At 37.6% G+C, this 121055-nt stretch overlaps 2 protein-coding genes across 4 annotated transcripts; both read right to left on the minus strand.

Moving 5' to 3' along the window:
• Positions 1-18026: 18026 nt before the first annotated feature.
• Positions 18027-86954, minus strand: htr7.L (5-hydroxytryptamine (serotonin) receptor 7, adenylate cyclase-coupled.L). Of its 2 annotated transcripts, none has more exons than XM_041568753.1 (4): positions 85754-86954; positions 45385-46134; positions 44064-44143; positions 18027-19082 (listed from the first exon to the last, which is right to left on the minus strand). In XM_041568753.1, the coding sequence occupies exons 1-3, from the start codon at positions 86281-86283 to the stop codon at positions 44101-44103; spliced, it is 1323 nt and encodes a 440-aa protein (XP_041424687.1). In that variant the 5' UTR covers positions 86284-86954; the 3' UTR covers positions 18027-19082; positions 44064-44100. The 2 variants fall into 2 exon arrangements, with proteins under 2 accessions (XP_041424687.1, XP_018080813.1); XM_018225324.2 differs by having other exon boundaries at positions 44064-44146.
• A 6528-nt stretch (positions 86955-93482) lies between these two features.
• On the minus strand, positions 93483-110434 carry itln1.L (intelectin 1 L homeolog). 2 transcript variants are annotated; one of them, XM_018224362.2, is made up of 8 exons: positions 110351-110434; positions 110153-110222; positions 109639-109809; positions 108617-108864; positions 108179-108337; positions 107125-107245; positions 93838-93941; positions 93483-93672 (listed from the first exon to the last, which is right to left on the minus strand). In XM_018224362.2, the coding sequence occupies exons 1-8, from the start codon at positions 110417-110419 to the stop codon at positions 93562-93564; spliced, it is 1053 nt and encodes a 350-aa protein (XP_018079851.1). In that variant the 5' UTR covers positions 110420-110434; the 3' UTR covers positions 93483-93561.
• Between the last annotated feature and the right edge of the window lie 10621 nt (positions 110435-121055).

Raw genomic sequence — 121055 nt, forward strand, 5'->3', positions numbered from 1 at the left:
TTAATGTTAGTGGCCCTTTAATGTATATTATAGTGCCACTGTATATTCTAAATATGCTGATGCTTAAATGGTTGTGCCATGTCTTTGTCTGGCAATATTCTGCGTGGCAAGATCATTACAACCAACAGCAAGGGGTTAAATGCATTGTTCAGCACGTTCATCGGGCCATTAAGGTTTATTTACTAATACGTACACAGCACACAATACTATAGTTTGGATAGACAATTCTTTGTATTTTTGATTTTACTAAGCAGAGATGCTGCGCAATGCTGATAATTCTATTTATGTAGGAGGATGAAATAGAGTATGCCAGGTACCAGATCTGCAATAAGCCAATTAGATGTTGCAATATGTGCCTCAACAACTAATGAGACAGGGAGATTGTAATTAGGTACAAGCATCAAGTGATAATAAACAAGTCAATAAAATCATAATATTCAAATACAGGAAACACCCTGAGTTTAATTTCCAATAACATACGTGCATCCAATATCATTTAGCTCTGTTTTCCCTTTTAAAAACTTTTTAATACTAGCCAGGTAGCAACCTTAGAGGTGAAATAACCTGAAATTACTACATAATTTATTTTCTTATAAAATATTCCTTCTAAAAACACCTGCACAAGAGGTGGAAAGCATTGCTCCAGAATATAAACCTATTCCCTATATATCTTCCTGCCTCTCTCTCTGGAGCTGCCTTCTCTCACATTCTCTTTCACGTGTATGACCTATAACAGTGTGACTCTACAGAGTTAACAGGTTTTATATTTAATCTTGAAGTCATTAGGGGGTAGAATGAATATAAGTGGGCTTGGTGGGCTGTTGTTTAGCTTGTTGCAAATGCTTATTAAAGAATCAGGTATTACATAGTATCATACATACAGTAGTATCATGGTATGTTTGTTTGAAAACACTCGTCCATCAAATTAAAACTTTAAGTCTACATACAGTATAACCTGCCTAACTGCTAGTTGATCCAGAGGAAGGCAAAAAAAAAACCCATTTGAAGCCTTTTCAATTCCTTCCTGACTCCATGATGGCAATCGTACCAGTCCCTGGATCAACTTGTACTATGAGCTATCTTCCATAACCCTGTATTCCCTCACTTGCTAAAAAGCCATCCAACCCCTTCTTAAAGCTATCTAATGTATCAGCCTGTACAACTGATTCAGGGAGAGAATTCCACATGTTCACAGCTCTCACTGTAAAAAACCCCTTCCGAATATTTAGACGGAACCTTCTTTCTTCTAATCGTAATGGGTGACCTCTTGTCAGATGGAAAGACCTACTGGTAAATAAAGCATTACAGAGATTGTTATTTGATCCCCTAATATATTTATACATAGTTATTATATCACCCCTTAAAGATGAAGCAAACCCTAAAGTTAAACATAGACCCCCGTCCCTCCTCCCCCCGGCCTAGCTGCTTCCCCAGACAAATGCCCCTAAGGGGTAAATTTACTAAAGGGCCAGGTGACTAACGCTGGCGAAAATTCGCCAGCGTGATGTCATTTCGGTACTTCACCAATTTACTAACGGGCACAGGCGCTAGCGAAGGAGATTGACAGGAGCGCAACTTGGCACTCTAATGTCAGGCGATTTTTCGCTCAGGTGAACGGACGTAACTGACACTGTGCAAATTCACTAAGATGCAGTTTTTAATGAACGTTAGCTGTTCCGCCAGACTTGCCTTCACCAGCTCAGACCAGGCAAAGTGCAATAGTGTGCATAGATCTTCCTCAATTTTTTTCTTAAACGTTTTTAAGTCCCTTTTCACTTTTTCTGGGTGATAGGCTGCAAAAGTCCGTATATCTATAAATCTCATTGTTCTGAAAAAAAAGCCACTGATGCAATTTCATTTATAATGCCCAGCTGAGGAGAGAGGATCATGGGTGCCAACAATCACCATGAAACTAACTGTCTAAATCCAAAGTCCCACAAGCCACCAGCTCCTTAGTCACATATTGGTACATATAGTTCAGCAGCAGTTAGAGAGTCATCAGTTCCTGTGACCCAGATAAAAAACACATGGGAAATTACATACTGGAATGACTGGGGGTTAGTGCTAAAGCTTGGGAGTGATCTAGGGGGTGCAGCCTGCTCAGGGTGTCATGGGATCGATCTTTATGGACCCCACATGAGCCTGTAACAGTGGGATCTGCAGCTCCAAGAGAAACTAAATACACAAAGCCAATTGGATGCAGCTTTGCTTACTAGCATTGCTTCTGGGGCCCCAAAGTGTAAAACTTAGTTCTAGTAACACAAAGGGCCACACTTATGAACACAGAGGGCCACACATGCAACATGAACAAAATAAAGCTTCCTGTAGGATGAGCCCATTCACGCACCTGGCAGGGGAGTGAGCAGGCCTGGGTCTCGAGCAACTCTCAGTTGGGAGCAAGGCAAGCCTCCACTTCCCACAACAAACTTTATCCCACTCAGAGCGTTGATTGGCCAAAGGTGGCAGGCTGCCTCGCTTTGATTGGTGAAGAATGGACCGTTGGGTAGCCGAGCAACTAGAGCGTCATTTAGTGGGTCGGACTAGACGCGCGTACGTTGGTTAGTGACGTCAGCCATTTGCACAGTGCGTGTTGAGGCAAGTTTGTCCGGCTGGTACTGCTGCGCATACTACTGAGGAAGCAGGCCCCAACGGCCCCCTGTACCCCCGGGTCCCCCGCAACTGCAGGGTCTGCTTCCTCGGTAGTTACGCCACTGGATAGATTCTTTCAGCAAAATGCAAACCTCCGAAATGTTCCAATTTTCATGGGACAGTTCAGATTCTGGCAGCTCAACCCACAGTCCCGGATTATTTTTTAAATATCCTGCATTTGAGTTGGTTTCCTGCACTAAACACAAGATAAAGATACAACATTTCTGATACTTAATTTGATAATTGGCTCTTGACAGAGAGCACAGAATACTTAGCACCTGCATTTTGATACAATTATAACTAATAAGACAAGCAAGTCTCTTGGGGGAACTGAGACTTGCAGCTTAAAGTGAAATTTCGCCTTCATTAGCAAAATGTAATAACACATAAACCATGAACCTAAAACAGGGGTCAGTAACCTTTACTATCAAAAGAGCCATTTTGCCCCCTCTTTCACCAAAGAAAAATAGTCTGGAGCCGCAAAACACAACCCGGATTATAAACTTTAAAAAGTTTTACATTTTTTTTTAATTATACAGTATTCATATTTAGAAAAAAAGTTGGTTTGTAAGAACCTTACCAGTTAAAACAAATCACTTCCCGAAGGGAGGGAGGTGTGTATTACTTATTCAATTTAAGCAAAGACCAAGAGAAAAGAAGTAAAACCCCCCTTACCTTCCACACCCCAAACCAATTAAGAATTAAAACAAGTGCTTAATGCAATAATTCGATAGGTTAAATATTAAATATGGTACCAGTGATTATTGGGTTAAAAAAAGGTGATATCTATGTGCTTAAATCGTTAATTAATTGGTTGTAAAAACATTAGAAGTACTAAGTGCTAGTTCATTCTATAAGACAATACTTAAATTAGAATTATATAAAACACGATTCGACCACCATTAAGGAAATACTTTTAATGTGTCACAACCTAGATGCAAGCACAGATTGCCAATGTGCGAAAACAATAAAGTCAAATTGGTTTTATGAAAGACAGTCAACCTTCACTGACAGATTTAATAAAAATCATCAGGTTAAAAACTATTTCAATTGCAGGACGAAGGGAGTCATTTATGTGCTGGAATGTCCTTTCCAGAAACAATATAATGACCCCAGCGCCTAAACACCCAGCGCTGTATATGATGCGAATAGACGCTGAGTGATGACGTCAGCATAAACGTGTAATTCTCGCGCAACTTCACAAACATGAAGTTTTTAAAGGTGTAACTCTTAACGAAAATTCAGATTTGCCTTGATAAAGCCAAAGGCGAATCGCGCGTTGGCAAACCTCTAACATTTTAGCACTAGGATTGGATTCCTAACATTGCTTTTATAACCTATTTAACCTGATTTTACTGCATTTGTACCTCTTCCATCTCTTTTATTACACGGCTCTGGTGGATTTGTGGTTTTATAGGGAAGCTCAGCTCTCCTTTTAAGATAGCAAGGTAGACTTGAGACCACAGTCGCCAGTGTCCTACTTTCTCCCCTTGTTGGGTCCCAGGGCCTAGAAAAACAACCAGGCAGCAGTTTCTTCTCCACCTCTTCTCTATTTTCATTTTCCTACTTTTATTTCTCAAATGCCGGTTTGGGTTTATTTCAATTCCTATATGAGACAGCTTTGACTGTTTTTCATAAAACCAATTTCACTTAATTGTTTTCGCACATTGGCAATCTGTGATTGCATCTAGGTTATGGCACTAGCACTTTAAAAGTATTTCCTTAATGGTGGTCGAATCGTGTTTTATATAATTCTAATTTAAGAATTGTCTTATAGAACGAACTAGCACTCAGCACTTCTAATGTTTTTACAAGCAACTTATTAATAATTTAAGCACATAGATGTCACCTTTTTAACCCAGTAATAACTGGTACCATATTTAATATTTAGCCTATCGAATTATTGCATTAAGCACTTGTTTAATTCTTAATTGGTTTGGGGCGTGGAAGGTAAGGGGGGGTTTTACTTCTTTTCTCTTGGTCTTAACGACAGAATACAACAAACAGAAGGTGAGTAGGCGTTTCCCTTTTTTCTGTAATATGCTCTCTATAAGTCTACATTGTTCCCTTATAGATCTTACTAACATGGTCCATAGCATGAGCTGCAGGTATAGATGGGAAGGGGTTGCACCTGTGGCCAATGTAGATAGTAATGGCTGGAGCAGGGTTCACACACTGAAGAAGCGACCAGTGTCAGCAGTTAAAGGCGAGAGATATAGATGTCATTAAAATATGCGTCATATCCACGTCTATAGCCCTCGAAACTGCTGCAGCACTGCTGGACTCTGGCTTTGGGGTCCAGCAGGTTCGGCTCCAAATCAAATATATAGTGCCCACTGGCATGATTAAAGGTGAATTCACTGTGCATAAAAGTGTAAAGACCCCTATCCCTCCAGCGTCCAGCCACCCCTGCATTGTGTGCCACTACTGTGCCATGATCGCTAACGCCATGATGAAGGTCAGGGCATGATTATCCCGCTGTCCATTATAACATGGCTATAAGGCAGAGGGGTATATATGCCCAGACTGCATGTCTCTCGCTGTGCCCGTCCCCCCTACCCCATAGGAAGCTGATCCCATGGGAGGGCACGCCATCTCCTGCCCAGGGTTACCTGCCTCATGCCTTGACCTTCATCATGGCGTTAGCGATGATGGCACAGTAGTGGCACAGTTAATTTTCCTTTAATCATGTCAGTGGGCACTATATATTTGAGTTAACTGGGCAGAGTCAGAGCTGCAGCAATCAGGCTCCGGAGCCGCAGGTTGCCGACCCCTGCCCTAAAACAACCAGAAATGTGTTCAAACTTTCCATAACCTGCCAAATTTTGTAAAATGGACGTGGTATTTAGGCAGTTACAAAATGGCCATGTCAAAAATATTTCATGCGGCAGATCTTTTGTCCCTCTTTACATTCTTAAAATGTTGGGTCTGTATGCACCTATTGACTCATTATGGGAAGTCTAGAACTACTTTCACATTCAGACTGGCAGCAGTTCTAGGGTGCCCTCCTGTCGGTTATGACATGTGTCTGTGAGTTTGATTTTAATGCTATATCTTCAAAATTTTGCCAATCTTTGATCACCAAGTAAGCAGGCCTGATGAGCATTGATGAGAAATCTAATCAAATAAAACCAGTGTGTGAGGTACAATGTAGAAGCTTACCACTGTGTATGGTGGGCCCAGGTGCAGTAAACTTCAGAAATAGGCTGGCACAAGCCAAACCACACCGAGTAGAGAAGCAGGAGCTGGATTGTAAAAGTTAAAAAAAAAAAAAAACACATTTTATTTTCCATAATTAAAAGCAAAGGCCTGGCACGTTTCGTGTCTACCAGGGACATTTAGTCATAGGCTGATGAGCCTATGACTAAGTGTCCCTGGTAGACACAAAACGCGGCTCCTGCTTCTCTACTCTGTGTGGTTCGGCTTGTGCCAGCCTATTTTTGCTTGACTTGTTATGGTAGTGCTAATGGATATTTTCAGCTAAGGGTAACTGAACAAATTGCAAAGGGGGCCACCAGGAATATCTGGAAAGCTCTTAATATTAGCGGAAGACTCATTATCGGACTGCACCAGAAAATACAAGCTAAGACTGTATACATACAGTAATTTTTCCATATATGCAGTATTTCTGCTACAAAATAAGGTTACATGAGTTCCTATAGAGCTGGCAGCAAGCAGAATCTGTCGCAGTAGCTCAACTGTATAAATAAATCCACTTATGGTTCACAGTACTTTGCAAGATGATTAAATTAGTATTCTAATGGAAAAGGTGTTGGTTTGTAAATGAAAACAAAGCTAGCTTGGCACTTGCCTTTTTAAAACTTGAGAAAAACAAAACTGCAAATTGGACGTGTGTGAGAAACAAGAAGAAGAAGCATAAATCACCTTGCAGTGATCTCTTTAGTTAATTAAAGAACGCCATGATTTCAAGTAAAAAATGCATGATGGCTTATTGGTCCCTTTGGAGCCAACATTCTTGCAAAATAAAGATATATTGTAATAAGTAGCACATCTAGTTTCTGAATAATTTTGAATGATTTGAAATTATTTTGTTGATTTGTAAACATGCATGGAACCTTAAAGGAAAACTATACCCCCAAAATGAACACTTAAGCAACAGATAGTTAATATCATATTTAGTGGCATATTAAAGAATCTTACCAAACTGGAATATATATTTAAGTAAATATTGCCCTTTTACATCTCTTGCCTTGAGCCACCATTTTGTGATGGTCTGTGTGCTGCCTCAGAGATCACCTGACCAGAAATACTTCAACTCTAACAGGAAGAAGTGTGGAAGCAAAAGACACAACTCTGTCTGTTAATTGGCTCATGTGACCTAACACGTATGGTTTGTTGGTATGTTTGTGAGTACAGTGAATCCTACGATCCCAGGGGGCGGCCCTTATTTTTTAAAATGGCAAATTTCTATTTTCTATTTATGATTACCCAATGGCACATACTACTAGAAAAGTATATTATTATGAAAATGGTTTATTTGCATGAAGCAGGATTTTACATATGAGCTGTTTCATGCAATATCTTTTTATAGAGACCTACATTGTTTGGGGGGTATAGTTTTCCTTTAAAGAAGAAGGAAAGTCGTCTTGCACTTGGTGATTGTATTTACTTACCTGAAACCCCCGGGCCACTGCTCCTATCAGCAGAAAACTGCACCGGCCCAGGGTTATTCCAGAGAGCACCACGGATCGATCCTCTTCCGGCTTCTACGTTCTTCAAATTTCCAGAGGCAGATGTATGAGCAGTAGAATGAAATAGCCGACTTTTTAGTTAAAAACTAACTAAACTAATGAAGTTAGAAATTAATATTCATTGCTAATCAACATTTTGATGCATTTGAAAATGGAATACATTATAGAGGTATTATACTGTATGTTGCTATTGATAATATTGAAACAGAAAAAATGCCTATGACTACGTATCTTTGGATACAAAATGCATCAGGACGTTTTGATTTCACCCATGGAATAAAGACTTAAATTTTATTCATCTGGTGTGTCGCAGGAATGTGTGCCTTTTCGTTTATTTCATTGATAATATTGCCCAAATATATATGGCTACAAAGAGACTGGAAGAGTGGATTTGGAGGGGGGGGGGGATATAGCAAAAATGTACACATTGCTAAGATAATTTATATACTGCTAATATGTAAATGTGAGAGTGCAGCACATTATTGTCAAGGTAAAATGTACAATGCCAGGTATTATTTGTAATTTTCAATTGGTTGCATTTAATTATTATCCTCATTGAAAATTATTTCTTTGTACGTCTGTCATATTGCACAGCGTTATACAACACATCTGTATGCAGAACCATGGACCTGCTAACACCTATATAGTTACCTTGGACACATTTGTATACACGAGTGCAGTACATACCCATTTACTTACTGTTTTACTCAATGATTTAATTGTATTTTACATTATTTTAATCTACATTAAAGTACCTTTGGCTTAAAGGGAACATACAGTATCAATTGAAACCTGCTCCTGTGGGGGTGGATAGAGGCAGCACTCTGGATGGGGAAACTAGTACTTTTCTAAGAAAAACCCCCTGTTGAGCACTCATGTTTGTTATTAGCCAGCCACCGTACTGTACTACATGGAGTTCTGGTGCAGTACATAAATACCATGACAGTACATTGCAATTTAAACAGTAAGCCTAAACAGATTGCTATAGTACATGCCTGAAAATGTATTGTGCAGAAGATACTGCAACTCCAAGTGCAAAGAGATAACAATTTAGCATTATGCGAATTACAGTTAGGTCCATAAATATTTGGACAGACAACTTTTTCTTCTAATTTTGGATCTGTACATTAACACAATGAATTTTAAATGAAACAACTCTGATGCAGTTGAACTGCAGACTTTCAGCTTTAGTTCAGTGGGTTGAACAAAAAGATTGCATAAAAATGTGAGGAACTAAAGCCTTTTTTGAACACAATCACTATGTCAGGGGCTCAAAAGTAGTTGGGCAAATTAAAAAACTGAAAATAAAATGTTCATTTCTAATACTTGGTTGAAAACCCTTTGCTGGCAATGACAACCTGAAGTTTTGAACTCATGGACATCACCAGATTCTGGTTTTCCTCCTTTTTAATGCTCTGCCAGGCCTTTACTGCAGCGGCTTTCAGTTGCTGTTTGTTTGTGGGCATTTTCTTCTGAAGTTTAGTCTTCAACAAGTGAAATGCAGCTTTATTGGGTTCAGATCAGGTAACTGACTTGGCCATTCAAGAATATTCCACTTCTTTGCTTTAATAAACTCCTGGGTTGCTTTGGCTGTATGTTTTTGGTTATTGTCCATCTGTATTATGAAACGCCTCCCAATCAATTTGACTGCATTTAGCTGGATTTGAGAAGACAGTGTCTCTGAACACCTCAGAATTCATTCGGCTGCTTCTGTCCTGTGTCACATCATGGATAAACACTAGTGTCCCAGTGCCACTGGCAGCCATGCACGCCCAAGCCATCACACTGCCTCTGCCATTTTACAGATGATGTGGTATGCTTTGGATCATGAGCTGCTCCACGCCTTCTCCATACTTTTTTCTTGCCATCATTCCGGTACAGGTTGATCTTGGTTTCATCTGTCCAAAGAATGTTTTTCCAGAACTGTGCTGGCTTTTTTAGATATTTTTTAGCAAAGTCCGATCTAGCCTTTCTATTATTGATTCTTATGAGTGGCTTGCACCTTGCAGTGCACCCTCTGTATTTACTTTCATGCAGTCTTCTCTTTATGGTAGACTTGGATATCAATACACCTACATCCTGGAGAGGTAGTTCACTTGTTTGGCTGTTGTGAAGGGGTTTCTCTTCACCATGGAAATGATTCTGTTTATCCACCACTGTTGTCTTCCGTGGACGTCCAGGTCTTTTTGCGTTGCTGAGTTCATCAGTGATTTCTTTCTTACTCAGGATGTACCAAACTGTAGATTTTGCCACTCCTAGGGGCAGATTCACTAAGGGTCGAATTTCGAAGTTAAAAATACTTCGAAATTCGACCCTCGAATTGAAATCCTTCGACTTCGAATATCGAAGTCGAAGGATTTAGCGCTAATCCTTCGATCGATCGATCGAAGGATTTTTCGTTCGATCGAACGATTAAATCCTTCGAATCGAACGATTCGAAGGATTTTAATCCAACGATCGAAGGAAAATCCTTCGATCAAAAAAAGGTTAGCAAACCTATGGGGACCTTCCCCATAGGCTAACATTGACTTCGGTAGGTTTTACCTGCCGAAGTAGGGGGTCGAAGTTTTTTTTAAAGGGCAAGTACTTCGACTATCGAATGGTCGAATAGTCGAACGATTTTTCGTTCGATTCGTTCGATTTCGTTCGAATTCGAACGAATTTAACCAATTCGATGGTCGAAGTACCAAAAAAATACTTCGAAATTCGAAGTATTTTTCATTCGAATCCTTCACTCGAGCTTAGTGAATCTGCCCCCTAATATTGTTGCAATTTCTCGGATGGTTTTTTTCTGTCTTTGCAGCTTAAGGATGGCTTGTTTCACCTGCATGGAGAGCTCCTGTGACCGTATGTTGTTTGTTCAAAGCAAAATCTTCCACATACAAGCACCCCCCCTCAAATCAACTCCAGGGCTTTTATCTGCTTCATTGATAATGACATAACAAAGGAATTGCCCACACCTGCCCATGAAATAACCTTTGAGTCAGTTTCCAATTACTTTTGAGCTCCTGGTCCAATTACTTTTGAACCCCTGGTCCAATTACTTTTGAGCCCCTGAAATGAAGTGATTGTGTTAAAAAAAGGCTTTAGTTCCTCGCATTTTATGCAATCTTTTTGTTCAACCCACTGAATTAAAGCTGAAAGTCTGCAGTTCAATTGCATCTGAGTTGTTTGAATGCATAGGTGTTGGTTCAAATTCATATTATAATCCTGTTTATGTTTCATCTTAAACTTATTGTGCATATTGATAGTTTTTGCTTCCTTGTTGATGTTTTATTGTTTACCAATCTTCACATAGCCAAGGGTTGTTTAAGTATTTACTTTAGCGAAATATACAGATCTAAAAGTTACATTCGTGATGAAAATGCAATGAACAATGACAGAGATGGCAAGCTCTCGGGCTGCTCATTTGCATTTAATCATTTTTATAAGCTATCAATGTTGAACCATGTAATAGTGTACTAACTATATTGTATTTCTGATGATTATTGAAACCTGATAGTAGGGTACTGATTTATTTGCCTTTCAACTAAAGCAGCTGAACAGTAGAATATTGTTATACTGTGACCCTTTTTCTGTAGTACAAGCACAAATTGAAGAAAATTGGAGACCAATAATAACTGGCAAGCAGATTCTTGTACTTACACACCACATGGCAGGAATGACAGCAGAGTGTTTCTGGGTCTCTACAGAGGCATCCTCTTGGGGAAATTAAGCTGCGGCCCCTACACTAGGCAGCCATCATCTGGGAAAACTGCACTGCTCTTGCTAGCTTGCCCTGTCTATCTAAGCTCTTTTAGTAAATGCCATCAGGTTCCAGACCTATTGTTGTCTGTTTTGAACTTCCTCTTAAGTCAACCAGCCATCAATAATTTGATTATAAGCATTGGGTCTGTTAAAAAGGAAGCCTTCATTAACTGGTTCCTCAGAGGTGTAAACAGTTCCAACTGTTCATAAATCTATGTTTTTCCTGCTCTCATCAATCAATTTATCTCCTTCTGATACTATGGGGTCCAATTTCATTTTTTCCACTAAATGCGTGGTTTTCCTATTTTTTAAAAAGAAAAATGCTAAAAATTCTAAATTTATTACATGTAAAAACCACGGAAACCACTAATGCAAAACTTTGCCAGATGAAAGTTATTGAGTTCCTATAGAAGTCAATGTGAGCGGCGCTAAACCTATTGGACCGTTTTAAATCAATTCTAACTTTTAGAGGTTTTCAGAATTTTTTTCCCCTAGGAATTTTTCAAAAAGCTCAAATTTTCATGAGCTTTTAGAGGTATTTGTATTTTTTTTAGCGCATCATTCAGTGTTATTTTCCATTCATACTTTTTTTATTTGGATGTTTTAATAAATATCATGACATTTGTGGTTTTGATAAATAGGCCTCCACGGGTCCCACTCTTTTGCTACGATTTACATATTTCAAAATTTATTTAGAATTTATTTATTTCTTTGCTGCAATGCCCCTTTCATTCTATATTTTTGTTGCCTTATTGATTTTTTGCACCTCTTTGTATTTCATAAAAATTCCTTCCGTCCTGGCACATTGAATGCACATATTTTCCTTATAACCTTAACACTGACCTTTTTATCAAACCATAAGGTTTTGCTTTTCTTCATCTTTCCTTGCTTACAAGTGAAATATACTAACAGTATATTTGTTAAGCAGCATTTTCTTTCAGTGTTTAGCCCTGTGAAAATGTTTTCTCAGTTAATATTGCAGAGATGCCCTATTGTTTAAGTTTGCACGTCTAAAATTGTGTGTCTTAGTTATTCCCTTATACAGTTGTTTCTGCAACTTAATCTCAAGTAGACCATGTTATGATCATGTAATGCTCACCCACAGTAGTGCTGGAGATTAATTAAGTACAAGCATGGGACCTGTTATCCAGAATGCTCGGGACCTGGGGTTTTCCCGATAATTTGGATCTTCATATCTTAAGTCAACTATAAAATAATGTAAACATTAAATAAACCCAATAGGCTGGTTTTGCTTCCAGTAAGGATTAATTATATATTTGTTTGGATCAAGTACAAAGTGCGGTTTAATTATTACAGAGAAAAAGGAAATCATTTTTAAACATTTGGAGCATTTGGATAAATTGGGAGACAGCTTTTCTATAATTCTGAGCTTTCTAGATAACGGTTTTCCGGATAACAACTCCCATACCTGTATTATACACTGGGAGGTTTGTACCATACACCAATGGTAATTTTTTTAGTTTTTAGGTCCAGCTGAAATCTCTACCTTTAGGTCCTCCGCACATTACCAAGATTCTGTTGCTTTAACAATCTTTTCTTATCTTTTTTACACTTCTGATTGGGTCTTTAATAGGCCTCTAATTACAGCCTTATGTTTCTGCCACAGCATAGGCCTTTGGAGTTCTCTGGCATCATTTTCTCTGAAATTGTGGAGATTAAATTAAAGGCAACAACAAAATAGGCATTTCAGAAGGTTTCCTTTCCACATAACTGCTAAACATGAGGTCTTTTTTTTTTACCTAAACAAAGTCTAACCAGTTCAATCATCTGTATTCAAAGTTATAATGGCAGGTCAAATAATTCTGCAAATATCTAAAGAAATTCAAAATGTGCAGGTGTAGACATGAATATATATGTATAAATAACCATGGGGTAGCAGACGTGTTATTTTAAGGTTTAGGGGCTTATCTTTGAATGATACGTATCAGTTCCCTTTACTGCGTCTTTCCACTATAAATACATATTGGAATATTGTTCAAGGATCCTCATTATCTCAAAGGACTCGCTGTTGCAACATTGAAGTAATTTTTTCTGACATGATAATTATCTGTTGCACTTCATTTGAATAAATCGGTAAGATGCTGTACAAAGACTGCCTGGGAAATGGACAGTAATATTATAATACATTTGCTCTGGTTCCCAGTGTATATATTATTACAGTGTCATTTATGTCATAGAATAATATGCAAATGTTATGAATTTATGTCAAGACAGGGGTGCATATTGCCTATTTAACTTCTTCAGACCGCAGCAATATAAATGTTCATATACCTCCAAGGATTTTATCAAATTTTGTTTATTTTATAGTCACTTATCTTCTTAAGGCCCGTTCACAGTTTATTGTTTTTCCATTTTCAGCTTTGGTCATTTACAGTAATTTGCGGTAATAATTTACAAATTCTTTGCCCTCTGCTGTTTTTACATCACCTTGGTGTTCGTCATTATTTTATGACTTCAAACATTAAAAGGCTACAGACATGGATAACCATGCCAACCACTAACATTCTAACCTCAATTATTTCATGCATTTCTATGTAATATTGTTGCTATTGTCTTTATAAAGGCATCATTTACAATCTGCAAATGATTTTACAAGAAATGACTGAATTCTACTGACCTAATTGCTCATGTATCCATGATAACGTATCAGAGGCAGCATGTATGTATTTATTAAGTTTCATTATACTTAGAGATTGTTTTTGAAAAACTTTATTTTTCACTACATACAGTATGGTTTGTTAAAGTCAGGTTCAGACTAGTACATGGCAGTGCATCTATATATCCCATGTCCATCTGGTTCATGTCTCTGAGATTGCCTAAATGCAATACAGAATCAAGTACCAATCAGTTCCACATCAGTAGTAATAATGCAATATGTTCAGCTACTAATATGTCTTGTTGTTAGAAATAACAAGGGCATTTTCATAGGATAACCAATTGTCAGGCTGTAATGGTTTAAGATAAGTTAAGAGAGTAGTGAAGGGCGAATTTGTCGCGTTTCACTTTGCTGAAAAATGTTCAAATTTCCAGTGAAATTCACAAAACGGCATAAAATGTGTGAGACGCGAATTTTGACGCTCACGTCAATTTTCCCGCCGACATTAAAGTCAATGGGTGTCTGAATAATGTTGACACGTGACGGTTTTACACCGGCAAATTTTCGTGTCAGTTTTGCGATTTTATTCGGCGGTGACGAAATGCGGAAATTGGCCGCAAATTCGCGCCTGCAGAATTTATTTGCCCATCACTATTAGAGAGTATTATTTTTCTTTATCCTTACTAGGTCAGATTATTTCTATTGGCTTGATTCATTTAACTGGAAACACTGTTTGATAAACAGAATTTTATTTATAAAAAAAACAAGATACGCATTAAAAATAAAAAATAAAATACACTGAAACAACCCACATTTAGGCGAGCAAGCCTCTTGGTTCTGAATGCTTTACACTCCATCTGGCTGAGAAGAAGGGAGCAGAGAGCTGGAGCAATCAATAATGCCAGATGTTGAAATTATATATATATATTCTTTTACTTTTTAGATAATATTTTTTGTTTTTCTTACAAGGTTCTACTCTGACCTTCTCTGTAGTCAGATACCTAGAGATAGAACATGTTTCAGATCAATACCCTTTAACAAGTATACATTCCAATATCAACTGTTGATGTTACTATACAATATGTACTTCAATTGAATATTTTTTTTATGTCAGTCAGCTCATTGCTGGTCAGTGGAATTTACTTTAAGTTTTTTAATTTATTGAGGGTCAGTGGAGTTTGCCCTAAGTTTAAAACCCAACATACATTGCTGCCCCTGTCAAGTTGCTCAGTTTTGTCATTGCTGCATATTTAAATGGGATCTATCGCAAAAATAAAAATGTAATATAAGCTTTATCTTGCTGAAATAAGAAACTTTCTAAATATAATCAATTAAACATGTTGTACCATTTATGAAATAATCAAGTTACTCTTCACCCTCCCCCTCTAAGCAACCTGTCTCTCTTCATTCTGTCTTTATGCAGTAGGTGGAGTCAGGTTTTGATGGACAGTTAGGTCTAATATATCCTTTGGGGGGGGGGGGTTGAAAGCTTAACCGGGTGCTCACTCTTTAAAAATAACCAACTCTGATCGAAATCCTGTTTCTCTGCATACAGGGTGTTTGCCAAAGTCTGTTGTTTTGTTATCTTTTGTTTGTGCTGGAGTTAGTTATTTGAGTTATTCTGCTAAGAAATGGAGCCCCCCTAAAAAACGTATTAGACCTACCTGTCAATCAAAATATGACCCAGACCTCAGCATGAAGAGAGCATGAAGAGTGACAGGTTGTGGAAAGCAAGATAATGAATAGTAACTTGATTATTTCTTAAACGGTACACAATTATTAATTGATTGTTTTCTGAAAGTCTTTCAGTGAGATGAAGATTATATTAAATTACATAAATTCTGTAAATTTCTGGGTAAGTGCCACGTGTTTTCCACCATGCAAGCCTATAATATTGCCCTAAATGATGCCTCATGCTGAAGAAGGGCAAGTATGGGTACGGGCTAACCATATCCCATTATTCACTCCTGCAAATCTTCTAACCAGAAAACATTTTTAATATGTTACCAATCATGTACACTGTATTAATACTACCTGGAACTTATTTTAGACCTATGGTCTAAATTTCATTTACTGTAAATTAAGGGCCTTATTTATCAAAATCCTAATTTTTCAGCGTATCTTATTAAAAAAGGTTAGACCAAACTAGAATCCACAGTTTGACCTTATTTATTATTAAAAAAAAAGCATGATTTAATTGGATTGTGGAAAAACAATAAAATAAAGCTAAAATCCTAATCGTACGATTTTTTTTCCAGATTTTTTCCCCTGAATTGCTTGATTTTTCTGATTTTTGCCCGAAAAAGTCGGATTTTCAGGCTAATTGCAGGTCAGACCTCAGTAACTTCCAAATAGGATAGGGACCTCTCCCATTGACTTATATACGACCTCGGCAGGTTTGAGATGCCGGCTTTTCAGATTTAGACTTTTTCCATCCTTGGGGTATAATAAATCTCGAAAAATTTGAGGTTTTTTTTTCAACTACAAAGTCGGTTTTTATAGTAAAAAAAACTAGAATTTTTTGAGTTTTTGGAATACGGACTTTAATAAACAACCCCCTCAAATGTTTCGCTCAATTTTGAGTTTTTCCCCTGATCTGAAAAAATTTGGATTTTGATAAATAACCCCCTTACTATAGTATGGCTATTTGTGTGTCATTCCTGAATCAGACAGTGTGTGCAAACTTGTGAACCGGAAGCTGCAAATTATCGTTTACATTGCTACCTCTTCCCTGATCCTTTAGATATGACTGAGGCCAGTTACACCAGTTCTAAAATGTAAAAATCATTAGGGAGTGTATTGAATTAAATTGTAAAATTTTAAATTGTGGAAGTCCCTGAATCTCTGAGCGGTTGCTTTCAGAAATAAAATGAGATTATCATTTTAAGATGACCATTTTCCTGAATCACCAATTTTGTAAATGCAGCATAGCAATTTCAAAAAACAGACAAGATTTTATCCCATATTTATTTTGATTGTTTGTTACAATTTAATTACATTAATTAAAGTTTTCAGTTTTATGAAGCAGCGCTGTGTATCCCAAATTGCTATATTCATAGCGATCAAAAATGACATTCAGGCACCGGACTACTAAGTATAGTGACTATGATGGAAACATTCTCTACAGTGTACCACAATAGTCAATGCAACACAGCTGCCAAATCTACCCAGCAGATGAAGCAATCTTTGCTCGTTCCTATAAAAGGGAAATAGTCTGCTCTCTCTCCATTAGAGATGCATGTGATACCATGAATAACTACACCTAAATATGGCAACTGTTTTTAGAACATAATACATTCTTATATTCGTATTGCCTTAAAAGCGATGTATAAAAATAATCTGTCTCTCGAATTAAATTATGTCCTGTTGCCAAGGCTTGCATTATTCACTTTTACATTCGAGAGATATGAGTAAGAAAAAAAAAGCCAAACTCACAGTTTGTGTCATAACAATGCACTGTGTGAAAAACATATTTACTTTATATAAATATAGGATGGACCACAAATTAGTCAGCTCATCATCAACACATGTTCCTCAAGACAGGGTATTTTGTTGGGTAGAAGCTCTTACCAAAATAAATACGTTTCTGGTCTGGGTAAAATCTCATCTAATAACATTGATATTAACTTGTTCATTTGAGAGACTTGGGGGGTTAATTACTAAAATTCAAAATTTATCTTATATTTATTAAACCAAGCTAGCCCAACCTCCATCCAAACATTTTATCTTATATATCAATAAAATAACTTGAAAAATTCAATAAAATTTAACAAAAACCTGAATTGTACAAATTTTTCAGATTTGACGTCCAAATCACTCGTTTTTTTTTCAGTTATCGCCCAAAAACACAGAATTCGGATTATCTTCAAAATGTAAAAGGGACATCTCAGGTTTGAGATGACAGATTTTCGGACTACTAGCAGTTTGGGGGTATAATGAATCTTGAAAAATTTGAGGAATTTGTCCCAAAAAATACCCAGACCATAAAAAACCATTCTTTAGTAAATATCCCCCTTTGAAAGTCAAAACAAAAAAAACTTTTTTTAGACATTAAAATCCTTAAAAATCTTTACTAACTTTCACCAATCTGTACTGGTACTGTAGGATCCAAAGATTCTCCCCAACAAATATATATTTTGATCTGGTATCAGAGTAGTGTAGAGACTGTGTGACTTCTCAGAGATAATTAAATAGCCAGTACTGTGTGAGGCACTAGTCTAGAAGAGGTAATGTAAATCGCTGCATTGTTATAAAGGCTTATACACATACTGGTCACTGACACTAAGCAATGAAGTTCCATGATTTGATCAATGACAAACACTCAAAGTATTTCTAAAAGTACAATATACTTATTTATACAATAGTAGTGACATACTGTACCTGATGACATTCTCAAGTAAAAATTCAGGTCACTGTTGACCCATAATTCAACTTCCCGAGTTTTAGCACAACAAAAATTGATTGGTGGAAAAAACACATTTTTCTTGGAACTATGGCTGAATGATCATTTTCCATGGGTTGAAAAATTCAAAAAACTTAAATGCCTTAAATTTGACATTGACTGCTCCCATTGACTTCTACATGGAGCTTTTATATGCTGAAGTTGTATAGCTTTACACATTTTTTGCATTTAATAAATATACATAAAAAATACACAAGTTGTTGAAAGCACAACAAAACCTGATTGGTGGAAACAATTCTAATTTGAACCTTGATAAATCACCCTAGTATCTAGTAGTCCAAAGCAACTGGGCTTTTGAGTTGTCTCACAACTCACCTGAGTGGCTTCTTCAGTCTGCTGACATTTTTTACACATGGAACAGAATTTATTGATAAATCTGGGGTACAAAGCTCAACTATATTTATACAGGAAAAAGAGTGTACATTCCATAGTTAAGATGCTTTATTTATAATTCCTCTTTCCTCTGTAGACTTGGTTGCAGTTTCCTAATGTGATGTGCCTAAAGACTGCAGGACGAATAAATTGGGTGCAGCACTGGTTAAAATGACACAGTAAAGAGTATTATAAAGATGGCCAGACAGAGCACAGTACTATTGCAGAGTCCCTTTAAAATGCATATTCTTTACTTGACATTTAGAAAAATAAACCATATACCTATATCTAAAAAATGTTTATTTGGTACGTAGACTTTATAATTCGTTTTATTAATGATTGTAATACACATTGAAGATTGCGCTCATATCAGATATAACCACAGTGCCGCACTGAATAGTGGAAAATCTCTTTTGAAGAGTAAAGACATTCCTCTGGTTGTAGATAAAATGGTACATGATTGAAGCACAAATTATGAGTTTCAGCCTGCTGATAAATTGATCGTTTTCATCATCAGTTCTTTCTATAAAAGAATAAAAATATGGTAATTAGAGAATATACTATTTTATTAATAATGATGTACAGCTGTAGAATTATATTGTTGTACTGCTGAGAACTTTCAACAGAGGGATTACTTGTTGTACTGTAAATGGAAAGTGGATCGCTACTCATTTTCTTGAGTCACAACCTGTTTCCCATTGAAATCAATAGGAATCATCATAAGATGTAATGGAGAAAATAATGGTGACACAACAAAGCAGTACACCATTAGTATATAGCATTGTGCCCCACTCAATTATCCTTAAAGTGATACTGTCATGGGGAAAAAATTTTTTTCCAAAATGAATCCAGATTTTTCTATATTCAATTTTGAAATCTGACATGGGGCTAGGCATTTTGTCAATCACCCAGCTGCCCCAAGTCATGTGACTTGTGCTCTGATAAACTTCAATCACTCTTTACTGCTGTACTGCAAGTTGGAGTGATATCACCCCCTCCCTTTTCCCCCCCAGCAGCCAAACAAAAGAACAATGGGAAGGTAACCAGATAACAGCTCCCTAACACAAGATAACAGCTGCCTGGTAGATCTAAGAACAACACTCAATAGTAAAAACCCATGTCCCACTGAGACACATTCAGTTACATTGAGAAGGAAAAACAGCAGCCAGAAAGCATTTCTCTCCTGAAGTGCAGGCACAAGTCACATGACATGGGGCCAGGGCCGCCATCAGGGGGGGACAGGGGGGACAAGCGTACCGGGCCCGGGCATGAAGGGGGGCCCGGCAGCGCTGCATTTTTTTGAAGATCCGGGCCCCCCTTACGAGCGCCCGAGCCGTACGTCATTCCTCTTGAGTGCCGAATGCGGAAGTGCCGAAAAGCCGAAGCCGATGCGCCGAAAAGACCCGAAGTCACGGAAAAAGCCGAAGTCCCGAAGTCACGAAGCGCCGAAAAGACCCGAAGTCACGAAAACAGCCGAAGCCGAAGTCCTGAAGCAGCGCAAAGACCCGAAGTCACGAAAACAGCCGAAATTGAAGTCCTGAAGCGGTGAAAAGACCCGAAGTCACGAAAGGAGGCGAAGTTGAAGTACTGAAGCCATGAGTTCAATTCTACTGAACACCAGTTTGTGGTTTTTTTTTTTTTTAATCCCCTGGCCACCAATGTATTATTTTAATATTCTATAGGCCCCTGCCACCAATCTTTTTTTTAAAACTTTTTTTTTGGGGCCCCAATTTTTTTTTAACTCGTAAGGGGCCCCTTGCCACCATTGTTTTTTTTTTGGTTTTTTTTTTAAAAAAAAATTAATTTTCTTTTTGGTGGCCCCAAATTTTTTTAACTTGTAAGGGGGCCCCTGCCACCAGTTTTTTTTTTTTTTTCAAAAAAAAATTATTTTTTTTTTAAAATTTTTTTTTGGGGCCCCAATTTGTTTTTAACTTGTAAGGGGGCCCCTGCCACCAGTTTTTTTTTTTTCAAAAAAATTTTTTTTTTCAAAATTTTTTTTTTGGGGCCCCAAATTGTTTTTAACTTATAAGGGGGCCCCTGCCGCCAATGTTTTTTTTTTTTTTCAAAAAAAAATTAATTTTTTTTCAAATTTTTTTTGGGGCCCCAATTTGTTTTTAACTTATAAGGGGGCCCCTGCCACCAATGTTTGTTTATTTTTTAGTTTTTTTTACATTTTTTTTGTTGGGGCCCCAAGTTTTTTTTAACTTATAAGGGGGCCCCTGCCACCAATGTTTTTAAAAAAAAAAAAAAAATTTAAATTTTTTTTTTTGGGGCCCCAATTTTTTTTATAAGGGGGCCCTGACCATCAATAGCTTTTTACAACTTGTGTGGGGGGGGTTACTTTTTTAGCGCTGATGTCTGTGTGGTCTTTTAACTGCGATGTGGGCGGGATATGGGGCGGAGCTTGGTCGTCAGTGTGGGCGGGGCCCAGGGGGCCCCAAAAATTTTGTTGTACGGGGCCCCGTGATTTCTAATGGCGGCCCTGCATGGGGCAGCTGGGAAATTGACAAAATGTCTAGCCCCATGTCAGATTTCAAAATTGAATATAGAAAAATCTGTTTGCTCTTTTGAGAAATGGATTTCAGTGCAGAATTCTGCTGGAGCAGCACTATTAACTGATTCATTTTGAAAAAAAAAATTTTTCCCATGACAGTATCCCTTTAAGGTACATATAAAAAAGTTAAGAAAATTAAGAAATTAGCACTATGTAATTGAGCACCAAAAACATGTTCACTTACCTTTTACTGATGAGTTAAAAACACATTGGGACAAAATATACATCCCTGCATACTTCCAATATGTCAGTAGAAAACTAACCTGAGTAGTCCCAACTGGTTTTTCCCCTCATCGCAAGAGCAACCTTATCATTATATTTAAAATATCTGGGATATTTCTAATGTTGCTTGTTGGTTACATACAGTAGATATGAAATCTATTCCTCAGAATGCTCAGGACCTGGGGTTTTCTGGATAAGGGATCATTCTATAATTTGGATCTATACCTTAAGTCTGCTAAAAATCATTTACACATTTCCTACACAGAACCACCATGAACCCCTACAGGCTGGTCAAAATATATCCAGGCACACCAGACACCTGCTATAAATATGGGGTGGAATTGGCTACTCTATTTCATGTTTTCTGGAGCTGCCCCCATATTCAGCAATTTCAGGTGTAGATCAGGGATGGGCGAATTTGACCTGTTTCGTCAAAAATTCACCGCTGGCGAAATGTCGCAGACACCCATTAAAGCCTATGGGCGTCAAAAAAAATTTGTCGCCCGTCTTTTTTTGACGCACGTCTCCATACAAGTCTATGGGCGTCATTTTTTCGGCGAAACGAGGCGAAAAAATTCGCCCATCCCTAGTTTAGATACTAGATTTTATACAATTCAACTTCGCCCTTCCCAACATACGATCTACGATGCCTGCTTGCTGAGGCTTACAGACCAACTAACTCTTAAATAGAACCAAACCCTTGCTAATAAAAACTCCTACTAAAATTATTAGAATTGCTTAGAAATTGATAACTGATAACCAATTCTATTTTGGGAGGAACAAAACATGTTTGAAAATATCACTCTCAGGGTAACACACAGAAAGCCAAGCGTTATTGGAAAGCCTTGTTTCCTTCTGGTGTTCCGTCAAGCCACCACTGGAATTGATTCAATCAGAGGATATGGAAATCAAGGGCAAACAGCAAAATACCAGCTAATCAGTGCTTTATTGTGCTTCCCATGTTTGAAAATATGATCAAAATAGAGTGTTAGATTATGGGCCTCTCACACTGTGTTCATTTATTGATTTATCTGACCTTTCAGACCCCCCCCCCACTTTCTCCCAATCCCTGTTTGTCTTTGTTGCTAGTGTTTTTACTTTTTTATTATATTGAAATTAGTATGAGTAACCACCATGGAGAAATAATACAGTATAAATACAGCACAAATAATTTCCAAGAAACATTATATAAAATGTAAACATTGCTTCAAGTAGGCAATCAAATCTCTTGGTATTGGAGAGCTTCATTTGTATTGATGATAAATCATTCACCTCTGAAGAAGTTTTGTACAATTAGAAAATATCAAGAGCTCAAAATCAATACTCTAGGGCCAAGAGCTTTTAAACAGAAATACAAATCTGACTCACTGTCACAGCCCTTTAATTCACATTTTGAGGTTCAATAGCAAGTAATGATTAGTGTACTGTATATAGCTCTATAGTTATTGAAAGAAGGTATATGATGTGTTTTGACCATGAGATGAAGTAAAAACCAAGGAAAAAGCTGGGCATTTGATTTGACAGAGAAAAGCTGTTTTGAAAGGAATGTATGGAGTAGCTTTTAAGGGGAACTAAAGTCTAAAATAGAATAATACTAGAAATGCTATATATTGTATACTACATAAACATGAATTTACTGCACCAGAAGCCTAATTAAACAAATGATTTATGCTTTCAAAGTTGGCCACAGGGGTCTGTCATCTTGTAAGTTTGTTAAACATATTTGCAAGACTAAGACTCAGTGGGGCTCATTTATTAACGCAGCGCAGCGCTAAAAAGAGCGCAGTGGCCAGACATTTGCCCAGCGCATGCGAGTATTTAATAATGTAGCGCACGATACCTTAACAGTGCGATTTGTGCGCTAATGTAGACACAAGACAGGTGCGACGTGTGAAACTGCGTATCAGCTGTCGCAGTGCTTATAATAAATTGTGCGCACAGGAAGATACCGCAAAGGTAAGGATTAGTTGTGCTCATGTATGAATGCGCTGCTTTAATTAGTTGCGTCACATATTGCGCATATTGCGTTCACTTAGACGCATCTGCATTTGTTTCTGTGCTAATATTTGTTTGGTTGCAAAGGTGTTTAGCCTACCTGATACCCTTAAAGGAACCTTGGTCAATATAAACATGTTGGGTGGAAGGCGTGGTTAATATGCACTTTACAAGGGTTGTTCATCTTGAATATACTAGCGCAGCTGGGCAGGAATGCGCATTTTGAAGAGCGTTACTATTACGCCACGAAGAGGCAGGCGTAAAAATTGTGGTGCTGTTGCCCGGGTGCAGTTTTGCACATATACAGACGCAAATCTGCGACGGCCGCAGTGCAAGCGCATTGTAGCCACGCCCACAGCCACGCCCCTAACAACCACGGCATCGTTTGCGACATAAATGCCCAATCTTTTGCGCAATGCGCATAAACAAAACCATCGCAAAAGCTCTGTGTTATGCGCAATATCACGCAAATATATTAGCGATCACGCTTGTGATGGCGCAGACAACCTTTTGCGTCCACTTATGCGCTGCGCTGCTTTAATAAATGAGCCCCAGTGTGGTCTGGGCTTCAGTTGTGAGGTTAAGTTTAGAGATTTTTATAACTTATCAAAAAAGCATTAGTCAAATAATATCTGCCATAGAAGCCTATACAGCAAGACTGATTAATAATCAGAATATACAGACTGCCCTGGGTCTGCAGTTACAAATCTCTACACAGTCGCCAGCTGCTCTACAGGGAAACAAACAAAGCTGCTTGAGATCAGTGAAATAAGGCGGGAGTTCCCTGCCGTTTGAAAGTATGATCAGTTTCCCTGCAGAGGAGTTAGGGACTGTCAGAAGTTTCCTATCCTTAGCAGTCAGAGCAAGGGGGAATTTCACTACATACAGTCAGGTTTATTATGAAAATGGTACACATTTTTTTAATTAACCCTTTAAGTGCCAGCAGAATTGACCAATTTGGTTACGCGAAATGCCAGACGTTTTTGAAACATTCTGTGCTCTCTCACTTTAGGGGCATTTTCTGAGGGGAAACCTATAGTTCAGCTAGGAAAACTATACATTGTTTTTTTCGGGAGAAACTGAGCTTTCTAAATCTGCCTGAGTTTTCTTGTATTTCCACCTCTGCAAAAAGATTTATAGTGCTAAATACAAAAAAAAAATGAAAAATTCCTATTTTTCACAATATATGAACTTATACCTGAAAAATATTTCATTTTACGCATGAAAATCCAACTGATTTGGAAAGCCTCATGTCTCTTGAACATGCCAATACCAAATATGTATAGTTTTAGGCAGATTTAGGACATCTGTACAGCAAAAACTACCGGCAGTATATTACCGAATTTTGAAAGCAGAAGGCAGAAAACGGCATACTTTTGATTCCAAGGCCACAAAATCCTGAAACAGTATGTTTACCCCAGAAGACCATATATTTTTGGAAAGTACACATTCTGCCGATTCCAAAATGGGTAACTGTGTCTCTCTACTCCTAACTACCAAACATCAAAGCTTGTCTGAACGTAGCGTTTTTTATCAAAATGTATCAAAATTTTGAAAAATCACTTCAAAGGTTTTATTTTGCTGCTCCGCATATCACACACTATATTAGATACCAAGAAAAAGCACCCTGAATATAATTGCCAGGGGTCCACTGAACAATTTGATCCCCATTGTGCATAGGATTACCAAAGTACCTGGCATTTAGAGACCCCAATATGAAGTTAGCACATCCAAATTGTCCAGGACTTTACTTCAGCTACTGAAAAATCAACACACTGACTGCATTTTTTGTGGGGTAAAAACACCGAAATATACGTTTACCCCCCAAAACCATATATTTTTGGAAAGTACACATTCTACCGAATCTAAAATGAGTACCCATGCCTTTCTGCTCCAAACTACTGAGTCGCAAGGCTTTCCCAAAATTGTCAGTTTTGGTGAAATATCTGAAAATTTCCTAAAAGCTTCAACTTCCCAGCACCATATCACCCATGTATCATTACATACCAAGAAAAAGCACCCTAAATATGATTGCCAGGGTTCCTCCAAACAGTTTGGTAGCCATTGTTCATAGGTTTACCAAAGTATCTGGCATTTAGAGGCCCCAAAATGAAGTTAGCGCATACAAATAGTCCTGTGAGTAACTTGAGCTAATGAAAAATCAACACATTGACTGCATTTTTTGTGGGGTAAAAACACAGAAATATACGTTTACCCCCCAAAACCATATATTTTTAGAAAGTAAACATTCTACCGAATCTAAAATGGGTACCCATGCCTTTCTGCTCCAAACTACTGAGTCGCAAGGCTTTCCCAAAATTGTCAGTTTTGGTGAAATATCTGAAAATTTCCTAAAAGCTTCAACTTCCCAGCACCATATCACCCATGTATCATTACGTACCAAGAAAAAGCACCCTAAATATGATTGCCAGGGTTCCTCCAAACAGTTTGGTGGCCATTGTTCATAGGTTTACCAAAGTATCTGGCATTTAGAGGCCCCAAAATGAAGTTAGCGCATACAAATAGTCCTGTGGGTAACTTCAGCTAATAAAAAATAAACACATTGACTGCATTTTTTGTGGGGTAAAAACACAGAAATATACGTTTACACCCCAAAACCATATATTTTTGGAAAGGACACATTCTACCGAATCTAAAATGGGTACCCATGCCTTTCTGCTCCAAACTACTGAGTCGCAAGGCCTTCCCAAAATTGTCGGTTTTGGTGAAATATCTGAAAATTGCATCAAAGCTTCAACTTCCTAGCACCATATCACCCATGTATCATTACGTATCAAGAAAAAGCACCATAAATATGATTGTCAGGGTTCCTCCAAACAGTTTGGTGGCCATTGTTCATAGGTTTACCAAAGTATCTGGCATTTAGAGGCCCCCAAATGAAGTTAGTGCATACAAATAGTCCTGTGGGTAACTTCAGCTAATGAAAATTCAACACATTGACTGCATTTTTTGTGGGGTAAAAACACTGAAATATATGTTTACCCCCCAAAACCATATATTTTTGGAAAGGACACATTCTACCGAATCTAAAATGGGTACCCATGCCTTTCTGCTCCAAACTACTGAGTCGCAAGACCTTCCCAAAATTGTCGGTTTTGGTGAAATATCTGAAAATTGCCTCAAAGCTTCAACTTCCTAGCACCATATCACCCATGTATCATTACGTATCAAGAAAAAGCACCCTAAATATGATTGTCAGGGTTCCTCCAAACAGTTTGGTGGCCATTGTTCATAGGTTTACCAAAGTATCTGGCATTTAGAGGCCCCCAAATGAAGTTAGTGCATACAAATAGTCCTGTGGGTAACTTCAGCTAATGAAAATTCAACACATTGACTGCATTTTTTGTGGGGTAAAAACACTGAAATATATGTTTACCCCCCAAAACCATATATTTTTGGAAAGGACACATTCTACCGAATCTAAAATGGGTACCCATGCCTTTCTGCTCCAAACTATTGAGTCGCAAGGCTTTCCCAAAATTGTCGGTTTTGGTGAAATATTTGAAAATTGTCTCAAAGCTTCAATTTCCCAGCACCATATCACCCATGTATCATTACGTACCAAGAAAAAGCACCCTAAATATGATTGCCAGGGTTCCTCCATACAGTTTGGTGGCTGTTGTTCATAGGTTTACCAAAGTATCTGGCATTTAGAGGCCCCAAAATCAAGTTAGTGCATACAAATAGTCCTGTAGGTAACTTCAGCTAATGAAAAATCAACACATTGACCGCATTTTTGTGGGGTAAAAACACAGAAATATATGTTTACCCCCCAAAACCATATATTTTTGGAAAGTACACATTCTACCGAATCTAAAATGAGTACCCATGCCTTTCTGCTCCAAACTACTGAGTCGCAAGGCCTTCCCAAAATCGACGGTTTTGGTGAAATATCTGAAAATTGTCTCAAAGCTTCAACTTCCCAGCACCATATCACCCATGTATCATTACGTACCAAGAAAAAGCACCCTAAATATGATTGCCAGGGTTCCTCCAAACAGTTTGGTGGCCATTGTTCATAGGTTCACCAAAGTATCTTGCATTTAGAGGCCCCAAAATGAAGTTAGCGCATATAAATAGTCCTGTATGTAACTTCAGCTAATGAAAAATCAACACATTGACTGCATTTTTTGTGGGGTAAAAACACAGAAATATATGTTTACCCCCAAAACCATATATTTTTGGAAAGTACACATTCTACCGAATCTAAAATGAGTACCCATGCCTTTCTGCTCCAAACTACTGAGTCGCAAGGCCTTCCCAAAATCGACGGTTTTGGTGAAATATCTGAAAATTGTCTCAAAGCTTCAACTTCCCAGCACCATATCACCCATGTATCATTACGTACCAAGAAAAAGCACCCTAAATATGATTGCCAGGGTTCCTCCAAACAGTTTGGTGGCCATTGTTCATAAGTTTACCAAAGAATCTGGCATTTAGAGTCCCCGAAATGAAGTTATTAGCTGAAGTTACCCACAGGACTATTTATATGCACTAACTTCATTTTGGGGCCTCTAAATGCCAGATTCTTTGGTAAACCTATGAACAATGGCCACCAAACTGTTTGGAGGAACCCTGGCAATCATATTTAGGGTGCTTTTTCTTGGTACGTAATGATACACGGGTGATATGGTGCTGGGAATTTGAAGCTTTGAGGCAATTTTTAGATATTTCACCAAAACCGACAATTTTGGGAAGGCCTTGCGACTCAGTAGTTTGGAGCAGAAAGGCATGGGTACCCATTTTAGATTCGGTAGAATGTGTACTTTCCAAAAATATATGGTTTTGGGGGTAAACATATATTTCTGTGTTTTTACCCCACAAAAAATGCAGTTAATGTGTTGATTTAGCTGAAGTTACCTACAGGACTATTTATATGCGCTAACTTCATTTTGGGGCCTCTAAATGCAAGATACTTTGGTAAACCTATGAACAATGGCCACCAAACTGTTTGGAGGAACCCTGGCAATCATATTTAGGGTGCTTTTTCTTGGTACGTAATGATACATGGGTAATATGGTGCTGGGAATTCGAAGCTTTGAGGCAATTTTCAGATATTTCACCAAAACCGTCAATTTTGGGAAGGCCTTGCGACTTAGTAGTTTGGAGCAGAAAGGCATGGGTACTCATTTTAGATTCGGTAGAATGTGTACTTTCCAAAAATATATGGTTTTGGGGGGTAAATATATATTTCTGTGTTTTTACCCCACAAAAATCTCCCAAATGAAAATAGTACATATGAATTTTCACATATGACACTCTGACTGCTACAATACAAGCACCTGGTATGTGCATTATGCACCATAAGACCCCCTAACAGTATAGAGACCCTAGAAAACCATATATTTTCTGAAAGTACACATTCAGACGAATCTAAAGCAAGTAATTACATCTTTCTACTGCAAACTACAAAACCGCAAAGCAATGCTAAACATAACGCTTTTTATGGAATTTCTGAAAATAGTCACAAAGCTTGCATTTTACCCCATTATATACCCCACATTTTGTAACGTACCAGCAAAAGTCATCCTCAATATGAAAGCCAGGAGTGTACTGAACAGTGTGATGCCTGATATGAAAAGATTTACCAAACTAGGTGGCATACAGAGACGCCCAAATGAAAATAGTACATATGAATTTTCACATATGACACTCTGACTGCTACAATACAAGCACATGGTATGTGCATTATGCACCATAAGACCCCCTAACAGTATAGAGACCCTAGAAAACCATATATTTTCTGAAAGTACACATTCAGACGAATCTAAAGCAAGTAATTACATCTTTCTACTGCAAACTACAAAACCGCAAAGCAATGCTAAACATAACGCTTTTTATGGAATTTCTGAAAATAGTCACAAAGCTTGCATTTTACCCCATTATATACCCCACATTTTGTAACGTACCAGCAAAAGTCATCCTCAATATGAAAGCCAGGAGTGTACTGAACAGTGTGATGCCTGATATGAAAAGATTTACCAAACTAGGTGGCATACAGAGACGCCCAAATGAAAATAGTACATATGAATTTTCACATATGACACTCTGACTGCTACAATACAAGCACATGGTATGTGCATTATGCACCATAAGACCCCCTAACAGTATAGAGACCCTAGAAAACCATATATTTTCTGAAAGTACACATTCAGACGAATCTAAAGCAAGTAATTACATCTTTCTACTGCAAACTACAAAACCGCAAAGCAATGCTAAACATAATGCTTTTTATGGAATTTCTGAAAATAGTCACAAAGCTTGCATTTTACCCCATTATATACCCCACATTTTGTAACGTAGCAGCAAAAGTCATCCTAAATATGAAAGCAAGGAGTGTACTGAACAGTTTGATGCCTGATATGAAAAGATTTACCAAACTAGGTGGCATACAGAGACGCCCAAATGAAGATAGTACATATGAATTTTCACATATGACGCTCTGACTGCTACAATACAAGCACATGGTATGCGCATTATGCACCGTAAGACCCCCTAAAAGTATGGAGACCCTAGAAACCCATATATTTTCTGAAATTACACATTAAGACGAATCTAAAGCAGGTAATTACATCTTTCTATTGTGAAACTACCAAACTGAAAAAGCAATTCTAAACATAACTCTTTTATGGAAATTCTGAAAATAGTCACAAAGCTTGCATTTTACCCCATTATATACCCCACATTTTGTAACGTACCAGCAAAAGTCATCCTAAATATGAAAGCAAGGAGTGTACTGAACAGTTTGATGCCTGATATGAAAAGATTTACCAAACTAGGTGGCATACAGAGACGTCCCAATGAAAATAGTACATATGAATTTTCACATATGACACTCTGACTGCTACAATACAACACCTGGTATGTGCATTATGCACCATAAGACCCCCTAACAGTATGGAGACCCTAGAAACCCATATATTTTCTGAAAGTACACATTCAGACGAATCTAAAGCAGGTAATTACAATTTTCTACTGCAAACTACAAAACCGCAAAGCAATGCTAAACATAACGCTTTTTATGGAAATTCTGAAAATAGTCACAAAGCTTGCATTTTACCCCATTATATACCCCACATTTTGTAACGTACCAGCAAAAGTCATCCTAAATATGAAAGCAAGGAGTGTACTGAACAGTTTGATGCCTGATATGAAAAGATTTACCAAACTATTTTGTACACAGAGACCTCCAAATGGTTATATAGCAGACAAAATTTCCAAGGTCAAAATGAAGTAACAAAAATCCCTAAAATCCAACAAAACCGCAAAAATCAATGCTTTTTTTTTTTTCGCCTACTGTAATCAGCAGTCAGAATCAATTTTTGATAATTTTAGCATGGCCAAATAGGTTTTACAGACAGAAAAAGGGGAACAACACCTTTGCAAAGCTGAAAATGTAATAAAATGGCAAAACATGCAATAAAATGTCTAAAAATGCACCAAAATCACCCAAATTGCAGTATAATCACCAAAATAACATACAAAAGGTATTGCGCAGTGCAATTAGCGAATACGCTATTCGCAATGGCAATAAAACAGTTTTTTCAGCAAAAAAAACAGACGATGCGATAAGAAAAAAAAAAAAAAAATACACAACAGTGCAAGTGTGTATGTGTGTGTGTACAACTGACCAATTGCATGTTGTGTGTGTGTGCAAGCGTGTGGGGGTGCTGTGAATGTGTGTGACCCCCCTGATCCCCCAAAAATGTATGTGATTGTGTGTAAGTGTGAATGTAAGTGTGTAATGGGAAAATAAGTGTGTGTTTGTGTGTTTGTGTGTGTTTCTGTGTGTGGATGGGCACTAACCTGGGGGAAGCAGGTCCAGATCGTTGTGCAGGGCTGGAGGAAGAAAATGCTGCATCACCCAGGAAGATCCGTTGAGAGGGGGCGGAGCTTCGGCTCAGGAAGTGAAAGCAGCAGCAGGACACGCAGTGTGCACGTGTCTGCTGCTGCATTTGGGGCCCCTGGGCGATCGCGCCTCAGGGGCCACTCGTTCCCGGCCCCTGCTCGTTGCCTGGGGGCTGGGGAACGAAGAGGAACGGAGCAAGCGGCTTGAAAAGCCGCTCCTCCGTTCCCTAACCCTGAAATGCTGCAGAACGTAGAATCTACGTTCTGTGGCATTTCAAGTGCCATCCCCACAGAACGTAGATTCTACGTGGGGTGGCACTTAAAGGGTTAAAGTATATTGGAGATAGATTTCTTTTTCATTAAAGAAAGTAAAAATGGGATTTTATTTTTTTGACTTTACATTCCCTTTTAGGCCTTTCTGTTTTTGTGATCATTTGTGCAAAGCCAACGACTAACAGGAACAGCAGGAACTGAACAGAAGCTGTGGCTCCTCTGCCCTTCCTCATCTGCCAATGCATCATGAACTGGCCAACATGGCGGATCAGCAAATGACATTTGTAAAGCTGCCTGATCCCTAAACCACAGTACATGGCAGGCCCCCATACACGCACATATAATCATATGAACTGTAATTTGTATGATTTTATTTGTGCTTGAATGGCCACCTTTACATAGATAGTTATGAGCATGGAGTAAAGAGACAATAGTAAATTCAACTGCCAACAGGGAAGAGCAAGAGCTCTTATAAAAGTAGCCAGGGCTGTTTTTGTGCTGTGCCACTTGCCCCATCCATGTCTTTATACAATAAACCCTACAAACATTTAGGGGCAGATTTACTAAGGGAACGATTGGAAAGATTTTTAGCGATCGATCGAAGGATTTCTATTCGATGTGCAAAGACTTAGAAAAGTTCTGTGGAAGGTCCCCATAGGCTAACATTGCACTTCTGTAGCTTTAATTTGGCGAAGTATGAAGTCAAGTTTTTTTTAAAGAGACAGTACTTCCATTAGCAAATGGTCGAATATTCAAATGATTTTTACTTCGAATCGAAGTAAATTCGAAGTCATAGTATCCTATTCGATGGTCGAAGTATTCAAATTACTTCGACATTTGAACTTTTTGAACCCTGAAAATTCACTCGAGCTTAGTAAGGGCGTTCAGCCGCAGGGAAGCGCAGGAATAGACGCATTACATTTTTTCCAATGGGGCTGTACTCACACAGGCACGTGTAGGCGCCAAACGCAGGTTGAGATGCAACATGCTGCATTTTTCCTGCGTTCGGCGCCTACACGCGCCTGTGTGAATACAGCCCCATTGGAAAAAATGTAATGCGTCTATTCCTGCACTCCCCTGCGACTGAACGCAGAAAAACGGAACGCAGGGGAGCGCAGGTAAAAACGCTCGTGAGTAAGAGCCCTTAATCTGCCCCTTAGAGGTTATTTACTAAAGTCTGAATGTTAAAATCTCAAAAAAATTTGTTTTTTTTTCTTTAAAACACTAAATTTTTTAGAGGAAAATAAATCTAAAATTATCAAAAGATTTTTTATACCCCAATGCTGCAAAAAGCCAGAATCTGAAAATCCACCATCTCACACCTGTCAAGGTCCTGTATAAGTCAATGGAAGAGGCACCAATCTCAAATTGAAGTTATCATGGTCTGCGCTGGGTTTAGCTTTTTCAGAGTTTTCGGGCAAAAACTTGAAAAACCAAAGCAATTCAGGAAAAAACCCGAATTCGAGCAATTCGTGTTTTTGCTTGATTTTGAGTTTTTCCACAATCCGATTAAATCGATTTTTTCTTATAATAAATAAGCTAAAATCGGGGAGTTTGGTTGTGGTTTTTTAAAGAGATAAATTCAGATTTTAGTAAATAACCCCCTTAAAAGCAGCCTCTCACAAACTGATTTCAGTCAGTGTCCCTACATGTTGTAAAGCAACAATAACACTAACATCATGTAAAGTTCATTTTAGCACATGTTCGCAGATACAGATCGAAATTTCTATTTCTTGATAAAATCTTGCTTTCTAATATTTTTAACAGGCCCAAAGCATCTGCACTTCCAATAGTCCGCTCTCACAGCTGTATTTATTTTATTATCATACGATACAAGAGCAAGTGATAAGGTCAAGTTATGCTACTTCCCCTATCCTGGTAAAAAAAAACATTCCTATATTTGCATAATAAGCAGTTTGAGAAGATGCTGAATATACCAATGTTTACTCATGCAGGATTGATTGTGTGGCTATTAACTTTTCTTCATATACGTTTGCTCATTAGCAGCTCGAATAACCATCCCGCAGTAGATCATGTGCTGCATTTTCAGCCCCTGTGATGCCCCCAAACAGCTGCATTCAGACATACAAAGTGGCGTCTGCAACTGCGCTTCCTGTCTGTAATCTGAAATAGCAAAGCAGCTGTCAATCTCAGAGCCAAACATTGTTGGAAAAAGATGCCTAGTGCTGTGTACGATTTCTTGACTCCTATTCTTGGTTTAATTCCCCAGATGTATCTCTTTGCATTATTAATTCAGTTTCTGAACACTAGTATATAAGTGGAAGCTCGGAATGAATTCCTATCAGTATTGCTCTGCATGTCACCGCACAAGGGGGTAAATTTACTAAGCAGCGAAAATTTGCCAGCGACGACTTCACAGTCATCGCTAAAAATTCACTCAGACAACGCTGATTTACTAGAATGCGAAGTTGCGTCCAGGACGCCGAATTTTCGCTAGCATTACTTCGGCAATCAAAGCGAAGATGAGCTATCGTTCAATTATGCCAAGCGCAACTTCGTTAGAGGTCTTTGCTCAGGCTAATTTGCATACGGCGGCAAGTTAAAGTAGAATGGACGCAGCAAATACATTACATTACACAAGTCCAGGGAACCTTAATAAAGATAATAGAGTAGTTATAATGCCCTACACATGAGCCCACTGTATAGTTTATGTTCCATATGTTAGAAAATGTATGGGGAACCCAGTTATCCAAGAAAAATTTTTAAGGACTTTTGCAGGCTATCCACTAAAAATATGATGTAAGTAACAGAAGATTGAGAAAGATCTATTCACTCTGTTGCACTTCGCCTGGTCTGAGCTGGTGAAGGCAAGTGCGAAAGAGGTAACGTTCAGTAAAATCCGCCTCTTTGAATTTGCAGAGTAACGTCCATTCGCCAGAGTGAAAATTTGCCTGCCGATAGAGTGCGAATGAGCAAAAGCGTCTGTCTCTTTCGCTATCGAAGTTATGCCTGTGCCTGTTAGTAAAGTGCCTGAAAGTGGTAATGCTGGCGAATGTTCGACAGCGTAAATTACTTCGCCCATTACTTACTTCGTCTTGGTGCAGTAAATCTGCCCCAAGGAGCCTATATTGGCGTTCTTGGAAGAGTTACCCCTGCAGTTTTACCAAAATTAAAGGGGTCGTTCACATTTGAGTTTACTTTTAGTATGACATAGATTTGCAATCGGTTTTCATTTTTTACTATTTGTGTTTTTTGAATTATTTCGCTTTTTATTCAGCAGCTCTCCAGTTTGCAATTTTAGCAGTCTGGTTACTAAGGTCCAAATTACCCTATCAACCATGTATTGATTGGAATATGAACAGCAGAGGGCCTGAATAGAAAAATGAGTAATACAAAGTAGTGTTAAGAAATGTGTAGCTTTACAGAGTATTTGTTGTTTAGATGGGGTCAGTGACCCCCATTTGAAAGCTGGAAAGAGTCAGAAGAAGAAGAGGACAAATAATTTAAAAACTATAAAAAAATAAATAATGAAGACCAATTTAAAAATTGCTTAGAATTAGTTATTCTATAACATACTAAAAATTAACTTAAAGGAGAACTAAATCCCTCTAATATGAAAAGCCCCTTCCACTACCCTCCATAGTGTCCCCTCCCTGCTTCTGCCCCACATAGGCATTAGTGAAAAATGAGCCCCTAATTTTGAAACTCACGTATCTGTGCAGAGGAGCTAAAGGGCGCCATCTTCCGCATCTTCAGTTTTCTTCAGATCCTCTTCCTTCCCCTTGGCCATTTCCAACAAATATCTCTGTGTCGGTGTTCCCTACCGGAAGAAAACCAAGATGCGAAAGAGCACCCTTGAGCTCCTTTGCACTACTCTGCACAGATATATAAGTTTCACAATTAGGGGTACATTTTTCACGAATGCACTATACGTGGCAGAAGCAGGGAGGGGGCACTATGGTAGTAGAAGGGGGGGAATAGTTCTTTTTTAAAGGTGAAACACTCCTTTAAAAAATCAAGACACAAATCTCTTTACATTTTTGTGTTCTCTTCTCGAGTTTCAAATTTAATTTTTTTCAGAAGACTTCTCGTCGTTAACATACATATGCTATCCTGTTTAGCTCTGCTTTGTTCTCCAGAATTTTTAATTATAGCATTCAAATGAGGATTAATTTATAGTATCCATCCATTAAAAATATTCCAAGGCTGAATACCTCTGGTGGCTTTGTTTATGCTCAGTCATCCAACCGATGTTGAAAGAAGGATATAAGGGGTCATTTACTCTGACCTGGACATAGGAGCAAGAATACTTAAGGGTTTGTTTCCAGGGTTTGGCTGTGCACCTAAATCCAGGGCAAGGTGCAGAACACAGCAAAATTGGGCACAAGTCACCCCTGTCCTTAAGCCCATAGTCTTTTAGGGGACTATAAAAATTAGTTACCAGTCAAAAGTTATATTTTAGGTTATGAAATCCCCAAGTCTATTTACCTGATACTTTTGTAAACATTATTTAAATGACATTTGATTATACTTAAAGGGGAAGTAAAGTCTAAAATAGAATAAGCCTAGAAATTATGTATTTTGTATACTAAACATAAACATGAACTTACTTCACCACAAGCCTAATCAAACAAATTATTTATGCTTTCAAAGTTGGCCACAGGGGGTCACCATCTTTTAACTTTGTTAAACATCTTTGCAAGACCAAGACTGTGCACATGCTCATTGTGGTCTGGGCTGCTTAGGGTCATATATGATCAAAACAGCACAAGTCAAATAATATCTGGCAGAAGCCGATACAGCAAGAATAATAATCAGAATATACAGACTGCACTGGGTCCTGTGTTGTCATGCAATCTAATGTGGATTTTATAGTTTTTGCATTGTTTGATGCAAACTTTCTCCAGCTCTGCTTAACCAGTGGCTGCAGCAACATAATCCTCCAATTAGAATCCCAGTTTATCTGTTTAAATCTGGCTCCATGATCTTTGTCCCTGCAACTAGAGTTGGAAACATTTAAGGGGATGTAAAGGCAAAAATAAAATCCAATACAAATCTCTACACAGTCGCCGACTGCTCTACAGGGAAACAAACAAATTTGCTTGAGTTCTGCATCACTGGGAAGTAAGGCGGGGCTCCCCCTGCTGTTCATAAGTATGATTGTTTCCCTGCAATGCAGTTAGGGACCATCTGACAATTCCTGTCCACAGCAGTAAATGAAGGGAAAATTGCACTGCGTGCAGTCAGGTTCCTTGTAAAAACAGTACACATTTTTTAATTAAAGTATATTGGAGATAGGTTTCTTTTTCATTAAAGAAAGTAAAAATGGGATTTTATTTTTTTGCCTTTACATGCCCTTTAAGTTTCTATTGTTCGATCCACTGATCTTTGTTGAGAAGGTTCCAGTTTAATGCATATTCTCTGGATGCCCCCACATATTAACCCCCATATGTAATAAAATGCACCAGCCCATGTGCAGCAACTAATGAGATGCTTCATTTTAAACATGTGATCATTAAACATTTCTTGCTGATTGGTTGCTATAGGTAACTAGATTAGTAGCAACTTTGCACCCTTTTTTCCCCAGTCCTCTCCATGTCAACAACGTTCTGGGATAGGTCCCTCCCTCTCCTAATTGTAGAACCCACCCATTAATTAATTAATAAATACTTACCCCCAACACCCACCGGCGTCTTTTTTTGGGTTCTTTTTGTCTCTCTCCTAGCTCCTTGCAGGAGCTCGTTTGTTCTTTTTCCAGAGGTGTAGCAGGGGGCTGTCGTAGTACGTCCCAGGGACGGAGTTTTTTGGCTGGTGTTTAGCCTTTTTCTCCGACAGCAGAGCCTCTCTCTCTCTTTTTCCCATAGAGAAGCCGTCCGCTGTGGTCCCCCTGTTCCCTAGCCTATACCGGCCCCTGTTGGTGCCCGGCGGCTCGGGGCTCATTCCCTCACCCGGACTCTGTGAGTATTTTGGGGAACAGGGGGGATGGCGGCAGTCAGGGAAACATTTTGCGGCTTTCGGCAAGGTCTATTGCCGATAGAGAAGAGAGAGAGCGTGGGACCCGGAACTTCCGCATACGTCACCTTTGCGGATCAAGCGGCGGTATGGTTCCGGGTCGGGAGCATCGTCTCTCTCTCTCTCTCTCGTCCCCTGCTAGGCGCCTCCGCGCCGATTGGCTCCGGCAGGGGGGCGGGGCCCTTGGCCTTATTAGGGGACAGGAAGCAGCGGTCCGTGTAAGCTCTTTCTAGCTCGGCTGACCACACGCTGCTCCTGCCTCGTGGTTAAGTTTTTCTCGGTAGGTAGGGGAGCAGTAGCCTGTGAACTGGGCTAGGAGCCTGCTAATGCATTTTTAATGCATTTTTCATTTATCTTTTTGTTTTTCTCCTCCTTTTTTGGTAGGTTGCCCAGTTCCTGGTATTGTTCCAGCCGCCATCCCCAGAAAAGTCTACACCCCTGGTTGAGGTAAAAAAAAAAAAAAAAATATATATATATTCTTTTTAGACACTAAACTAATGGAGGGTGAGCAGTCTAAGGCGGGATGCTAGTTAAGCAGTTCCCAAGACTTCTAAATCTTTCTCTCTCTCTCTCTTCTCATCCTGGCAGTGCTATGAGGCCTTCCAGATCCAGAGAAAGATCAAAGGAACAGTCCATCCCCAGGGAGGAAAATGTTCAAACCACGCAGGCCCAATGCCTGGGATGTTCAGAGGCACCTCTGCCGGACAAGAAACTATGCCAGTCATGCCTCAATGCGGCAGCAGGGCAGTCAGCAGGTGCCAGTACAGATATCCTTGCTTGGATAAAGGAAACTGTGGCCAAGGAAGTACAGGCAGCTTCCAAAAACGTGGGGGGACCCTCAGGGGTTTCCATTTCCCCGGAAGAGGAGGGGGACTTCTGGACAAGCTCAGTGCTGGAATCAGATACCGATCATGAAGATGAGTCTCAGCATTCAGCCTTTGACTTCGCCCTAGTTCAGCAATTGATAAGGGCAGTCAGAACCTCCTTAGCTCTGCAATCAGAGGAACAGGCAACTTCTTCCTCTTTTCTTCCCAAGGCCAAGGGATCTGCGCAAGTTTTCCCGCTACATCAAGAAGTATTGGAGCTGGTCAAATCAGAATGGGAATCAGTGTCTAAGAGGAGCTCTACGCAAGCACGATTCAATAAGCTCTATCCATTTAAGGAAGAAGATATGAAGGACATATCTACTCTCCCCAAGGTGGATGCTCCAGTCCTCAACCTATCAAAGAACACTGTTCTTCCTATCGAGGACCAGGCAACATTAAAGGACTCCATGGACAAGAGATTGGAAACAGATTTGAAAAGAGCCTTTCTAGTGGCAGGGGAATCCCTTAAACCAGCAATGGCAAGTCTGTCAGTAGTCAATGCTCTTGAAGTTTGGCTAACTAACATAGAAGCAGCCCTCAAAGAAGGACGCGATAGGACTGACATAATAGAGGGTTTGAAGGAACTCAAGCTGGGGTCCTCATTCCTCATGAACGCCCTTGTTGATCAGATTCATTTGGCTTCCAGATCACTGGCTTTTTCCGTGTCGGCTAGAAGAGCTCTGTGGCTCAGATCCTGGGAAGCGGACTCAGCCTCTAAATTCGCATTATGCTCCTTGCCCTTCCAGGGTCAGACACTTTTCGGCAAGAAATTGGAAGACTTAATTTCAAAGGCTTCAGGAGGTAAAAGCCAGCTGATGCCTCAGAAAAGAAAGAGAAGATACCCCAATAAACAGTCGGCCAGAGGCAGAGGCACATTCAGATCTAGATCTCCCCCATACGATCAACAGAATTTTCATTCCAGAAGCAACAATCCAAGAGCAGGTAGCTGGAGAGGGGGACAATCAGGATTCTTTAGGGTGGCAAGAGGTAGATCCTCCAGCAATCCTAGGAAACAATTCTGAAGGTGGTGCTCCCCAGGGGCAAACAGTAGGGGCAAGACTGACACTGTTTCGAACCGCCTGGGAGAAATCGATAGAAGACAAGTGGATTCTCAGCATTATTCGAGAAGGTTACAGGTTGGAGTTCAAACATCTTCCTTCTCCATGTTTTCATCCTTCACCTCTTCCAGCCTGCCCAATAAAGAGAAGGAGTCTCCGGTCATGTCTACTAGCTCTAAAGTCTCAGAGAGTTATTTCCCAGGTCCCAAGAAACGAATGGGGACAGGGAAACTATTCGATTTTCTTTATAGTACAAAAGCATTCGGGTGCTTGGCGTCCGATTCTGGACTTAAACAGTGTCAATCGGGCCTTGAGGGTACAAAGGTTCCGAATGGAATCCATAGACTCGGTCAAAAACGCAATTGCACCAAGAGATTGGATGTGTTCACTGGATATCAGGGATGCTTATCACCATGTGCCGGTCTGCAGAGAAGACAGAAGGTTCCTCCGATTCAAGGTGGGAGACGCTCACGTTCAATTCAGGTGTCTTCCCTTCGGCCTCTCCACAGCACCAAGGGTGTTTTCAAAGGTCATGGTCACTCTTATAGCCCACCTGCGTTGGCAGGGCATCCGAGTGTTTCATTATTTGGACGACCTCATTATCCTAGCCTCTACGCAGGCCCAAGCTGTCAACCCCAGAGACAGGGTGATGGAGTTTCTCAGATCCCACGGATGGACCCTGAACCTACAAAAGAGTCAATTGCATCCAGCTCAAGTGCTACAATACTTGGGCGCAATCTTGGACTCCAGGGAAGGTACAATTTCATTGTCCAGAGAAAGACAGGAAGCCCTCAGGAAAGAGGTTGCATCCATCCTGGAGTGTCACAAGAATCTTGGGGATGATGTCATCCACCATAGGGCTGGTTCCCTGGGCCCATTGGAGAATGAGGCAACTTCAGCATGCATTTATTCATCAATGGGACGGTTACAGCAAGGATCAACAGATAGAGATTTGCTCCGCAGTGGTCCCAGACTTACTCTGGTGGACGGAGCCCCAGCATCTGTCCCGAGGTTCCGAACTGTTTCCAAGAGCCTGGACTGTAATATCTACAGATGCATCTGGAAGAGGATGGGGGGCTCAGCTAGGCGCCCAGGTAGCTCAAGGATCATGGCCAGCACCTTGGTCAGAAGAGCCATCAAATGTCTTAGAGCTAAGGGCCATTCATCAAGCCTGCCTATATTTTCAGGATCAGCTTGGAGGCTCAAGACTAAAAATAAGATGCGACAATACAACGGCGGTGTCCTATATCAGAAGACAAGGGGGAACAAGAAGTCCTTTCCTTATGGCAGAGGTGGAACCAATCTTTCAGTGGGCAACAGTGATAGATTTCACGGCAGTATATCTTCCAGGGAAGTTGAACAAGGCTGCGGATTTTCTCAGCAGGTATGCAGTGGGAAGGCACAATTGGAGTCTCAATCAAGAGATTTTCAGGACTCTAGTTCGCATATGGGGACAGCCGGTCATAGACCTCATGGCCTCATCCACAAATTCCAAATGTCCCCTCTTCTTCTCGAGGGAGCCAGATCCGATGGCTCTAGCAGTGGATGCTCTTTCCCAGAGATGGACTCACCGTTTGTGCTACGTCTTTCCTCCTCTTCCTCTAATACAAGCAGTGATTCAGAAGATCAAGCAGGACCAAGCAGAGGTGGTTTGCATCGCTCCAGCCTGGCCAAGAAGACCTTGGTTCACGGATCTGGTTCAGCTCTCGAAGGACCGTCCTTGGAAACTCCCAATGTCAGAGAATCTTCTAGTCCAAGGGCCTTTCAGACATCCAGATCCAGGTCCTCTGGCTCTCATGGCGTGGAGGTTGAGCGGCAGACCTTAGAGTCCCAAGGGCTGTCCCAAAGCGTTATTCAAACCCTATTAAGATCCAGGAAATCTTCAACAAACTCAAGATATTCAAAGGTCTGGGACACTTTCACGAACTGTCGAAGGTCGTCGCTATCTCTGCCAGTTTCTGTCGCAGAAGTCTTGGAATTTTTGCAGTCAGGAATGGAAAGGGAATTATCTGTCAGTACCCTGAGAACTCAAGTTTCTGCAATATCTGCAGTCTCAGGAGTAAAATGGGCTCAACACCCCTTGGTGTCCCGATTTTTTAAGGCAGCGATTAGGATCTTACCAGCAAGAAGACCAAGGTGTCCCAATTGGGATCTTCCTAGGGTTCTCAAGATGCTGTCATCACCTCCATTCGACACAATGGATTCTCTCTCAATGTGGTTATTGACGGTTAAGGCGGCCTTTTTAGTGGCCATTACCTCAGCTAAAAGAGTAGGGGAACTGCAGGCACTTAGCTTTTCTCCAGACAGTCCTACTTTCTTACCAGATCGAGTCATCCTAAGGTTCATACCATCCTTCAAGCCTAAGGTGGTTTCGCAATTTCATCTCAGGGATGAGTTAGTTTTACCAGCTTTTCCGAAGGAATCAGCTTCACCAGATTTGCAAGCCCTGGATGTGGCGGAAAACATTCGAATCTACTGCGAAAGAACAGATTCAATCAGGAAGTCGGATAGACTCTTTGTTATCCCGGCTGGTTCAAGGAAGGGGAATCCAGCCTCATCCAGATCCATTTCCCATTGGATAAAGTGGGTAATCAAAAGAGCCTATTCTTCCGCGGACCTCCCGGAGCCATCTGAAGTAAGAGCGCACTCAACCAGGGGACACGCAGCTTCCTGGGCGGCAGAAGCAGGGGTTCCATTAGAGGTGATCTGCAGAGCAGCATCTTGGTCTACGCCTTGTACTTTCATTGCTCATTATAGGCTGGACGTGAGAGCTTCTGAATATTCCCTTTTTGGGGCTAAAGTCCTTAAATCTGCCTCCTCAAAAAATTAAAACATGATTGCAGCATCTTTGTCTATGAGGCGTTATTTTTTCTTCCCACCCTGGGACAGTGAACTTGCTACGTCCCAGAACGTTGTTGACATGGAGAGGACTGGGGAAAAGGGAAAATTGTATCATACTTACCGTAATTTTCCTTTCCTGGTCCTCTCCATGTCAAGGTTACCCTACCCAGTGTATTTTGGATATTTTACGAACTTGTAACTAGACGTCGGTGGGTGTTGGGGGTAAGTATTTATTAATTAATTAATGGGTGGGTTCTACAATTAGGAGAGGGAGGGACCTATCCCAGAACGTTGTTGACATGGAGAGGACCAGGAAAGGAAAATTACGGTAAGTATGATACAATTTTCCCTTATTAAATTACCCCATCACTCTCCTAGTCTGTTAAACTTCTAGGCAACACTGAAAAGTACTATTTGTCCTTTATGTTTCATATGAAAACATCTTAAGGTACAAGGCATAATACCTTGTTCTCCAGTTACAGTTCTGTAAAAATAATTACTAACAATTTTGAGGTCAAGAGCTCTGACAAATCTCTATTCTGTTGCTGAATAGATGTAATTAATTTGAATACCAATCTTGCTGTGCTTCAAATAGATCTTATTATGTCCCATACTGTGCAAAAAGTCTTATAATGTTCATTCCATACAGGTAAAAATATGCGATTTGCCAAAATCCATTTTCTTCTATTCAAACATATTTAGAATTCTGTAAATTATACGTTGTCTTCAATCCATTAATTCAAAGATTCTGTATTGAAACTGGTCTGTGTTCTGAAATGCTTCTGTATCTGCAGAGAGGGAAGGGTCAGGATGGCAGATACTGCTCTGGGTGAAAGAGGGAGAGAACTCTACAAAAAGTGCTGCAAATTAGAGATCTTAGAAATTACAAAAAACAGAAACTCATCACAGCAGTACAAAGGAATTTCAGACACAATCCCTGTTTTATATGTTTTTTTTTAAAATATATTTATGATGCATACTTAATTGCACTGTTTCTTTTTTAATATAACGCTGGGCTGGAGTAAGCATGTTTTACTCAGCAGGTTAAAGGGGTTGTTCATCTTTGAGATAACTGTTAGTATGATGCAGAGAATGATATTCTGAGACTATTTGCATTTGGTTTTCATTTTTTATTATTTGTGGTTTTTGAGTTATTCTGCTTTTTATTCAGCTGCTCTCCAGTTTGCAGTTTTCATCAATCTGGTTGCTAGGGCCCAAATTACCCTAGCAACCATGCATCAATCTGAATAAGACACTGGAATATAAATAGGTGAGGGTCTGACTAGAAAGAGGAGTAATAAAAATGAGCAATAATGATAAATGTGTAGCCTTAAGAGTGTTTGCTTTTTAGATGGGGTCAGCAACGCCAAACTTGAAAGCTGCAAAGTGTCAGAAGAAAAAGGCAGATAATTATAAACCTTTAAAAAAATAAACAATGAAGACCAATTGAAAAGTTGCTTAGAATTGGGCATTCTATAACATACTAAAAGTTACCTTAAAGGTGAACCACCGCTTTAAGGGAGTTATTTACTAAAATCTGATTTTATCTCATTATTTTTATAAAAAAACATGACCAAACTCCCATACCCAATTTGACCTTATTATTTGAAAAACTCTAATTAATAGGTTCGGGGGGAAAAACCCTAGGGACCTCTGTCACTGACTTATTCATAACCTCAGCAGGTCTGAAATAGCAGATTATCAGATTCTGGCTTTTTTTTTTTTTTTTAAAACCAAAAACCAGAAAAATATGAGTTTTGCCCCAAAACGCCCAACCAGATAAATTTGAGGTTTAGTATATAACCTCCTAAGTATTTATACAACTGTTAAATGCGTATACAGAAATTACTTACACAATCCATGTTCTTGTCTTGTCATGTTCTTGTCTTGTCACGTGATGCTTCTAAAGTTCTCCCTGCTTTGCCTTCTGGTCCTGCTTACAGAGATCAGAAGAGAAACACTACAATGAACATCACAGGGCTTTTAATGGATTTTTTGTGAGGTTCAGTATTGCATGGGTTAAGTTTCTCCAATGACATGATTTCTACTTGTACTTCAGTACGCTCAGTTTCCAACATTTTTTCAGCAATTAAAGTGTTGCATGACTTCAAGATTACTGCACACTCTTGGAATGTTCTATGGTGCTGGGGGAAATATGATGTGATATTTGATTGAAGTTAATATGTAGAATGTGAAAATGAGTGAACATTTCTTATGGTGGATATGGCAAGTTCTATAGCAGGTAATCCAACGATAGTTCTGATTATGGGTTTCTTTATTAATTTTTAATTTTACGATGTTCCTTTTCAAAAGTATACATTCAATTGAGTTTTATCTTTTTGGTCATCAAGGGCCACCATCCAGGGAGCAGCCAGGATTGCTGTAGGGGTCCAACCACATGTTAAGACTAGGATTGGGTTTTATTCAAAAATAATAGCCCTGGTGGTGCTTACAAAGGTCTGCTGAACTAGTTGTGAGTATGGATCTGTTAACATCAAAATAAGACACGTTTTGGCTATGTCTATGCATTTATCAATTATTTTTTAAAGATCCAGTTGACATTAACGTGTTTTTTTTTGTTCTTGTAAATTCTTGTAAATTGTAGTGCACATAGAACATTTACTAAAATGTAATCCTACAATGTAATTCTTCATTAGTTTTATATTTTAAATATAATAGGATGGCCCAGTGAAAATCCAGCATACCATGGATCTTCTATTTTTTTTTTAAAAAAAAAGCTCTAAAAAAAATCAAGATTTATAAAAGGGGTATTTATTAAGACTCAAATTTTCCCCATTTTTATTAAAACAATGTTGATCTAACTCCACGAATTTACCTAATTTATTAAAAAATAGAAAAAGTCAGTGCGGGAAAAAGTCACAACAAAATTGTGTGTCAAATCGAATTGTGCAACTTTTTCGATTTGATGCTCGAATCATTAGACTTTTTCCATTTAATGCCTACAAAGATACAAAGATATAATAGCTACAAGATACAAATTAATCTAATTGTTAAATTTGTAATGTATAGTACTTGGAACTATCTATTTTTAGCCAAGAGATACTTTTGTGTTTCTATAAATACAAGTCCTAGTGTTTTGCGATGGGAAGATGTGAGAAAGAGAAATGCTAGATAATTCAATGTGTTGACATAGAATATGAGTTTTGTTCTTACAAGGCATGATCAGGCCTTTCTGCTAGCTTCAAAGCCTCATGCATTCCTGCAGCAGACAGCTTCCGGTTGATATTTCTGTACCTGCATTGCAACAGATTTCGATAGGTTGTCCTCAGATCTCTGTTAAAAAAGGCGTAAATAAAAGGGTTTATAAGAGAGTTTGCATATCCCAGCCATAAAAAGGTCCTCTCCAACCATAATGGAATGCAACTGCACTCAGTTCCGCAAATGAAAGGTCTTGCTGTTGAAAGTATAAAAAAAGGTAGCCAGCAAACTGTAAATGCCCCTACAATAATCCCAAGGGTTGTAGCAGCTTTCTGTTCTCTTTTAAAAATAGAAATGTTTTTCCTATCGTTTCTGAGCAGCTTTGAGAGATTTGTACATTCTTCAGACTCCTTATGGATTTTCACATTTCCATTTGCAGAAATCATTCCATCGCTCTCTTCAGGACGGGGAAGTCCAGTAAATTTGTGCTTTGCTGCACTCCTTTTAGCAGCTTTAAAGATCCTGTAGTACATAAAAAGCATCACTGACATTGGAATATAAAAGGCAACTGCTGTGGAGTAGATGGTGTATCCAAAATCCTGGCTGATAAGGCAGACTTTATCGTCATTTACATTCTGGGCCCAGCCAAAGAGAGGAGGTAATGTTATAGAAGCAGAGAGGAGCCAGACACAAAGAATCATTTTGGCCATGCATCTGCCATTCTGTCTCACGGGATATGTAAGTGGCCGGGTGATTCCAAGATACCTAAAAATATACCAAAAAAAGATGTTAAATGGTTACTTACAATCAAAACAAACATAAATTTTGGAAATTACACAGCTGCACACCATTTAAGCAGCACTATGCTAACACAATGAACTTACTGAACTGTGCTGACTTCTATGGAATAACTATAGAATGCTGACACTTTTTAGACCCCGTACTATAACTGTTCAATACATAAGCAAAAGGGACATTCTCCCACGGCCTACCACCAGGCTTTTTATATGGAATAACTTTTGAAAGAAGTAACCCTTAGAGATGGCAGACCTATCCTTTTAATCAACAAGAAGAGCAATATATTTTAATTTCTTACTTCTTCTTTCTATTGGAAAATATGTTCCTAGGGGACTTTTCTAATTAAAAGCTAGCATATTTCATGGAGACTGTGGTATCTCCCTTTTGGCATTATGGTTTTACTTCTCTCATAGTATTGGGTTGGTCTAGGATGGCACAGCTGGGCACCAGCAGAGGCTTGAGAAAGGGTGAGATTAAGCCCGAAATGTTACCTGTTTTTCTGACCTAATAAACACATCTTTTTACTTTTGCGACAAAGAGGTGCTGCAGCTGTATTTTTTCCAGGGCACCAGTAAGCAGTTACCATTTATTTATGCCCTGATTTATTATACAGGGATTTACCTAGTCTGACTCAGTCTCTGCCGTTCACTCCCCTCACCAAGCAGGCATTGCCGTTGCTGATGTCACACGCAATGCGCTGCAGAGAACGGCGCACTCAAATACAATTAACTTATCTTCAGGGACGCGGGCCCCGTCGGGGTGCAGGGGCCATGGTACACTTGCACCCACTGCACCCCCGGTAGTTCCGCCACTGTTTACCTGCTTGAGGGTAGTTCCATCCATCACACATTTCTTTGTGCAATTGGAGCCCACCAATGAGATCTTTGCCCTGAGCCCACTGGTATCTTAAAGTGGCCCTGCCTGTATCGGCTATAAGCAAATACATGTTAAAGTAATACTTCTGAGAAGGGCAAATCTTAGTACAAATCCTAAGTAAATGCAATTTTTGCTTCAAGAAATATCAATAATTGCACAGCAAGGCACAGAGAGCATCTTTAAATGGGGCAAGGTACAAAGTATAAAAATAATAATACTTTGCACTTTGCCTTATTTTTTTGTTATTGTAAATTAGCCTGACGTTCTTCATGTTTTCAGTGTAATCAGGGCTAAGCTTGCCAACTCATCCCTTTAATGCTAGGCACAGTTGAAATCCACATGTTTCCGAGTAGCCCTGGCACATTTAATTCTCCCTTTTATTGGAAAGAGCTGCCTCCAGTCATGGACTGGATCTTTTGGGAGGAGAGCGAAATTCTCCATATGCCCTGGGGGAAGCTCAGAATTTGCTACTGCCCAGGGATGTCAGGTGGGTTCCTACGTCATTAAAAATGAGGGGATCCCAAGGTTAACCTCTTTGGATTCCACTTTCTGGAGGAGCTGGATAAAGCTGAAGAGGAGGTGGTAGGAACGGCTAGTGAGGTCTAGCTCAGGTAATCACTTACTCTAGTGGTGCGGGAAAGGATTCAACTAATTAGTAGAGCATCTAAATGATCCACCAAGAAGAGCAGAATGGATCATTACCCTACATGTTGCCCACCAGCATATGGACTCAAATGGATAGTCCAAGGGATTGCCCAAGTGAAGTATGTCTTTAGGGGCCTGGGGGAGTGATGCTATGAAGCGATCATATTTTATACCTTATAAAAGTAGAATCTGTGAGATAAAAATCTATTGTGATATTCCAGCAACAGTTGTAAAAACTTGTAATAAGGGGCCCTTATAATATCTACATGCACATTTCATGTTCATGTTCTGTATTTCTAGCTGGTTGGGTGTAATAGGTCAAATATAAAATGAAATGAAAATTAAAAAGGATTCGATTCTAATTATCTCATGGCGGATTTTATGGAAGTCTTTACAGCTGTACTAATGGAATGCTATTTACTTACTCGTTGAAATGGCAACTAATCAACATATTAATTCACATCTGTTTTTATGAGTGGGTGAGAGGTTATTTTTTCTATATGAATTCATTATACACGTGTGCCAGCCACATGCTTTAAGGTGCTAAATATTTTGCATATCTAACACTGCTATCACAAAACTGCAAATTACTCTGCAGAGGTTAATTGAAAAAAAAAATAACTTCACAGAACATATCAGCAACTACATTTCAACATACAAACAATTGAGTTTATTAATTTATGTGTGTGTATGTGTATGCACCACTGACTAAGTCCACAGAGTTAACAAATACATTATGGGAAACATAATACATGTATGGGACTTGTTATCCAAAACACTTGGGAAATGGGGTTTTCCAGATAAGGGATCAAATTCGAGCTTTCAGCTTGGGTCTATTCAATCAAATTTTTTCATGAAAAAGAAACCATTCGAGTTATGAATAAAATTAAATTTATTAGTAGCGATAGGCGAATAAATTCGGCAGGCATGGATCAGCTGAGAATTTCCGCGTTTTCCGCCAGCAAATAAATTTGTGAAACTGCGGCAAAAATTTGCAGGCGAAAAATCCACCGCGTCACATAAAAATTGTCATGCGTCACAATTATTTGGACGCCCATTGACTTTAATGTATTTGGACAAAATAGTCATGCGAATAAAAATTGTTGCACGTCAATTATTTTGACCCTATTGACTTCGATGCATTTCGCAAATTTTCGGTCGTTTCACACATATTTCAGTAAATTCGCAATTGTTTTTTGGCGAACCACCACAGAATCACCCATCACTGTTTATAAGAGTTTTAAAAAATTCACATTACTAATTAAGTAAAATTCAACCATTAATAAATAAACCCCCTTAGTATTACGCAGAGAGTGATATTCTGAGATATTTTGCAATTGTTTTTCATTATTTGTGGTTTTTGACCTTTTTACTCACCTCTCTCTAGCTTAAAATTTCAGCAAGCTAGTTGCTGGGGTCTAACGTACCCTAGCAACCATGCACTGATTTGAATAAGAGACTGGAACATAAATAGGAGAGGGCCTGAATAGAAAGACGAGTAATAAAAAGCAGCAATAATATATATTTATAGCTTTAGAGAGCATTTGCTTTTAGATGGGGTCAGTGTTTCCCATTTGAAAGCTGGAAAGAGTCAGAAGAAAAAGGCAAATAATTAAACAACTATTTAAAGAATGATGAAGACCAATTGAAATGTTGCCTAGAGTTGACCATTCTATAACATGCTAAATGTAAACTTATACTGCCAAAATGATGAAGACCAATTGAAAAGTTGCCTAGAATTGGCCCATCTATAACATATAACGTTAACCTAAAAGTGAACCTATACTGCCATTTGTTTTATAGACCTGAATTCGCTAACATGGGTATGGTGAGAGATGCAAATATGAATCCTTTGTTTACCTCCTGCTTCATGTGCCTATAGGAGGAGTGGACCTATTTTAAAGAATATGCCCAGTAACAAATGGCGTTAGTGACAGTTCTGGAATGTCCTCATTGGTCAGCTTACACAAGATGGTTTAATATGTAGGTGCAAATTCACTAAACTCCATAAATTTGCAAGCAAAGGCTTCGATCACATCGCTACACTTTGCCAGTAGGGATTCGCCTCCTTTTGCCGTGGAAATGGCGCCCATAGACTTATATGGCATTGTGCGACAAAAAAAAAAGACGCGCGTCAAAAAAATTTCACAGCGCGTCAAAAAATTTTTGCCGCCCATAGAGTTTAATGGGCCTTGCCAACATTTCGACAGCGGCGGATTTTTGGCAAATCGAAATGGGTCACATTCGCCCATCCCTATTCGCGAGGTGTAGATTCGCCAGGACAATGCTAATTCACTAAAATCCGAACTTGCGTCCAGGGCGCCGAACGCTGGTGAAATTGCACTAGCGTTACTGCGCCAAGCGAAGCGAAGTTGCTACTATATTGCACTTCGCCTGGTTTGAGGTGGCGGAGGCAAGTCTGGCGCAAGAGGTAACGTTCAGTAAAATCCGCATCTCAGTGAATTTGAGTAGTTACGTCCATTCACCAGAGCGCAAATTCGCCAGGCATTAGGGAGCAAGTAGCGCTAGAGTCTCCTTCGCGAGCGATGTTACGCCAGCAACCGTACCGAAATGATGTCATGCTGACGAATTTTCGCCCATGTTAGTCACTTCGCCCTTTTAGTAAATTTGCCCGTAGTGTTTCTGGATTAATGTACAGGAGCTAAGACATGAAGATGAAGCCCAAATACTGTAGAAGTAGGTCATCTAACTGATAAAGGAATGGTGTGGAGGCAAATAATACTGTCTTGGGCATAGTACTAATAAAACAGTACCTTGTACTTGATCCCAACTAAGATCATATAAGTAATCCTTATTGGAAGCAAACAATCCTATTGGGTTCATTTAATTTTTTTTAGTAGACAAAGATTGGAGATATTAGGGAAAGGTCCCTTATAAGAAAATCCCCAGGTCCCAAGCATTCTGGATAATAGGTCCCATACCTGTAATGGAAAATGTCCAGTGCACAATCAAATACTAATAACTAGTGTGGTAAGAGTGTAAAGTGCATATAGGTGTTTTATAAAAGTGGCAGCAACCACAAACATTCAGAAACAACAAATACCAATCACAACCTGTACTATTTAGTCTTTTAAATAATATTTTAAAATATTATTTTGGATAAGCATAGAAAAAGTAATCTTTTCAAGTAAAAATGTCAATGCTTTTTACAATGAATAAACACAGCTTTGAGCTCTTTTTAATAAATTTTGAGTTGGCATGCAAATTCAGAGCAGAATATTGCAATGACAATAAAGTTGGAAAACAAATATCCTGTGTTTTTCAAATTGCAAGACAGAATTGTGTTATATACCATGCTTGTAATTCCACAGCCTATAAAAACAAGCAATTTTACAGCTGTTTTCAAGAGAGTGATTTATGGAAACATGTATTTTATCACACAAGTGCTATTGTTAACCTTTCAGTCGTGGATATGCAAGCAGCACTGAATGTCATCATCTTACGGGAATTTATGCATGTCATGTACTGTACTTATGTAAGACCTCAAAGTGCTCATATTTATGATTTGCCTGACCTTGATAGTACAGGTGTAAGAAAGTCAGTCATATCACATAGCAAAAAAAGCTGTACGTTGAAGCTAAAAAGGATATGTCACTGATGCATGATCCTCCTTATACTAATATATACTGAGACTAAATTATAAATATTAAATCGTAAATTGTTACCCAGATATTGATTGTCAAAAACATGGCCTCTATAATATCCCTATCAATTATCGGCCATTCTCTTTCTAAATAGTATTTCTAATTCCCTACTTAATTACTGTGAGCTATAGGGTGCTTGGACCCCAAGTTCAGAATTCCAGCACCAAGACAACCTTGACCCATTCTCGTCATGAGCCAAGTCTTCCTATACAACAGCTGCATCACTCAGGGTTAAAGACGCTCCAGTGCATAAATCAAATTAATTATCATCCACACCTCCACTGTATATGGTGCAGGCTAGGCTTCCAGAAGTTGCCCAACAATATACAGCAAACAAAATGGATTTTTTTACGTCTCATGTAAACTGATGTGATAGGACAAGCGACAGAGAAGTCAAACATAAGCTAGGAGATCAGGGTGACCAGATCTATAGTTACATATGGCAAGCAAGTGTCTAGTTTCCCTTTACAATTTTATAATTTAACTACTAAACCTTAGTTGAGCCTTTCAATATCCATGTACACAGACTGTACAGCTTATTCCATAGTGTAAGTAATGTTCAGTACATGATTTGTGCTTGATGCCACTACATTATTTGCTATTCAGACACTATGGGGTAGATTTATGAATATTCCTGAATATTTCCTTGCCCAGGCAAACGAATGAAGAAAAAACTATGGATGCACCGAATCCAGGATTCAGTTCGGGATTCGGCCAGGATTCGGCCTCTTTCAGCGGGATTCGGATGAATCCTTCTGCCATGCTGAACCGAATCCTAATTTGCATATGCAAATTAGGGGTGGGGAGGGAAATCGCAGGAATTTTTGTCACAAAACAAGGAAGTTAAAAATGTTTTCCCCTTCCCATATGGAAATTAGGATTCTGATTCGGTTCGTAATCCTGCAGAATCTTTCATGAAGGATTCGGGGGTTTGGCCAAATTCAAAATAGTGGATTCGGTGCATCCCTAGAAAAAAACAAGCACGTTCCTGAACTCACATGTGTTTTCTGCAATCAACTGGTCTGTGCTGCTGCTGAATGGGATTTTGGTTAACCAAGCTTTATTTCCATAAGTAGGTTTCTGGCAAAAATAAAAAGATCACCAGGTTTTAGGAAGTGACCTTTTACTTTTCTCAAAAAAAATGTTCAGTCAATCAGCAGCAAGCCAGAGTGACCAATTGCAGAAAAAGTAAGTAAGTTCAGGAGCTCACCTGGTTTTTAGGCATTTGTTTGTTAGATGGGCCCATAAGGCTCATTTATGAATGCAGCTGTTGACTGCATTAAAGCCATTTATTAAATGCTCCTTGTGCTTACATTTAATTGAGTTTAATTGAGTGCTTCCATCTTGCCCATTCTGAATTGTGCGCAAGTGCACCTGTTAGTGCTACTGCCAATTTCAAGCAGGTAATTCCAGGGTTGACACTGTTAGCTGTCTACACTGTCAATAAATGCAGCAGACTTGTGCCTAAAGAACCATGGGCAAAAGTTATTTTGACATTGAGCACTGTAAATGCAATCCTGACTACACAAATACTGTATTCTGAGCAATTGCAACAGATCTGTAAAAATCCACATGCATGATAACCCCCCCCCCCCACTGCCGCAATTACACTGGGCTGGGTCAATAGGAAAAACCCGGTGGACCCCACCGTTAATGCCCCCCCCCAAAGCAGGCCAGCTCCCCTGCCTGGACCACCCCCTCTCCCCAGCAGCAAAAACAAGTAGGTATCAGGAAAGTATGAGACACACATGCGCAAGGTGGAGGGGGAAGTAGGTAGCAGTGTGAATTTGGATGCTGGTAGGAGGGCCCTTTAGTTTGCAAGGGGGGCGAAGTTGCAGTCCCGGTGGGCCCAGGACACCCCAGTCTGACCCTGGCTGGGATTGTAGGGGAAATGGTGCATTCTGGGTAATACAACTTGATACAAATATGCACACTGCACTTGCATTTGTAAATTAGCCCTACTGAATTCAAAAATTTATAATTGGATTCAACTGGAGAGCCAGAGCTTTGCCCCTTGATTTAGTAGGAATACATTATTTAGGAGATTAAACAGAGAGTGACCAGCTTGTCTACTAAAAAGCAATAATGACATACTTTAAAGCACTGGATAAAAAGATACCATGATAACACAATGAAACGTAAGCAATCCTACATATACGAAAAATACTATGCACAGTATGGGAAAGTATTAACCTGGAAAACGTTTGACTTGTTGGGCTGCTTACTGAATCTCATCAAAATAATGTGATGTCCTTAGAGCACACCCACTAGGTGTAGGGTCTAATTTAATTACAACCTAAATCAATGAGAGGTCAAAAGAGACCCAGTAAAGTTTACTGTTGTAGGGAGTCCAGGATGGTAAATGTTGTAGCTCAGCAGGACCTCGGTGAGGCAGAGACAGAAGAAAATTAACATCTGAAAAGGCTTGGAAATTTCCTGCAGGTCTTTAAGCAAAGACAGAGACTAAACAGAGGTCATCAAATCACTTACAAGGTGGATACTGATGAAGGACCAATTAGAAGAATGCTTTTCATTGTGCCAGCTTCTATGTACCCAGAAACATATCAAAGGTTTAGGTAGAAATGAAAATCTGTGTAAAGAGAAATCTGATTTGCTATTTGATAAGAATTCCATGAGGTCAGTCTACCTTGATCAAATGGAATAGGTACTGAGCATGCATTGGTCTGCTGTTTGCAAAAAAATATTGGCATGGTTCTATGGGTTACCTGACCTGCAGACATCTTTATCCCAGAAATAACATTACCCTTAAAACACTGTTCTAAATGAACCAAAATTAAATTTCCAGGCTAAAGTAGCAAGCAGTCAGTGGCTTAAGTGCTCATTGCTGTTTCACTTGAGATCCCAACAGTATCTGTATAAATATAACACAGTACAGTAAACCACTTATTCAGAAAAGTTCCTCTGCAACATAATGTTTGTGTTCATTTATAATACCAATACCATAAATGGGAAAAGGAGCATAGCAATCCTATTTGATATATCCATATCAAGTCTTGGGTTACATTAGACTTGCTAAGTAATCACTGTTTACATAATCCCAACTGAATGAGCTCATGTATAAAAGGAGGCTATATATTTTCTTTAAATATACAGTATTTGTTATTCCTGCATTCCCTTGTGCTTTATTCCAGAACACAATATTTAGGGGTCTATTTATGAAGCCTCAAATTTTCTGGTCGAGTTTGGCGCTGGCGTAAATTCGATACCGAAGTGGACCTACTCTAACGCTACTTGGCACCCTTACGCCAGGCGAAAAAGCGCTTTGACGAAGGGACAACGTAACTATGCTAATTCACTAACTTGCGCATTTTACTGAACATTGCCTCTTGCGCCAGACTTGCCTTCGCCACCTCAGACCAGGTGAAGTGCAATAGAGTAGATAGGAGTTCCTAATAAAAATAGTTGAAAATTTTTCTAAGTCCCAAAAAACGCTGACTTTTCCTTTTTTAAGGGTGATAGTCTGAAAAAGATTGTAAATTTTTTTGGGGGCACCCCCTTCCCCCCTATATTTCCTGACATATGGCACCTAAACTATACACTGGGCACATGTATAGGGCAAAATAACAACTCTATTTTATTAAATGAAGATTTCCAAGACTTGTGTAGTGTAATGTATTTGCTGCTACATATATGTCCATTCAACTTTAACTGCTTTATGCAAATTAGGCATCGCTAGCGTTACTTCGCTTTGCTTGACGAATTAACGCTAGCACAACTTCGCTATAGTTTGAGAGCAACTTCGGATTTTAGTGAATTAGTGGGACCCTGGCGAAGCTAGCGCATTTTCGCTGCTTAGTGAATTTGCCCCTATAACTTTAATGTATTCATTATATGTGCCAAAGCTGCTAAAAATGCAAAAATATTCCAGCTAAAACCTGTTGAGGTCATGTAGAAGTCAATGGCAGATGTGCTTTTTACAATTTGAAGATGTTTCTTGATATTTTGATCTGGCTGGTTTTTCAGGCGACTACTCGAAAAAGTTGTAAGTTTTGAGTGTCAAATTAGAAAAAGTCGCATGATTCCAATGGCCACACAATTTTGTTGAGACTTTTCCCACAACTGCTTTTTCAACCTGATTTTTTGACAAATGTGGTATAAGTGAATGGGAGCTAGGTCTTCTAGGTTTTGATAAAATGGGATAATTTTAAGTTTTAGTAAATACCCCCTAAATATTGAATAAATTGGACATTCATGTTAATTTCACACTTCCTGGCTCACAATAACAAATGTTTTTTCAAAAGTTGACTATATCAGTACTTAAGTATTTACTGTACCCCTCTGCAACACATATATATATATAGAGAGAGAGAGAGAGAGAGAGAGAGAGAGAGAGAGAGAGAGAGAGAGAAATTTTCAAGAAATCCTTGAGAAAGGACCCAGCAGGGACCGAAACGTTGGAATGCAACAGAAACAAAAGCAAATATTTTATATATGGGAGTGCTGGTTCTTTTGAAAATTTCTATATATATCTTAACCGTGCACCCCAGCTGGAGTGTGGATACTCATTGGACCCTTACACACATATATATATATATATATATATATATATATATATATATATATATATATATATATATACGCCTTATTACACACAACACATACAAACAGTATTCTTAGGACATGACCATTTTTTACAACAAAATCAATTTACTGATTAGATAGTGTACATTTATGACCGTGTAACATAGCTGCAGTTTATCACTGATTGGCTCTTCTCCCATTACCCTTATTGTGTCTCCTAATACATTATATACAAGAATAACTAGAGTATTTAAACCTATTACATTTTATGTAATTGTACATAAAAATACACAAAATATAAATACATGAAATATATATAGTATGAAATAGCAAAGAAATGATGTCTGCAGATTGCTAGCTGAATTGTTAGTCTCCTTTAATAAATACTTTTTTTCACTTTTTAAGACCTGAGAGCACGGGCTTGTTTGTTTGCTAAATATATACCGGTATGTAGTATATATATATATAAATGTATCATGTGTCTTATTTGGGCAGCAAAAAAGCACGTGACTGGGACTGTAAAAATCTTTTTAGGGCCCCCCAAACTTTCAGAAAGGAAACACACAAGCTTATTTAAACTGCACATCAGTTAGTGTTCCCCAATGCCCTCTGCAGCTCTGCATAACCCACCCAAAGCCACAATGAGAGCCATTTGGTCAGCTCCCTCTATTGTTACATTCATGCTTATTTGGAGCAAAACAATGCATGATTATTAATAGTATTGTAACACATTATATGAAATTACACAAAAAAGGGGGGAAATGCCCTTAATGATTAGACCTTAGTGCACAATAATGGAGAAGAACAAATGTAGGAAGTTGATGGCATAAAGGGGCCACTAGAACCTCAGTTTTTCCAGCTGGAGTTTCTCATATTTTTGAGTAAACGTTTTAATTTTAAAAGTAATATATTTACATCTTCTAAACGGCTGTACACACTGTCTCTTTTCATTGCGTTTTCTGCATCCTAATGTGGCACTTATGCAAAACCATACCTGCATTTGGCAGCGAGAATTAGCTGTGGCTCCAGCAAAATACTCAATTAGTTTAAAATTCAGACAAATTACCTAATCAATTTTGGTTTTCCTATATAAGCAAAAACAGAGACACAACATCTGTGTAGAAAATAAATGCTGCCAATACGAGCCTACTGTCAAAAAAAATAAAAGTACGATTCTTGGAATAGATGAAATAGTATTTTAGATTTCAAGCAAGCAGAGCTTATGCAAATGGAATGCCCTTTTCAATATGCAAAAAGCAAATATTAGAAAATAACCTCTGCCAACTGCCAGGGAACGTCAACCTCCACGAAACTGCATCCATGCTATTTCTGGCCATGTCCAGGTGTATTAATATGGTGACTCCCCAAAAAATTCAGAAAGGTTGACAGGTCAGCACATTCTTATTATCAATTTACAAAGGTACAATTTCTTTTATACCTTTTGAAATCACAGATAAAGGCATGGAAAGGGATATCTAGACTTAGGGGCAGATTTATCAAGGGTCGAAGTGACTTCGAGGGAATTTTCGAAGTAAAAAAATTCTAAATTTGAAGTAATTTTTTGGATAATTTGACCATCGAATAGGATACTATGACTTCGAATTTACTTCAAATTCGATTCAAAGTAATATCGTTCATATCGACCATTCGATAATCGAAGTACTGTATTTTGTCAATTTCCCAGCTGCCCCAAGTCATGTGACGTGTGCCTGCACTTCAGGAGAGAAATGCTTTCTGGCAGGCTGCTGTTTTTCCTTCTCAATGTAACTGAATGTGTCTCAGTGGGACATGGGTTTTTACTATTGAGTGTTGTTTTTAGATCTACCAGGCAGCTGTTATCTTGTGTTAGGGAGCTGCTATCTGGTTACCTTCCCATTGTTCTTTTGTTTGGCTGCTGGGGGGAAAAAGGGAGGGGAGTGATATCACTCCAACTTGCAGTACAGCAGTAAAGAGTGATTGAAGTTTATCAGAGCACAAGTCACATGACTTGGGGCAGCTGGGAAATTGACAATATGTCTAGCCCCATGTCAGATTTCAAAATTGAATATAAAAAAATCTGTTTGCTCTTTTGAGAAATGGATTTCAGTGCAGAATTCTGCTGGAGCAGCACTATTAACTGATTCATTTTGAAAAAATTTTTTTTCCCATGACAGTATCCCTTTAAGCCTGCTAAAAAACATTTTAAACGTTAACTAAACCCAATAGGATTGTTTTGGCTCAAATTAGGATTCATTATATCTCAATTAGGATCAAGTACAAGGCACAGTTTTATTATCACAGAGAAAAAGGAAATCATTTTTAAAAAGTTAAATTATTTGATTAAAACGGAGTCTATGGGACAAATCTACTAAAGAGAGAAGCACATTTTTTTTAAAGAAAATTCGCCCAAAATGACAATTTGCAGGGACATCACCAATTTTTTAAAAGGTGAATAACAAAATTTGGTACCAAAAAAAGCTCAGCGCTAGAGACTATTCGCCAGACAAATTTTCGTTCAGGCAAACGATCGTTAATCTGCAAATTTATCAAAGTGTGAAAGTTTCTATTCGTAACCAGGTTCTGCCTGGCTAATTGATAAAATGAAGCTACATACTTTCTTATTTTGATGTGGGATTATGTTTACAAGTTGTAACAGTTAAATATATGTTGTTAACACTTTTTTAACCATTTGAAGCTCATGCCACATTTGTTTTAGGGTGTGCTCATGTCTAGGACAATAGAGGATCTATTTTGTCTTTATTTTGAAATAGTGGCAAGTATTTCACAAACATCTCTAATAAATACATACATATGACCTGTATGTATCTGCCTTATTTAAGTTAAGAGGTAAGTGTAAGTATGTTAACGAAGTTTCACTAGGAAGAAAGTAACACTACAGAAAATTCACTAAGAAACTTTCACACGGACAAATTTTCGCTGGCAGAAGTACGACAGCAGAGCCGTCCGAAGCGAAAATTCATATCTAAGTAAATATGCCCCTAAGGGAGAAGGAAACTTCATAATTCTGAGCTTTCTGGATAACAGGTTTCCGCATAGCAGATCCTATACCTGTACCTAAATGTGTGCTGAGTTTGCAGAGCGTCAATTTGAAATAGTCGCACAATTCGAACTGACGCATGATTTTGTCACAACATTTTTTTGCACCGACTTTTTCTAGCTGTTTTTTTGATAAATGAGTTAAATTTGGGGATGGGAGTTACTGTAGGTCGACTTTGTTTTAATGAAAAAATGAGATAAATGCGAGTTTTAGTAAATACCCCTATGTGTGTGGCATGTTACTGTGAGTAAAATTCACTCATCATAGACCTATTAAAATGTATTCATCTGAGCTGCACTTTTAATTCATGTATGGGATCTGTTATCAGGAAACCTATTATCCAGAAAGCTCCATTTACAGAAAGCCCATCTCCCATATACTACATTTAATCCAAATAATCCACATTTAAAAAAAGTATTCCCTTTTTCTCTGTAATAATAAAACAGTACCTAGTACTTGATCCAAAATAATATAGAATTAATCTTTTTGGAAGCAAAACCAATATATTTGGTTTAATTAATATTTAAATGATTTTTTGTAGACTTAAGGCATGAAAATCCAAATTACAGAAATATCCCTTATCTGGAAAACACCAGGTCCCGAGCATTCTGGATAAAAGGTCCCATACCTGTATAATGCAGAGAAGGCTATTCTGAGACAAATTGCAAATTGTCTCCATTTTTTATTATTTGAGGTTCTGGAATTATTTTTCATTCTGTTCAGCAGCTCTCCAGCTTAGAAATGTAAGTGGCTGGTTACTAGGGTCCAATTTAACCTAGCAACTTGGATAGAAATAAGGAATATGAATAGAAGGGCCATAATAAAAAAGTAACAATAACAAAATTGTAGCTTCACAGAGCAATAGTTGGCTGTTGAGTCAGTGACCCCCATTTGAAATCTGAAAAGAGTAACAAGAGAAAGGCAATTTAAAACCAATAAAAAACAAGATAAGAATTGGCCATTCTATAGTATACTAAGGGGGTTATTTATCAAAGTCCAATTTTATCTCAACATTTTCTGCTACAAACTCTGATCAAATCTGCTCCGGTTTTTTACACTTATTTGTTATTACATTTTCCCGAAAATTTGCTTTGCGGGGGAAAAATCTGATTTTCACGATTTTTTTTTTGATCTTTCACCAGAAAACTCCAATTTCTTATGCTTTTTGCCCAAAAACTCAGAAAACGTTGGGGTATTGCACGAAACCCAGGGCACATCAAAAAATCATTCCTCATTGACTTACTGTATATGCAATCTCGACAGGTCTGAGATGCCGGATTTTCTGATTCAGACTTTTCAATCCTCTGGGTTTAATAAATTCCGAAAAATTTGTGATTTTTTAAAAGTCCGATTTTATAAAAACAAAATCACAAATTATTCGGGATTTTTGCATTTGGAGTGTCCAAAAATGTCCCAAATGTGTTTCAAATAAGGGTGCTAGCAGTTAGAAATACAGAAATAACAAATACAATCATTGTACAATTCTGCGACCTTGATTTCTACAGGATAATAAATTACATAATATGTGAAAGTCACCTTGTTACAGAATCATCATGATGTCCTACATGTGTTTATATATATACAGTATATATATATATATATATATATATATATATATATATATAATCCTCCTCCAAAGAAGCCGCACAACTCAGGACTTACAGAAAAATGGTGAATTTATTAAATCACACTAACGTTTCGGCTGTCGCACCAGCCTTTGTCAAAGTAACACAATGTTAAAACATTTGCCTATAAATACCCCACCAGTGGCGCGAAAATGTCACAAACCCTCCCACTCTGACGTGTATACCTGTAGTAGTACTAACAGAGTACTGCCCCTACCAAAAAAACTACATAAAACTTCAATTAGCAATTGTAACATACATATCGTTTCAGTTAGTGAAATCAGCACTGTATAATAAAAAAGTATCAAAAACTAAAATTGTTTCAATATCTACTAAAAAAGTAGATATTGAAACAATTTTAGTTTTTGATACTTTTTTATTATACAGTGCTGATTTCACTAACTGAAACGATATGTATGTTACAATTGCTAATTGAAGTTTTATGTAGTTTTTTTGGTAGGGGCAGTACTCTGTTAGTACTACTACAGGTATACACGTCAGAGTGGGAGGGTTTGTGACATTTTCGCGCCACTGGTGGGGTATTTATAGGCAAATGTTTTAACATTGTGTTACTTTGACAAAGGCTGGTGCGACAGCCGAAACGTTAGTGTGATTTAATAAATTCACCATTTTTCTGTAAGTCCTGAGTTGTGCGGCTTCTTTGGAAGAGGATTGTATGCAGTACTGCGAGGCATGCACCCAGGCCCTGAATGAACATTTGTCGTGAGTGCTGGGATTTCGGGGGAGTATATATATATATATATATATATATATATATATATATATATATATATATATATATATATATATATATATATATATATATATATATATAACGACGTTTCGGCTTCTGTACTGAAGCCTTTCTCAAGTCTCAGTACAGAAGCCGAAACGTCGTAATAAATATGTTTTTTTTCACCTTTGAGAAGACTTGAGCGTGCGGTTTTTTGTACAATAATTGGTTTACATAATTTTTGAATACCGCACCTAGGCAGTTGTGTTTGCGTAAAGGAGTGCTCCAGTTTTGCGAATATATATATATATATATATATATATATATATATATATATATATATGCTGAGTGAATATAAATCAGACATGAGCAAATGGCTTTAAATAATCTATTATCTACATTTTTATTAGTCTTTTTTAATATCTAAGAGCAGGAGATTTTGCTAGAAGTGAATCAATCCTTAGCTGTAAATATGACCTAAGAAAGATAATCATGCACACAACATTAATAGAGCAAACCTGCTTTGAATGTGTAACTCTTTATCTAGGGACTGACAGTTCATCTCAGAAAAGCCCAATCTTCTCAGCCCGGCACTTTAATCACTTTTCCTTATAAGATTTTTGTTGGTACCTCTGACAGCCTGCCTCACCGTGGTGCTACCTCTACTGCTTCCCTCTGTTATTACATTTCAGGTCTGACATGGAATTCTGTTACTAGCACATGACAGCACATTTATTTTCAACAGATTAAAAAAGTGTCAAAAAAGGAGACACACCATCACAACTACAGGCAGCCTTGATTGCACCGTTCTGAATTACGGAAAGTGCATCTCCCATACACTCTATTATAATCAAATCATCCACATTTTTTTAAAAAATATTTCTCTGTAATAATAAAACAATAGTCTGTACTTGATCCCAACTTAGAAATAATTAATCTTTTTGGAAGAAAAATCAGTTTATTGGGCTTATTTAATGTTTACATGATTTTCTAGTGGACTTAATTTATGAAGATCCAAATTACAGAAAGATACGTTATCTGGAAAAGCTCAGTTACCGAGCATTCTGGATAACAGGTCCCATACCTGTATTATGTTCAAATAATCTTGTACTCGGGAATATCATATCATGCATTTATCTCTCAGAGAAGTTATGGAAGCCTACAAGGAAGCATCATTATTTGCATGTATGGTAGTAAAAATTATTATTAAAGAATGTTAATGTAATAAACAGTACCAGATCTAGTAACCCATAGCAACCAATTAGGAGGTGTCGTTTCCAGTAGTGATGGGCGAATTTATTAGCCAGGCGCGAATTTGCGGCGAATTTGCGCGATTCGCCGCCAGCGAATAAATTCGCAAAAACGCCCGCGAAAATTCGCCGGCGTCAAAAACATTTTTTCCGAAAAAACGGATGCCGGCGTCAAATAAAATTGTCGCCGGCGTCAAAAACGAGACGCCATTTTGCGCGAAATTCACAAATTTTCTTGCGAAGCGAAACGACGCAAATTCGCCCATCACTAGTTTCCAGAGAAGGGGTGCTTTAAAGGGATGGTTAACCAAGTTAACTTTTGGTATGTTTATAGAATGGCAAATTCTAACCAACTTTTCAATTGACCTTTTTTTATAGATTTTGAATTATTTGCGTTCTTCTTCATTTTAGGGGTTTATTCATCAAAGTTAGAGGTTTTTTTCCATGAAACATTTGAATTTTCGTGGGTATTTTTCATTCAAAACCTGAATTTTCTAGTTGAAAAAACAACTTTGAAAAATGTAACTTTTTTTTTAAAAAAAGTAGAATTTTTTGGAATTTATTATAAGATGCTAAAAATCTGAATCTGAAAATACTCCAGCTAAATCCTGTCGAGGTAATGTAGAAGTCAGGGAGATCTGCATTGTGATCTGCACTGGTTTTAGTATAATCCGATAAATTTGCATTGACGTGTCGACAATTCGATAAGGTTTTCAGAGCGTCCATTCGAAAAAGTTGCAAGATTTTTCTGATCAAGCTTTTTTTTTGACAAAAACGCATTTTTAGTGGTAAAAACTAAATTTATAATACCACGATGCTGCCAAAAAGCCTGAATACCAAAATCTGCCATCTAAGACCTTTCGAGGTCCTCTATAAGTCAATGGGAGAGGCACCAATCTCAATTTGAAGTTATCGTAGGCCACAAATCTGAGCGATATGGGGGAAAAAGCCAGAAAAATTTGTACAATTCGAATTTTATCTAGTTTTTTCATGCTATGATTAAATAGAGTTTTTTTATTAATAAATAAGATAAAATCAGGCATGGGAGTTTTATTGTGTTTTATTTTTTAAATAAAATATGAGATCAATTCGGATTTTAGTAAATAACCCATTTAAACATCAGAATCAAGAAAAGATTTTCAATAGACATGGGTAGATATTACCAAAATGATGCTGAACTCCAGGTCCACAAAGCACTGCATATTTTGACAGCGCTATATAAATAAAAGATGATGATGATGATGTCCTTCACCTTACAGCTTAGAGAGCAGAATTTCACTAAGAATTCTTTCGGAAAACAGGCTGGCACACTGGAACATGTGATAAATGAATGAACATAATTTATAAATCCTGCTTTCATTTATCACATTCCAGCCTGTTTTTATGAGAACTCTTTATGAGAAACATGTACATTATACATACGTAGGTAGCCAACTGTTCAAAATTTTGTAATTGTACCAATCTGACGAGATGTAAGTAGATATGTAAGAAATACATTTGCAGTGGAAATCGACTGCCTCTGCCTATTGCATACGATTGCACAATTGTCACTGACTCCTACTTTTTTTTTCTTGCAATTGCTTTGGCCATGACTACCATAAGGATTCGGAAATTAATTCAGTTCTCATTGTCTTATTGACAAAATATATTTAATACACAGATATACTGCACCTGACACAACAGCATTTTTGAAAGCTAGCAATTAATGTTGTTAATGAAGCTGTTTGTTCAAAATCAGGTCAGTGTTGATATACAGGAAAAAGATAAATGATTCCCGTTGCAGAAAAAAAAAAACGCACAATTTTGGATTAAATAGAGCTATATTGTTTAAAGCAGCCTTTTGCAAAAATAAATAAAAAAACGACACAATTCTAGCAGCTGTGGTAGTTCAAGCAAACAAGAGTTTGGGTCATTTGTTATAAATGGCTATGCCTAGCTTCTGGAAATGGGTCTTTTGTCCATAAAACAGCCAAATACAAGTTTTTCAAATGGACTAATTCATTATTTTAAAAATAGATAGTGGCACATAAAACATATTTCCACCAGTGCTATGCCAAGAAGTACTTATGATCAAGGCAAGTACCTCTTGTCTTAGCTCCCACCACCAAATCACTGTGCAGCAACTACAGCAGTAACCTCCTTCCCAGGGCCCGGCCAGCCGCCCCACCCCCCCACATTCGCGAGCACCTGACGAAGGAGATCGACAGAGGGGAGGAGAATGCGATGGAGGGGAAGGGAACAAGATAGAGAGGAGGAGAACGTGATGGAGGGGAGGAGGAGGATGTGACGGAGGGGAGGTGGAGAACGTGATGGAGGGGAGAGTGAGAGGAGGGAGGGGAGAGCGACGGAGGGATGGGTGACAGAGGGAAGGAAGGGGAGAAAGGGGTGCGAACCTGGCTTGGGGTAATAAGAAGACAATTTTAGAGGTAGCTGCCCAGTGCCCCCTATCATTACGCCGTAGGCAGCTGCCTCTTCTGTCTACCCCAAGTTCCGGCCCAAAGTTCAGTTTATTTTACCCTAACTGCATTCCCCTTGGCAATTGCTTAGGAACTTTCTACTCAATCCCTAGTTTCTGCTCTGATTTTCATGCACACACAGAGGCACATAAATATATGAATGAATCAGCATTGGGCGATGAAAGTGGTGGGGTTTAAATCTGTCTATATAAAAGTAATCATTTTGATCTCGTAAATTTTGGGAAGGTCCCCATAGGCTTTCCTAGCTTTTTTTGATTGAAGGAAAATCCTTCGTTCGATGGATTAAAATCCTTCGAAACGTTAGATTCGAAGGATCGAACGATTTTTCCTTTGATCGTTCGAACGAAGGAAATGCAGTAAATCGAAGGATTTTACTTCAACGGTCGAATATCGAGGATTAATTAACCCTCGATATTCAACCAATAGTAAATGTGCCCCTGTGTAAACCCAATAGGCTGATTTTCCCTCGAATTAGAATTAATTATACTGTATCTTAGTTGAATCAAGTACAAGCTACTGTTTTATTATTACAGAGAAAAAGGAAATCATTTTTAAAAATTTGGATTATTTGGATAAAATGGAGTCTATAGGAGCCTTTCAGTAATTTGTAGCTTTCTGGATAAAGGGTTTCAAGATAACTGATCCTATACCTGTACTAGATCTCATTTTTCCTGTTTGGGATACGAATATCAACATAAAAAAGACAATATTGGAGTGATAAACAGGTTGTATAGCATTAACTCTTCTATAGGTTCTATATAGAAAGTACATAAAATGTATATATATATATATATATATATATATATATATATATATATATATATATATATATATATATATATATATATATATATATATATATATATATATAATATATATATATATATATATGCGTGTGTGTATATACAATGTATATAACATGGAACAAGCTAGATAAATAACATAATGAAAAACGACATTAGAGGGTTTGCACAAGTTTAAATCTACTGTAACATCAATATTATGGGTTAATCATGCCAAAAGCTCCCACATTTTTCTGTATTTATTAGTTGATTAACTTGTTCTTTGTCCAGTGCTTTATTCATGTATAAAAACAGTGTAGAATTGGCATGCAAGACTCAACAGCTGCAAACCAAAAAATTCTACTACTGGTTTACATCTACAAGTGCAGACCATAAAACAAACATTTGTGGAAAATTGCATTTTTTCCAGAAACTTTGACACTGAATAAATTGGCCTTTAATCCTGTTTGGAAGTTAAAAATCCCTGGGAAGAAATTCTTCAAAGTGGTTATTTTAAATTAGAAAATGAATACTCTGTTTATGCATTTACATTCAGTGGAACTTATCCCTTTCAATCATTGGGATTTCTACCATTGACTTATATGCAACTTTGCCAAGTCTGAGATGCTGGATTTTCCGATTCAGACTTTTCCATCCTCTGGGTTTAATAAATTCCTTCCAAATTTTTCTGGTTTTTGGCATTCGGAGTTTAGTAAATAACCCCCTTAGACTTTCAATGCACAGTTGACATGAGGACCCTACCCCAAAGAGCTTACACTCTATTAGGAAAGGGAGACAGAAACAAAACAAGGAAGGGAACAAATGCATAGGTCAAGAGTGTTTTGTTGCAGAGGAAGACTAGAGGAAGACTAGAAGTGATTCTTCTAGGAAGTGATTTTTTATGGAGCTTAGAGAACAAGATTAATGTGGGAACTTTCTTGATCAAGGAAGTAAAGCATTTGAGAGGCACGGTACTACCAGCAAAAAAGTTTTTATGTGCAACTCAGATCTTGAGTTGAACTGGTCTATAGATTGTCTAAGCAGATTGCAGGGCCCAAGATCGAGTGTATTGGAAGATACTAGCAGATATATAGAAAGGAGCAGGGCTCTAATGAACAGGATAAGAATTTTAGATTTCGGGGGCTATTTACTAAAGATATTTTCTAGAATTTTTACACATTTATTATACCCCGATGCTGCAAAAATCTCAAACCTGTTGAGATCACATATGTCAGTGGCAGATGTCCCTATCCCAATTTGAAGATATTGTGGTTTGCGCTGGGTTTAGCTCAATAATCTGAAAAGCGTTAGGTTTTTGGGCAATAACCCGAAAAAAAAAACCGAGCGATTCAGGAGAAAAGTCTGGAAAAATTGTACGATTTGGGTTTTCACTTGATTGTATCAGGTATGAGAACTGTTATCCAGAATGCTCAGGACCTGGGGTTTTCCGGATAATGGATCTTTCTGCAATTAGGATTTCCATACCTATAGGTGGGAATGTAATATGTTTCTCTAGCGCAAAAAACCTGCTCAAAGACACCTACAAATATTAGCGAACATGTCAGTGCCGTTTTTGGCTGATTTAAAGTTTGCGGACAAATAGTTTGCAGTGGATTTAATAAAATGTCACAGTCGCAAAACAAACAAAACTCCAGAGCAGGTGATAACGCTAAACCATATTGTGCAATATGGACATCCATATGGATGGTCAGTCAGCAATGACCCGTTGATCTTAGATGAAGTGAGAGGGATCCGTGGTTCTTTTTCCTTTAAAGTCTGCTGATGGCCTCTCTAGCATCTGCAGATGAAATTTCTTTTTTGCCACAGGCCAATCAGCCTAAAAACACTGACCCCCAGAAATGGAATATATATGGTCAATCAGTATTGTCAAAACATGCCAAACAGTTCTACTAAATCTGGTTACTGTCAAACCAAAAGCCACCCAATAGGAATCTAATACAGACAAATCTGGCGTTCTGTGTGACAAAAAGGGGGTTATTTACCATATCTGAAAAAAATCTCATTATTTTCTGAAATCTACTCCAACCAAATCCGCAGGGGTTATTTTCCCTTATCTATCAATACATGTTCCCGAAAATGTCCTGTACGGGAAAAAACATGAAAAAAATCGTGAAAAATTTGAATTGTACGATTTTTTTGGGATTTTCTGCCTGAAAACTCCGAAATCCAGGGCAGTTCGGGATATCTTTGGGACTTCTTCCATTGATTTATATAAAACCTCAGCAGGTCTGAGATGCCGGATTTTCGGATTTGGACTTTTTCCATCCTCGGGGGTATAATAAATCCAGAACATTTTTGAGGTTTTTTCCCACTAAAAAAATCAGATTTAATAGCCGAAAAAAATAAAATGTTTCTAGTTTTTGGCATTTGGACTTTTATAAATGACCCCCAAACATTCTAATTTGTTGTCAGACCTAAAAACTACATAGAAAGACACATAGACGACCTAGAGATGTTACTTATAGTGCATCTTAACAGTGGAAACAATGGAAATTGTGATATAAATTAATTGTCCAGTTATAATAACAATAAGCAAAGGTTTAGCTGAAGGAAATAATCATTTGCCCACCTCCAGAGATCATTCAGTCCAATGCACATATGTATCACCTAATAATGATTTCCTAATGATCTTTTATATTAATGACATTCAGTAGTTATCATATTTGTTAATGTGATTGAATCAGATGAATCATCACGGGTGGCCACATTATTTGCACATAATCACAGAACAGCTTAGTTACTGAGGAACGTTCATAATAAACACATGACAACTATTCACTAGTGTGCAACCTATGTAAGTGATGGTCTATACACAGAGAGAGTTGACTATATGCAGTGAGATTGTAAGTCAATTTATTGTCTCTCTTTAAGGGGGCTATATTGTTTAGCAATTAGAGTAAGAGAGCCTTTGGTTGACCATTTGTGACCATCTTACAGTCCCATCAGATCATAGTTTGCTGCTCTAAAAATTAGGTTGAGCAATGCCTCCTAACAGCATGTGATAAGGAGTCACTTAAAATGTTTGTGCATTTACTGTAGTTGTTTCCATGCTGCCTATAAGAGTGCAAGGAGGTTTAGCATACAGTGGATGCTTTTGTCAAATGCAGCATTTTTATACACCTTTTGCCAATTTTTTAGGTTTTTTTTTAAGAGGGACTGCTGGTGCACGAGAAATCACGAAAAAAAGTTATTGCAGGAAAAATGCACACAGATTTTTTTATTGAAGAATTTTTTTTTGCCATGATTGTGGATATTGCCCTGAAAGAGCCAGATTCAATTCAGTAAGAAAAAGGTTTACCACGTGAAAACACATGGAGGAGATCCAATCTGAGAGGCAATAGAGTTCCGAAAAACTTATCTCATGGTTTAGCAAGTGAAAACTCTATTGAAGTCTATGGGGAAAAAACTGGAACTGATCCCTGGACCTCTCCCATTGACTTAAACAGCCATTCGGCAGGTTTTAGGTGATGAATAGTCGAATTTGAGTTCTTAAAGGGTTAGAGTATGATAAATCTCGAAAATCTATTTAGAATTCTTTTTAAAAACTCAAAACAAATTTGAATAACTCCCTAGTCTAATTTGACAGTTTTGACCATAAAAAAAATGCAAAATTTCAAATTCGACCCTTGATAAATCTGCCCCTTAGGGAGGTATTTACCAAAACATCCACAAATTTAGCTCATTTATCAAATAATCAACTCGAAAAAGTCTGTGTAGGAAAAGTCTAGATAAAATTTGAGATATTCGAGTTGTCGCCCGAAAACCCTGACTTTTTCGGATGATCCAGCACAGATGTCAAGAAACATCTTCAGGGATATCTGCTATTGACTTCTACTTGACCTTGACAGGTTTTTAGCTGGTGTATTTGCAGATTCGGATGTTCAGCAGCTTGCGGGAATAACAAATCTCTCTTTTTTTCCCTTTAAAAACTTGACCAGAAAAACATTGAGCTTTAATAAATAGGCTCCTAAGTGGTTGCCTCTAAAGTTGAACAACAAGGGCAACTGGACATTGAAGGGCAGATTTATTGAGGATCAAGTTGTATTTTCCAAGAAAATTTGAGTTTTGAAGGGTTTTTTAGTGTTGTTAACTCCGAACTCGCTGAATTGAGTTTATTTTTTCTTAAATAAGATACCATTCGAGATGTGAATTCATTTGAGGTATAAAAAAAATTTAAAATTCGACCTTTGATTAATAACCCCCTAAGAGTTTTTCTTGAAGACGTTTTCAAGAAAATAAATCTAAAAATGTCCAATTGCCTTTGACTTAATTCTACTAGATACTGTTTTTAGTGTAAAGGGTATCCCTCCTTTAAACACATATTTATTAATAACCATGTCTGTAAATATGTAATGACACATACAGTATGTATTTGATACCTACTGTCAGCTTAGTAATATTGTGTTGCACAAAATTATATATTATTGAGCACTGTAACAAGCAACAGAGAAAACTACATTTTGCATGTACAAAAAAATAATAAATGAGTCTCTATTCCCAGATTGTTCAGAAAACACCTGCAATGTTATTTCGGTCTTTAAAATGTGTTTGCGTTTGGCTTTCTATTATATATGGATCAGGTAGATAATACAAATAATCTTATACTCTCCACCAGCAGCTGCAAAGCATGTCTCATTCATTTATCATATAGACAAACAAGGTTTGCCTATAATTTATCAATGATGGCATCTTGAAGAGTTTATATTTTGAATTATCTTAGCATATAGTTAAAATGGGGCTAACCTTTCAACCTGATAATACTGGTACGGGTATAGGACCTGTTATCTAGAAAGCTCAGAACCTGGTGTTTTCCGGATAAAGGATCTTTCTGTAATTTGGATCTCCATCCTTAATTCTACCAAAAAGTAATTTAAACATTTTATAGTAAATAGTAGGATTATTTTGTCCCAATAAGGATTAATTAGCATTATCTTAGTTAGGATCAAGTATCAGGTACTGTTTTATTATTACAGACAGAAAGATAATAATTTAAAAAAAAATTGGATTATATGGATAAAATGGAGTCTATGGGAGACGACCTTTTAATAATTTGGAGATTTCTTGATAATGGATGTTTTCGATAACAGATCCCATACCTGTGTCTTTACTAAGGTTGTGCCCCAATATTTTGGATATGTTTATGTTGAAATGGAAGTGCCTAGGTAGTCCCAAATTATTGATATTATCATGACGCCCCTTAAGAAGAGAGACCTGTTCCTTTATTTTGTATCCTCATTGAGGTAAGGGAACAATAGGCCAAATTCAATTTCATGAGAAAAACTTAATCTTCTAATTCAGTTCCAAAATGTCCCACAAACTATGTTTTTACATTATAAACAATGAAATACATTTTTCTTACTGAATTTAATCAGGCCCGGTGTGTGTGCTTGTGTTCTAGATCAAAAGCTGAGGTCATATACCAACACCGGTCTGTAACTCTAGTCTCTATTAAAGAGATAAAGTGGAGTAAGTATCCCAATGGGAGGTCCGCTGAAATAGAAACCTTAACCTAGAGGCACCGTGTAACAATTTGAGAGAAAAATAAGATTCAAGAGCACTGTGTAGCCTGTTAGCCCCACTCGTTTTTACCTGTGAGCCAAATTCAAATGTAAAAAAAAGTTGGAGAACAACATAAGCATGTAAAAAGTTCCTAGGGTGCCAAATATGAGCTGTGATTGCCTTGGCTATTGGTAGCCCCTATGTGGACTTACAGTCTATGGGGGGGTCTATTTGGTAGTATATATTGTTTTTATACAACCAAAGCATCTGCTTTGAGGTCATTAGGAGCAACATCCAAGGGGTCGGAGAGCAATATGTTGCACATGAGCCACTGGTTGGGGATCACTGACATTATATAACTACACTGCTATTGAATCTTGCTAATATATTCTCTATACTTAAATATATTGTGATTTCCAAGGCAGTGTGCAAAAAACAGTTGCAATGCATTATGGTGCCTTTTCAGAAGCTATGCAGATTCTATTTGAATTAATTTTTTTGGAAATATAAGTTTTAAAACACAAGATTAAATATCTTGAAAAATATACCCTTATACTACACAAGAGCCATGGATATGCTACAATGATTGTGACAGAAAACACATCTGTCGTGTCTATGTACAAGGAAGTGTGATATGGGCTGCAGGGGGCAGGGTCGGACTGGAAGGCCTGGGGGCCACCGGGGCTACTGCCCCAGGGCCCCCCTCCGTGCCCAACCCTGTCGCGCTGGTGTGCGCCGTGGTTGTGCGCACGCGCACACACTAAATCTTTTTTTTTATTTAACAGGTGTTAAATTCATTACCAAATACCAAATAATTGTGTAACGCTTACTTGGGCTAGGCAGACCAAAAGGAGTTAATGTCCAGCTAGTGATTAGAGCATGGGTTACCTGTGACTCTAACACTTCAGGCTAGGGCCTTCGCTAAGTGGAAGATTCAAGGGGTGATGTAGTGTAACGACACCTACCATGGGCTACTGTGCAATAAAATATAAAATAATGGATGAATGGGCGCCAGGAGGTTCTTGTGTTGAAAACAAAGGAGTACCAATTTATTTGTACAAGACAAATATCCCACAGGATTACTTACAATTATGTGGCACATGCAGTATGTGAAATACCAGCGCACTAGGACAGGCAGATGAGTCAGCTACGAATGTGACTCCCATAAAGATGTAATCAAGGAGTAAGGCAGACCTCCAGGCAGATGTACCTTGAAGTGGTCCGGATCCCACCTAGGGGAGTAGTCAGGGAGAAGAAGTCTAAGCCTAACACCCTATCCACTGTGGTCCCTTCACTAAAGGCAATCTAGTAGCCTTGGAAAGATACTCCCTGCTACAGATCCTTGATGGAGCACAACACTGCTCTTTCTCTCTCCTCTCTATCTTACTCTCCTAGAGAGTCTATAACAGATTTAATCCTGTCTCTAGCTAACCTTATTCATTGGGTCCCTGGTCCCCGACTCAGACACTAGAGGTACTGGTCCCTCTAGGGCAATGGCTTTACTGGGCCTTGTTGTACCCAGGCTTAATGAAAACACCCAGATGGTAAGAACACCAGAAGATAAAGAGGAAGATCCACCCCTTTCCATACACTATATTAAGGTCTGTCAGGAAGTGGTCATTACACCTCTTGGCTAATAACTTAGATTGGTGAAAGCAAAATAGATACATGGGCTTTTGCCCAGCAACTAGGGAAAAGGAGGAAGGGTAGGAATTTAAAGCCATAGGGGCATTTTAACCCTATGGGTCCCTACAATTGTTTCCCATGTCTAAGGCTAATTTATAAGCAGACACCATTTCCCTTGGTGTTTGAAGGCCCTGTTTATTAGAAGTGTTTAATTTTAGCACGTATCTCTGTTGGTAAAGGCTAAAATTGTGTGAATATCTGAAAAACTGAAATAGTTAGCAAATCATTAGCTAATAGCCTATTATTTGTTGAAATACAAAAGACAAAGGAAGTCATGTTTGTTACATATTTAGAAGCATCTAAGATGTACAGAAATGAATCCAGCATGTCAAGCATTTGAGTAAATATTGTTTTATAAAAAATTTAGCCTCCCTTCAGAATAAATGTCTTATTATAAAATTCTCTATATAGCTTGTGATAAATTAATATTCACTAAACTCTTTCAATGTGAATCATTGCTTTGTTATAACAATTACACTGAGAGAAACAAAAGTCTGAAGTATTCAATCTATGAATAACATTCTCCAATTAAAATGATTTCTCTTTAGCATATTTTGTTTAGTCATAGCATCAGCATCTTCATGTTTTGTTTAATATCAATGTTAAAGCAAAAAAAAAACAAACATCTAATTTCCATATTTTGATCAGTTATACTGTAATAGGATATCATTTATCATATCCAAATATGATAATCATAACTGGATATCTTAATACAAAGTTAGCTTTATCCTATGAGGGCAAACATAAATTAAAGGATTCTTGATATATTCATGTGGTTCTTTTAGGAGAATGGGGGCTCATTCACTAATATAATATAAAACTGCACAAAGGTAGTCACCCTTAGAAACCAATAAACAATTCATTTTAATGAGCCTTTTACAAGATACACATAAACAACAAGTGCAATGAATAAATGTACAGGTATGTTATCCTGAATGCTCGTGACCTTGGGTTTTTTGGATAACTAATCTTTTCTTTTATTTGGATCCTTATATCATAATGTGGAAAAATATGTTTCAGAAGCGGTATAAAAACAGTGCAAAGATGCTTGTGACCGTTAGAGAACATGGGGACCTCGTTCCCCCATACATTTAACATATGGAACATAAACTATACACTAGGCTCATGTGTAGGGCATTAGAAAAACTCTATTTTCTTTATTAAGGTTCTATGTAGCACATAATAGTAAATTAACTCCGCAATCTTTAACTGCTGTTTAACTGCTTGTAAATTTTTGCATTTGTGCACAAGCTATCCATATTTAATGTGATGCCTATTTATATATAGGAGGGGTACTGTTGACGCTTGCCATTTCTCACAGTGACCAGCAGATGGCACTGTGCTAGAGTATAAAAGGCTCTGAAGCCATGCTTTCAGGGTCCATCTTGTGCTGGCTCTAGCCTGTGCAGGAGGCAGAGCTCGAGTGGAACCTAGACAGGTCAGTAAGAATAGGCTACTCACCCTTATAAATCACTCTAGGAGTGATAGTCAGTCAGATTATTTAGCTGAGCATTTTGAGGCTCCTACGAGGATTGTAGTGGGATTAAGATCCCAGGGTACTCATTGCCCAGAAGTAGGGACTAAGTGTACAGACCTAGGGTAGATAGATTTTTGCTGTTTGCATTAGCAACCAATATTACATTCCCCTCCCCATAGGGGCAAATCTAATAAAATTCACAAAGAGAACAAATTTGCGAATAAAGATTTGCATGTCATTATATAATATTCTTCATCTGGATTTTATTGCATTGCGAATCTTAATTGCAAATTGTGAACTTTTAAGACCTGCTTGAAGGTGGCGTAAACGTAACAACTTTTACATTAAGGAGTTTTATTACATACACTATACACTAACGGAAACTATAAAATTCGCAATCGCTGTCCTAATGTTGCTTGAGGGGCAAAGTGTTTGCAAAGGCAAAATTGGTCACTTTGTGAAAATATATTTGCATTTCGAACTAATTACAAACGATTTTTGCATTAGCGACTAATATGACATTCCCCCCAAAATAAGTTTCTGGCCAATATACATTCTGTGTACAGACTGACAAGTGGATTAAATAAAATGTAAATTTGAAGAAAAATTCTGATATACAGTCAGTAAAGAGGTAGTTCATCTTTAAGTTAACTTTTGGTATATTATAGAATGTCTAATTCTAAGCAGCTTTTCAGTTGGCCTTCATTTTTTCTTTTTAAAAGTTTTTGAATTAATTGCCTTCTTCCTCTTTCTAATCTTCAAATGGGGGTCACTGACCCAATCTATAAAACAAATGCTCTGTAAGGCTACAAATGTATTGTTATTGCTAATTTTTATTACTCATCTTTCTATTCATGCCCTCTCCTCTTCATATTCCAGTCTATTATTCAAATCAGGACATGGTTGCTTGGGTAATTTAGACCCTAGCAACCAGATTGCTGATACTGCAAACAGAATAAAAAAGAGCTACTGAATAAAAAGCTGAAAGCACGAATAATAAAAAATTAAAACCAGTTGCAAAGTGTCTCAAAATATCACTCTCTACATGAAACTAAAAGTTAATTTAAAGGTGAACAGCCCCTTGTCAAAGGTTATTTGTAAGTGTAACTGCAGCAGTAGTATCTGTCCCTTTCTGCTGTCCTGGTCCTGAGTCTTGAAACAATGTCACAGAGGCTCTCCTTGACCCATGACAGTTCTGATAATCAGCTTGCTACTGTTACACTGCTTCAAAAGTCTGAACCACCTGTGCAGAGAACAGACAGTGGATAAACAGATATTAGAAAGTTGCTTAGAGTGATATTTTCTTTCATTAGTCCAAAGACACTTTGGGGCAGATTTATCAAGGGTCGAAGTGAATTCGAGGGAATTTTCGAAGTAAAAAAATTCGAAATTCGAAGTAATTTTTTGGATACTTCGACCATCGAATAGGATACTACGACTTCGAATTTGGTTCGAAGTAAAATAGTTTGAATATTCGACCATTCAATAATTGAAGTACTGTCTCTTTAAAAAAAACTTCGACATCAATAGTTCGCCAAAATAAAATGCATTTTTCTAAGTTTTTTGTAGTCGAAGTAAAATCGTTCGATCGATCACTGAAATCGTTCGATCGAACGATTTTACTTTGACCGCAAAACGGTCAAATTCGGTAAAAGAAACTTCGATATTCGAAGTCGAAGTATAGCCATTCGATGGTCGAATTTCGAAGTATATTTCACTTCGAAATTCGACCTTTGCTAAATCTGCCTCTTTGGGTTGGTATTTACTAAAATGTATCTCGTTTTTTATTTAAAACAAGATTGACCTAACTGCCATCCATGAATTTAACAAGTTTTTCAAAATTTATCGGACGAAAACCAGCATGGATCAAGATCTCAAGAAACATCATCAGGGACATCTGCCATTGACTTCCACATGACCTCAACAGGTTTTATCTGGAGTATTTTAGGATTTAGATTTTTAGCAGCTTTGGGGTATAAAAAAATCTCCAAAAAGTAGAGATTACCCTTTAAAATCTCAACCAGAAAAAATTGTGGTTTAATAAATGGGCCCCTTTAAGTCTGAATCTGTGACTCAAGGTGGTTTAGCATCTAAATCACTTTTTAGCAACAGCTAAGGAAAAGAATATAATTAGAGATGGGAACACATAATTATATCTTGCAAATATGCTTCTTGTAAATGTTTATGTGACTGTTTCTCAGAAAACATGGTGTTCACTTGTAAATATTACAACTTTAACAATAAAAATCCAGGAAACAAACTTATGGGGTCATTGATAATAATTATGTTATTTGAAAGCTTATTTTTAAAATATGAAGAATTCCATTCTTGCATATACAGAATATATTCAAACACTATGGAGCGGATTTATTAAGGGTCAAATTGAAAATTCTAATTTTCATATTTTTTTTATTGTCAAAACTTTCAAATTCGACTAGGGAATTATCCAAACTTGATTCGGGTTTTTTTTTAAAAGAAATTTAATTTATTTTCAAGCTTTATCATACTGTGGCCCTTTAAGAATTCAAATTCAACTATTCTCCACCTTAAACCTGCCGAATTACTGTATAAGTCAATGGGAGAGGTGCAGTGACCTGCCATGAGTTTTTTTTTTCTGCGAAAAAATAGAATCCAGTTTGGTTGAATTCGAATCAAATTCAATTAGAATTTTCAGGTCGGTAAAATTATATATTTTATATAAATAAATACATTTTCCCCAATTGAATTTCAAATAAAATTGAATTGATGTGAGTTAAAAAAAAAAACTCACATGAATTCAAAATAATGGTTACCTGTTCCGGAGCTGGGGGGGGGGGGAAGGATGGGTAACTGACCCCCTTGCCAAACAGGGCCTGTAGCATCAGGTGCAACTGTGGCTAACACACCTCATAGAGTGGATGGAATTATGGGGAAAAAAATGTTGCAAATGAGCACAGAGAATGCCAATTTGCATCCAAAACTGCAGTTAGCACATTGCACTTGTAAATGACTGCTCTAGTTGTGAACATATTAACCCTTCTCTAACACAATTCCAATTTTACTTTTACCTAATCATAGTAACATAGTAAGTAAGGTTGAAAAAAGACACGTTCATCAAGTTCAACCTTTTTTTCTTTTTTTTTTATTATATCTGCTAGTTGATCCAGAGGAAGGCAAAAAAACCCATCTGAAGCCTCACCAATTTGCCTCAGAGGGGGAAAAAATTCCTTCCTGACTCCAAAATGGCAATCGGACTAGTCCCTGGATCAACTTGTACTATGAGTTATCTGCCATAACCCTGTATTACCTCGCTTGCTAAAAAGCCATCCAACCCCTTCTTAAAGCTATCTAATGTATCAGCCTGTACAACTGATTCAGGGAGAGAATTCCACATCTTCAGAGCTCTCACTGTAAAAAACCCCTTCCGAATATTTAGGCAGAACCTCTTTTCTTCTAATCGGAATATCAACATTGAATCTCATTTGCCACTTAGCTGCCCAGATCACCAGTTTGTCAAGATCATGTTGCAAGGATGCCACATCCTGGATGGAATTAATTGGGCTGGATAGTTTTGTGTCATCTGCAAACACTGATACATTACTTACAACAACAATCCAAAAGAAAAGAAGAAATGGATCAGCACTTTGCTATATAAATAAAAGCAATAATTTTTTTTTTTACTTGCTAAAAAAAATCTTATTCTACAAAATATTTCATATATTTGCCGGTGTATCCTCCTTCCGGAATTCGGATCTTGTCAATATGTTATAATTAGTGATGGGTGAATTTGGGGCATTTCTCTTCGCCAAAGAATTTGCGAATTTCCCACGAAACTGCAAAAAATTTGCTAAACGGCGCCAGCGTCTCGTTTTTGACGCCGATGTAGGTTTATTTTGGATGCCGGCATCTGTTTTTGGCGAAATTGCGCCAGCGTCCATTTTTTTTACGCCAGCTAATTTTCGTGGCGGTTTTGCGTATTTATTCGCCGGCGGCGAATCACGGGAATTCACCAAGAAATTCGCGACTGCCTAAAAAATTCGCCCATCACTAGTTAAAATGTCAGTAGAATTACTTTTCCTTAGAAATGAATTACCAAAGTCATTTACTTGAAATGTGACAAGTTGCTCCTGACAACCATCATACAAAACAGAAAAACCATTATTGATGACACAAATTACACATTATTCCTTGACCCTCACAGTGATTGGAATATAAATTAGAATGGCATTGTGTAACCAAGGGATCCCCAACCTTTTGAACCCGTGAGCAACATTCAGAAGTAAAAAGAGTTGGGGAGCAACACTAGCATGAAAAATGTTCTTTGGGTGCCAAATGAGGGATGTGATTGGCCATTCTGTAGCCCCTATGTGGACTGTAAACCTACATTGAGTCTCTGTTTGGCAGTTAGCAGTTTTCATACAACCAAAACTTGCCTCCAAGCCTGGAATTCAAAAATAACACCTGCTTTGAGGCCACGGGGAGCAACATCCAAGGGGTTGGAGAGCAACATGTTACTCATGAGCCACTGGTTGGGGATCAAAAAATTTGAGGTTTTTTTACTATAAAATCCGAATCTTTAGTGTGAAAAAAAATAGAAGAGATTTTTTCGAGATTTATTATACCCTGAGGATGCAAAAAGTTAGAATCCGAAAGTCTGCCATATCAGACCTGTCGAGGTTGTATATAATTCAAGGGGAGAGGTCCCTATCCTTGATAGTACAATTTGGAAGTTTCTGTGGTTTGTGCTGGAATTAGCCTGAAAATCCGATGATTTTGATTGGAGAGATTCAGGAAAAAACTCCGAAACAACCATATGATTCAGGTTTTACCTGGATTATATTGAGTTTTCCTCTGATCTGAATAAATCGTGCTTTTTAAATAATAAATAAGGTCAAATCGTGGATTCTTGTTTGGTCGGACTTTTTTATTTTAAAAAAATCAGAAAAATTCAGATTTTGAGAAACAACCCCATAATGTCTAAGTTTTGCCAAAGTGAATAATGCCCCTTTAACTGGTTTTGTGACTGCCATCTGGGATTGACTATCTTTGTACAATGTTCAGTATGTTAATGGCAGTGAACTAATCAAGACCAATAGCAGTCAGGGGTTGGTAATGTTTAAAAAATAGTGATGGGCGAATTTATTTGCCAGGCGATTTACGGCGAATTTGCGTGATTCATCGCCGGTGAATAAATTCGCAAAACGGCTGCGAAAATTCACTGGCGAAAATTCACCGGCGTAAAAAAAAAATGTCCAAAAAGCGGACGCCGGTGTCAAAAATGGACGCCAGCGTAAAAAAAAAGGATGCCGGCGTCAAAAACGAGATGCTGATGCAGTTTCGCGAATTTTTTGCCATTTTGCGAATTTCACGGGAAATTCGAGAATTTTTCGGAAAAAGCGAAACGGCGCAAATTCGCCCATCAATATTAAAAACCTTAAAGTCTATGGAGCATTGGCAGATAAGAAATTGAAGAGAAGCCACAACATGAATGTAGAGAGGAGCAGCAGGATGCAATACTGTGCAAATTAAACCTTTTTTTTTTTTAATAAATAAGTACCCAAGAAGTATCTTCGATAGCAATATAGTTTTGATCAATTGAAACCATATAATCCATAGCAATGGGGTCATGTTCTAGGGGGGAAGTAGGACAAATTGTGAATTTTCATAAATTAATTTGCAGGCATCAAATCTCCATTTAACTACTAACACATATCCATGTCACAGTATCCTGAAGTGAACAGATTATTTGCTTACAGGCACAGCAGATAGAATGGAAATAAACCAGAGATCTTAAATTATTTAACTTGAGCAAATCTAGCATTCAGGGGTTTTTATAATACATTAGACAATGTTAATAACACTGGATTTATTTTATAGCCCTTGCATATGCATGCTTGTTTTACAAGTAGAAAATCATTCACAAGGAACACTAAATACCCCAAATGTAAGTAAAGATGCCAGTGAAAATAATCCCTAATGGCACTAAATAAATTGTGTTCTTCACCACATATTGAGAAAATATAGTTTTGATTACCGATATTTGGGCAGATTCGATTCAGTAAGAAAAAGTTATCTCATGGTTTATCACGTGAAAACTCATGGACGAGATTTAATTCAAGAAGAAGAAAATTTTCTCCTAATAGACTTGTCTCCCATAGACTTCAATAGAGTTTTGAGGTGATAAACTGTGAGATAAGTTTTTCCTGAATTGATTTGCAGCTCACATTGAATCTTGTCCATGAGTTTTCACGTTTTAAACCTTTTTCTGACTGAGTTGAATCTGGCCCATTATATGGTAATGTAGTTTCAAAAGGGCATATAGATAGCAGATACAAAACCAAGATGAAATGGGACAAAGCAGGCATGGATTCAATTAGAAAATCATTTAGTTTGGGCGTAGAAATAGTTCTATGATGCAAGGATGTTTTATGAATTTATTCTTGATGTTCTTGGACCACAGTTCTAATCATGATTTAACCCTTGAGACAAGGATGGAGTTATAGTCCCCTTGAACATAAACACATTGGGGAAAATTCACTAAAGGGCGAAGTGACGGCATTTCGGCACTTTGTCGATTTACTAACGGTAGTTGGCGTAATTTCACTGGCGTAATTTCGCACTCTAACGTGTTACCACGCAAATTTACTAAGTTTTGGATTTTACTGGCCGTTACCTCTATCGCCAGACTTGCCTTCGCCACCTCAGACCAGGCAAAGTGCAAAAGAGTAGATAGGAGTTCCTCAAAAAATAGTTGAACATTTTTCAAAGTCCCAAAAAACGCTGGTGACTTTCCTATTTAAAGGGTGATAGACTGAAAAAGATTGTACATTTTTTTTATGGGTACCCTCCTTCCCCCCTGCATTTGCTAACATATGACACCTAAACTATACTGTGGGCACATGTGTAGGGCATTATAACAACTTTATATAATTTTATTAAGGTTCCCTGGCCTTGTGTAGTGTAATGTATTTGCTGCAGCATATACGGCCATTGTATTTTAACTGCACGCTGTATGCTAATTAGCTAATTAACTGCTGAGCGTTGAGCATAATTTCAGTGGCGTAATTTCGCCAGCATTCCATACCCAGTGCGCAACTTTGGCTCTTTGTGAATTAGCGTTGTCCAGGTGAATTTACGCCTGGTGAAGTGTTGCGATGTGCGAGAAGCCAGCGCTGGCGAATTTTCGCCGGTTAGTGAATTTGCCCAATTGCCTATACCCCCAAAAAATGATGTCACCAAAGGTATTTTAGATCAGGTATCTCAACCTGAAGCACCATGCAACTTCAAAAATATGACTACTGACTTCTGGTGGTAATCTATATTTTAAATGTGTGTTCAAAATGCACCAAATAACAGTCTTAAAATATTCCACCTGTGCCAAATGCTTTGTACACATTGTACAATGACCAAAATAATATGATGCAGCCAGAGTATTTTGATGCGTTTGCAATCACCACGACATCTATCCACCATAGCAATGTTATGCTCCCCATTGGGTTCAAGTTGCAAAGCATTTTAATCATAGAACAAATCTAGTGTTATGTGGCCCAAGGTTCATCACATTCTATGTAGAATAGAACATCTTTGCCATCAATATAAGTAGTGAAAAACCAAATTTTTCACTGCTCATATTAGCCTAAAGGTGGTCATAGACACACAGATCCGATCGTACGAATCGAGGATTCGTACGATTTTCGGATCATGTGTGGCGTGTGCCGACATCTTTCGTCCAGTGGAGATCGGTCGTTTGCTCGATCGGTCAGGTTTGATAAGGCCGAACGATCAGATTACCCCCGATATAGCCATGCCTGTTATTGGCATATCGGGGAAAGATCCGCTCGTTTGGCAACATCGCCAAACGAGCGGCTCTTTGCATCTATGGCCACCTTAAGTTACCACTCCTGACTACAAATTGAAGTTACTTTGGGCAAAAGCTCAAGCGTTGACACATTGTAGCCAGCTGTGAATGAGCAGTATCAACGACAAGAACTGCTTTGCCCTGCATAAATATAGTTGTGCAAGTGACATATGGCCCTATTCTTTTGATGCAACTGAAGGACTGATCAGAGCTGTGCTATTATATGGAAGTGCAAAGAGCGCTGTTTGACAGAAGTACCTTTAATGAATAGTTTTATGCACAATTCAGTGGGAGAAAAAGTGCACTTTGCTCACTGTACTTGCAGACATAAATGAGCCCTTATGTGTTCTCTAATAAATGGGCCCTTATGTGTTCTCTAATATAAATATGTTAAAACAGTAGGTGTTTCGATTTACTGGATTTTATTGGATTTTCTGGACAATACAGTGAATAAAGGCTGTCTGTGAACACCGGAATCCGCAGGGGAGCCCTGTGCACCCGAGTGTAGCCACGGCTTTTAAGGTTCCAACTGACGCGTACGTTACAAAGGTACTGTTTTAGTGTCTTCAATTTTAAAAATGGAAATTATTGAAAAAAAGACTCTACAGAAGATGGCCTTCACATTGGCCTTCATTGTGTTTCCAGATAAGAGATCCCATAGTTTCTGTATTCTAACAAAAGGAGAAGGCAATAGCAAAGGGCAGACAAAAACTCCTTTATAGTGCAATTAATTTACAAATAATTTTAAGATCACTAATAATGTTTAATTGTCTCCTGGAAAGTTACTTAGACTTACATTTTCTTTCTCTATGCATTAAAGAGATAGTAAAGATAATAATATCAAATTAATGCCAAAGATTGTAAAATAAAATGCCTAGTATATACTATTTAATGTATAACCAAGAATACAACATAGCCATTGTTATTATAAAATAGAAACACAGCAGCCTTAATAAGATCCAGTCTCTGAGTCACTATGCTTATGAATAGTTAATGAACAATTTGAAAGGACATCATATTTTTTCATAAATAGGGCACAAACTGAGTGTGAAAGTGTTCCATTTTCCTCTAATTGAACTACATCATATTATGGTTAAAACATTCAGCAGCTAAAAAACATTATTGAACTGATTACTCAGACTGTGGTATGAAATAATTTTACAAGAATTGCTGCTGAACTAGAAGGTCTTCTGAGCAAGGATACCATGCCTGACTGCTGAGTCTCAATTTCGCTAAATCTTTTCAGCTTTTTGCATTCCCTGTAAATTAATACATTGGTTTTAAACTGATTTCCAGAGTTTAGATGTGTGACGTAAGAGAAGAGCCACACTGAAGTATTTTCATTTTGGGACTGTTGGGAATGTTCACTGATTTCCATTCAACATGAGCAAGCAACTAAAATACTATAGTGTCAACCTTCCATTACCTTCACCAGTAAGGTTTAATCTGGGCCCTGATATCTGTTGTTGAACCTCAGCTGAAGTATTCCTCAACAGTTTTTGGCTGTCAGTATAGTGCAGGAGTTGTTTGTTCAACAAGATGCTGCTCTACTGGAACAGGAGGGTGAAAATACTTGTTGGACTTTCTAGTATTTAAGTTAAATACAGGTATGGGACCTGTTATCCAGAATGCTCGGGACATCAGTTTTCTGGATAATGGATATTTACGTAATTAGGATCTTCATACCTTGAGGGGTAGATTTATCAAAGGTCCAATTTTGAATTTGAAAAACTTCAAAATTCAAATTCCAAAAAGACCAACCAAAATGAAATCAAAGTGTTTTTTTTGGCCGAATAGGTCCGTTTTCAATCAAATAGGTCAGTTTTCGATTGAATTTGAATAGCACGAATCGAAGTTATAGCACATTCAAATCGTACGATTCAAAGTTTTTCCCCAAAAAAGACTTTGATTTTTCAAAGTCCACCAATTGAGGTTCCCCATAGGCTAAAACAGCAATTCGGCAGGTTATAGATGGCGAATGGTCATAGTCAAATTTTTTAAAGAGACAGTACATAAATTTCAAAATTCGAATTTTTGAATTTTTTTCAAATTTGAATAGAATTTGGACTATTCCCTAATCGAAGTACACAAAAATTAGCTCGAAATTTGAATTTTCACTTTGACCTTTGATACATTTGCCCCTAAGTGTACTAGAAAATCATCTAAATATCAAATATACCATTTTGCTTCCAATAAGGATTCATTATATCTTAGTTGGGATTAAGTACAAGGTACTGTTTTATTATATCAGAAAAAGGGAAATCATTTCTAAAAATTTTGATTATTTGGATAAAATGGAGAATGGGAAATGGCCTTTCCGTAATTCAGAGCATTTCCGGGTTATGGGTTTCTGGATAACAGATCCCACACTCATACCTATAATTATAGCTCTAAGGAATCGTTGAATCACTGACAGCAAATGTTTTGGGGTAAATGTAATGAAAATCATAAATGAAAAAAGAATTCTATGAAATAAGAACAAAAATTCGCATTTTGCATGTCATAATCGCCTAACAGTTATTAAATTGCAGAATGCATTGTAAGGTGTTATTATAATGTCAAAAATCATTTTTCTCTAAGAATTGCTATTACATACATACAATACATAAAATTTGCAATTTTTCTTCCAACACGGCATATGATGGTGTTAGCAAAAGCTACTTTTATTAATGACTTTAATTACATTCCCCCATTAATTTTTAAAACTTACAAAGAATCACAGAATGAAATCCAGCATGTGAAAGAATTATCTAGGACTATACATAGAGCCTGAGAAACACTCTTGGTAACATGCAAATTGAAATCTTTCCAAGATTCAGCTTAAATCATAGTAATTTTTCACCAACTAATGCTTTATCGGGAATCTAATAACATAGATAGAATGAATGGGAGGAAACGGCACAAGATTACTATCACTGATCTCTGATAACCCTACAAGAACGTTCAGTAACTGCAACTATCTGACTGTCACAGCATGTAAGAATAATGGGAGGATAGAAATGAAAATAAAGTCAAAATAACTCAATTCCACATCTTTTGTAAATAATACATATATAATTATGTCATTCAAACTTAACATCAGTTATTTTTGTTTTCCTTTGGGGTAAGGCATATAAAAGCCAGCGATTATGCTTCAAAAGAAAATACAAAGCCTAAATATTAAACTGTTTCTGGCTGCGGTAAATCAGTATTTGATTCTGATAAGCTGTGTGTTAGAGAATTATTTATTAAGCTGCATTTCAAAATAAAGGTAAAATGCAAAAGTGACCCCTGGTGGAAATTTTCTTCATTAGAATTCTTCCCCTTTAGCATTCTCACATTCAACAGGTGAAATGAAAAGTTGTAAATGAATCCAATGTCCCCCTTTGACAGCATGGCAAGAAATCTGACCCAAGGATCTTGCTACAGTAGAAACCTAAATACTGAGACATTACCTGTCGATGCTTATAACGCATAAAGTCATAATGGAAGCTGTGCAGCACATGACATCCATAGCAATGAAAACATTGCAAAATACATGGCCAAAGATCCACTCGCCTCCAATGAGATCCGTAACACTGACAAAAGGCATGACAGCTATAGCGACTGAGAGATCAGCCAAAGCCAAAGACACGATCAAATAGTTGGAAGGCTGTCTGAGTTTTTTCACAAAGCACACTGATATGACCACCAGGCAATTTCCTGCAATCGTTAGCAAAGTGATTAAGGATAGGATGGCTCCGATGACCAGTTTTTCAATGTGGCCATAATTAAGAATCATCAGTTCTCCGCACAGTGTGTCATTTTCACTGGTAAAGGTGGACGTTGGAATGGGGCTTGTTGTGGTGGCTTCCTGAAGAATCTTAGGCAGACGGGGATCGAAAGATCCAGAAATCATAATAGAGGTGCTATGATCTTTCAGCTCTTCGATGACATAGGATCTGATGTTGCTGTGCATGAAACTACTGTTGATATCGATGACCATGGTGATTTATGTGGTCCATGTGTAAACCCCCAACTCATTGGATCTTCAATAATCACCTCTCTGTGTCAATGACCAGATCATAGAGTAGTTCCTTTAATACTGCCATCCGTTTGTATGGTTCAGTGAGAGTAGACCGAAAAACATAACGAGGAGACAAAATGATGATTCATATAACTGACCTGGCACCTTCACTTACTGCCATTGTGCTGGATATGAAGTTTACACAGAGCCCCAGAGGTGTCTTTCCAAGAGCAGAAGTCCATTAATGGCACAATCTTTGTCCAATGCAGCAAACCTTGTGCACTAACTGCTGAAAGGGTAATGTTTGAGCCACAAAAAACTAAAGTACAGAAATCTTCCAGGATGATGCCTTAGCTTTCTAGTCCAAATGTAGCAAGTAGGATACGGTGTTGCCTGTTCTTCAAAGAAAAGCTGCAAAGCATGATTCTGGATCTTGAGGGTAGCAGAATAATCATGCCTGTCACCACCAGCAGCTCTGGGGATTTTAGTGTTTCCTATGCTTGTTTCATTCCTTGCAGCAACTTAGAGGCAGTGTGTAGTTTCCGTACTGAATGGGAAACAAGCAGAAGCATCCTTTCCAACATACTGCAACGTATTTTGGATTTTTGCAGTTATACTGTTAGTGCCATCTAGTGGATATGAAGCTAATATAAACATGTACGTGTTGAAAGTCAGTCATTTACTCAAAAAGACTACAGATAACCAGGGATTATTGTATACAGTATTACATTATTATTTTCACATCTACCATATCTTCTTTATTATAATTACTAGGATCTATTTAAATCGCTTTTGCAAGCTTTCAAAAAGTAAGGTTGAATAATATAATAGTTTATAGATCGTAGATAATAGTGGAATTCCATAATTTTATTATAAATTATGCATTTGCACTTACAGAGTGCCAGCATAATAGCTCCAGCTCTGCGTACCGGAATCAAATATCCATACGTGATTTTACATATGTGCCTTATGGTGGATTCACTGTACAGCACAATTTTTCAGTATTTAAGATCTATTTCAACTTAGTATAAATATAATGTTTTTGTTTTTTCTTGCATGAAAAAAGTAACACAAACAAAGTTTCTGGGAAGGATCAACATATCCTTTTGAGAGCAATATCATTGTCCTTGAAGCTGTCCACTGCACCTACCCTGGAGCATTACAAAAAAAAGACAAATGAGGCCCTCCCTAGATTCACATTATGTACGATATGCTCCCTTTATTTTATGAATACATCTTGAATATAACACAAAAAAAGGGGAAAACAGCACTTAGAATATAACAGGCGTAGACTATAACAAGGGACAGATACTACTTCAATAGCAATCACATTTACAAATAGCTTACCTTGGAAGTTTGCTTTCAATTACATTTTTTCAATATATTTTCACCTTTCATTGTTCAACAAAAAAAATCTTAAATAAATATTGAGCAGGAGGAAGATAAATTGTCTTGAGTTCATTTTTTGACAGTTGACAAAAAAACTGATAACAGTACAATTGTTACTAGTAGAAACAGATACACATTTGGATGCCATTCTCTTGCAAATTACAACACCCCATCTGCCTCCTTAGCTGAGCTTAGAACCAGTGGCATACCAAGCTGCCACTGGGCCCCCCATGTGAAAAACTTCAGAGGGCCCCAGTGCGTGCAGCAACTTTCCAAGACCCATGCGCACGGATTAATTGCCCCCTATTTGCAGTTGTGCAGACAGATTTTGCATACTCGGGTTGGAGGTCTGATATAAGTGATTAAAAGGATAACAAAAAATATTACAATTTAGTAAATAATAAATGTGATCCTTTAAGGTATGAATTAATGGGACTAGGCAGATAACATTACAGATTCTAGGTTTTATTCATGTAGCTTTGTACTTTTAGTATGTTTTCCAATTATTGGATTTTCTAGTAGTCTTAATGTATGAAGATCCAACTTACAGAAAGATCCATTATACAGAGACCCGCAGGTCCCAAACATTCTGCATAACAGGTCCCATGCCTGTATTTGACTAAGTCTCTGTTTCAGTTGTCTTCCTTAATTCACAATGTCATAATACCTTTTAAATACTGTTCTCAACTTTCCTTTATTTGTTACACCTATTTTAGTCTTCTGTACTGTTCTCTAAAACGCTCTCTGATGCCTCCACCTTATTCGTCTATATAACACGTCTCATCTCTTCCCCAATTCTTTCCCAGCAATCATTTCTCTTCTTTGATCTTCTATATGCTATTTTGATTTGTGCTTTTTAACCTCTTCATTTTATTTGCATGGAGAAGTAGAAAAACATTCTGGGATTAAAAACTCTTTTGGAGGGATAGCATCCCTGTGCATACCTCCCCGATTCCAGCACTGCTAGGGCCTTAAAAACCAAATCTGAAAACCTTATATATTAACCTTATATATTAAGCCAAATTTAAGGCTTTCCCTGAACAAGGAAAATTAGCAAATTGCACTCCCACACCCTGGCCTTGGATAGAAGATAGTCCCTGGTGCACAGCAATGGTAGAATCGGCGTCCCACCTTGAAATGACGAATCAAAAGGAAATTCACTGGCACACAGGTAATACTAGCAGGGTAAACCCTTTCCCTGAACAAGGGGCAGAGTACTTAACCTGTATTGTTTAATTTAAACACTGTTCTTGTATTGTGCAGTGCCGTGGAACTTGTTGGATCTGTATAAATTTTAAAAAGTTAGTATTACTTTGGCATTGGGTTACCATTTGCCCCTCAGTGTTCTTGCAAAAAAGCTTCCAGGTATGTTATTGATTATGGGTAGAGAATCGAAGACTGATCTCTGGGGCTTGTTTACAGATGGAGCCACTGTGAATAGTGAATCTAAGTCAGGCATTTTGCTTCTCCATACTGAAATAAAATGTGTGCCCCATGTGTTCTAGATGCACAAATTGCACATCTACTAATGCTGCTGGCCACAAGGACAGTTTTACTTGGCTTTCAAGTTCATCAAAATGAAAGTTGCAGACATCACATTTGTGTAATATTGTTATCCAATGGTTTGGAAATAGCAAACTTTTATACAAACATTTTGGGATATATTTCTTCCTTTCTCAAGTCCTTAACACGCTGAAATAACAGCACATTGTTTAATGACCAAATTAATCACGTGAAGAGAAACCTGATTCAAATCCACATAGTAAGAAGGACAGCAATTAATGTATACATAGTAAAGGGGGACTCCAGTATTTCCATACAGCCGGTAACCTTTGTTCAAAATTGCAAATATCAATATTTTTCTATAAAAAAAGATAACAGATTGTAATCTTTGTTAAGGCAATTAGGCTACAGTGCCTGCAATGTATTAATCCAAAATACTTTCCTCCTTTTTAACATTTGAGTTCACCACCCCTTTTAGGTGTAATGTGGGGTATCCCAAACCTAGAACTAATTCCAAGGTTCTGGTCTCGGCCAACTCTTCTGCCTGTAGCAGCTGCCTTTGGCTTCGGGTGGAGCCCTCTGCTACTCAGATGCCGCCAGGTCTTATTGTGGGAGAACCAAGGAAAAAAGTTCTGAGAAAGCAAGGGAACCAATCGTGTTGTAGTAGAATGGGAAACAAGAAATGTAGTCAAAAGCCAGGCCGGGTTGGTAACAAACAGTCAATATAGTACAGATACAGGACACGTAGGAATAGTCGGGGTTCCAGGCCAGGTCAAACACACCAAGAATTCAGAAGAGTAGTCAAAGATGGACAAAATCAGGACAGGCAGCAGACAGGATGAAAACCAGGGACAGGCAGGATAAGTAACAGACAGCAATATTATAACGAACCCAGGAACTAAGAATTAGACATTTTTGTTGGGCAGTGACTATTTGCCTGATGTCACTTTAAATATATTAATTTCGCGCCAAACGCAATGATGCCAGATTGCATTTCAAACCACGTCTATGGCATGCACTTCTACCAACAGCATTGGTAGAGACGGGACGCCCGCCATGCTCCAAGAGGTATTTTATGTACATTAGGTTTCAAAACCTGATCCAAAACAATTAAATCCGTAAAGGTAAATTATGTAAACAATGTTTTCATTTTTCTTTTGCTTCTCTTTACGATACATTATACTCGACCATTATATGTGGTATAGCGGAGTGGAAAACCACAACAGTTTAATAAAGAATGTGGCTAAGATGCTGGGAGATAGCAATAGCCTGCACCAGTTATAAGATGAAAAGTCATAACTAGAACACTGCAGTGATATCTAACTATAGAATGAGATAGTTTGACAAACCACACAATCATGAAAATAAAATTGAATATGTATATATATATATATATATATATATATATATATCCCCTATATAATAAAGTTCAAGTGTCTCTGTGTCCAGTCCCTGTGTCCGTGGGATTGCGCTATTGCGCATGTGCCCCACGGACCATCTCCTAGCGATGTAGATAGACGCGCAACGGACTACATATGTTCTAGCGCCCGTTAATTTAACGGGCTTAATGTCTAGTAAATATATAATACACAAAAGCTATGAATTTCTTGTAAATTATATCCTTAGAAACGATGGGTTCTGATGTCATCAGTTATAAACAGTGAGTTCTGATATCATTTCTGTCACATGACTCACTGAAATTTGTGTATTATAATAAATAAAGTACGCCTAGTTGTAAAATATGAGGATATTAGAAGTTACCTCGCAGTTCCATGACCTGTATAAAACACTTTTTTATATGGTCATGAAACTCCTCGGTAACTTATAATATCCTTATATTTTACAAGAGGGGGTACTTTATTCACTATAATATATATATATATATATATATATATATATATATATATATATATATATATATATATATATATATATATATATCAGCCAAGCAGATCCGCACTCTCTTAGTTAACCCTTACGAGGTCCGCCCGGGTGCCGCTCCTGGGATCTAGATATGTATAGAGAAGAACGGTAGCGCACTTCTGGGACTTGAATAAAAATTTACTTACTATATATATATATATATATATATATATATATATATATATATATATATATACGCTAGTTTGATTTGGTGCACACATAGTAAGCGTTCAACTGCCTGGGTGCCGGTCAAGCTCTGTGATACTTAAATTTAAAAAAATAAAAATAAATCTCAAGCCTTTGATTCTATAAGGAAAGTGACAATAAAATAAATAAGTGAACGTGGGAGTAACTATATACAGTAGTTACCCCAAACAGGATGTTAGTACTGCTCAGTGATCCTGAAGAATAATAGATATTTCTGGAGACTGAAAATAACCCAGTAGTTTATGGCTCCCCTGGATACTGCTGTTGATATTATCCAGCAGTTATAAAAATCTGAATGTGTTAGCAATCTGATATATTTTTTTCAGCATGAGTCAGCCATGTAAATCTGCAGCTATGCTTCCAGAAAGAAAAGGTGGATCTGATATTTATATTAAATTTTAGATTACTAATTCTTTCATCCTCACTATATTCAATTTAACAACGTGCATCTATAAGATACCTGCCTGTCTCTCAGCAATGAAAGGTTAAGTGCCAGATTTTTAGCATTTGAAAGAAATATCAGCTATTTCCATAAAAAAAAAAAAGTCTGTTGTCATGCCATGCCCCAGAGCTGGAAATGTTTGGATGAGTAATTAGTTGCAAATTTTCTGACAAAATCCTGTTGACTGGTAAAAACTGAAGCTATTGATTTTCAGGGAATTGTTACACTGATGAGGGGTGTAAGACACCGTGTTTTTGTAAACAATACACCCAACTTTCAGAGGCAAGACCAGAGTTTAGTAAATAACCCGCTAAATGACTTATACGTTTTAAAGATATATGACAGGAAGAAGACAGCCGTGATTACAGACTTACACTTATAACGGTTTCATGTAAATGTGTTTTAAAAGATTTGGCTCCTTATATACAGTATCTTGTATTTCTTGAATTGTGAAGTAGGATGCTCAACATTTAAGTCACCAAATTAACCCCTTTGCCTAAAAGGCTTTGGGTTTGATAAATTATGCCCGTGTAAATTGGAGTCTGAGGGTAACTTTTATAGAATATGGAATGTACAATGTAAATCTTTTACTTTAAGGAACATTTTTTTTCTTATTTGAAAACCAGAGCAGTTCTTTGCCAAAGAAAACAAAGCTTATAGATATGATGATCATTTAGTCTAACCCACAAATATTTATTTTATTAACTATATCAATCACTCAAGTGTTCAGACAGTATGTGAGCAGCTGAGAAAACACAAATGCTGCATTAGGTCCCACGATAAAATATATAATTTGAATCATGTATTTTTAAACAGTAATACCTATGAAGGAAATCATATTGTACATGATCTGATAGAAAAAGGAGAATTTTAATATCAGACATGATAGGATAAGTTCAATGCCAAAATAGTATTGTACTTTCAATTCTATCTGACAGTATTAATAAGAGCTATGCTTGATTATACCCAGATGTTTTAATAAAAACACAAATTATGCATCACCTGCCAGATACAGTGAGTGTATATTTCAAGTCTGATATCTAAATATTTGCCAACTGATATTTCATAGATAACAGATGGCATAATTTACTAAAACTTTTGATAAACATGTAAGTGGTCAATTTGCTAATACACATTATACTGTGCACCAGTACTGATACCCAAAACCAATCAGCAATTAGTCAGATTCAACTTACAAAAAATAAAAGCAAATATGTTAGTGGTTGATATGGATAATTGCATCAGCACAGGTTCAGTGCCGGATTTACATAGTGGGCGCCCCTAGTCCCACTGCCATTCGTCGCCCCTGTCCCCTCCCCTTTATTCGTGCAAATTTTTATCATCTGGACTGGAGCAATGGGGATTGGTGCACGGGAAATTTAATAAATGATTGTATCTCCAGCGCATCCCCCTATGATTTTGAACCAATGTGGGTGTGGTTGGGCAGCATGCCACCCCCTTCCACCCCAGGCCCGGACCTAGGTGGCCTTTCCACAAATCCGGGCATGCACAGGTTAATGACTGCAAAGATCTTTTTCAATTTTCCTGTTAACTGTGTGAGGTGGGCACATGGAAATAACTTTAGAACACAGTACACATGGACCATGTGTACTGGTCCCCTATAGTGTTAATGTAACACTGACCCTAATCGTAATAATGCACATAAAGTCCAGGGAAATATTTTAACACTTCTATTTTTTTTTATGTTGTAAACATTTGGCAGAATGGTTTACCACATTAACGGTAGAAGAGCAGCACAGCTGCCTCGGTCATCTCTTTGCTTACACTCCATCCTACGTGTGACTGTGTCCCATAGCCATCCAGCCATCCAAATCAAAGGCTGCAATGTCTCCACATTCTCTGGGACTTGCCTCGGGGATGTAACCACCTCCTCCAATGCAGTGCTGAAATAAGGGAATTGGGCAATTAATGTCTTAAGCATACTCATTTTATTTATTTCAGTTTAATCTTTGCTTATTTTTGTCCTTTAAATTGGGCATATTAGTTGGAATTGCCATGATATGTTTAGAAAGTAAGAATACATTTTTCCTTTGTATGTGTGTACTTACATGTTCAACATTGCAGCCTTTCACCTTTACCCCTGCACAAAGAGCAAGTGTAGCCCTCTCAGAATTAACAGCTCGGAACTGAACAAAGCCAGGTGTAAACTCACCTGTTTAACAAGATAACAATTGTGGTAAATGTGAGATACTGAGACAAAACTCCTACCACTGTACATGTTCCATAACTGTAATTGACACAGTAAAAAAAGGTCTTACTTCTATTAGGGGAGTAGAGTATATACCAATATTATACTTTACTGGATATTTCTAGAAAATGAAATGCAGATGTATTAACTAAGTTTTTATTGGCAAAAAGTTTTCAGTAAATTGGTTTAACAGTTACCCTTACATTACAGACAAAATTGAGCCAAACTGAAAAAACAAAGGCAGTGCTGTGATTTGCTACTGCAGGGCACTGACTACTACTGTACATTTCTTACCTTGTATAGTTCAAACAAATTTCCTCCTGTTCTTGGAACATTTATCAGCCGCAGAGAGAGGTGATGCCAAAACTGCGATAGCCAAACACATTATTAAACATCATGCTAAAATATCAAATTTCACATTTCAGATTATAGACAGCCCTAATTGGAACATACGCCGGGGGGATAAAAGTAAAACCCTTTCTAAATTAGAGGTGTTCTGGATTTACCAGCTTAGAACTATAGAAACCAATGGAGGTTTGAATCGTGATTGGGAACTGACATGTTTCTTTTGAAGTCCCATTAGGTATCCCCATTTTGCCTGCTTCTATCCTTTTTATCCTCTCTTGAAAATATACACGCAAATAAATTACATAAATATTTATAGATATTAAATTATTATTTTAGGATTTTACTTATTATTATTGCATGATTTATTACTGAGTTGGTACAATGTATATTTAATCTTGATTTTCAGTCCTGGCATTTAACATAGGTATATTCTATTTTGCATGTTCTATTTTGCATGTGCTATTTGAATAATAACCTATTAGCCCTTCTGCCTAAATTTGAAGACCTTGAACAGGGCATCGATTTATTGATAAATGTATATGATATATATTTTGTTCACATATAGATATTATAATCCAAACCTTCCTACCTTAATATCCCCTAGCAACGAGATACTATATAGGGTTAATGTTTTTAGGAGGTGTGATCTAAGAGCCTTTTAAAATGTTCAGGTGCAGTTAAACTAATCATGCTCTTGAGGAAGTGGTTTGGTCCACGAAACGCGTCAAGCATGTCAAGTCTGTGCGCTCCATGATTTTAATGATGTTTGTACAATAAAAGTATGGTTTTGGCCTCGCAAGTGCACCATGTCTTTTGAAGATTTTCAGATGAAGTGCAATGGAATGCATAGGGCTTCCTCAATTTTTAGTGCAAAATTTTTCCCAAAAAGCACTGGCGTCTTTTCCTTTTTCAGAGTGATAGCCTGAAAAGATCTGTAAATTTTTTTTTTTGGGTAACTGGGTAACCCCCTACATTTTATAATAATATGGAACATATACTATACACTGGGCTCATGTGTAGGGCATTATAACAACTCTATTTCATTTATTAAGGTTCCCTGGACTTGTGTAATATAATGTATTTGCTGAAACATGTACGTCCATGTAACTTTATCATTTCCCGCCGTATGCAGATTAGGCAATGCTAGCACATCTTCGCTTTGATTGCTGAAATAACTGTAGCGGAAATTCGCCAGCGCTCGGCACCCTGGACGCAACTTTGCATTTTAGTGAATTGGCGTTGACCTGCGAATTTACGCCTGGCGAAGTGTTGCGATGGCTGCGAAGCTTAGGGAATTTGCCCCATTGTGGTTTGCGCTAGGTTTCATCTGAAAATTCAGGGTTTTTGGGCAATACCCCTAAAAATCTAGCATTTAGGGCACCAAAGAAATATTTGTACGATTTGGGTTTCCGCTTGATTTTATCAAGTTTTTTCCCAACCAACTTGGGCAAATTCACTAACCAGCGAAAATTCGCCAGCAATGGCTTCACGCACATCGCAACACTTCACCAGGCATAAATTCGCCTGGACAAGTGAAATTACTCTCAGCAGTTCGAAGTTTGCAAACATTGGTTAATTAGCATATAGTGGTTTAAGTACAATGGCCATATATGCTACAGCAAATACATTACACTACACAAGGCCACGGAACCTTAATAAAATTATATAAAGTTGTTATAATGCCCTACACATGTGCCCACAGTATAGTTTAAGTGCCATATGTTAGCAAATGTAGGGGGGAAGGAGGTTACCCCAAAAAAACGCAAGCGTTCTTTGGGACTTAGAAAGGTTTTCAACTTTTTTCTGAGGAATTCCTATTTACTCTATTGCACTTCGCCTGGTCTGAGGTGGGGAAGGCAAGTCTGGCGATAGAGGTAACGGTCAGTAAAATCAAAGACTTAGTGAATTTGCGTAGTAGCGCTCTTTCGCCAGACCGAAAATTTGCCTGGCGTTAGAGTGCAAAGTTGTGCCAAAAGTTGCGCCAAAAGTTGCGTGAAATTACGCCAGCTACCGTTAGTAAATCGGCGAAGTGCCAAAATGACAGCCACTTTAGTAAATTTCCCCCTAAGTGTTTATAGTCAAACAAAAAAGTTCCATTATCAAGTGATCCATCGCTTTTTCCCATAGTCCAAAGTGTAAATCACGTAATATTATAAAGGCTACTTTTGCCCATAATTAAAACACATTCATACATTTTAATTACATCTTGACACGATTTGCTCATATCTTGGGTCATCCCAAGAACATGAACTGTCAAAACAAAAGAGAATACAACTTTTACAATTATTACACAAAAAGCATAAGTAAATAAAAACAACTTATATTACGTATTAAATAAATTACATAGGAATATACTCCCCGTTCAACCCTCTCGGAGTCAGAGTATATTCATTTCATCTCAAGTTTCTTAAGGCAAACAACTCTATCACCCCCTCGTTTAAGGGGTCCCACATCATCTATCACTTGATAGCGTACTGACTATGTTTTTGTGTATATATGTGTATATGAACAGCAGATATTAGATTTATGTTGCTTTATGCATTCTTTTTTCTTTTGCTTTGTTTCCCCCACATAGGCCAAGTCTCAGGGGCATTTTATTATATAGACCACATAAGAGGAATTGCATGTTTAGTATTTTTTAATATTAATTTGTGGGTGGGTAAAAAAAGGCTCTATTGTAATATTGTTGCAATTAGCTGGCCCGGAAACATTTGTCTCCTCTGTTGTAAAGGGTGAATGTTAGCCTTTATTAATATATAACATACTGTATGTTTTTATTACATTGATAGGCCATTACTGGAGGCTCTGCAAATGTTTTTGCATGAGAAGCACATGTTTGAAGTATATACCAATGTTTTGCACCCAACGCTACATTAAGCGGATTGGTATAGTTAGGCATTGTCCATATTGTGTTGTGTCATTAGTGCTTTCTGTTTTCTAGAACCCTGAATACAGGTTATAAAAAGTCACTCTGCACACCACATCATTAATACAGACACATAAGGTATGCAAATAAGTGGTTTAATAAAGCAGATCATTACAACAATGTATAATTACAAAGTAATTAAAACATATCATTCGGATATACCAAACACAGTGTCCCAGAAAAAAAAGCTGCAGTCAGGCTTGTTGCTGTTTTTTTCTGGGACACTGTTTGGTATGTACAGTACTAAATTATATGTTTTAATGACTTTGTAATTATACATTGTTATAATTATATGCTTTATTAAACTACTTATTTGCATACCCATACCTCTAGGGGCAGATTTATCAAGGGTCGAATTTCGAAGTTAAAAATACTTCAAAATTCGACCATCGAATTGAAATACTTCGACTTCGAATATCGAAGTCGAAGTTTTTTTCATCGAATTTGGGTATCCTGCGGTCGAAGTAAAATCGAATGATCAAACGATTAAATCCATCGAATTGAAAGGCTGCTGCATTTCCCCTACTTCTGTAACTCAGGCTTGCACATTAGCGAGCAGGCAAGTGGATTTTTGGTGGATCGAATTTCCGAGCGAGGTTGGTGAGCGGGGCAGATAGTGCCACAAAAGTGGTTTAATACAAAAGTATCTGTTTAATTTTTAGCATTGCGTTCCCATACCATCTAAGCACCAGCGTATCAGTAGTATTATGAAAGCAAGAATATTTATTTTAAATATGTTTTCATATTGTTAACAGCCTGTTAAAGATGAAAACTACTGATTTACCAAAATTAAGATGGCTTTCCATATTGTCAGATCAATAATGAAACAAAAGTGGTTTAATACAAAAGTTTGTTTAATATTTAGTGAACAAGTAAAGGTTTAATTGGAGGTTGTTTTGTTTGTTTGACTTAAAACATATCTTAAAGGGGACCTGTCACCCTAAGAAATGATTCCATTATGTATGCACCAGAATGGGGGTCTAATGCCCATGTGTAGTACCCTACACATTTATAGAAAGCAAAGAGAGAAGGGGGAATGTGAGGAGTGCAGTGACATATAGGAATTTCAGAATGGAAATTGAATAACTGACGGCCCCACCTCTATGCCTCTGGCATAGAGGCGGGGCAGGTAATGTTTGATTGACAGCTCAAATATTAAAAAAAACCTTTATAACAAGTATGGATGCTTTAATGAAAAAAAAATTATTTGGGTTCTATGTTTAATTTGCAACGGACTTTTATAATACAGCTTCCTATGTGTAGGTGACAGGCCCATTTAAAGCCTCATTTAAAGCCTCATTAAGAGGACAAGGTAGAGAAACCTTCATACATTGACAAGCAAACTTAAAGAGCAGCTACATACAGCTGGGTGCTACTTGCTTGCCACAGCTCAATGTGGCTTTCTATTATACAGTAAACAGAAATTAGTGCACACCAGACATGCGGAGATTAAATTTTTTGTGATGTTCAATCCAGATAATGTTAATTCTTGAGTATAAAATTGACAAAAAATCTGTATATTTCAGAACAATTCCCCACAGCATCACCATCTAGTGTATATGGAATTTATAACAATAAAGAATCAAGTTTTACAAAAACAGTAGGATACAAAATAGATCACATTAGTATTCTGAATAGTCAGCTTGCTCAAGAAAACCAGTTACTCATCTGCATTTCTAGCCAAGAGTTTTTGGATTCTATTAGTTGGAGCCCCCTTAAAGGAGTGGTTCGCGTTTAAGTTAACTTTTAGTATGTAATAGAATGGCCAATTATAAGCAACTCTTCCCAGCTTTCAAATGGGGGTCACTGACCCATCTAAAAAACAAATGCTCTGTAAGGCTACAAATGTATTATTATTGCTACTTTTTTAATACTCATCTTTCTATTCTGGCCCCCTCATATTCATATTCGTACTTTGGACCCTAGCAACCACATTGCTGAAACTGCAAACTGGAGAGCTGCTGAATAAAAAGTTAAATAACTCAAAAAGCACAAATAGTAAAAAATGAAAACCAGTTGCAAATTGTCTCAGAATATCACTTTCTACATCATATTAAGGGGTAAATTTAGCGAAAATTCACCAGCGACAGCTTCGCAGCCATCGCAACACTTTGCCAGGTGAAAATTCACTCAGACAACGCTAATTTACTAAAATGCGAAGTTGCGTCTAGGGCCCTGTACGTTAGCGAATTTGCGAGCAAATCAAAGCGAAGATGCGCTAGCGTTCAATTATGCCAACCTCGTTAGAGGTCTTAGCTCAGCCTAATTTGCATACGATGGGAAATTATAAAGTAGAATGGACGTATATGTTGCACAAATACATTACATTACACAAGTCCAGGGAACCTTAGTAAAAAAAATAGAGTTGTTATATTGCCCTACACATGAGCCCACTGTAAAGTTACATGTTACATATGTTAGGAAATGTATGGGAGAACACATTTACCCATATTTCCACTAAAAAAATATGATGTGAGGAAGATTGAGGAAGATCTATGTACTCCAGTGCACTTCGCCTGATCTGAGCTGGCAAAGGCAAGTCTGGTGAAAGAGGTAATTTTCAGTAAAATCCGCATCTTAGTGAATTTGTGGAGTAACGTCCATTCGCCAGAGCAAAAATTTTACTGGCGATAGAGTGCGAATCACCGATAGCGTCTATCTCCTTCACTAGCGAAGTGACGCCTGGGCCCGTTAGTAAATCGGCAAAGTCCCTGAAAACTGTAATGCTGGCGAATCTTCACCAGCTTTAGTCACTTTGCCCTTTAGTAAATCTGCCCCTAAATGTTAGCTCAAAGATGAACAACCCCTTTAAGGGACACTTGCTCAGGGCCCCATTTACTTTTAATTAAGTTTACATGAAAAGATTTACATTCGCTATTTGCCAAGATGTATACAAATATTCAGGGAAGCTATTGTTTTCTCTCCAAATCTTAAATTAAATATAAGTAAGCATTCATCCTAAATTTGGCCCCAACTGGACTTCCAATTGGGCCCACTGAGCCAATGCTCTACAGCCTTATAATGGGGCCAACACCACAGCAGTACCCACAACAAATCATAACATAGTGCCCCACCACTTTGTTAGACACTGGGTCTAAGGAGGCAGCAGACTTGACATTTCAAGACAAAGCAGCCGTAGCATTTCAAGACACATCGACCAAAGCATTTAAGGGAACAGCGGCCCCAGTATTGCAAGACACAGTTCCCAGCATATAATGAGACATTATGCTAAATAATTGCATCTAGGAGGGATATTGGGGGGAAACTAAGTGGTTAGATGTGTCCTGCCACATCCCACCCCACTTCAACCACTGAAATCCAGTCTAGTATTTTATGATAGCACTCTGCAAAGTTCTCTGGAGCCAGTATTGTAATTCTAGGAAAAATAGGCATGTCATTGCTAAATGGACTCTTGCCTCTAGCATAGTATGCTCCAGTATCTATATCTGATGCATCAACCTTGATGAAAAAGGCAGACAAGGATCATGGTGCTTGAGGATGGGAGTAGAGGCAAAGACCTCTTAAAACTCTAGTGACCACACTCTGGGTCTCCTTCTTTTGTAGATAAAAGCTAAGTGAGGAGTAATTTGTAAGGAGATGAACTGTTTATAGTAATTGGTAAAGCCAATACATCTCTGGGTAGCATTTGTGCAGGTAGGAAGAGACCAATTATGGGCAGCAGAGACTTTAGCTGGGACAACCTGAAATCAATCTTTGAAAATTATATAGCCCAGGAAGAAGACTTTAGGGACTTTGAAGACACATATCTCGAGAAAGTACTTTTTGAACCTGGAACCACTGGTTCGAATATTTAGAGAAGAAATGGATGTCATCCAAGTAAACTATCACTCACTGCTACAATAAGTCTCTGCAAATATCAATCACAACTTCTGACATTGCAGACCCTTAAGGACATTACCAGGTACTCACATTGCCCATCTCTGATACTAAAGACTGCCTTCAAATCGTCGCCCTTACGTATTCGTATAAGATTTTTGGCCCAACGAACAGGCCCTGATTTGTGGCGAGGCCACAAAGGACCGGGCCTAGGGTGGCAACTTATTAGGGACGGCATGCTGCCCAGTCGCTCTATGGGACGCTCTGCTCCCCAGTGCTCAAGCGATTGCTTGCATGCGCTTGTGTGCCCGCTGAGGGTAGTGCAGGTGGGCAATAGGGCCGCACGGCCGGGTGCTACTAAATTTGCCCTAGGTCTGTCATGAAATTGTGACAAATCTGGCCTTTGTTTGCACAAAAACACTGGGTCTCTCTGGCGCCACAATAACAAATAGAGCCTGAAAATGCAAAATATAATTTAAAGATGACTTAAGTTCATCAGGACTATTTTAGTAAACTTGGAGCCTAGTAAACATTATTGTAGCATGCTGGAGTCCTCTAGTGACCAAAAGAGGTATAGCCATATATCTTAAAAAAAATTCCAAAGCATGCTTGTAAGTTAAAAAGTACAATTTTATTACATCTTATAAAATATCAAATAATCCCCTTATGGCGCCTAACGCGTTTCATGCTTACCTAGCACTTAGTCATAGACAATCTCAAGTTCATCAGGCCCTTAGATGAAAAAAATTGGAGGAAGAGCTTCTGATGTTAGCAGGTTTTGCTAGCAGCCAGAATTTTTTTTATTTTTGAAACTCTGAAGAAAGATCATAAATGATTTTTACATTTGATTAATTAATGGTGGTGATATATACAGATATTACTGTATCCATTGCAGGTATTGCTGGTAACCAGCAGAAAAAAATAACATGTTTTTCTCATTCTTTCTCCGTCACTCCCCCAAATGGCTGCACCATTCAAGCATCACTGCGCATATTTAAATGTGTGAGGTTACAATCTCGCAAAATGACTGACCGCTGTGAAATGCAATGTAGCAATTGTGACCTAAAGTAAGTATGTATTCCATGCAGCCTTGAGTTGTACACATGCATTACTCATTTTCTAGCTGGCTAGTTTGAAAGGCAACATGACTGATGTGAAATAAAACACTAATATGGTTTATGTACTGTGTGTTTTATATGCTCCGTAGGGCACTCTCCAACAGCCCCCTGGAACAAAAGTTTTATCTGAAAATGGAAGATATTTGGGGGTGGTGTAGCAGGGGAAACAATAGTGAGTGTTTGTAACTGCGCTCCCATGTGGTGGATATTTTGTGCATTCCACTGTATGGGAATTCTGGAATTTAAGGGGTAGTTCACAGTTAGGTTAACTTTTATTATATTATAGAATGCCTATTCTAAACAACTTTTTTTAAATGGCCTTCATTTATACTTTTTTATAGTTTTTGAATTGCCTTCTTCCTGGCTATTTCCAGTTTTCAAATGGGAGTCACTGACCTCATCTAAAACAAATACTCTGTAAGGCTACATTTGTTGTTATTGTTACTTTATATTACTTTGTATTCATGCCTCTCCTTTTTATATTATTGTCTCTTATTTATGTCAATGCATGCTTGCTAGGGTAATTTGGACCCTCGCAACCAGATTGCTGAAACTGCAAACTGGAGAGCTTCTAAATAAAAAGAGAAATAATTCAAGATCAACAAATATTACAACCAATTGCAAATTGTCTCAGAATATCACTCTCTACATCATACTAAAAGCTAATTTAAAGGCGAACAACCCCTATAACTGACCTCTATCCGTTCTATGGGGACTATACACTGCAGGTAAGTGCTAAACACAGATACTATTGAACATGCACAGTTTTATCTGGTTTCAGGTATAATATGTATTCTTGTGTATAAAATTTGGAAACTCTGGCAAGTGACCATCTGCATTTCGATGTTGTGGAACACAGAAAAACACAAAAATCAACAGGAGTGCAGCTATAAATGATGTGTGTCAGAGACCTAAGTGCACACATAGGTCACATACACAAATGGGAGAGTAATAAATGCAGCCATTCATAGTGGTTGTGGCATAAGTGCAAAGGATGAATTTTTCAATGGTAAGGAGCATCAAGAGAGAAGGATTAAAGGAAGACTATACTCCCAAAATGAATACTTGAGCAACAGATGGCAATTTTCTACTTAGGATTAACCAATTTTACATACTACTAAAAAAAGAATATTATTATGAAAATGGTTTATTTATATGAAGCCGGGTTTTACATATGACCTGCAATATCTTTTTATAGAGACCTACATTGTTCGAGGGTATAGTTTACCTTTAAGGTGACGTTCTGTATATCATAAAAAGGCATTGGTTTTAAAAAGAACAGTGAAGAAATGCATGAATACATGGAGACATCAGTGAATAGATGTGTTGAGGTGCAGCAAATTGTAGATCTGGATTTCATAGTTTATTCCTGTCTTAATTCAGCAGTGCGTTTGATTTTTTTATGCTTTGTTTTTATTACGATAAAACTGCACTGACCCCCAGTATTTCTATAGAAGTTCCTTATTGCCGTTTTCTGTTCGTTCAGGTCTAGACAGGCGCATACGCAGCAGTATGAAGGCGAACTGGAGAGGAAGAAGATTACGCCAATGAGCTTCTACAGAAATACCCTGGACTGGTGCAGTCTTCTGCTCAGGCCTGGATTTGTGGACAGGACACAAAGGCCCAGGACTAGAATGGCTGAAGGTACTCACATTTCTACTGCGGACTGGACAGGAGATTTTGACAGCAGTATAAATCTCCCTTCTGCTCAGTTCCGGTGGAGGCAATTGTGTCTGAGGAAGAGGTGCTTGTTTTCAGAGTTTTACATTTTATACATGTCTAGTAACCCATAGCAACCAATCAGCAGCTAGCATTTACTGGTCGGCTGTTTGAAAAATAATATTTTTGGTTTGGTTGCTATGGATTACTAGCTATAGGTTATTTTACAGTTCTCTTAAATCTTCCTTCAAACACAAAGTTTTTCATCTCATAAATAATTTCTGTAGTTTTCTGCTGAGATAAACTTAGGAGCCCAAACAAAAAAGTAATAAAAAAAATAAATAAAATAGTTTCTACTGGTCTAACATTGCTGAAACCACTTCATAAAATACACTGAACTGTTTCTTTAATATAGCACTGACCTGGCAGAAAAGTTCCCCTGTGGCTGGCAAAAATTTGCTAGAATTCCAGCCAATCACAGTGGAGAGCTTACCCTCGAAAGGTCTGTAAAAATGAGTGGGATAACTTTAGCAAAATGTCTCCAACTCTATGCAAAATAGCATTCTATTCATCATTTTCAAAGAGTGTACCAACTTTCAAGAAAAACTGTGCATGCCAGTGCTGTAAGTGAGAGTCATCAAATTGCTCAGACAGTTTTCCAAGTTGCTTGATAACCGCCAGTAACTTAAAGCCTTGTTTCGCAACATTCAAATCAGTAATATGTATTTTTTTAATATGGAAAAGAGTGAAGTTAGAGATCGTCACAGTCCTCTAGCCTGAAATTCCGCCACTTTCTATTCATTTTTATGGGATTTTGAAAGGCGTATTTATCAAAGGATGAACTTTCACTTTCACCCATTGATAAATACTCTTCCAAAAATCCCATAGAAATAAATGGAGAGTGGCGGAATTTCACTCTAGAGGACTGTGGCGATCTCTAACTTCACTCTTTGATAAATATACCCCATAGACTTCTACATGAACTTGTCAGCTTTTAGATAACCAATTTTTACATTAAAGTTTTTGACTCTTAATAAATCCCAAAAATTAAAATTCAGAAACCATAATTCAAATTTGTTAGTTTTTAATTATGAATTTTAATAAATCGCTCCCTATGGCGTTGAGTTTTCAATCCTTTTAAATGTTACAGATTGTTTGGTTAAGAACCCCATTTCACTATTTTATATATGAATCTCAAAGTTGTTGATATGACTTTGTCAGGGGCCCTATCGGCTCCCAGTGGGGGAGTCAGCACCAAGGAGGAAGCCCTTAGGGTCAAAGTTCAGGCACACGGTACAGGCAAGGGTTAATGTAATCTCTAAGTCAAAGTCCAGGCAAGAATTCAAAAGGCAGGCAGTGTAGGTTCAAAGAGACAGGTTCAGGCAGGGGTAAAAGTTCCAAGAAACAGTTAAATAGCACAAAAGATAGCCAGGAACTAAATAACAATAGATTCCTATACTTGGGCAAGGATCTATTAGAACTGGGTGCACTTTTATTTACAAATTTGGCACCACTTTGGCGGTGCACCCTAACGTCGTTGCGTCGGCACCGCTACCCACGTGGCGGCCATTTTGGGAGCGATGCCGAAGAGAGGAGATGCGCCGCTCCGGAGGGCGACGCTCGTGACAAACTTGTAATTAGTATATAAATTGTATCTGCGAGAGAATCCATGCTAGCTGATCTGAGACATGTGGGGGCACTATTCTTAGATGCAAATGGGACATAAGGAAATAGTCCACCTATGTACACAGAGAGTAGACAAAGCAAATCTTTAACGCAAGACTTGCAAAATAAATCCATTGCAAACTACTTCATTAGAAGTGCATCCTCTTATGCTCTATTTATATACACCACTTTATTCTTGGTGTTGCTTAATCATCGCTAACATATTAAACTAATTTTTTTCTAGATCTGAATACCTGAACCCACTGGGGCTCTATTGATTTTGGGCAAATTTGCACCTTGGCAATAACCCAAAGCAACCAACCCAACTATCTCATTGTTCTACCTACACCTGAAAAATGTTGGTTATACTGGTTATTTGCTTTGGGTTTTGGCTGTAATGTGATTTTAAGTACTACATAAAAATGTTTTAATAAATACACAAATTATGCATCACCTGCCAGGAACAGTGAGGGTATATTTCAAGTCTAATATCTAATTATTTGTCAACTGATATTTCATAAATAACAGATGGCATAATTTACTAAAAATCTTGATAAATACCCAAGGAAATACCCATTAATACCCAATAAACAATGTTCCACATTAACTTGTACTTGAGATCTACAACAGGTATATGCTGCTATTCATTAAATTGAGAAATTAAACCACTAATAAAAACATTTTAGAAAGACACAGAGGCCAATTTTCTAATATACACTAAACTATGGACAAGTACTGATACCCAAAACCAGTCAGCAATTAGTTCTGATCAGTCTGATACAACTTAAAAAATAAAAGCAAATTTATTAGTGGTTGATATGGGTAATTGCATCAGCAGAGTTTGTAATGTTGTTTGTACTGTTTCCTGTCATCTGTGTGAGGTGGGCACATCGGAATAACTTCAGATCACAGTACACATAGATCATGTGTACTGGCCCCCCATAGTGTTAATGTAACACTGATCCTAACCTTAATAATGCACATAAAGTCCAGGGAAATATTTCAAGAACTTTATTTTTTTCTATGCAAACATTTGGCAGAACGGATTACCGCATTTTACCACATTAACGGTAGAAGAGCATCACAGCTGCCTCAATGATCTGTTTGCTTGCACTCCATCCTAAATTTGTCCCATAGCCATCCCAATCCAAGGCTGCAAAGTCTCCACATTGTCTGGGACTTGCCTCTGGGATGTAACCACCTCCTCCAATGCAGTGCTGAAATAAGGGAATTGGTCAATTACTGTCTTAAGCATACTCATTTTATTTAGGCAGTACAGTACTAGCTTCTTTTGTCCTTTAAACTGGACATATTAGTTAATTGGAATTGCCATGATATGTTTAGAAATTAAGAATACATTTTGTCTTTGTATGTGTGTACTTACATGTTCTACATTGCAGCCTTTCACCTTTACCCCTGCACAAAGAGCAAGTGTAGCCCTCTCAGTGTTAACAGCTCGGAACTGAACAAAGCCAGGTGTAAACTCACCTGTTTAACAGGATAAACATTGTGTTAATGTGGAGATACTGAGACACAACTCCTGTCACTGTACATGTTCCATAACTGTAATTGACACAGTAAAAAAAGGTCTTACTTCTTCCATTAGGGGAGTAGAGAGATGCTGTCTTCTCTGCACTTCCAAGGTCATAGACAACAGGTACAGCGGGTCCATTGTCTGCTAGGCATTTACCAATGTCATACTTTACTGGATATTTCTAGAAAAAGAAATGAAGATGTAAAAACTAAGTTTTTAATGGAAAAAAGTTTTAATCTGATTTTTTTTAGTTTAACAGTTACCCTTAGATTAAGGAAAAAATTGAGCAAAACTGACAAAACAAAGGCAGTGCTGTGTGCCGTCTTGAAAAATAACATGGACAGGCAGTAAGTGATTATCTACTGCAGGGCACGGGCTACTATATTCTTCAATGGTTACCATTACACAAAACAAACTTTCTATAGAATTTTCATAGCTGTTTTGTCCAGCTTCTCTTAGGGGCCCATTTACTGAGGGTCGAAGTGAATTTTCGAATTCAAAAACTTCGAATTTCAAAGTAATTTTTGGGTACTTCAACCATCGAATAGACCAAAATTCGATTCGAATTGAAAAAACTTCACAAACCAGACCATTCGGAAAAAAGTACTGTCTCTTTAAAAAACTTTGACTTCGACACTTCGCCACCTTAAACCTGCCGAATTGCTGTTTAGCCTATGGGGGACCTCCTACAACGGCAACAAGAACTCACTGGCACACAGGTAATGCAAGCAGGTTATATCTTGCTAAGTGTTTATTGCAGCATGCAACGTTTCAGGGGTGCCCCCCTTGTATGATTCTTCGAATCGTTCGATTTCGAAGGATTCACACGATTTTTACTTCGCACGAAAACGCCCGGTTTCGATCGAAAAAATACTTCGACTATCGAAGTATCAAATTCGATGGTCGAATTTCGACGTTTTTTAACTTCGAAATTCGACCCTTAGTAAATGTGCCCCTTAATCTCTAGCCTTAATAGCAATATGAAAAGTATAGTGCTGAGAAATAAATGCATTTAGATCTTGTCTCAACAAGGTATTCTGAAGTTTTGCTATTCACATATTGCGCATATAACTGGAATGAATAATTTCTAAAAAAAATTTGGGCCGTTTATTACCTTATACAGTTCAAACAAATTTCCTCCCTCCTCAGTAAGGAAGCCATTCTGTGTGCGGTATCTCAGAATTGATGAATTCCTCCACATAACCATTGGTGTTTTGTTGGGCACATGCCACAAAGCCAAATTTTTAGCCTCAATGTCATAATAGCCAGGATTCTGCAAAGATACAAGACAGAACCACCACTCAGATACATTTATACCGTTAATAGAAATCATATATATATTATGAAATCTTAAAAATGTTATGAATGCCAAACTTTCTGGAATGAATTCTGTAACTGGTATGGAATATTGCTGATTATTTCTATAGGTATGTTTCCCACCACTTTCTCATATTCTGACTAATACTCCCTACAATGTCCTTCTGCTCTAGCTATGGTTCTGCATTTTATCCCTTACATGTATAATTGTTTAACAACTTTAATATTCTGATACCTTGTAGTCATCACTTGTAGCTCCTTCAGGTAGCCCAAAAGTGGCATAGTTTGCCCAGTTTCCATCACCTTCTGGATTTTGTAACATATTTCCCTGCTGTGTGGACCAGCGATCACCCACAGTACATTTTCCAAACATGTTGTTCTCATGGACACTGGCCACCAAGGTCCATCCTCCCCCATTAGTTGTCATATCACAGAAGGTTTGATAGGACTCACCATCCTCTGTGGCCAATGTGTATATTCCATCTGGAACATTAAAAAAAAAACATTAGATCAATTCAAAGCGATTTCATGAGAAATAGATGTTAAAGAACAACTTAAAATCACCTGCTCAACTTCTTGAGAGCCCCTTTGGCTAATCTAATAGGACATTATAAATGCAAACATATTACATTAAGAGGGTTATTTATCAAAGGTTGAATTTTAGAGTTTTGTATCCCTTGAATGAACTCGCAAATGTTTTCTAATTTAAGAAAAACCTCAAATCAGCGACTTCAGGGTTAACAACCGGAAAACTTGAATTGATCGAGTTTTCTGTTGGAAAAAACTTGAATCGCTCAAAAAACATATTCAAATGGTTCAAGGGACATCAGCAATAGACTTCTACATGACCTTGATAGGTTTTAGATGAAGGTGTATTTTCAGATGCAAGCTATTTCCCAGGGTATAATAAATCTCAAAAAGAGATTTTTGTAACCTGGAAAATAGATTTTTGACTCTAAAATAACCTCAAATTTTTCCTGGAAAACACAATTCGAACCTTCATAAATCTGCCCTAAAACCTATCATGAGATCTTTAAACTGTGGTTTTTAGTTGTTGGATAATTTGGCCTCAAAGTGGCTGAGATGGCTAGATGTCCCAGAAAGCATTAATATTATTAATATTATAGCTATCATTTTATAGATTATACACTACATTAGTGTATAAGGCAAAATAAGTAATGCAAAGAAACTGACAAAGGCTACAAATGAAAAAGTATAGAGAACATGATATGATGTCATAAAGCAGGGAAGGCTTACCAGGAGCCCTTGAGTCCGAGCTCTTGATTTCATTGCAGCTCCTGTATCCATAGTTCATATCACCAGTTGGAGAGCCACCTGAACGGGACAAGCTGTTGTCTGCATTACCCTCTGTCCAGCATGCCAAAAGGTTCAAAATTTTTTCCTTCTTTTCAGAAATTGAAGCTTGTTCTGAAATAAAGACTCAGTGTAAGATAATATTCTAATATTCATAGTTGTTTTGTTTGACATCTAAGTATTACTAACAGACAAGAAATATACTGATTAATTTATTTAAAAGCTATTATTAAAGATTGGACTATTATGTATTCTTATCTATTCTAAGCTATTGGCCAGTTTTGACAGATATAACCCAAAAGGGAGAACAGAAAATAAAAACACACAACTGATTATGCCAATAAAATCTGTTTTTAGCTACAGCTAGATGTAAATGTATAAAATTGAAAAGAGACCAATAGTAAGTTATCAATGTATTGAAATTTGGAGGCATATTTTTCTCTTTAACATTACTCACCACATGAACCAGCGTGCCCTGCTGGAAATGCAAGTGCAAAAAGCAACAGGCTATATGACAACATCTTGCCCTACAAAGGAAAACATTATAGATTTATGCACCATAATCCTGTTTGGTACAGTAACACATTGAAATGATTATTATTGACAAGCAACTTTAACTTTAACAAAATGCCTACTACTTTGCTGTGACACTTACCATTTCAGAGGCTGCTCTTTTGCTGAGGATGTCCAGCTGTACACTCTGTAGGCACCTTATAAAGGACATCTTTGCCAAACCTGCTTGTCAACATTCTTTTTTTGACGGCATTTTAGGAACCGTGCCTCCTAGACTTAAAACAATTCTGGTTTAGAAATGGGCTTTTAATTGTTTTAACCTTTGCCTAAAGGGTTTTCAAAAACTTGTTTTAGGAAGATAATGCATAATAAAGAAACATGACTGATAAAAGTGGTCAGTTTACATTTTATAACATGGTTTACATATATTTAAATCCATAACATACCTGTATTTATTACTCAAATTACTATCAATATCATAATATATTTCTTTGTAACAGAAATTCTACTTTTATGGCATGTTTTAAACTGAGGAAGTAGACAGCAAGTGAAAATCAATAGAAAATGAGGTTATTGAAATTGTTTTAGACTTAAGATCCCTATCACAAACATTCACATTCTGATATCCAAAAATGGCAAATTCCTTAAAAAAATGTATATGGATGGCATTCATAGCTTATACCCTTATTACCACTGGCTAAAAATTTTGCACTAACACAAAACCATTTGTTAAGTAAAGTAAACACAGTTGTTTATCATCAGTTGGCTGATTAATAGAAGGATTTCAAATGCTTCAAAATGCTTCTAGGTATATTGCAGTTTGCACCTCTCAATTATGGTGGCCTGATACGAACAAACTTTCTTTTTCAAAAGCTCCATGATAATATCCCCACTCTAAGGGGTAGATTTATCAAGGGTCAAATGTCGAAGTAATGAGAGTTTTTTTCAACTCCCATAACTTTGAAATTCGAATAAAAAAAGACCAGCTGAAATCTATTAAAAAATGTTTTTTTCTGTGGGTGAATAGGGTGTATTCGTTCGAATTTGAAATGTTAGAATCAAAGTAACAAAAAAGTTGAATTTTCAAAATCCCCCAATTGACTCCAAAGGCCCCCCATAGGCTAAAACAGCAATTAGATGGCGAACGGTTGAAGTCGAATTTTTAAAGAGACACATGATAAATTTCGATATTCAAATTTTTAACTTTTTTTCCAAATTCAAATCGAATTTGGACTATTCCCTAGTCGAGGTACACAAAAATTAGAATTTTCACTTCGACCCTTGATAAATCTGCCCCTAAATGTTAATTCATTGTCCCAATAAAATATATCTTAAAACAATAGCATTCAACTCAGCAATGTTATCATACAGGAACAATGTCTGCTAAAATCCAAATCACTCTATTGTCAAATCTCTAGCTCAAGATGACTTTTAACTGAAACATTAGCCTAGTCATTTATTAGTTTCTTGACAGAGGAGTTATTTACTAAACCTCAAATTTATCTGGTCGGCTTTTTGGGGCAAAAACTAAAATTTTTCTTGAAAAAAAAAACCTAGAATTTTTCAAGATTTATTATAGCAAAAATTGAATTGGAACAGCACCACTCAATCTTCTTAAAATAAAAATACCTTTATTGCAGGCTTCTGTGGCATTACAGCAACGTTTCAGGCCTCAAATGGCCTTTTATCGAATTCGATAAAAGGCCATGTGCGGCCTGAAACGTTGCTTTAATGCCCCAGAAGCCTGCAATAAAGGTATTATTATTTTAAGAAGATAGAGTGGTGCTGTGTATTTGCCAATGGAAAGTGGCCACTGGGGAACCTGCACTACGGCACAAGAGAAAAGAAAAGATTTATGAAGTTGTGCTAACTATCTTGCTTCCACATCGAGATTTATTATACCCGATGCTGCAAAAAGCCCAAATCCGAAAATTCACCATCTCAGACCTGCCAAGGTCCTGTATAATCAATGGGAGCAGCACATATATCAATTTGAAGTTATTGTGGTCTGCACTAGGCTTAGCCCAAAAATCTGACTTTTTAAGGGTTTTCAGGCAAAAACTCAAATAAACTGAGCAATACGGGGAAAAGCAGAAAAATTTAACAAAACCTGAATCGCTTGCTTTTATCGAGTTTTTCAACAATCCGATTAATTCGGGTTATTTTATTAACAAATAAAATCAAATAGAGCATGGGAGTTTGGTCATGTTTTTTTTAAAATAAAATATGAGATAAATTCGGATTTTGGTAAATAACCCCTATAATGACATTTCATGATTTTCTATGTCCTTATCCAACATACTTATAGTACCTGAACCTCTTTCTCCTTGTGTCTATATTAATCTACTTTAGGTCAGTGTTTTTTTGGTAGTAAATTCTGCTTTCCCTGTTTTTTTTGTGAACAAATAAGAATATCACTATATGCAATTAGCCAAAGTATTTTATAAAGTAATGTCTATAGCTCACTGTAAAATCCTACAATATCATTGCATTTTTATCCTTGTTTGGAGTATTTATCTTTATTTGAATTCAATATATAATTGTACTGAGTTTATAACTAACAATATAAAGTTAAACTTTTTAGACCTCTTAGATTTTAGAAATGAGCATTATTAGGAGTCTAGTTATTAACCAACAAACTAAAGCATTTATGATATTCTGCATCTTTCTGCAATCTAAAAAAAAAAATTAAACTGAAAAACTCATCCACTTCCTATTGATTCCTATGGGATTTTTAGAAGCATATTTATCAATGGGTGAAAACGGGAGTTCACAATTTGATAAATACCCTTCTAAAAATCTATAAGAATGAAAAGAAAGAGGGGGGGTTTCTGTAGTTAGCTATAATCTCATATATTGATAAATCTTCTCTTAAATGTATTTTGGTAGTCTTCTCTCATTTTAGACATTTGACTTTTCAATTAACTTTATTTCTCCACTTTGTTTTGCACACTTCCTATTGAAGGCAAACGAGTTTTGTGTTAGCAACATTCAAATGGTAATTAAAAGAAGAATATGAATTCTTGTTTTACCAGAAACTCACTGTGAATCCTTGTTTTACCAGATAAACATTGCCTTAGGGACTTTTAAAATTGTTGAAGGGAGATAATGTTTATGTGGCTGTAAAATAAATCAGTGTTGAATTCTTCTTCTGAGTGGAAAATATCTTAACAGCCCAATAACACCAAATACTTGTTTCTCAAATACTTCACTTGATTTAAATTGTTATTCTATACAAATACTAAATAATAAGTATTATAAGAAGTTATATCTTTATATTTTCCCTTTTTTGTGGTAATAAAGGTTACTGGTAAAAGAATGATTGTATACTGAATTAAAAAACTTTTCCACATTTATCAGTTGAAATAATGAGGAAAATTATTTGAAATATTACTGTTCATCAAAATATTCTAAGGGGCATATTTATTATGCTGTGTAAAAACCAGAGGGATAATACACCACATATCACCAGGCTTCGCTGTGTAAAAAATTATGTAAACTTTTTATGCGTTTTTTTTCTAGAGTGACTTCCACCAGAAGCACCAAATCTGGCATTCCCATGGCATAAAAGCATACACACACTGATTTGCCATTTATTTCAACACCTTTTTACACCGTTTTTTTTTGGCAAATTTTCATTTTACATAACATAATACATATGCCCTTTAAAATCAGCATACACATTTGAATACAGAATGACAAAGCACATCTATACAACAACTCCCAAATCCCTTTCTTTCATGTGGAGTTTGAGAACTTCTCCTTAGACTATTGGATCTAATTTAGCTAGTGAAGACTGACCCTTTGGTGTGATTATTATCCATGGGGGAATGATCCCTCTTTTGTGGTTTCAGCATGTTTCTTCCATTTGCCTGCAGATGAGGCGCGGGAGTGACGTAATTTGCGGTCTACTGTGACATCACTTCCAGGTTTTGAGGGCCCTGGGTCTGAAGGTAAGTTTACTCTTAGTGGGCAGGGTAGCAGATCTGGGTAGGGCGGTGTATTGGGTGGTGGATGTGGGTCAGGTTACTGCACAGGTCTGTCTAACTGGGCGAGTGCAGGACTATGTTTCATGATAATGTGCCAATTAATTTCATATTTAGTTTGGCAGTTTTCTATCTTGTTTAAAATCTGCTTAAAATCATTAAAAGGAGAATGAGAATTCTTGTTTTACTAGTCTGGAAAATGTAGACCATAATGATAACTCCTTATACACTGAAAAACAACATAGTTGAGAAGATTTGTTTGTGCCTTAGAGAATTTTGAGAAATTCCTCACTTATATTTTAGCACCCTGGGGGCCATTAAATAGTGGTCTATGCCTCAGTGTACCTTAACCTATAGAAGCAGTATTGCCTGTTTTGTTTATAAATTTCTGTTTGACAGGATTACACCCATGTTTGAAAAATGTTTATGGAATGCTATTTTGACCTATCTACCATTATAAGCTGAAGTGGACATACTGAAAGCTGTCCATTCCTGTGAAGCTGTCCAGGAGCCCTGGGGGGTTAAGCCCCCTGGGAAAGCAACATATTCCTTTTATTTTAGGAAAGGAGAAAGGAAAGCTATCATAGGTTCTATATTATATACATAGGGGGTGATTTATTGATTGTGTAGGAGCATGGAAAGTGCAAAAAACAGGTGCAAGTCATCTTATTTTTAGACGTTTATTAACCAACAAATTAGATCATTTCTCCTGTTATAACTCTTTCTGCAATTCAAAAAACTCCATTTTATTATAATGCGCCAATATGTATTTTGGCAGCCTTTTTTCATTTCAGGTACAGACTATCTATAAATAATTTAGACTTTTCAATTAACTACTCTTTAGGGCAGATTTATCAATAGTCCAATTCCAAAGTAATGGGAGTTTTTTTGAACTCACACAACTTCGAGATTCGAATAAAAAAATTAGAATTCATAAAAAAAAAAATCAACGTTTTTAATTCGGGTGAATAGGCTGTATTCAAATCGTTCGAATCAAAGTTTTAGCGCATTCGATCGAATTCGAATCAAAGTATTTGCCCCAAAGAACTTTTTTCAAAGTCCACCAAATGATTCTAATTGGTTCTAAGAGGTCCCCCATAGGCTAAAACAGCAATTTGGCAGGTTTTAGATGGTGAATGGTCGAAGTTTTAAAGAGACAGTACATGATAAATTTTGATATTCGAATAGTCTACTTTTTTCAAATTCAAATCGAATTTTGGCCTATTCGATTGTCGAAGTACACAAAAATAGCTTGAAATTCAAATTTTTTTACTTAGAATTTTCACTTCAACCCTTGATAAATCTGCCCCTTTATTTTGCACACTCTGTCACTATCATTTATTTCCTACGGGAGGCTAAAGTGTTTTGATTTGAAAAAAAATGAAGAAATAATTTACATTTTCTACCTTGTTTAAAAATCTGCTTAAAATCATTAAAAGGAGAATGTGAACTCTTGTTTTCCCAGAAACTCATGTAACATTATTTAACATTGCCTAAAGGTCTTTTAAAAGTGTCCCTTAATAGGGAGATAATGTAAAAGTAGCAGTACAAGCAATCAGTGTTGACTTTTTTAAACTAAAACACAATGTGATTTTTTTAAACATTAGGTGAAAGGATCATCATTTTATAATTTACAAATCCTTTCCACATTTAGCAATTGAAGTAATTTCAAAATATTTACCACCCACCCACATTCTGGGCCAAATAGGGCTGATCCAATTGTTGGCTAGAAATCAATCAAATGGGACAGAAATCAGTAAGATAGAGATTTGGGGAAAGTGTGTGCATGATGGAATATGTGAATGTGGCGTGTTTGTTAGTATTTACTTTTATTTGATATGTGATGTGGTTGGGACACTGTCAGATATAGACTATATTTGAGGTGCAATTTTGTTATTATAAGAGAACAGTAGGAAGAGGAATGCCGCAAAGCCACTGGGAGTTTGAAGAGCATCAACACTTTAACATGAACAAAGAACAATGTTTCAAATGGAGAAACAAACCAGGGTTCAGTAACAGTGACACTAATGCATAAGCATGCTTCTAAAATTGGAAAAACAGCATCTGCATAGTAATATAGCTAACTCTCATACTGATAATTCAAAACATACCAGCATAATGTACCTCTACACTTTAGTGCTCAAGCAACACTGAAACAAACTAGGACAAAGTGTATTCAAAACTCACTTCCCTACTATTGTAACAAGCGAACTAGTTCAGATAGCAGTTGTAACAATGTAACCTTTAATAAATATTGCAATTTAAAACCTGCTGCCCAAGACTCGCTGCTTTTTTAAGTCATAGCCGTGCAGGATCATATCCTTAAAATAACATATACTTAAAAACCGCATAGAGTGGAACGGTGGTGGTTCTAATGCACGGAGGGAAGGTTGGAAGGGAGGGAATGGGAAAGATCAGCTACTTTACTTATTTTATGTAACTATTATGTGTTTGAAAATACGGATACTGAAAACACCAAATAGCTATATAAAATAAGTAAAGTAGCCAATCTTTCCCATTCCCTCCCTTCCAACCTTCCCTCTGTGCAACAACTGCCTATCTACGTTGGGAAGAGCGGGAGATACTCACACCACCTCAACCCACCTCACCGCAACTATGCTGCACTACGCGTTTCGCTGTTTACACAGCTTCGTCAGGGGCACAAGTAGAGACTTAAATAGGCAAATACTGGCGTTTAACTAGCCTCTATGTATATTAACAATATTTATAGGTTAGTAGTTTATGATGAATTCTACCCGAATTAATAAATTGTCCATTCAAGATTTTTAAGGAAACCTCTACACTTTAGCTATATATTTTAAGCTACAGTATACAGGATATATATTTGATTAGAACCAGTGCCAAGACCCTGACTCCCAACTGATTCTTTACGCACTTAGACCTCCACCCAACTCACAACAACTCTAATTGCCACAGAACCTGCTAACCACCACCCACCCTGGAACAAAGAAGTAATGTAATTCTGCTGAAAAGGGTAAGGAATAAAACTAATAAAGCTTTTTAAAATTGCAGCGAAGAATGCCGTAACAAAAATCCCTCAACCTGCAGTGTGGCCAGGTCCTCAAATCATGCTCCCTTTTATCATCCTAATTTTCAGCCTGCATTTTATTTAGGCTGCACCCTTTTCAAAGCAGCATTATTCTACATGCCTCCTTCCCATAATTTAACTCTTCATAATTACCAGGTGGCGAACTGTACTGGTTTGTCTTGAGTATAAACAAGAATATGAAGAGAAAAGGAAAGAAAGGGAAGAGCGAAAGGAAAGGGTCAAAGATAAAGAAGCCAGGTTGGGTTGGGTTTCAATAGCCGAGAAGAAAAGAGTCTTAACATTTAATTAACTGCAGATCCTTAATTTATGTTAGCCAAGAAATTATAGTTCACTCCAGTTATATTATGTACTGGCCAGCAAGGAAACAATATGGAAATATATGGCTATGCCATCCACAATCTCTTAACCTGTTGATTCTGACCATACATTCCCTTAAAAAAATCTCAGTCCTAAAAAAATTCAGGAAACTAATTTGTGTTCTCTCCATATCTCAAATTATCTAAGGGCAAATAGTCAATTACCCTAAATTTGAATACAACTGGACTTCCTATTGGGCCCACTTGTCAAGGCTCTGTGACCTTCCCAGAGACCAATACCACAGCAGTGGCCACAACATTTCATGGCATTGTGACCCATCATTTATTGAGACATGAGCCCCAGTATTTCATGAGGCAGCAGCCTTGGCATTTCAAGATACAGCAGTCCTAGCACAAGTACCTAGATAGAACTTTTCCAATTAACTCAGCCCCGCCTTTTCTGCCCTGTGCATATTCCTATAGGCTGAAGTTTTGTGTAGGCAGAAGAAAGAGAAGTTTCCACCTACACTACACATGGTTGGCTCTGGAAGTGTGAGTAGTCAGAGGAGCCAACCAAAATATGGGGTTGCACATGTGGTTGTTTGGCTAGACTATGCTAGGCTGTTGCAGTCAACTTAATATTGCAAGCAGTTTGGCTTAGTTACAAAAACTTAGTCTCTGTGTGAAATGTAAAATAAGCACAAGTTTCCTTTTTTGCTGAGTCTGTTGGAATTCAGAGTTATGTATTACACTCCTGAATTACTAAATGTCTTGCTATTTACACAAAATTTAGATTATCAAATGGCACATTCCACTTTCTCATTTCTATTGTGGCACAATACATGCATGGCAAATTCACCCTGTTTTTGAAATGTTGGTACCAAAGCAATCAACATAAATGAGGGAGGGAGAAGTTAGAATGTAAACAGAATTTAATGATCCGAAAGAAGCGGATTTGTTAGCAAATACATCAAATTTGTAATGATTGAGAAACGTGTGAAATGAGGACCACACTGCCGCTTTACAGATCTCTTCAGAAGTGGCTCCTGCATGAAAGGCCCAGGATGCTGCCATTCCTCTGGTTGAGTGTGCCTTAATAACAGAGGGTACTGTGCTGGAATTCAACATGTAGACGGTCTGAATACATTCCTTTATCCAACCTGCTATAGTGGATGTGGATGGTTGAGCCTCTGCTTTCTTTCCTTGAGGGATTACCTAGAGGGAGTCTGAAGATCTTATTCATAGGACTCTTTCCAGGTAAGTTTCAGGCATCTGACCACGTCCAACTTATGCCATTTATGCTCAAGATCAGATTTTGGATCAGGAAAAAATGTAGGTAATATGATCTCCTGAGTGGTGTGGAATTCAGACACCACCTTAGGGATAACGTTGTCTGCCGTTTTAAGCCTTGAATATAGATCTCCTATTTTAGAGTACCTAGCTGCTATATCACTTCCCACCATATACACTGGATTAAGATTTGCTGCTCCCCTAGAAAAGACCCCCTCTCCTGCATGATTGGAGCATGTGCAATATTATCTATGGACATGAGTTGATTGCATAGATAGGGGGTTTCCCTGCATTAACTTATCCACTGGGTTTGCAGTGTTACAATTTTGCAGCTCCTTGACATGCCTGACACAACCATCTCATGGGCCTTCCGTAATGGGAATGCTTCAAGTTGTATTGACTAGTAAAACCTATGCATGCAGCACATATGCTTTGCAAAAGCACCTTGACAAAAAAAGTGTTGTGTAAAATTGAAGCAGGTAAATTTGTGGATGTGGTTGATACAACTAAAGAAGCATACAAAACAAAAGAGAAAAAGAAACAGTAAACATGAATCCAAATTTGACAGGTACTGTGGCTTCTGCTCTTTTTCCCCATTGGTGTGGGGCTGGGGGTTAACATGGGTACAATATGGCCAGGAATTTAGGAAGAAGTTAGTGGAGAACATGCTGTCCTTTGGTCAGAAGGAAATATGGATGTCCCTGACAATACTTAGTAGAAAGGATGGTTTTATTGAAAAATTAGATACCATAACAGGTCAAGTGCAAAATACGATTGCTATGGGATGAATCTTTGTAGGAATGGAAACCAATCAAGAATTTTTTACATATGCATATTTCCAAGGCAAATGGTTTCCCAAAGAGGTTATTTTAAGATTATTGAAATTATATGGGTAAACTCAGTTGTCAGTTGCCAATACCAGCCTTCACTTTACCCTTTTGGGGCCCCAGAACTTTCTGCTGCGGAACTGGCATGCAACCACACCAGTTACTACCAAAGTAAATAAAGAGTACTTTTTACTGGTTTGTCAAGTCTTCTCTGAAATTTTGTCCTGTCTTTCAATTCCAAGAATCCATAACTTTACAATGGAACAAGATAAAGGTGAGGTTGCATTACAATGTTGAAATTAATTTGGGTTATCTTGGTTTTCTTTCAATCTGTGGAATGAGGTATGTTTATAAAACATACCTCATTCCAAAACAAAATGTGTAGAAAAAGGTTCAGAAACTATTTATGCACCTCTTCTACATAAGCCCAACAGAATAAGCTCAAAAGGGGGGGGGGTATATTTCCCCTTAAACTGTTAAAGATCTGGCCCATATTTTCACAGAAATCACTCGAACCCATTGAGGCTAGATGTCCTTATAAAAAGCCTAAAAACTCATACTTACTTTTGGTCAAGTCATCCCAATGTTTTCTACTAAACTGGCCATATTTTCAAATTTTGGGCCAGAGTTAATTCAGTGAAAAAAAGTTATCTCATGGTAATCACGTGAAAACTCATGGACGAAATTCAATTTGAGGAGAAAAAACTTTTCTCCAAATTCTGTTCCAGTTTTTCCCCATAGACTTCAATTGAGTTTTCACATGATAAACAGTGAGATAAGTATTTCTGCATCTCAAATTAAATCTCGTCCATGACATTTCATGTGATAAACTTTTTTCTCACTGAATTGAATCTGGCCCAATGTCTCTAAAGTGTAAAAGGTTGCCCTTAGCCTTCACATAAAACAATGGGCCAGAACTTTGTTGTTTATGGGTAACTTGGTAACAGATGGTGTGGACTAACTCCTTCATGAAACAGAGAAATCCCAGCTCCCATCTATACTGATACATGTCTTGGGCCCTGGAACTTTTTGTGTGGAAACACAAGAGAGTTTGAACAAGAGTAAATGAAGACTAAAAGGTTACTTTTGGTTAGTGTTACATAGTATTCTCCTAAATATTGTCCCTAAATTATATTAAATCTTTCCCTTGTTTGCACAAAAACCCTGGGACCCACCAACAGTGAAAAAAGGAAACTAAAACTCATGATTCTCTTCAGAAGATTAGCTGATTTCACGCACTGACTTCTCTGAAAACTAGCCATTGTTTTGCCCCTTAAAAGAAAAATTTACCACCAAAATGAATACTTGAGCAACATATATAGTTTATATTACATTAAGTTGCATATTAAAGAATCTTACCAAACTGGAATATATTAAG

The sequence above is a fragment of the Xenopus laevis genome, chromosome 7L (genome assembly GCF_017654675.1).
Source record: "Xenopus laevis strain J_2021 chromosome 7L, Xenopus_laevis_v10.1, whole genome shotgun sequence".
Classification (NCBI taxonomy): domain Eukaryota; kingdom Metazoa; phylum Chordata; class Amphibia; order Anura; family Pipidae; genus Xenopus; species Xenopus laevis.

Excerpts from the sequence above, each read along its gene's own strand:
- htr7.L (XM_018225324.2), bottom strand. The coding sequence starts at position 86,283 with ATGGTCATCGATATCAACAGTAGTTTCATGCACAGCAACATCAGATCC. Across the intron at positions 46,135-85,753 it reads TGCGTTATAAGCATCGACAG|GTATCTTGGAATCACCCGGC; the intron begins GTAATGTCTCAG and ends GTATATTTTTAG. Across the intron at positions 44,147-45,384 it reads GAAAGGCCTGATCATGCCTT|CAGGACCAGAAGGCAAAGCA; the intron begins GTAAGAACAAAA and ends GATCTCTGTAAG.
- itln1.L (XM_018224362.2), bottom strand. The coding sequence starts at position 110,419 with ATGTCCTTTATAAGGTGCCTACAGAGTGTACAGCTGGACATCCTCAGC. Across the intron at positions 107,246-108,178 it reads ATTTGTTTGAACTGTATAAG|AAATATCCAGTAAAGTATGA; the intron begins GTAATAAACGGC and ends TTCTTTTTCTAG. Across the intron at positions 93,942-107,124 it reads CTACTCCCCTAATGGAAGAA|GTGAGTTTACACCTGGCTTT; the intron begins GTAAGACCTTTT and ends CTTGTTAAACAG.